The sequence below is a fragment of the Dryobates pubescens genome, chromosome 12, assembly GCF_014839835.1.
Source record: "Dryobates pubescens isolate bDryPub1 chromosome 12, bDryPub1.pri, whole genome shotgun sequence".
NCBI lineage: Eukaryota > Metazoa > Chordata > Aves > Piciformes > Picidae > Dryobates > Dryobates pubescens.
In genome coordinates, this window is record NC_071623.1 from 17,970,786 (window position 1) to 18,114,126 (window position 143,341).

Consider the following 143,341-nt stretch of genomic DNA (forward strand, 5'->3'; position numbering starts at 1 on the left):
GCTGCTCCACGGCGGCCGGAGCGGGGGGCAGAGCCTGCCGTTGGTTTCCTTCACGGCGCATGCGGGGCGGGGTGGGAGCGGCGCGCGTGGAGAGCGGAGCGGCGTGGGGTGTGCGGCGGCGTGGGGTGTGCGCGCGCGTGCGCCCCGCCGGGGCTGGGTGGGGTGGCGGGACGGATCGCTCGGCCGCCCGCCTGTGCCGGCGGCGCGCGGCCTCGGGGTGGGGTCGTGGGGGGCGGCGGTTACGCCTTGCAGCCGTGTCAGCAGCGGCAGGGACGCCCGGGGGCATCTCGGTGGTGCCGGTGCTTCCTCCCCAACGTGCGGGAACTGTGGGTTGCAACTATCCCCGCGCACAAATACTGGCACAGGAGCCGCGAGGGCTGTGCCTCAGTGCCATGGGCCTTCCCCTGTCGGTCTGGCAGGGAGAGCCGCGCCAGCCTGCAAGTTTCGGGGTGGAAAGCAATGCAGCAAGGTTGCTGCGACGTACATGCAGGTATTAAAAGTGTCGCTTTACTAGCCTAAGCGCTCCTTGGCTGTATTATTCATGAGCGGGGAAAAGCACATCTCGGCGCCTGCCAGCATGTGCTACACGTTTGCAGAAAGCTGTCAAAGGTATTTTTACCTCATAACAGCCGTCAGAATTTTCCTGTAATGCTCCTTAAAGTCCAAACTGTTGTCATATGCCTGGATTTGACACAGCTCATGTAAAGTATCAAACGTCAGGAAAACCACCTTAAGGTGTTACTGTGACACAGGAAGCACTGTGGAATTTTGTTGTGCACTGAGTAAGCTCATTTTAGTAATTAAATGGCACTTATTTTAAAACCTGTGGTGGTGGTTGTTTGACTCGGTGGAGGTAGGAAGGCTGCAGGTACAGTAAGAGATTGTGATGAATTGCATCATCACACAGCTTTTGTTGAATAAAGATTATGTAGTTATTTTTATCCTTAAGTGATAGGAAGATTTTTTAAAAATTATTTTTATACAACAAGGTTTTTGATATTAAATCACAAACGGTAAATGTGTATTGCAGGTGAATATAGTACTGCTTCATGTTTGTGCTGACCAAACACTGGCGGTTAATAATGTTCTGTTATGACTGCTCAAACTGACAAATCACTTTGACTAAAATTTTCCACCAGGGTTATGCTAATGTTCTTGAGGGGGAGTTTTGAGCAAACTGTGGCCACCATTTTCACAAACTGCAAAAAAAACCTGAATGATGAAGCCATCTCTTGCATGGAAGGAAATCTGACATCCCTTTTCTCTCAGAAACTTTAGTGCCCACACACTATACAGTTGTAGCCTCATAAGAGCATTTGGTTTATTCTACCTGTAGAAGATGTACCTAACCTGGCTAAAACACTGTCATTTGCATGTTCTTGGTAGGGACTTAATCTGGAATTTCCAGCTACAACAATGTGTTACCAGACTGGGGTTTAGCGCAGGTTTCTTGAGCTGTGGACTTAGGTCTGAGTCTGCTGGAGCCAAGGTAACCCCTGGGGATCAGACTGAGTGACCATGGTGGTTGCTCTCAGAGGTGCTCTTGCTCTTCCACTTATTTCAACATAGCCTTGTGATCCAAAGCAGGATTAAGGTCCTAATGAGTTGGCTGCATTTTTCAAAGCTTAAGGTAACTTGTCCTTGAGTACCTATTAGCATTCTCTAGTAATACAAAAAAACGATAGCTTGTAAGAAGTTCCTGAAGTCATCTTTATGCTGTACTTGTAATAGTGCACAAGTGTGATAAATGTGAACGTTTGTGTTTCGTTTTGCTGATGCCGTAGGTTCCAACATAACAGGGTGATACTATCAGCTGGTTCAAATTCAAGTTCTTAGACTTGGAACCCTCCAGATCATTGGAAGCTTGGTATTACTAGCATAAGGTTTTTGTGTGTGTGATGCTAGAGAACACTGATAGTCCTGTGATCGTAGTAATGGCTGACTGTGCTTTTCTTAATAAGAGACGTGCCAACTTCTGGGTTTAAAAGGACAACTTCACAGAGAGCTTTTTCTGAGCTTCCATACTGTGTTGCAGTTAGTTCTTTTTCAACTGTGGTAGCTGTGAAGCAGTTACTGTAAAAAACATCAAGTAATTTCCCAGTATGGTTTTCAAGGTTCTGAAAGTTGTTTTATCTGCAAAATAGTGTTAAATATGGCCTCTATACAAGTGTAGACTTAGAGGATGGAGGAGCTGGGGAGAGGAAGTCAGGCTGTAACCACCATGTGCTATGGACTGCGCTAGGAGGTATGCTGTGAGTCACACATAGTTGCAGCAATTTGCAGCGCTCATTAAAGGAAATTCTCAACTTTTGAGCAAGTGAGCTATTTCATAATGAACTTGGCTACATTTACTGATCTGAGATCCTGGGAAGGGAAGAAAAAGAAATCTTTAGAGGGAGCAACATCACTTGTTGCAAGTGGAAAGACTGCAGTATGCCCTGCTTGTAAAATAGACTTTCTATGCAGAAAGAATTGCTTTCCCCAAATATTTATGGTTTACATTTAACAGTCTGTGTACTGTAATATTTTTTCCAGTTTGTTACTTAACAATAGTATTTAAAACAGCAGTTTTCCTAGATTTTCTTTCATTCAGAAGTGAAATGGGAAAAAAAAAGTCTGTTGTCTTTGCTTATTGGCTACTTTATGTATTATGTTGTTCTAGAACACTTCAGAGATATTTTAGGCAAAAAAATTAAAAAAAAAGAAAGTGTTGAACAACTTTTACCATAATAAACTCATTCTACCTCCACCACCATAAGTTCATCAGTCTTGCAGTCCGTCAAAAATAAGAACTTTTTAAATCATGTAGTCCTGATTGATGAGGGGATCTTCCCTCTGAGATTAAGTGAAGCACCACATCTTCGCTGTGCAAAATCTTTCCAAAATCTGTATGAAGAGGCTTGAAAAATGCTTTGGCTGAATATTTTATTTTTTTTTTTAAAGGGAAACTTGGTCTTTCATAATAATTTGTATGCAATTAACCTGCATTCCTCAGGAGAGGATGAAATAGTTTTCCCTTTTTTTTCTTAGAGCATTAATCCCCTTATTTGTGATCTATTTTACGCCATCACTTTTAACTGTGAGTAATCTTTAGGTTGCAATTAATTCTCAGTAACCTCTTAGATAAATTGCAGTTAGCGCAGGGACAGTTCTTACACAGGAGACACTGAGTGTCCCTGCCATCCCCCTGCCCCTCGTCCCTGTGGCTCACGGATTTCCCCCCAGCATTTTGTGGCTCATACATAGGCCATCACTACACCTGACATCACAATACAATGGAACTAGGACTGTACCAGTAGGCCTAGTAGGCTGGGTGGCCACCAGCTGAAGAATACTTGAGCTACTTTGGGGTGTTTTGCATTCTGGTCAGACTATATTTGTGAGTAGCTTTGGAACACTTTTGCAAAATGAAAGTGCTTGTTACAGTAAATATGCCTCACAACAGTCTCCTTTTAAAGTAAATTAAGAAACATGGAAGGAAAAGCACCACATTACAGTGATTTCTAAGCACTGTTTGCCACAACTTATTCTACCTGTCATAACCAAAGGAATTAGTTTACTTTGTGCCTGAGTGCAGTCCTTCTGCTACTGAAGTCAGTGGCCAAATTCCCTGGAAGTTCAGTAAGAATAGGACGAGTTCCTTTCTCATAAATACTTTTGAGGAATAAAGAACAAATGCATAGTGGTTTTGGTCATAGAGGAGGATATTTTTAAAATCATACTTCTTTTTAAGTATATGAGATGTCACCTACCTCCAAATGCATGTGGACTTTGAGTAAGCTGAAAATCTACATTCTGCTCATGTCTTTTTAAAACTCATGTAAAAATTGCTGTTGCCTTCCCACTTGTACAGTATCCTGTATCATCTTCCCCCTGTATTGCCTGTATGAAATGGTGGCTGAACAGAGGTGATGGCTGAATGGCATTTTCGTTGGGTCCCTTTGCTTTCCCGAATCAGGGTTCTTTATCTGGTGTACAGAAAACCAATCTACACACAGAGCTGGAATATTTTATTACAGTTTTACATGGAAAAAGGCACTTAGGCAATAACTCACAAAGCCGGTATATCCCAGGCATCACAGGGAGTCCTGCATACATAAAGGTGACTAAGGAAAAATCACGCTGCAACACCTGGTTGGTCACCTACCATTATATGACAAAAGTGCAATTGCCTGTCTTGACTCCTGTCCATCTCATGATGTTAAGGTGGTCCTACATTTACATGTAAAGTCCCCTCCTAGGGATGTGGAGTTTAGTATTATAATGTATTACAATCATCTTACAGTAATTAAAGGTTATATTTCAGTTCTATGATCCATCACTAAGTCTTTGATCAACTTTCCATTCTGTACAGTTTCTGCTCAAATTTCATAAAAGCAATGCTTGACCTTTGCCAACAAAGGTTGACTAGAAACTAATTGGAGTGTTGTGATCTTGAGGACCTTTTGTTCTAGTTGCAATGGACACCAAACACCACCTTCATGGTTGCCTGACTTTGTAATGCTGTGCTTGCCGGATTTTGCTAATTTTTAACTTGACATTACCTTCAGCGGGTAGAAGATCCATTTTCTTCATCATGTTTCTCACTTGGCAATTTTTTAGGCTCGAACTTTTACATCAGTCCTGCATGTTTCAGAATAAGGGCACTACTTTCCCTTCCATCTTGTGTTTTCTTACAGAAACCTTAGTGTAAACACAATTCTGTTGATATAAAGTTCTCTTACATGGTTAAAATTGGCTTTTCTTTCCCATCCAAAATATTCTATGCCTGTAAAAGCACCTTTATTTTAATAGAAATATGTCCACAATTAGGGTTTGTCACCTTCACTATATCAGCAAAATTAAAAGCAAAGAAAGAATGGCTCACCCAGCAGATGATGGAATATGTTAGTATATTTAAGTGTATCTCAGCATTACAATAATGTCAACCTGTAGAAAGAGGACAAGTGTACACCTTTGGTGTGTATCTCCTCCTCTTCAAATTCTTTGTTTCATGCATCTCTTAGTTAAAAATTGTATGAAATATGTATGAGTACAAGGATTTTGTAGGTGTTTACATTGTATGGACCCCAAGCCTTTCAATCTTGTTCCATCAGAGAGTTTAATGGCAATATTAAAGAGCTCTTCAGGTTTTGTTCTCAATGTTTTTTAGGGAAAGGTATTTTTAAACTCTTCAGTCTGTTGATTTTACAGCAGTTTGGCTTTTGAGCTACACACCTTTCAGCTGAGAAATTTAGGCCTGGGCAAGTATTTTATCAAACTGTTTGGTGTGCTTTAATTTGCAACAGCTCTTTAAAGATGCGTCAGAAAAGCTCCCAACCAGTGCTTGTTCATGCCCTCTCCCTTACATCCAGTAGTTGTGCAATCCTATGGTCAGCTGGATTAGTTTACTCATCTGACAGCAAGCTGCTTCTTCCTTAGTGGGGGAGGAGACAGGCACTGCTCTTTGCAGGAGCAATCCCTAGTTAAGACTGGGCTAAGAGTAAAATGAAACTGCACCCTTATCTGTTGCTTGTTTGCAAAGAAGAATGAGAGGGGCAAGTGGAGGTTGTGGAGTTTCTTTGACATTTTGTAGTTTGCTGTAAGTTGGGAGCTGTTTTGAGTGTCGGCTGGCAAAACTGTAGGTGTGATCTGACTGAAAAATAGCCTAAAATATTTCTAAAATAATATCTACAAGAAGTGTGCAAGACTAATTTCTAGTCTTGTATCAAGATAACTGAAAATGATTTATCTCTAGTGGATGTAAAGATAGAGACTGCACAACAGTATAGAATGTATTTTCCTCTCCCTAAATTTCTGCTTCTGTATGTGTAGAGAATAAATAGCTGGAAATTTACATGTCAGTTTCACACACTTAACAATTACATTGTTTATCTGATTTTATGCCTGTCAGCATACCAGTGAGTCTCTTCTTGCTGCTGACTTACCAGAACTGAAAAATATTTATCTTTGTGGAGGCAGTTCACATACATTCTGTGGTGGAAAACAGCTATGGCAAATGAAATCACATATTGTCCAGGAAGACAGAATCCCCAAACTTGCAGTAAGAGATTACTCAAATATTTAGTTAGAAAAACATTATAGAAGTGCAAACAACCTTGCTGGGTAGGTTTGGAGCTTATAGCATTTAGGGGTATGTAGGGGTGTGTATCGGTAAATATATATGGACTGTTGGAGAGTGAATATGTTACAAAAGCTACTGATTGGGTAAGAAGCATTTAAAATGTTGTTTAAATAAATAAACTCAATAAAGTAGTGTTTAAATAAACTCAATAAAATGCAGCATAGGATCCCTGAGTAGACGTTTAAGCAGTGTAGGTTTCTTTTGTATGCGGACTCTTGCTGAGCATTGGGGCTCCCCCCCACATTTCCCTTGTGTCTGAAACAGCACATGATTTATCAAAGCCATCAAATCCTCTGCAGAGCACTCACAAATGAGCACAATGTTTCTGCGTTTACCTGAGGATACCCCAGTAAGTCGCTAATATTTCTTGGCCGAGTCTTACAATCTCTGTTTCCTTGTGTTTTGTTGTTTGTTTTTTTTTACTAGGTTTGTCCCCACTACACTACTCCTGTGTGTTTTCCCTGCTGTTCAGTCTCTGTTGTTGCTTGTCTCCTCTGTGTGTTTCCTCCTCCTTCCTTGTATTCTCTGCTTCTAGCTGCCGTTTCTTACAGCCCGGGCGCCTCCTTGCTGCAACAAATGCATCTCGCTAAGCGTTTCAGAGCATGTCTTTCCCACTGCCATCCCCAACATGCGATTAACAATGCTTTAGCTGGCAGCTGTGTTGTGATAAGAGAAGTGCACAGGCAAGATTGTCTTATCTCGTTGCTTGTGTATTTGCAAGTATAAGCTGTTATGCTGAAGCTGTTCGCCCAAATGTCAGTCTGATTCTATTTGTGAAGTTTCAGCACCAGTGACTAATGTCTGAAGGTGAAGTTTCAGATGGGCAAAGCTGATTGAACAGCTTGTTGATAAAGAATGGGTAGTTTCAGGGCTTCCCTTGCTGCAACACTGATTCTCATCTGACCTCTCAGTGAGCTCATTTAAGCTCCTAACCCATAAAATAGCAAACATATGAAAAGATGGATTGATTTTCTTTTGGTTGTTTCCTGCTTCGTTTTAGGGAACTGAAGCAACTTACTGGGAGGTCAAATGAGCAACAGAGCTGGTGAAAAGAAGAGGATAGTACCACCAGTCCTTGAGCAGGAGATGTAAGACAGAGGAAAGGAAGGGAAACTACCACTTCAAAGGCAGGTATCTGTTGAAAATCAATAAACTGCTGGGCCAAAGATTAAACTTTTTCACCCTTTCTTTATGAAAAGCTTTCCTGAGTAGGGACTTTTCTTTTTTTAAATTTTTTTTTTCTTCTTTTTTTTCTTTTCTTTTTTTTTCCCTTTTTTTTCTTTTTTCTTTTTTTCTTTTTCTTTTCTTTCCTTTTTCTTTTCTTTCCTTTTTCTTTTTCTTTTTTCCTTTTTCTTTTTCTTTTTAGCTTTTTCTTTTTCTTTTTTCTTTTTTTTTCCTTTTCCTTTTTCCTTTTTCCTTTTTCCTTTTTCCTTTTTCCTTTTTCCTTTTTCCTTTTTCCTTTTTCCTGATTCCTTTTTCCTTTTTCCTTATTCCTTTTTCCTTTTTACTTTTTCCTTTTTCCTTTATTCTTTTTACTTTTTCTTTTATACTTTTTCTTTTTTTACTTTTAAATTTATCTTTTTTCCTTATTCTTTTTTTCCTTTTTCTTTTTTCTTTTTTCCTTTTTCTTTTTTCTTTTTTTCCTTTTTCTTTTTTCCTTTTTCTTTTTCTTTCCTTTCTTTTTAGAAAAAAATTTTCAAATAGTGGAGTGTCTTTCTCTATCCTTGTTTAAAAAAAAAAATATCATGTACCATATAATGGTACTTAGGTTTTAAAAATATAGATTGATGAGAACAGTGGAGGGCCCTTGGAAGATTGACACGAAACTCTCTTCTTGGTGGTCTGAAGGAAAGCTTGAGGTGCACCTGGGTCTGGAGTTTTGCTGAGGACCGGACCTGCAAAAAGAGTTTTATTTCCAGTCAGTAGTGAATATGGCTGGAAAAAATGGCTGGAGAGAATAGAAGCAGATTTGCTGGAGGAAAGAGCCTAGGTAGTTAATGGCAAAATAATCTTCAGGTAAGGCAGTATGAGTCCTCAAACACCTGGAATCAAATCTAGTATTAGAAGAGATTGCCATAGTTCTGTTATCTACACAGTATCTAGGCACACCAGGGTTGAGCACAGTCAACCAAGCACTGGCTTTGTTGAAAAGAGGTTCTTGTCTTCCTGTAGCTGCTTCGCTGACACAGTTTGCTGCCTCTTCAGTTATGCCTGTGCAATTCTTCTTGAGCTTGTGTTTTATATAAAAGTTGACCAGCACTTGAAAAGAAATACTATTTGGTTTTTCACATGTTGTCTGATCTGCTATGTAATATAGGCCTGCAAATATTTGTACTGGCACAGCTGAAGGAGTGAACTGCAGTGTGCAGCTATGATGAACAGAAGAGAGCAGGAATGTATTGGATCAATTCTGTTATTGAAAAGTGTTCATATAGTGAAATTTTATTACACTGTACTTTTACTGTAGTAGGTTTTTTTACAAGTAAATATTCCAGGCTTTAAGATGATCTGTGTAAATGTCTTTAAATGGTTCTGCAAACTGGTTCTGGTTTGGTTTCTTAACGTATCATAGCTTGTTTTATTCCTGCCTGTTGTGTTTAAAGGCTATTAGGCTGAAAGTCAACCACTTGAATTGGGAAATACCAGGATTAAAGCTGCCTTTGCAGGATTAATTTGGTCACTTGCCATGTGTGTATGTTGCAGCCTTGGTTACTGTTAAAGTGACAGAGTTAAATTGCAGCAGCTGGCTCTGCACAGAACAGACATGCTCTGAGAATGAAAGGGATGATTATAGTGGGACACTTCTCTCTGTCTTGTTTACTGTGATAAATTGAAGGTGTCCTATGAATAAAAAGGAGACTGTAGAGAGAAGGATGGGTCACTACTGAATTCTGCTTTAGATGTGTAGATAGCATTACTGTGTTACAGTGAACAGTGGTAATGGTAATTACATGGCATTTATTCTGCAAGTGTCTTACACAAAACACAGGATCTGGGTAAAGCAGGTTAAAATGAAAGACTGGAAAATATTTCAAACTGTTTGACTAATGTACTCCTTACCTTGTATTCTTGAAGTATGGGTTCTGCAGCAACTCCAACTGAGTGTCTCTACAGTGCTGCTTAGTTCAAGTTTCTTTCATAAGCATGCTGTTGATCTCTTACCTCCATATACCATGCTGCATCTTGCATCCCAGATGAATCATTTGAGTTTGCAAACTTAGTTTCTTTCAAATGAAGCTAAAGGAAAAGATGCATTCCTGAAACACTTGTTCTAATAACACTTCAAGTGTTAATGAGTGTTCACACCACAAGACTGGACTGGCAGCAGTCAGACTCCACCACTTTACATTGCAGTGGGATCCTCACGGAGAGATCCTCAAAGGGACTGGTAGTGCAGCCCTCCACCCCCTCACTCAGTAATTTTAAGCAAAACATAGAAAGCAAACTAAACCATATTGTTTTCTCATATTCATGGTAGTTTGAATGCTCTGCCTTTTTTTTTTTTCACATGAGGGGAAGAGCATTATGCATCACAACTATCTGAAACACTCAGTAAAGACAGATCTAGTAAGGAGTTCTGCATTTGCTATTGCAGTGACACTTAAGTCATTCAGTAGTTTGAGGCAGAAGTGGTAGCTCAATACTGTGACAGGTAGCACCCTTTAAGTAATTTCTCAATAATACCAATTTAGATTTTGACCACTTACTTGTATCCATTAGTTGTAAGATTTACCACCCTCATTTATTAATAATGGGCTCAGGGTTTCTTTTTATTTTATGAACTTCTCAGGGTTTTTTGTAAGCTTTTTGTAGTAGCAGCATACATTATGTATAAATTATAAACTGTTCTGGGTTCACCTGAGGAAGAGTTAATTTTCACAAGAAGCTGGGAGGTGACATAGTCAGGACAGCTGACCTAGTCTAGCCAAGGGGATATTCCATACCATATGATGTGATGCTCAGTATATTAAACTGTCATCTCAGTCCACGAGTTTTTCTTCCAATTCTCCTCATCCCACTGGGATGTGAGCAAATGACCATGCAGAGCTTAGTTGCTGGCTGGGCCTAAATCACAACATAGACTGAAGAGCAGTTTCTCAAATCATCTGCAAAAAGAAGATAATTGCTTTTAGCAGACATGTCATTGACATGTTTTCCTATTACCATGGAGGAAGGTAGTAAATTCTTACAGATTAACTTGAGCAGAATTGTAGGAATGATGTCCATGAAAAAAAGAAAATTGAATATTGCTGATTTCCAGATATATTAATTTCAATTTGTGCCATAAAAGCTGTTTAAACTAACTTAGAACCTGATTTTCCTCTTGCATTCAGATCTTATCAGGAGCAGTCTATTGAGTTGTTGAGACATTCTGCAGTATGGAGTGGGCTGTGCATACAGACCATGAGAATTTCTCCACTGCAGTTTTATTTGTGCTTGTTGTACTCTTGGACACATCCAAGGGTAACTGTTCCTCAAGTATATGAGTTGTGTGCATTAAAGTGCTCTTATGCTAATGAATAAAATGGGGAGTTCAGTTCTCTGGTTGCTTTTAAACTAGAATGAAGCAATGCAGGGGTGCTTCAGGTATAATTACATTTCCAAGAGACCAGATCTTGTCAGTATAGTTCTAAATGACACATATTGGATAACTAGAATAATGTATTAACAGCACTAAACAGTAAGCAAACATGATGAATTCAGGTAGATTGCAGACAATAATCCTGCTTCCTTCTCCCTTCCCAGTATTAATGCCCCTTCCATCATCCTATTAAAAGCAGAAGAAAACCACATTAATTTGTTTAGTCAGCAGGAGACTGTCAAGATTGCTTAGCCTCAGAAAGGTGGCTTGGCATAATTAAGATTTAGATACCTAGTTGAAGTGTTTTATCAATACAATTGGGAAGAGAGATCTTCGCAAACCTAAACATGATCGAGAGTGAAAGGATTGAACTGTTCCTTCTTGTGCACAGGTATATTAGAGGAAGAGAACACAGCACTCCCCCTCCACCCCCAGTTATTCAGGTATAACGATATTGGTGTAAGAACAATGGTTAACAGCGTATTTGAACAGCACAGGAGATGGTTCTTCTCATGTCCATATGTCTTTTGGAGCCAAAAGGGTTGTTTTCATTCACATACCTTTCTCCAAGCAAGCTGTTTTCTTCATCAGTGTTGATGGTAGTTTAATCAATTTATGAAGTGCAGGGGGATTAGGTGTGTTTGTCTCTAACAACAGTTCACAAAAGGCAACCTACAACTTTCTTTTTGTTGTTGTTGTTCTTTTTCAGAAACATCAGAATCATGGAGGGGCTCTTGCATTACATAAATCCAGCACATGCCATTTCACTTCTAAGCGCACTGAATGAAGAGCGTCTAAAGGGACAGCTGTGTGATGTTGTTCTTATAGTAGGAGATCAGAAATTTCGAGCTCATAAAAATGTTCTGGCTGCCAGCAGTGAATACTTCCAGACTCTGTTCACAAATAAGGAGAATGAGTCTCAGTCAGTGTTTCAACTCGACTTTTGTGAGCCAGATGCTTTTGATAATGTTTTAAACTACATTTATTCTTCATCCTTGTTCATTGAGAAAGGCAGTCTTGCAGCTGTGCAAGAACTGGGCTACAGTCTTGGAATATCCTTCCTTACAAACATTGTTTCAAAGAGTCCTCAAGCTCCTTTTCCAGCTTGCCCTATTAAGAAAATAGTATATCAAGATGAAGATGAAGGTAGTTCTCAGAAGAGAAGTGTCATTGTCTGTCAGAACAGAATTGAAGCACAAGCAAAAAGTACAAATCAAACACAACATGATTTAAGCCATACTTCTAAACCTTCACCCTCCATTGCTATCAAAACTAGCAGTAGACCACAAGTAACAAAACCAGCCGAAACCCTTCACAACTTATCACTGACTGAAAGGAGATGGCTGAAAGAAAGCCCTGTGAGCTACCCTAAGGTTCATGAGAGTTCTGGAACTGTGGACGATCAGAGCAGGGGTTGTTTAGTGAAAAGGAACGCAGTACTGCCTCAGATGCCTTTAGCAGAGAAAGAAATTGCAAACGATGAACCAGGAAGCAGTGGTCAACTTTTAAGAGGAAAGGCTGCAGAGATGTCATTAAAAAGACCACGTCCACCAGTCTTGTCTCTGCGTGGCTCATCAGAATCCACATTTTTGTTGCGAGAGGCAGGAAAAGGAAATGGTCAAGGTGAAGACAGGAATTTGCTATACTATTCAAAGTTAGGGCTAGTAATCCCATCTAGTGGATCTGTTCCAGAAAACCAAAGTATTGACAGAAGTGGGCCGCTAGTAAAAAGTCTTCTTCGAAGGTCGTTGTCCATGGACAGCCAGGTTCCCATTTACTCACCTTCTGTTGACCTAAAGCCTTCACAAGTATCATCATCCTCCTCGCCAGGAACTAATGATTCCCAGAAGACATTTAATGTTGTATCTCAAAAATCATCCTTGAAAGAGTCATCAGAGAAGGTAATCTTAGATGAAAAACCACAGGTAATACACCCACATCGCCTTAGGTCTTTCAGTGCCTCTCAGTCAACTGATAGGGAGGTTGCTTCCCCTCTCACAGAGGTGCGAATAAAAACTGAACCTAGCAGTCCACTTTCAGATCCTGCCGACATAATAAGAGTTACAGTGGGTGATGCTGCAGCATCAACAAATAAAGACTTTCCTTTTAAAACTGAGGATGATCACAAGGAACCAAATAGACTTCCAGCAAAAAGGAGATTTCAAGCTGATAGAAGACTACCATTTAAGAAACTGAAGGCGGTTGAGCACATGGGTGAGCAGGCTTCTCCGGGATCAGAAGAGAACTTTGAGGAAGGCTCAAGCCCTACTCACCTTGATGCTGATTTTCCTGATTCTGATGTCAGTAAAGATGAATACAGCGAGATGGAAGAAGCAAGACCAAATAAAAAGTTTAAATGCAAACACTGCCTTAAAATTTTCAGATCAACAGCAGGTCTTCATCGTCATGTTAACATGTATCATAATCCAGAGAAGCCCTATGCTTGTGACATATGCCACAAGAGATTTCACACAAATTTCAAAGTGTGGACACACTGCCAGACACAGCATGGAATTGTGAAGAATCCCTCTCCAGCTTCCAGTTCTCATGCTGTTTTGGATGAAAAATTCCAAAGAAAACTGATTGATATAGTGAGAGAGAGAGAAATTAAAAAAGCTCTAATCGTTAAACTAAGACGTGGCAAGCAAGGTTTCCAGGGACAGTCTGCTTCTCAAGCACAAGTAGTCATCAAAAGGAATTTAAGGTCGAGAACCAAAGGAGCCTATATTTGTACCTACTGTGGGAAAGCTTATCGTTTCCTCTCGCAGTTTAAGCAGCACATAAAAATGCACCCAGGGGAGAAACCAGTTGGAGGAAGTAAGGCTCCTAAGCAGAAAGATCATGCTCACATTGAAAGTCCAGTAGAAAGCAAAGAGGTTTATCAGTGCCGCCTCTGCAACGCTAAGCTCTCTTCACTTATTGAACAGGGAAATCATGAGCGACTCTGTAGAAATGCTACTGTCTGTCCTTACTGCAGCCTTAGATTTTCCTCTCCAGAGCTGACACATGAGCATGAGAGCAAGTGTGAATACAAGAAGCTTACTTGTCTTGAGTGTATGCGCAGCTTTAAATCATCCTTCAGTATTTGGCGTCATCAAGTCGAAGTCCACAATCAAAACACAATGGCTCCATCAGAGAACTTTTCTTTACCTATCCTGGATCACAATGGAGAAATAACTGGTTCATCAAGACTGGCTTCTCAGTCAGAGTCCAATAAAATGAACAATTTTGTAACTGCAAAGGAAGATGGTGTATTCAGTGATTCGTCAGAACAGATAAATTTTGATTCTGAAGATTCCTCATGCCTACCTGAAGACTTAAGTGTATCCAAGCAATTTAAAATTCAGATCAAAGAAGAGCCTGCGGATGATGTGGAGGATGAGGTGACTGAAACGAGCAGAGAACCTAAGGAAATAGTCTCCAACAAAGATGCTGGTTTGTGGCCCTGTGAAAAGTGTGGGAAGATTTTCACTGTACGCAAACAGCTGGAGCGTCACCAAGAGCTCTTGTGCTCTGTGAAGCCCTTCATTTGCCATGTGTGTAACAAGGCCTTCCGAACCAATTTCCGGCTATGGAGTCACTTCCAGTCTCATATGTCACAGGCTGCAGAGGAGTCCACAAATAAGGAGCCTGATATATGTCCACCAGCTAGTTCCCCATCACCACCACCCCTACCTCCACCACCACCCCTCCCTAAAATACAGCCTTTGGAGCCTGATAGTCCAACAGGCTTGTCTGAAAGCTCCACTACTACTGAAAAATTGTTTGTACCACAGGAGTCAGATACACTCTTTTATCATGCTCCACCACTCTCAGCAATCACATTCAAAAGACAGTACATGTGTAAACTCTGTCATAGGACTTTCAAGACAGCTTTTAGTCTTTGGAGCCATGAACAGACACACAATTAGCTTTAAAAGACACCTTGAAAAGCTGTTTTAGTGGAGGCTGAGTTCAGGACCTCAGATATACACCGTGTAAACCAGAAATCCAAGAGAATCAAGACCACGACGATGAAAAATCTGGAATTTGTGATGCTGCTTGGATTTGAAGATTAAGGTAAACTAACTTGGTTGGTAGGTGGAAGGCAAAGTAAATTAAAATACTGTGGTCTGGGATCTAATAGTAACAGAATCATTTTTATTTCATTTAACACTGAAACGCGTTCACATCTGGGTTGTATGCATGGATCTTCATCCTGTGATGTTGGTGTGTGCGTGTGTATTATATATAAAGTTATATATTAAATGAAACAGCAACAGCAACTTGGATTTGAACTGTGAGTTTATAGTAGTGAAATACTGTAACCAACGTCATTAATTCAACCAACTTCATTAATTTTTTTTTTTTTTTAAAGAAACCAACAGAAAAGCTCTATTATACATAGTTGCCATGCCCTTGCAGTTAGGGAGGAAGTGGTTGGAGTGTCTTGCTGTATCGACTTAGGTCTTAGAAACCTTTAGCAATAACAAACCTCAAGTTTGAATAATCCTGATGTTATTGGATACAAATGTTTGATATTTTAAGGGAACATAGAATTGTTTTGTTGTTATATGGAACTTGTGCAAATCAAAGTAGAGTCTAAAGTCAGCAATATTATTACTAAGATTTTATATAAAAAGTGGCAGCAAGCCTGCTCTCAGCCATTTAATTATAAATTTCTAAGGAAAATTGAGGGAGGGGGTACTTTGCTTTATATAATGTCCCAAAGACTAATTTAGATACTTCGGTAGCTAAAGTCATTGTATTAACAGCCATCATAATGCAAATGGTACTGTTTGTAATATGAACTAAGACTGAGCGGATGTCAGACAAGTTTCATAATTTAGTTTCCACTATTTGTACAACTGTTTGTAATTCTAACTACAAAGGAATGTATAACAAATAAAAGAATAAAAAAAAACACACAAAAAAAAGGGGAGTTAAGGGACAGAAGAAGAGTTGTATTCCTATAGACAGTAATAAGCTTGGCCATGAATACAAAGATATGTTTTAACAAAAACTAGAAATGTAAATATTTATATAGATACCTGTATAAATGAAGAAGTATGTATTTGAAATTTGTATTAAGCCTACATATCCAGCTCAAAGCAGAGGGGAAAAAAACCAAATCACACTACAATCACCGCATTTTATGGATACAGTGCATAGAGTATTTCTTTCTGCCGCTTTCTGTCATACGTGATACTGTGGTGCAATTTTCTGATTTGTTGAAAATCATGGTAATAATGGGCTGCAGGTTTTCTTTGTGGTTCCATTAGTTTACCTCAAATCACAACTGGAGCATTCAGTGTAAGCTGGATCATAGGTATTTTCCAGTACAGTAAAGGGTCCAAAATCATTCTATAAGGAAAGGAAATATTTACTCAGAGGGAGATAGTAAACTAACAGTGAAAGGTTCTTCTGCTAGAATTTAAACTTAATGGAGTGGTGATGGATTACAGTGAAGGTGAATGATGCAAACAGTATTTGTGATGTTGACCAACTTTACTCCGTGTGAGCTGGGAGAGGAGGGCTGCATTTGACACTACGGAGTCAGAGCGCAGTCTGCACTTGCAGAAAGCAACAGGCGTTTGGTCAACCGGTTTCAGGGGAAGCTGGAGCAAGGCTTTAATTCTGTATGTGACCACGAGGTTTTTTTCCAGCATCCCAAACTCCAAAAGAATTACAAGCTGACAGCAGGATTCAGCAGAGTTAAGCACAAGTGTAACTCCTAAGAATCTGAGGACGGGCATCCTTAGTTAGGCACACACAGGAGTAGGTTTTTCTGAGTGAAAAGCCCAAGTGTGCCACCACTTTTTTTCAACAGGTTTATTAAAAATATATTATTATTATTATTCCTGTAAGTTAATTTTAAAAGAATTGGCTCAGGATGGATCCCTAACCATTTTTTTCAGCTAAAAGAAAAGAAAAAGAAGAAAAAAAAAAAAAAAGGAAAAAAAATTGTTTCATTTTTAAATGAAAATCTCAAATTGTTAATAAACATTTATAGTAACTTGCTGTTCTTTTTTTTGTGTCCTCTTTCAGGTAAATTATAGCTTAATATGATTATGCTAATTTGTTAGGATATCAGTTAAACTGATACTGACATTGCAATTTAAACAAGGTACTAGTTTTAACAGTGACATTTCTGGTTACTGACTTTATTATTCTACCTAGTAAGCTTAAATTTGCTTCTTACCAGAAACAGTTTCAAAATGAAATGGTTGTTGCAATTAGTCTTGTTTAACAAAACCAGACAAGCATACAGCTTTGCTCATCATCCTTCAAATGTGTTTAAGAAATCCATGCGTATAAAATACGAACATGTTGTTGTGAAACGGTTCCTAAATTTTCACCAGTGATTCCTCTGTACAACAGTCTGGAAGTTTATGTGTAGCCTTTTAGAAATCAGTGTCCTTTCTACAGGAAGATGGCTTCTAAAGGAAATTCAGCTGCGTTAGTCATATACGTCCCAACTGCAATTCTGCTATGCGATATGAAAACAAATTCCTCACGCTTTAAATCAAAAGCTTGTCCAACATCTTTGAAGAAACCTTGACTGTTTTCCTAGTATTCCATGTATTACACAAAAAGAAAAAAAATCCATAAAATATTTTTGGTCTAAATAGCCTCCTTCTATGTTTTTCTTTAGGGTTTGGTTTTGGTTTGGTTTGGGGGGTTAAGTTTCATTTTTAACTTTGAGTTTGATCTGTGTTTCGGGGTTTTCTTTAACATTTTGGTTCCTGTTGTTTCGTAAAGGAATTCAGGAGCTCTGGAGTTTAGATATGAGATGTTTATATAGCAGTTCTGGTTTTCTATTAGCTTTTATACAGTATCTGAAAAAGCCCTTGATAGAAGTGTTTATTTTGGAGGATACAGAATAAATATGCTTCCACTTATATAACTTTAATATATGATTAAAAAGTTAAATTATGGAAAAGATGTTAGTTGCTTCTTTGTAAATAAAGGTCTTTTGAAAGAGTGTCTAGTTTGGCCACAGCCAAAATAAAAGGCAAATTTATTGCTACAAAAGCCTGTCTTCATTGTATTTTGTTTAACTTTGTACCTGTGTACTGAAGTTGCACAAAGTTAGAGGTCTTGTTTAAAATAAAACGTGTTTTGCCTTCTTTCTTAAACTGGTGACAGGAATGTGCAGATGTTTTAATATATAGATTAGAATCATTAATTCTTTCCTCTTTTTTTGCTATTTTTATAATCTGTCACGTAAAATCTCAGAGAACTATCCCCTGCTTTGGTAGAAGTACAGTGAAAACTTATTGCATGTAAAAGGAGCAGAGTAGAGCCATGAAATGTATTTTGGTTTGGGATTACTTTATTTTTCCCTTTCAGGCACTGTGTTGGCAAAGCATCTAAGCCTGTGATTAAATTCCATTAAGATCAGTCTTACTTTGTTTTAAACATGTGCTTAAGTTCTTTGCTAAATTGGGACCATGATCAACCTTGAAAGTGATCAATGGCAGAAAAATGCATACAGATCTTAAGTCCTAGAACAAAAGTAGTAATGTACTTTCCTTTACATAAAAACTGTATACACAGCTTGGGTATATTTCTGTACTTTTACAAAAACAAAGGATGTGAATCAGTAATATTTTTATTTTTTTGTAAGGGGGAGTGAAACCCCCTATGGCAGTCAGTTGAGCAGATAACCTGCTGGATGGAGCAGGGGCTGACACTAGAATTTTGTCTTGCATGTTTCCGAATGGAGATGCAGCCTTATCTGTGAACCGAAACACAGCTGTCAGAGACTTGGTCCTGCATTTCCAATTTAAGCAGGCCTTCTAGTGACATCCAGTAGATTTTATTCCTGCTCACTGAGGTGGGGGTTGGACTAAGTGACCTTTAAAGGTCCCTTCCAACTCAACCCAACCCAACCCAACCCAACCCATTCTGTGATTCTGAATATTTTTTTTGTTGATGTTGTGTGTTTTCCCCCCAAAGTAGGACATGCGGGTTTGGTCTGAAGCTACACGTACTCTGTTTTTGTTCCAAGCTTCCAGTGGTAAGACTAGAAGTTCCTCACATGGGATAAGGACAGACTATGCCTAACTTCTTGGCACTAACAGTGAGGGTGCAAATATCTGGCATGAGCCTGTAATCTGGCATGTGCCTCTACTGTTCAGTAAAATTGTTTACATTTACCTACCAGAAGATTTAGATAAAAATCAAGGCAAGCTTAGGGGTTTTGGGTTTTTTTTTGTTTGGTTGGTTGGTTTGTTGTGGTTTTTTTTTTATGTTGCTATTAATGAATCAGTGTTAAAATCTTTTTTGTTGTTGTTGAACACAGCCTGATAGTATTTTCTAATGTCATTGATTTTTGTTTATTTAAAATGACTTGTGAAAACCTGTACTATAGCTGTTGTACATAAAGGGACACTATCAAGAGGAAGATTGTATACAGTAAATGTCCTTATCTGTATTAAGAATACTTGATATTAATAAAATCAAAGAATTAAAAAGCATAAATTGAATCATAACACTTGAGCTGCTTGAGCATGAATATGCCTATTAAGGGCATCCTTTTTTGTTGCAAGGATGTCTGAAAACTATCAGAATTCTGTGGGTTGAGCTTACTTTTCATGTTGCTTTTTCTCTCACTATTCCAGAATAAAGGACTCAATCCATTCTTTTCCAGTTTCTCAGTGACAGACACAATCTTCCCACTGCTGCAGCAGCATCTTTAACTAAGATACATACAGAAATCCAGAACAAGCTCTTCTGCAATGTAACATGCAACATTAAAGTACACTTTTTAAGGCTTATTCTTGACAGTGTCCCTTTTTAAAAAGCAGGAAAATGGGATCACTTTCAGTGCTTGGGTACAGGGGAAAAAGAGTTTCCTGCAGTTTCTAGGAAATGGAATCATCCAGTATATTTGCTATAGAATTTTCCAATGAGTTACACAGAATCACTTGTCATTTTAAAAGATTATAGAGAGAAGACAAAAGAAGCTGGTTTCATAATCCTGTATACCTTATAGTCACTCTATATCGGTTCCAGGCGTCAGGATGGGTTTTTACTTTGGTTTTTTTAGGACTGAAACTTAATAGCTTAGGGTAACTTTTTCTTCAATGTAATGTAAATCCATGCTGCTTTGTACAACTTTTTCTACTGTGTGTTTTCTTTACTTAGATCTTGACTAAGAAATGTTGGCGTCTAATAAACTTACACTTTGTTTCTTTTGAGTCATTGTGTCTTATACTGGAATCTCTTGGCAAATGGTCATGTTATTGTACTTCCCTTTGCATCCCTGGGATGGGAATTTTGTTTATACAAGAGCATCTTTTGATGTAGTAGTTGGATGTAAATGGTATTTTTTACATTCCTAAAATGATGGCTTTTTATTTCCTTTAATAAGTGCCACATTGACCTGTTTACTGGAAAATACAAGAACATCAACTCATCTAGACTCTCTCTTAAAAAACTTGAGCGCAGTCCAGATTATGCTTCCTATGCAGTCTGTGCTTAAAATGGGACTTTGTGGAAGCAAGCTTACATCAACTGAGTGTCTCTTTCATCTAAAATTGGATTGAACAAGATGTTTGAAAATAGTCAGGAATATTTGTGGTATTTTGCAGTGTTCTCATCAAAAGCAGTTTTGCTGTGTGCATTTCCCTCTTCAAAAATACCCTGAATGGGAACACAGTTTACTAGGCTCCTTTCTTCAAAGTAGATGAGACCTATCTTTGAAAACTCTTAAGCCATTTTTTTTTTAACTTACTGGGCCCCCATTTACTGTCCTTTGCCATTTTGATTTGCACAGTTTGATTGAACTCACTGACAAATTCCTTTCAAATTTAACAGAGAAGACAAGGTCTCAAGAGTTAATCTCCAACAAGTTTCATAAAAAAATCCTTGACTGGGTAGTGAAAAATGGTCTTAGTGGGAAGGATAAGGCCTGCAGCAAGAGTGTGTGCTGAACAGCTGCCTGTGCTTCTTACCCCCGTGTTTGTCACTGTTTGTATGTGTACTGTCTTGTCAGAGTGGGGCAATGGATCAGGTGAAACACAGGGCAGAGCTGAAGTACAAGGTCTGCCGAATGATCAGAATCGAGGGTTGAAAGGGCACTCCAAGCTGAAGAGGATTTGGGTTTTTGATACTCTTTAAATGTCTTTGAACACAGGGATAAAGGGCTCCTGGCCTGTCTCTCCATGGAGTATCCCTGCACATCAGAAGTTAAGTGAACTGTAGAAAAGGCAAAGAAAGGGTGGGGAGCTGCTCTCTGCCTCATTTACAGAATTGTAAATCACCAAATGTTTGGCTCCCTCTTTCTGCTTTCGGCCTAAAGAACTCCTGCTCTTTCTGCATCCTGATTGTTCATCAGTATTTCCCCTACAATCTTACACTCAGGGAAGTTTGGGTCCTCTGGAAACAGGCTTTGAAAACTGCAGTCCTGAGGGCTTCACCAGGTGTGGCAACTATTGTATCTAGAGATACATTCACAGTTCTCCACCTGCATCTGTGGGTCTTACAAAAGAGATGATCCAAAACCAGAGGAAAACCTTTAGGGAAGCAAATACTGCCTTGTTGACCACCATCCTACATAGTGGTTCCACAGTCATGCACATCTCTTGCTCTGTGGGGCACAGTGCCTAGAGTCCAGTTAATGTCACAGCTGTTCCTGCCCATGGTGGGAAAGGTAAAGGCATAGCAGCCCAGGGCTGTGATTAACAAAGCAGCTGCTACTTGCTGCTGCCTCTTCCTCACTCATCAATCCACTGAGCATCAAAATGCCATGAGAAAGAAACTTAGCTTTATTAGCTTGCATTCAGATTATTTGTTTCATGAGGAACTTGACTTTAAGGCACCCAAAGGCATATAAATGCCCTTTTTTTTTTTTTTTAAGCAGAACAACAACAACAATCCCCCCCCCCCACCTTAGTCTGAATAACTCTGGAGGAGAATCACAGATAGTAAAAATGAGATTTGAAATAGGGTACTTTTTAGCAAGCATTACTACAAGGCTCAAAAGGGTGAAGGCCACATTTGGATGAGGGAAGGGCTGTGGATATTGTCTACCTAGACTTGAAAAACCTCTGACACTGTTTCCCACAGAATTCTTGTGGACAAACTGGCTGCTTGTGGCTTGGATGAGCACACACTGTGCTGGATAAAGCACTGGATGGGTGAACAGGCCCAAAGAGTGGTGGTCAGTGAAGTTAAATCCAGCTGGCAGCCGTTCATAAGTGGTGCTCCTCAGGGCTCTGCGTTGGGACCATTTCTGTTTCACATCTTTAGTGATGACCTTAATTAAGATGTACACTGTGTCAGCAGTAAGTTCACAGATGACACCAGGATAGGTGAGATTGTTGATCTGCTTGAGGGTAGGGAGGCTCTAGAGAGGAACTTGGATAGATTGGATTGATGGACCAATGTCAATGGGATGAGGTTCAACAAGGCCAAATGCCAGGTCCTGCATTTGGACACAATGTTAACTCTGAGCCTAAATTAATTCATAGGCAACAAACTTCATGTGGCTGGAATTACCCATCGCATCCAGAATGCCATCCTTGATGAAGGCAGCTCACGATATTGCTTAAGTACGGCAGAGTACAGAAATGTCTCCATGCCAGCCCCGTCGCCTCTGGTGGTGCTTGCGCCCTCTGGTGGACAAGATGTAACTGGCACCAGCAGGTGAAAACTAAGTTAAAAAAAAACGACAGAAGCTTGTCTGTCATGTTTTCCTTTCTAAAAACCTGCAGTATTTTACAGAAGTCTAGTAAATACATCTTTGAAGAGCCATCATCACAGAAAAAAAAATTGGCAAAATATTTTTCCTTCTTCCATTGCAGTGCCACATAGTAGTAGCAAAAGAACTGATTAGCGATTCAAGGCAAAATGTTCATTATTAGCCTTTGTTCCTTTTGCAAAATCATGACCACTTAGGAATAGATTATTTACTGAAAATTGGAGAGAGAAAAAAGTGTGATCCTACAGAGGAAAGCAAAATAGTTATAATACATCACAGTAAGAGACTTATAAAATTCATGGGTGGAATACTGATGTGCTGTGGTGAATGCAAACACCATGGTGCCATCATTTACCTGCTTTCTCGTGATGATTTTTTTTTTTCCTTGGTAGGATGTATTTCTGGTATGTGAATGGCTCCAAAGGAAAGTGCAAGTATCCAAGGTATACCAGCTTGGGTCCATGGTTACTCTAATAGAACTGAAACATGGCTTTGCAGTTTTGCTTTGTATCGGAAAAGAGTATCATAGTAGTATCATAGTATCAGTCAGGGTTGGAAGGGACCACAAGGATCATCTAGTTCCAACCCCCCTGCCATGGGCAGGGACACCCCACACTAGGTCAGGCTGGCCAGAGCCTCACCCAGCCTGGTCTTAAACACCTCCAGGGACCGTGCCCCAACCACCTCCCTGGACAACCCATTCCAGGGCTTCACCACTCTCACGGTGAAGAACTTCCTCCTCACATCCATCCTGAATCTCCCCACCTCCAGCTTCATTCCATTCCCCCTAGTCCTATTACTACCTGATTTCCTGAGAAGTCCCTCCCCAGCCTTCTTGTAGGCCCCCTTCAGATAATGGAAGGCCACAATTAGGTCACCTCAGAGCCTTCTCTTCTCCAGACTGAACAGCCCCAACTCCTTCAGTCTGTCCTCACAGGGGAGGTGCTCCAGCCCTCTGATCATCCTCGTGGCCCTTCTCTGGACACGTTCCAGCACATCCATATCCCTCTTGTAATAGGGGCTCCAGAACTGGACACAGTACTCCGGGTGGGGTCTCACCAGAGCTGAGTAGAGGGGGAGAATCACCTCCCTTGACCTGCTGGCCACACTTCTCTTGATGCAGCCCAGGATGTGATTGGCTTTCTGGGCTGCAAGTGCACACTGAGAGCTCATGTTGAGCTTCTCATCCACCAGCACCCCCAAGTCTCTCTCCTCATGGCTGCTTTCTAGCCAGTCACTGCCCAGCCTTGATTTGTGCCTGGGATTGCCTCGACCCAGATAATAATTAGAAATTATGATTTGTCACAATAAAACATTTCCACCCATTTGTTTTGAAACTTAGCCAATTTGTCAACAATTATATTTATGATACATATTAATTTTTTCAAGATTTTTTTTTTTTTTTTAGGACTAGGCTTGCATATTCTTATAACAAAGTTATAAGAACTATTTTCTGATCTAATTAAAATACTCAGCTCCTGGCAATATTAATTCTTAAGCACTTAAGAAATGTAGGCATTTGGGCAAAGAATTACCTAAATTACTAAATTGCCTAAATAAATTAAGTTTTTCTACTATTAGGTTGTGGGGAATATACTACTTCTTCAACAGAGATTGGTGCTTGGATAGATCAGATCTCTCCTGATTTTGCAAATGAAGCAAAACCAAAAGCAATTAGTCAATGTGAAGGTCTAATGGTATCATCATCTCAGAGCCTTTTTTGTATGGTACAAAATTCCTTCATTAAGAATAGGGTGTTCTCTGGAAGATAAAAGCTGGGAGGAATTATTCCAGATCAAGTGCCAGCCAAGTGCTAGCCTCCATCCTAACTCCTAGCTATGGAGCTTCCACGGTGTCACCTCCTTGGTGACCATTGTCCAATGAGGTTTCTCTGGGCATCTCTTTTAGCCCTTGTTCCAGCTCTTTGCACACCCATCACCCTCTTTGTGACAGGGGAAAATGTTCCTGGTATGTTAAGTTACATGAGACAAGATAGGGTACACATGCTGATTATCACCTAGAAAGGGGCAACAGAAAACAGTCTGGACAGTGCACATAAGGGCAGAACCAAATGCAGGAGCTTTAGCATTGTGCCTCTCCTTTCCCCACAACTCCTGCCAAACTTGCCATGGTCAGCACATAGAAGGACATGCCTGTTACCTGCCTCTGGCACAGTAGTGTGGAAGAGAGGCCAAAATGCTACATGTGAAAGGGGAAATAGTCTCATCTTGCATGAGGAGTAGCATGCTGAGGGGTCACCTTCATGTGTGAAGATAGACAAGTCTATGTCTGCCAGCAGAGTGGTCAGTGAATACAGTGCGGAGGTATCACCTTAGGCTGTTACACTAGCACAACCTCATCATGGAGACACAGTTATAGCCACCTTACAGTAAAGATAGCATCACACAGAGTCCTGGGACACTGGAAAAAGCTCTGCTGGCTGAAGTGCAGTTTTGCCAAGCCAAGCATTTCTTGCACTGTTACACTGTCCAGGCAAAGCACTTGCTTCAGGTATTGTGTCAGACTGCATGTGTGGCCTCTTATGAACTTTCTTTCACATGTGTAAAAAATAGTCTGGATTGGGTTGATTTCGTCTCTGTGCATTGTAATTGTATCAGTGATCATTTAACTGCAGCGACTGAAGCTATTGCACTTCTTTTTAATCTGCCTTTTTTTTTTTTCCCTTCTTTTTGTTCTGCTCACAGCTTTAAAAATTAAATCAATTAAATGACTATGATCTCATCCTGCTCTCTTTGCTTGTATCTGTAACATGGGACTCTGGGTAGTCTCTGATATAACACTTTATGGGTGGTAGATCTGAGTCCCTATCCTGCTGTGTACCACCCTGGCATACACATTTTCCTGTGCCAAGTCCAAGCCACCATTCCACTCACCTGCAACAAATCTGGAAAGCTCAACAAGTTCAGGGTCCTAACGTTCTGCCCACATTTTCTGAGTGTGAGGTGCAAAAGAGCATCCCTGAATGTATGTATGATGAACCTGACAGCGGTAGTTAAGAGGTGAGATCTTTCTTTGTGGTTCAAATGCCTGGGGTAGCTCTACCAGCAAAGCATTCCAGCATAGACTTAAGTCAAAGTAAGCCACAGGTCTATGGTTTTCTCCTTGCCTTTTCAACACAGAGTGAAATGGTTAACACATTTCTTACTTCAAAGGACCAGAACAGGACGTGTGAGGTAACCATGATGAATGATGCACTTAAAATTCTTTTGTTTCAGAACCCTTGTAAAATCAACTCTGTCAAGCTCATTCATTTTACATTTTTTAAACTTGCTTTGCAGCCATCACTGACAAACAGGCAGTTGCTAGTGAGAAGAAAAGCTGGGATTTGAGAAATACAGAAGTCACTTAATAGAAATACAGCACATAGCAGAGCCTAGGAGCAACTCAGAATCACAGTTCCCAGATTCAAAGTATACAGATTTATGAAGACTAATTGCTTTACTAATCACATCCCCAGAGCTATGCTCTGATGGGTAAGATCCTGAATGTTTAGAGAGGGCTATTACAAGTTCATAGGTATATGAAAAAGGAAAATAATTAAGTAATAGCTGCCACATATTTTAATTTTTTTGCTATACTTCAAAAGCAAAAATATTATTTCTAGTAATAAGATAGTTAATAAAGTTCTGTAAGGGAAAACCCTTCTTAATATCTCAGTGTATTCTTTTTACCACTTCATGTGATTTCATGTTCAACAACTCATAAAATTCCTGTCAGTTAAGGAAAACTGTCTATATGACATATGTGGGGAACTGAAGCATGGGACAAGCTAAGGGCAAATTTGTCTGCCACAGTTGCAGTGCTGTATTAGAAGTCCCTGAGCTACCTGCAATCAAGCTGGTATAGCAAAGATATTGGTCTGGATCTTAAAAACAGCCTGGCTAATCGATCTGGTCTCTCAGAAGAATGAATTAACCTATGTGCAGAGCTGTGCTAACATTGCAGTATGGTTCTGGTTGTGGGTCTTTGGGAATCTCAGCAGCCTGCTCCTTGGTATCATGTCGGTGTACTCTAAATTACAGAATCAACCATGTTGGAAGAGACCTCCAAAGATCATCAAGTCCAACTGATCGCTCAACCCTAACTAATCAACTAGACCATGGCACTAAGTGCCTCATTCAGTCTCTTCTTAAACACCTCCAGGGACACTGACCCCACCACCTCCCTGGGCAGCCCATTCCAATGGGCACTCACTCTTTCTGTGAAGAACTTCTTTCCAAGATCAAGCCTAAACTTACCTGTGCACACCTTGAGACTGTGTCCTCTTGTTCTGTTGCTGGTTGTCTGGAAGAAGAGACTGACCCCCACCTGGCTACAACCACCCTTCAGGTAGTTGTAGACAGCAATAAGGTCTCCCCTGAATGTCCTTGAGATCTATGAAAAATCTTCCAGGCACAGCCTAAAACTACCATAACATGCTTGAAAGTGTGCAGTAAATAAGCACTTGTCTCCTGGTCTGTGAGCTCATGTGGCTTCTGTACCTTGGCACCTGCCATCTGCACAACTCCATTGGGAGGGACACCAGAGCCAGGCACCATGGGACCTCCAGTAATTCCCTCTGGCACTCACTCAAATGGTCTGTAATTATAGTTTTACGCAAGGAAAATATGTTTCTGTCCTTAAGGCTACGGTGGCAATAGCCTAACAGGGAGTGGAGCAAGATCTTGCAATGATGTTTCGCTACCAACCTCAATGACTTAACTGCTGCTTGTTTTAACATCTGGATTGGGTGAAAAATCCAAATCAGGTTTTGTCCAGGAGCTGCCACGGGTACAGAAAGTCACTATGACAGAAACAGAGCCTGCAAAGAAAAGCAGGAGAAAAATGAGGACACAAATAGTGATAAGCTGATAAGGTAGCACTTTGAAAACCAAACAGGAACTTACATAAAATGAATGTGACAGAAATAAACAATTATTAAACTTTTATTTACTATTGAAAGACAACTTCCTCCCCTTTTATTGCAAACCTGCTACTGATAACAACAGTCATTCAGCATGGTTTGCAGCAAAGCGCACAGCTCGGAGTTTATGCTCCAGGCTGCAGATCACAATGACACACAGAACTGGGTTTTTTCCCTCCTTTTGGTGAATTTGACATCCTCAGCAGAAGAGAAGCTGAGACACCAGTAAGAAAAGGGAAGCTTGCGTTTGCCCTTTGATAGAGGAAGCAGAGGGAAAATTAAAACGCTTGTAATCTCCTGGGCTGTTCACGCAGTGCTGTGAAGGAGTGAGCAGGAAGGCCGGTCACAGCCCCGCAGGTGTTACCCTGTTACGGAAAGAGGCGTCCTCATGAAATGCTCACTTGCTGCCGAGGGGCTGCGTGGCGGTGTCATCTGCCGGACTCTGCAGTTCTGACACACGGGCGGTGCGTGTGCCTCAGCCTCTTGCACGCAAAGATTATCTAATCTTTCTGGTTTCGGGGAAAAGTCAGGCGTGTTTTGTAACCCGCTCCCACTGCCCACAAGCAGCGTTAATACATTTACTTATTGTGTGCAAAGAAGGCGACAAGCTGCTCACAGGATTTGTCACTTGAGGTTGTTGGTTCGTGTGCACGCAACATCACTGAACAGCACTGCCGCGAGGAGAAGCCTTTTGTTGTATGAAAACCAACAAAAATTACTAGTTTGACACCAGTGTCTTTCCCGGCCCTCCGAAAGCCTCTGCTGCCCCTTTGTCTCTATCGGAACTCTCGCTTTTCGCCCATTCGTGGCACCTCGCCTGTGGCGTCCCGTTCTGCCTGCAGCACGGCCCGATACGGCAGATGGTTTATCCGAGTAGCGCCGGCGCAGGGCGCGCACGAATCAGCCCGGCCGCAGACTGCGCCTCAGGCACCCGCCCCGAACCTCACACCCTCTCGGGTCAGCAGCAGCCGTCCCGTTCCCGCCGCCGCCTTCCGGGGTACCCGGCGCCCCCATCACCTGCAGCGCTGCGAGACACCGGGGGCGCCGCGGAGCGAGCGCCCCCGGCCGGCAGCGCGCCACCCCCCCGCCGCCGCCCACGCCAGCAGCGCTGGCCAGGGGCCGGGGCTGGGGCGGTGGTTGCGGGCCGGGGCCAGCCTCCCCTCGCCGCCCCGCCGGCAGGGGCGGGCCTGGCAGTGTCTGCGCCGTGGGCGGGTGGTGCGGCGCTTCCCCGGGCAGCCGGCCGGACGCTGTGCTGCTGCTCCCGGCTCGGGCCCTGCGCGGGCTGTGCCTGCGGCTGCCTGGCCCCGGCTACCGCCGCCCTGAGCGTCTTTGGTGGGGGCCGGTAGCGCGGCTCCCATTATGGTCAGCCATGGCGTGGCTAGCGGGCGGGATGGCGGAGTTGCGCTGGTGTGCACTGGTCGCCCTCTTCGTGGCGGCGCTGGCCACCCTGGCCGTCTACCTGGTGCAATATGCGCTGCTGGCCCTGCGGCGGAGCCGGCCGCCGCCTCGGCCACTGCCTCCGCCGCCGCCGCAGCGGGACGAGCTGCTGGAGGAGAGTGATTCGGTGCTGGCGTGGGCGCTGTCGCTGGGCAGCTGGCGGCGACAGTGGCGACGGGCCTGGGTGACGGCGCTCAATGCCGAGGCGGCGGCGCGGGCGGTGAGTGCCGGGGACTCAGGTGAGGGGCGGTGGGCGAGCGGGAGGGGTAAAAGCGGGCGTCCCGCTGCAGGATCCGGCCGGGGAGCTCCCGTCGGGCAGGGCTCGGGGCGTCCCGTTGGGCCATGCTTGAGCAGTCGAGGGCGGCGTGTGCTTCTGTGCCGGCGGGGTCTCTGGCCGCCCAGGGTGAGTTACATCGGTAGGAGACACGGGGACTTGGCTCCGAAGGTGTATCGGAGTGCTGTCAGCAACGTTCTGACTGCGCCTTCAAGTGTGTTACTGCCCCTCCTTGTCCACATCTTGTGTGTGTGTATTATGCATTGTGTGTATGTTTCATATCCATATATAAATGTGTGCGTGTATTGTGTGCATATGTATGTGTGTGTGCATACACGTGTGTGTGTATGTGTGTACGTATGTGTATATTGGCTGCTTTGCAAGAATTTGCAGGAAGGAGCTGGCCGGAGGCACGGAGTGGATGCACGCGTGGGCGGAGGGAAGAATGGGGAGGAAAGTCATGACCCCTGCGGCCCCTGGCAGGGGCTTATGCTGCCGATAACATTGTTCAGTTGCGGGGAGAAGGAAACAATGGAAACTTCCTGGCCTGGGTGCCGGCATAAGGCCTGTGGCTGGTCTTTTGGCAAATAAGCCCCAGAATGGGACTTCCTTAATGGTTTCTAAGTCCATGCTGAACCCATGTGCGTGTCAGTTTAACACAGGGCTGGCATCCTCCAGTCACCTGTGGGATGGTGGGCTACTTTAGTCAGTTAGTTGATAATCTGAGTGAAGTAAGATGCACAAAATGTGGCACCCCTTCCCATTGAATCCCATCTTACCCTTCTTCAAAGGTCTGGTATCCTGCTTGTTGGTTTGTAACGATATGTCCAGATCTAGGAGATGAGGAGGTTAGGTGAAGCTGTGGCAACCTAATTTCCTGTCCTTGCCATGTCAGTGTAAAATGCTAAGGCTAAACTATGCAGGAATTGGCGTGTACCCAGGTCTCCAAATTTGTGCACAGCCTTCTCCCTAGGTCTAGGAAGTTCCTCTCCTGGCAGCCTCAGCATGCTTTCTTCTTACATCAGGGGGGCAGGCTGGGGGAGAAGGAAGAGCATGTATGTGAAAGATAAGGAAAGCAGTTTAACACTTTACAGGCATCACCGTAAGTTAGAGCAGTAGGAAGAAAATACTTTGTCTGCTCTTTTGATTTGCAAAGTGTGGTTAAGAAAAGCATGGGTTGTGCTAAGAAATTAAGGTGCAACTTGTGCTTGTAGAAGAGGAGAGTCCAGACAGCTTGGGCACAGGTGCTAGCAACAGAATGTAACTATAAACAAGCAGCAGCTTCTGGTCTCTGACCAGAGACCAAAGCCACTTTGATGGGCACACGCACTCTCCCTCCCTGGGCAAGTAGCTGGAGCCATCTCTTGCCATGAGTTCAATGCCTGGCACTGCAGCGTGGCGTTGCTCCTGCTGTCAGGCTTCCAAAACAATGTCAGCAGCGCACAGCTAATGAAATTCCAGCATGCAAAACAACCTCAGATGACAAAGGAAGTGGTGCTGATCGCTTAATGTGGGTAGCAGGTGGAGAATGTGAGTGCTGATGCCTCTGAAAGTATGACCTCACTGCCAAAGCAGGTATATGCTGTCTTCTCCTTCCTGTCTGTGTGAATATTGAGTAGCTGTCATCGCTGCCTGCCATCACACATGAGGAGAGATTAGGGAGGAGAAGGCTTTTCCCATGTCTGCAAGTGTTAGCCTGTATTATTAGGATCGACAGAAAATGGCTTTTAAAACTACACTCATTAGCCCTTACTCAAGAAGAACAGTTTGACTGAACTCTCTTTCTGGGTTTTGCTCTGCTCTGTGTTGTGTACCTTGATATTCTGCTACAGAGAACAATGAGTTGTGCCCTAAGAATGGGTTTTCAGGCTATGCCCTGTGTTATGTAGCGAGGTGTCACACAATTAATAAATACAAGTCTTGATGTACATTTGCAGTTCTGTCTCTGGTTCTTCCAGGAACCTCATTGACAGTGCATTTTTATCACTCATTTTCAGACAATGGATTCATTGGCTAATGATGCTTCTTTTTTCCCCGTAGGATTCACAGTTGCTTACGTTTGAGGAAGATGACCCACCAGAATCACTTGAACTAGCAGTGAAGCAAGTTGTTAGTGTTGTAAAGTCAGCTCAAGAGAAGGTAAACTTTGGTTTGGTTTGGTTTTGATGTACTTTGGGGCAGGAGATGTTAACTTTTCTTATTAGTGTTAATGGGAGTTTTACTTGTCAATACTTGACCTTATTTTTTGAGGCTGATAAGAGGCTGGTGTCTCTAATGAACTTGTGTAAACTCTTTACACTGATTCACTTCTTTGGCAAGTCCTGAGCAGAATGTGCTTCAGGGCTTCTACCAAATGAACAATAACCAAGGCTATGCCAGGTTTATAGGTATGCCTTCAATGAACTCATACAGCAGTCCTCTTGTCCTTCCCCTGCAATTGGTATGATGGCTCCCCAACCTATTGCTGAAAGGAGGGCACTTCATGAAAAAGGAGAGGGACACTTCTTCACTGGGACAGAAAGACATCTTTGTCTGCCTCTGGCTGTTTGTGTACCTGTTTACAGGTTTGCTTCATCAGTTGGAGGCACGTATGTGGAGTAAGTGCAAAGTCCTGAGGGTAAAGTCTTGACTACTGAATCCTATATGCAGTGAGCAGTGAATGGTCTCTTTCTTCTCCTCCTACCCTATGTACTGGGAAGAGGTTTAGTGCATGTAAGATTAAAATAAGGCAGAAGGTGGCTCTTAGGGTAAAACAGCATTAAAAGGAAAAAAATGTGTGTATGCTTATCAACTATGATAGCTTCTGGATTTTCATCCTAGTGACTTTAACTACTAGTCATATCTGAACTGGTGCTCAGCTTCAGGCAAATTAGGCTAATGCTTTTCTTCTAGTTTTACTCTGTCATTTTGATTTGCTTGTCTGATTTAGATGTTAAAGAGCTCTGCTATGATTCTCTTTAAAACTATGCATGCTTATTTGCCTGATACACAACTTACAGGCACACCCTGATTGGTGGCAGCTGAGGACTGCCAACATGTAAAGTTGGTTGTGCACTTGTTCTTGCCTTTTCCCCTCCTCCCCCCTTTTTATTCATTCCCCGCCCCACGTGGGTCCCAGCCACAGCAGTGGGGCTAGAGAGTCTGGAGTTGGTAGGGCTTGTAGATTCTGGCTGCCATAGCATCAGGGTAAGTTAGCATCCATGGTGCCTCCTGGGTACCTTAATCCTCCATGGTTAAGCTTGGGCAGCAGAAGGTAGCAAGCACTGGTTCACAGCAGCCTGAGCCCAGGGAACTTCTCACTGCTGTACTCTTGCTTTCCTCTACCTTGTGGCCTTGTATTCTGGCACCCTCACCTGGTCTCTCGGTGTCATCTCAAAGTTCATGGAGGAAGTAGAGGTTATCCCTGAGACAGAATAAGAGGACACAGTCTCAAGCTGTGCCAGGGGAGGTTTAGGCTGGATGTTAGGAAGAAGTTCTTCACAAAAAGAGTGATTAGCCGTTGGAATGGGCTGCCCGGGGAGGTGGTGGAGTCACCATTACTGGAGGTGTTTAGGAAGAGACTGGATAGGGTGCTTGGTGCCATGGTTTAGTTGATTAGATAGTGTTGGATGATAGGTTGGACTTGATGATCTCGAAGGTCTTTTGCAACCTGGTTAACTCTATTGTATTGTACTTGACATGGATTCACCAAGGAGAAGCCATATCCAACTAATCTGATAACTGTCTGCAAGGACATGACTGGATGAATGGATAGATGAGGGGAGGGCAGTGGGTGTTGTCTGCCTTGACTTTAGCAAGGCTTTTGATACCATCTCCTACAGCACCCCTGTAGGCAAGCTTAGGAAGTGTGGGTTAGATGAATGGACAGTGGGGTGCATCAAAATTGGCTGAAATACAGAGCTCAGAGGGTTGTGGTCAGTGGCACAGTCTAGTTAGAGGTCCATAACAAGTAGTGTTCTCAAGGGGTCCGTACTGGGTCCAGTCTTGTTCAATATATTCATCAACAACCTGGACAAAGGGATAGGGTATACCCTTAGCAAGTTTGCTGATGATACAAAACTGGGAGGGGTGGCTGACACACCAGAAGGCTGTGTTGGCATGACCTGGACAGGCTGCAGTGTTGGGCGGAGGTGAACCTTATGAAATTCAACAACAGCAACACCTGGGGAGGAATAACCCCATGCATCTGTATAGGTTAGGGGCTGACCTGCTGGAAAACAGCTGTGTGAAAGAGACCTGGGAGTCTCAAGGGAGCAGGATAGCCATGAGCCAGCAACATGTCTTTGTGTCCAAGAAAGCCAATGGCATCTAGGGGTGCACCAAGAAGAGTGTGGCAAGCAGGTCGAGGGAGGCTCTCCTTCCCCTCTACTCTGCCCTGGTGGTGCTGCACCTGGAGTACTGTGTTCAATTGTGGGCTTCCCAGTTCAAGAAGAACAGGGAGCTACTTGAGATGGTACAGCAAAGGGCTATTAAGATGATTAGAGGACTAGAATATCTCCCTTATGAAGAAAGGCTGAGTGACTTCGAACTTTTTAATCTGGAGAAGAGAAGATCAAGAGGGGATCTTACCAATGCTTATAAATACTTAAAAGGGTGGGTTTCAGAAGGATGGAGACAGTCTTTTTTCAGCGGTGCCCAGTGACAGGACAAGCACTAACAGGTACAAGTCTGAATATAGGAAGTTCCATCAAAGCATGAGGAGGAACTTCTTTACTCTGAGGGTGGTAGAGCACTGGAACAGGCTGCCCAGAGAGGTGCTGGAGTCTTCATCTGTGGAGTCATTCAAAATCCACCTGGACACCATTTTGTGCAATCTACTCTAGGTGAACCTGTTCTGGCAGGGGTGTTGGGCTAGATGATCTCCAGAGGCCCCTTGCAACCCCTGTCATTCTGTGGTCCTTGTCTGACCTTGAGCTGAACCATTTCAGTATGTTGAGCTGTTATGCCACAGCCAGCAACCTAATGTGGTTTCACAGCATCTTAAACCAATATAAGCACATTTTAAAATGTATTGGATTTAAACTGAGTTATTCTGAGCTGTCCTCAAACCCATTTCCATAATCTTGTGCACAGCAGCTAGCAAAAATGTTCTCAATTCTTACTTCAGTTAAGGTCCAACCTGAATACTTACTTGGACTTCATTGTATAATAATTATAGAGTGGCGCTCTGGTAGCTACTTTCCCTCCTTACTTAAATGTATACCTTCCTCTAAAACACATCAGAAGTTCTCTTATGTGGTAGTTGTCGCTCTTAAATATTCCTTAGGTAATACTAAGGGTCCAGAGTTGTGGGGTTTTGTGCCGTTTTCTTTCCCTCCATGCTCTTCAATCTCTTCATCTTTGCATATGAACTGGAAATCTCTCCCTGCAGCTTGTCTAAACTCAAGCTTCTGATTCGTGCTTGTAACTCGCTACCGGTGGGACTGGCTCTGAATGTAGTTGGTGCCCATATGCTGCATGTTTATAACTGTAGCGTCCTATAGAGCTCTGCAATTGCCTGAGGTGGCAGCTGGCACAAGGCTGTTTTCCTGCAACTGGTTCAACATACTGCTTTCCTTGTGATCTCTGTGGTAAGACCATAGGAGGTGCCTTGGTTTTGCAGTCTGGGCTTGATTTACGGCACATTGCTTCAAATAGGTGTTTGCCCTTGCATCAGAGAGGTGATGATCATCAAAAGAGCTGGGCAGATGAGTCCGAGAGATCAGAATAGAAGCAAGCGTGGGATGTGTAATGTTTTAATGCAGCTGCACGCTGATGGAGCCCTGTGCTATGTTTTATGATGGGTGACTGTCTTCTGTCCTGCTCAGTGTTGGGTCATGGAGTGCAGCCAGTTGATGAGCCTGCCTGATGGTGGGAGTGAGCCTCCTGCCTGGAAGTCTTGCTCTGAAAAAATACTGGATTGCCAGCCAAACTACAATTACTATATTACAGCTGGCATCCCTGTTGATGATCAGGACACAGGCTGACACGTACTGTCCTTAGCTGTGTACATACTGTCCTTGCCTTGAAGAAGCTGAAAGTTATAAAACTGGTGTATACTCCACAGTGCAGTGCTGCAGACATGGCTGAGGAAGCTGCTGGCTGTCAGCTTGACCAGAGCTGTTGTGACAGGGACAGAGCTTTTCTGTGGCTAAAGGTTACACCGTGATGCTTCTTGACAAAGCCTCTATTTATATGTAGCCTTTACTCCAATTTTGGGCCAGAGTCTAAATATACAGAATGAAGTGGCCTGATGTCGTTGTCTTATGTTGTTTGTTTTGTTTAAATAAGCACCAGGAATATTGCTACCTAATTCTGCCAGCCTTTCTGTTACTGCAGAGGCTTTGAACTTCACAACAGCAACGAGAAAGGCGACAAAAAGAATGATTCGTTTTTTCTTTTCTTTTTTTTTTTTTGTGAACTTGGCACAGAGGGTTTGGATGGAGCAGGCTACAACAGAAGTCTCTCTTTTCCTGCTTCATGCTCAAACAGAAGTGGGTAGAACGCCTTCAGAGCTCTTTTAATGAGTGATAAGAAGTTGCTATACAAGGAATTACTGTCTTGGATCACAGCAGGCAACAGCAGATACGAAAGTTTCGTGTCCATTTTTGCGTGATGAATCTTGTTCAGGGAAGTGGTGGAGAGAAAGGAGGACTGTTTGGCAGGCTTGTGAGAGGTCCTGTTTTCTGATGAGCTGTGCAGCATGCCTGAAGAGGCCTCATTCACTCAACACAGCTGTCGTAGTTGTGTCTGGGTATCACTTTGTTAGCAGCCAACCCTGCTGCGAGCTTGGCAGCCTGTGTTTGTGCCACACTGGGTCATCAGGGCTTCCAGTTCCACTTGCTCTGAAGCAGGTGGAAATGTTGTGCAGCAGACATTGCATTCTACTCCAGGAAAGACTTACTTCTCATTGTCACCACTGGAGTACTAACTGGGATTGCTCCTAGTTGTGCACGTGTGTTTGTTTCTGATTATTTTTGGTGGAGCGAACCGCCCCGGCTATTGTGCAGTTCCTGTTGTCTTTTAACTCCCTGTTTTGCTTGAAAAGCTGCCCCAGAAGTTTGGGCTTTTTTAAAAAGCCTAGGTGGAATCATGGCCCATGCAGATTTTTTTTTCTCTTTTTCCCCATTTTTTTTCAGTTCTGTGCTGGTGCAGTTGTTTACCCTTCATACATTTACTTTTCTTCCGTGGTGCTTGTTGTCAGTAAGTGTTTTGTGAAGGAATTATATTTCCTTCCAGCCTTTGTTCAGCGTGGCTAAATAAGTTGTTCCATAAACTTCCTTTTATGATGCTGTCCTGCCTCATCAGTTACTCCTGTGCACCTGTTCTCTGCCACAGCTCCAGTTAAATCTATTTTCTCTAACTTGATGGCTGAAGTGACACACAGCCCTACAGGTGAGGTCTCACCATACAAGGAGATTACTGATCTTTTTGTCTCTGGTAATAGTTCCTTGATGCATTTTAGGCTTTGCATCTGCCTCTCCTGAGGCTGCTTGACGCTGTGACTGACTTGATGCATCCAGGTCTCTCTGCCTTTAGTATTCTCCCAGTGATAAGCTGCCCTTTGTAGTAGTATTTCTTAATTTTCATACACACACACTCTGTATTTTGAATTTAATTTGTCTTCTAGTCTTCAACATTTTTACCTTTTCTGTGTGATGTCCTAATCTTCCTTTTCTTTTGCTGCTTCCTAGCTTGCTTTCCTCAGCATTACACTAACTGTGCAATAGGGTCAGTGTCTGACAGTCTCCTTTGTAACATGCTTCCACCGCTCTGCTTACCGTATTGTTCTCTCCCTTTCCAACACATCCTCATTCACCTTAACGTGGGAATGATGGAATACAAGCTTAATTATCTGTGGCTTGACCCTACTAAAACAGACAAGACAACCTAATGGATGTAACCTACTGAAGAACCGAGTGTCTTGTCAAAGGAAGATGAGTGGGGATTTTCTTGCTGCAGTCAAGATAATACTGGTTTTGTCACTCTCAGGTAGCCTGCCTGTCTTCCAGCTGATGCTGCAGATGTGTGTGGGCCTCATTTAGGGTTGTGCCACATCTGCCAGCTTGGTGCAGGGGTCAGGGATGCAACTGAATGTCTTTCCAAGCTGCTTTAGCACAAACTGTCAATCCTCACCTGTGTTTCATCTTGTCTCCTTGTCTTCAGCTATGCTGTCTCTCACATGGTTTATAAAGACTTGCATACTAGTGATGCCAAACTGGCAAGTCTATTTCTGGTATTTATTTATTTCCCTCCTTCTTAAATAAAAGTGCTGCTTCCTGCCCTTGCGCTTAGACAATCACTTGACAGGCAGATTGAAAGGTCTTCCTGTCCTGTCTCCTTGTCCTCCTTGGTTTTATCTCCTCCCTTTTTTCCCCACTCTGTTGAGTTTGTATGTCTATCAGACTCAAAGCAGTGGGTAAATTCACATGTTGTATCAGTTTCTGCTGCTGAGAAGTTTCTTTCTCCTGCACTCATTCCATCACTCACCCTTCCCTTACCCTGGTTTTTGCCATCAGCTTAGAAAACTGGTCCAGGATTGTCTCATTATGTTTGCAGGCAAATTTGCTTTGATACTGGCTTCTAAAAATCTGCCCCTGGCTGTGCCTCAGACATTGCATTTGGCTTCTCTCCTTCAGTTAGCCTATGTCACTTGGTAAGATGTTTGGGTAAAGAGGAAATGGTGCGGAAGCTGGAGAAACCCTCTCAAGAAGTTGAGGTATAGACTCCAGTAATGAAGGAAGATCATGTCATTCTTCTGAACAGCTAAGTGTTGTGACTATCACAAAGCAGAAGTTTCTGACTGGAAAATGTTCTTATGGTGAGGTTTTAAGCTGAGCACACAAGCTGTCTTTGTGGCCATTGACCAGATAAGTCTTCCATGCCAACAAAAACCCTTCTTCTCAGAGTAGTACTCCAAAACACATACAGGAAATCATGGGGGTCCTAAATCTAATAATGTACTGATCCCTATGGTATGTATGGATTTTCTGGTGAAAATGTTACAAATTTCTCTTATTCCTACCACTCAGTAATCTCAAGTAACCTGCTCTTTCTGGACATAAGTACCAGGTGTAGTGAAAATAATTTCCTTCCTGAAAAACCCCACAATGAAGGCCTGTGGTGCTGAGGGTTTTACACACCCAAGGGATGCAGTTGGAACCTGGGGAAGATGAAAACCTTCCCCTGCAGTGATGTAAGAACTTCCCCCGAAGTCACGGCCGCCTTTGGCCACAGGAGAGAACCTGTTGCTATGTGGAGAGGGGAAGGAGGAATACCCTGAGTAATGTATGACTCAGTGTAGTGCCAAAACTGAAGCCTGCAGGTGAGAGGACGTGACATGTGAGGAGCAGGGGCACTGCAGTACTCCTTGAGATGAAGCTGCTTCTGCTGCTACTTGAAGAAGGAAAGACTGAAATTGTGCAGCTCCAGAGGAGCCGCAAAGGGAAAAATTGGAGAGGGAGGGCAAAGAAGGGCAAAACCAGCTTTAGAGCTGTGGGTACACAAGTTTGGACCCTTGAGTTTCCAAAATGTTTGTCTTACTCCAGCTGTAGTGCTTTTTCAGTTTCCTTCATTCCTGCAGTTATTTATCTGAAAGAGTATTTTGTAGCATAATTGTAGTAATAGTTTTGGATACACATAGGCAAGGTGTCTTACAGCTTCTGCAGCTCATTGGAGCTGGCTGGCAGTGTTGGGCTGATGAGAAACAGCACCCAGCCAGGTTGGGTCATCCATGTCATGGGCATAGGCAGTCAGGGATGGAGACAGGTGAGGGGGTGGGGGGAAGCTGGGGAGTGTTGAGGAGACTGGAAGAGTAATTCTGGCATGGTGGTGATCAAGTGCCAGGAATCAGGTGGGTGTAGAGATGGATGGCAGAGGGCTAGGGAGGAGTGGGGTTGAAGCCCTTCCAGCAAAGGCACCTCAGGAAGGACCAGGAACCCCTTCTGTTGGAAGATCCCTAAAGTGCATGGAGAGACCTTGGCAGGTGAGGGGATGTTTGTGCCAGGGGAAGCTAGAGATATGGAGGTGCTGCAGGGAGAAAATAGCTTTGTCCTGCTAGCAGAGAGTCTGAATTTCTTTGTGCTGCTTCTTCACCTCATTCTGTTTCTGCTAATTTAGGAGGTCTTGCATGTCCATATTCAAGATAACAAAGAGGTTGGAGTATGCCCCTTCTAGGAGTCCAGAATTAGCTAGCCATAGCTGCTGTGTAGTGGTGCAAGGGCTTAATATTGAAAGAGCAGCTTGTAGTAAATATAATAGGTTTTCTAGACTCTAAAACACAGAAGTGTTGATGACTGGGGATATCCCTGGTAAGGGGCAGGGGGTAGCACGGAGAGAAAGATGAGGAAGATAACAGAAGTTGAAGAGCAACTCCTTTCTTATGAGTCCAGGTACTACTGTTATCTCATGAATGTCTATCCTTTCTCTTTCCCTTCCCTGTCATCAGGAAGGGGTGCTTTGTTTGACCCTTCCTTCTCCTGCTCTTCATCTCTCAGAGAAAATGAATTTGAGGAAGCAGGTTGGATGAGGGCATGGAGAATAGGAGTGTAGCACAGGAGTTTTTCTTCATGTGATGTTCTGGGTGAAATGGCCTACATATTTCTGCTCAGTCTGTCAAAATCATCTGCTGTGCTTCTAATGGAATGTCACTTGAAAATGAAAGCGGCAGTTGCAATCTCTTTAATCAACTTCTCACCACTTGCAGCAGCATCATATGAAAACAGAATCTTTCACTTCAAATTTAGGATAGAATTCTACTTCTCTTTAGTATTCTGACTGTAATCCATCCTGCTTCCGGAACAAAAAGATTCACCTGATGTAAAGACATGCTATTTTCCATTAACAAACATGGAATCACTCCTTCTTCTGATTGGATTAAAGATTCAGAGGCCTCTGTTTTGGAAGACCACAGCTGCTTTATTAAAAATGAGGGGAGAAGGGGAGCAGGACTTGGTACATTTCTTTGGCAGGAAATAAATTAATAAAGGAGGCTAAGCCCAAACCTTACTGATTGGTGCTCCTAAACTAAATGTACAAGTATATTAAAAAAATAATTTGGCATAGCCAGCAGGTTGAGGGAGGTGATTCTCCCCCTCTACTCTGCTCTGGTGAGACCCCAGCTGGAGTACGGCATCCAGTTCTGGAGCCCCTAGGACAGGAAGGATCTGGAGGTGCTGGAACATGTCCATAGGAGGGCCACAAGGATGATCAGAGGTTTGGAGCACCTCTCCTATGAGGACAGACTGAAGGAGTTGGGGCTGTTCAGTCTGGAGAAGAGAAGGCTCTGAGAAGACCTAATTGTGGCCTTCCAGTATCTGAAGGGGGCCTACAAGAAAGCTGGGGAGGGACTTTTTAGGGTGTCAGGTAATGATAGGACTAGGGGAAATGGAACAAAACTAAAAATGAGCAGATTCAGATTGGATGTTAGGAAGTTCTTCAGCATGAGGGTGGTGAGACGCAGGAACAGGTTGCCCAGGGAGGTGGTAGAAGCCTCATCCCTGGATGTTTTGAAGGCCAGGCTGGATGTGGCTCTGAGCAACCTGATCTGGTGTGAGGGGTTCCTGCCCATGGCAGAGGGGTGGAACTGGATGATCCTTGAGGTCCTTTCCAACCCTAACAATTCTATGATACTATCTCTTGACAAGATGTAGAAAGAAAGGTTCTACCACCTGCAGTGTCTGCTTCCATCCTTTGCTTAAAAGTAAACATGACTAAGAGGAAGGTGGCCCATGAACTCATCTACTGACTCTCCTGCCACACTTTTGAAGCAATAATCAACCACGTAGCTGGCAACCTTGGCTATTAGGCATCCAGAAATTCCAGACAAATGGCTCTGCATCACATTTGCAGCAAGTCCAACTTGTTCTGCATGCACTGAATTTCCTGTGAATGTGTGGATGAGAAGTGCATTTAGGACATGCAAGTGTCAGCTGCTGGTTCATCAGACCTGTCCTCTTCTTTCCTCTGCCCTCAAAAAAGAGGGAAGAACCTAAGAAGTTTTAAAGTCTTTAAAGAGCCACCATACTAATCCATCCTTGTGCATGAAAGGAGTGATTATGTGTTTCTGTGTTTCAACTCAAATGCATGTAAAATAAGCAGTTAGGCTCTTCAGTTTTGTTAGCTGTTAAAAATGCTTTAAAATCCCTAGTGTTATATCATGATAGTGAGTGTTCATGTTGGTTGAATGGGATTAAGGGTCAGAAATTACTTCTGAAGGAATTCACACTTTGGGGAAGGGGGGAGGTGAGGGAAACTGATGTGTCCACTTCTAGAATTTGCAAAAGACAAACCTCAAAAGGCAAATATTTTTGCTTGTGTGTGCAGTTGGGATTTTTATTTCTCAGGTCCACCCCCTCCTGCTGTTCTTTTTTAATTAAGTTTCTACCTTAATGGATGTGCTCTGAATCCCTTGATATTGCTCTGGTCCTGCTTAAAATATATGCTTGTAGAGCCCTGGGAGATGAAATATATTTAAGAGGAGTCTGATAAGGATCTTCCAGAAGGTACATGATTCATTTAAAGCCTTTAGCTTCAATTCCAGGGCCCGTAAGTGAAGCAGTAAGGGAGCAAACATCATTTGGTAGCATATACGCAGAGTTTCTGTCAAACAAATCTTGCAGCAAATCATTTGTCTGCACATTGAATTGGCTTATTTAACTTTGTCCCAGTCAGTCTTAGGAGGGCTTAGCTATCCTTTCCAGTCATAGAACCACGGGGAGAGTGACCACAGAGGGACAGTGATAAGCATTTGTCTTCAACCAGCAGAGCTGTTTGCAAACTGTGCTTCCCTCTCGGGCGTAATGAGCGATTCCTGACTTGTACAGCTGGGTCCTTCCTGTGCTGCTATGCACTTTGTGCACGCTCCGGGGAATTTTGCGTGGCGGCCACAGGATCACAGGATGTTAGGGGTTGGAAGGGACCTCCCGAGATCAAGTCCAACCCCTCTGCCAGAGCATCCAAATGGGTATTGAAAGTCTACAGAGAAGGAGACTCCACGACCCCTCTGGGGAGCCTGTTCTTGTGCTCTGTGATGCTCACAGTGAAAAATTTCCTCCTCATATTGAGGTAGAACCTCCTGTGCTGTAGTTTATATCCATTCCCCCTTGTCTTATCACAGGGTGCAACTGAGAAGAGCCTGTCCCCTCTTTCTTGACACCCAGCCCTCAGATATTTATAAATATTTATTAAATCCCCTCTCAGTCTTCTCCAGACTAAAAAGCCCCAGGGCTCTCAGCCTTTCCTCATATGGCAGTGCTTCTGTCCCTTAATCATCCTTCTAGCCCTTTGTTGGACTCTCTCCAGCAGATCCCTGTCCCTCTTGAACTGGGGAGGCCAAAACTGGATACAATATTCCAGGTGAGGTCTCACTAGGGCAGAGTAGAGGGCAGGGAGAACCTCCCTTGATCTTCTGGACACACTCCTCTTAATGCACCCCAGGATCCCATTGGCCTTCTTGGCCACAAGGGCACATTGCTGACCCATGGATAACTTGTTATCCACCAGGACTCCCAGGTACTTCTCCACAGGGCTGCTCTCTAGCAGATCACCTCCTAACCTGTACTGGTGCAGTCTGTTATTCCTTCCCAGGTGCAGGACTGGACTCAGTGCTGATCCCTGGGGGACTCCACTAGTTACAGCTCTCCAGCTGGACTTGTCACCATTGACCACCACTCTTTGGACTCTATTTTGTAACCAGTTCCTAATCCATCTCACTGTTCTTCTATCCTGGGCACCTCATTTGGTTTGCAGAGGAGAAAGAGGAAAACCCTTTCAGTGTTTGTAAACTCAGTGTGATAACAGGTTAAATTACTACTCTTGAAAGTGAGAGAGTGAAGTCTGTGGCAGTCAAGTGGCATACAAACTACTCCCAGACGTTTGGCTTCATCACCAGATCTTAGGGCCTTTTTTTGCTTTGGGCAAAGATTTGCAGAAGCTTTTAGAGGCTCCTGCACCTCCCCACCCTGGGGGAAACTGTAATTACTCAAACAAAAGCCTCTTCTGCCACAGCAGGGTTATGCCTAAGTTTCACATTTGTAGAATACCACTAAAACAGATCTTGCTTGGTAAAAACAACTCTCCTATGGTAGGCTACTTAGTTCTGAACAGAAGAACAAACTTGATTTTTGTCACTGCAAAGTTGTGATCTTTGAGTGTTTAATGTATAGATATGTGAAACACCAAGGAGTCTGTCAGGTGAGGAGTTACTTCTGTGTTAGATAGCACTGCAAATGGAATTTTGAGAAATACCAGAATTATCAGTTATTAAATTCTGTGTCCAGAACTATGGTTTTTAGTAGTGGATGTACAGAATGAGGTAGGGATGTTAATGAAATTGCTTAGAAATCTCCCACCTGTGGAAGTCAGCATAATTCTGGTAGCCTGAAGTCCTTCCTTTTCTTAGTTCCTTTCTTGCATTCACCAAACCTCCTTTTGAATACTAATTTGTTGTTCCCTTCCTTTGTCTCACACCCACCCCTTTTCATTTCCTTAGGTCGTTTCCTGCAATGTTGTGGGAGATTCTGTTAAATTTGTTGTCACTGTCTCTTCAACCTCAGCTGCAGAAGGTCAGTCGTACAGCGTGAAACTGTCTCCAGTTCATTTGCAGGTAAAGTGTTCAGTGTTGTTTTCTTTTGCCTTTGTTTTGTTTTTCACCCCACAGCTGAGCTGAACCTCCTGTTTGCAGAATGCTTACAAACTCATAACTCCCCTGATGCATTTAATGATATTACAGTTTTCCTCTGGGGCAAGTGATAAGTTAGTAAATTAAGCCACATCTTTAGGAGACTGTGGATAAATAATATGTTGGGTAGACTACTTGAATATATGGAACAACAATACCCTTTTTTGACTGGCATGCATTTTCAAAGCTTAAGTAACTTCTGCCTTCTTAGACTGGCACTTTGAATTTATTTACTCAGAAACTGGTGTCATTCTTCCTTTGGTGAGCCTTAGTGTGAAGCTTGACTTAACAGTTTTCTTTACAGGGTATCAGAACACCCTCCAGTAACTGCTTTTCTATCCACAGCTTCAGCTCTGCGTGAAAGACAAAGGAGAAGATGTCAAAGTTGAGTGGCTCCTCATTAATGCCGATGAAACTAACTTTGAAATCCAGCCAACAGATCAGGAGGTCAGTCAATAAGTCTTATTTATTGTAATGGCAGAGAAGATGGGTCTCCAGCCCTTTGGTGCAAAAGCTTGTGTAATGCTTTCAGTCTGCAGTAGAAGTGTCTAGAGCTAAGGTGTCAAGAGTCTGGAAGAGCTGAAGGAAAAATGCCCATTTCTTTCTTCTGGCTGCCTTCAGTAGAAGCATGGAGCAGTTACCTGTCAGCAGTGCCATCTTGAACTGCTCCACTGAGATCTGCAATGGCTCATCCATCAAAACCCTACACCTCTGAAATCTGGGAGCATTTCTCAAGATTAGTGAAGCATTAAAGATAAATCAAGACTGTATTTGACAGGCAAATGACTTGGCAAATATTCAAAGGTGTCAAAAATGTCTGTTCCTAAATACCTTCTTTCAGAGCACTTCTAAAGTTACCAGAGAAACCCCAATTGTAATGATATTCCCATCATAGTTGCCCTTCCTTTAACTTAAACCAATTTTGAAATCTAGCAGCCATAGTTTGGAAAGAACTCTGAAAAAATACAATTATTTAAGGAAATGGTGGTGATACAAAAATATCTTGATGCGTTTGGAATTGGTTTTTATCTTAGTATATAGACACTGGTTCACTGGAATTTTCTGGGGGGCTATCCCCCAGAAGAGTTTCTTCATGACTAAGACTGTCTTCTGCTTTTAACCTTTCACAGGTTGGGGAGTGGGGCAGGGTGTTGCTGAAAAAAATGGTGACTTAAGCTCTTTTTAGAACAGTGAACACTTGGGGGCATTTTGTGAAGTTGGTTTTGTGACTGAAAGCCTCATTAAAACATGGGTTTATTGTACAGTAGAGCTGCTTTTAAAGACCTGTACAGAGTGACCTAGAATCATCATCATTTATTACCAGAGTTTTTGTACACTAAAATGTGACACTCATAACTAAAGACAGACAAGTCTTTTGAAGTGTGTTTTAATGCAGATGTTACTGTGCATGGGTAACGCTGTAAATGGCCTTCTCACGTGTTAGGGTGCATGCTGATCCTCCCCATATTGAACAGTCATTAAGTACTTATTGGCAAATGCAGGTGACTCTGGTACAGTCACTGGACTTCACAACCTGCTTTTTGAGGGATGACTTTAGGCCAGAGTGGCAAAGGATTTGTAACTTGTTGTACTATGCCCTCATTTTTAATATGAGCCTGTTAAGTTCTTAATAGCTAAGCACTTTATTTTCACTTTGAAGTTTCTGTTAGTACTTAGGGAAGAGAGGAGGCAATAAACAGAGCCAACACCTGTTAGCTACCTATACATTGGATATTGCTTCAGCTCCTAAACTTAAATGTCAGCTTTTGTGTCTTTTTTTCCTGTTTTGGAAGCAATTTTGTTTGTACAAATAAATACCTTTAATTGCTTGTGATTATCTACACAGTGGTTTTATCATTAGTCAGACAAGGTGGATATAATGACCTATTTTTTCATTGGTAATAGATGGGTGAACCTGAGTTATGTTTGGCAGCCTTGCTGGCTGGCAGAGCTTGGCGTTGCCTGCGGTTGTGCTGCTGTGACTTTTTGTGCTGGTGTGCCCCAGGCGGCTGGCCACAGAGCTGGCTGTACACTTCTAGCCCATGTCAAACCCAAAGTAAAACATACTGTCATAAGCCTCTTTAATTGGCAGTGAAGCCATTGTGGCTTGCCTTGTCATGATGAAGCATTACTTTCCAAACAATAATGACTAAAAATGAGACTGGGCTGACAGGAGGCTCTTTAACCAAACTGCTTTCCAAATAACTATGGAAACAGCAGAAAATACCTGTGAGTTGAAGTCCAATGACTTGTTGCTGTTGTTACTGTTGAATAACAAATACCAGGTTAGGTTGATGGCAAAGCGAGAATAGGATGAGAGTTTAGAATTTGACAGCGTTCTTCATCAAACAGTGTTTAGGAAAGGGCAGGAGAGGGCAATTATCTCCAAACCAGTGAAAACCAGAGATGATTTATTATATGATTCTATGGTTTATCTGCTTATTTAAACAGCAGAAGTAATGAAATTACTGAAACTGAGGCTTTAGACATCCTTTTTTGTTTGTTTGGGTTTTGTTTTGGGGTTTTTTTGTTTGTTTGTTTGTTGTTTTTTTTTTTTTTTGTTTGGTTTGGGTTTTTGAGTAAAAGAGTATTCTCTGCAAGTTGAGAAATGTGCTGCTGCCTCTTTCCTTGGCAGTTGTGTCTGGATATGAACAAAGCACAGTTTCTATGGGACTTACTCAGGGCTGTTGTATGTTTTGGACTGCAGACACCTCTCATCAAAGGACGGTTAGGTAAGAAGGCAGTGAAACAGGATTTCTATACACAACATTCCTGGCATTTTTATGAAACACCCTGAGTGCTTCTGGAATGTTTGGGTAATTGGGAAATGGCTGTTACTCCAAATCTGTTCAACATGTTAGGCAAGCTGCAAGCATACCTTCAGGAGTGTAGAAGTCATTGCATGGTCATTCGCCTACACCTAAGGCAGGACCGAGGATTTTGAAACAATAGATTGCCTCTTGTGTTGAGAGCTGGCTGTGAGGGAGGAGTGTGGTGCAGGGTGTCCAGGATGGCAGAGCAACGCCTATACATTTGCAGACATGTGGCTGCTTGAGATTTGAGCTGTTACTGCCTCATGGCTTTATTATGCTGTGATGCTGCAGCAGTGTGGGTCAGGCAGCACTGCAACTTGGTGCTGCACAGCCACCGTATTATCAAGGCAACCTGACAGGGTTAGGCTTTCAGTTCCCTGCTTGATCTCCCTGCTGGTGCAAATCAGATGTCCTTGTTGTCAGAGTGCCTTGTCTTTGCAGCAGGACCATGTTTGTTGGCCACACTCCCAGCAGACAGCTGAATGCAGAAAGGGTACCTTTTACTGCTTTGTGTGATTATTTCATTCTCCATCTATTCTGTATCTGTAAAGCCCTTTCTTTTAAAGCTTGGTTCTGTAATAGTGAAGCCTCTCAGATGAGAAAAGATAGATGAATCCTCTGTTGCTTAGGTCAGATCTTTGTCAGATAGTTCAATCTTGTCTTTAGAAAAGAAACCACTGATAGTTCTCGTATGCCACCTTCAGAGCAGTTGTGTGTGAGACTGTCCTTTCTGTCGACAACTGGGAAGAGACTCTGAGGAGCATGGCACGGGAGGCAGGCTTTGCCGGGAGCGCAGGGAGGGCAGGAGCAGTTCACCATCTTTATACACCTTACAATTTATCACGTGAAACTACACGTGTAAGCAAAATCTGTGGTCTGTTCTGATCCCTCAGAGATAGTGGTGCAGATAGCGGCTTAGATTGCCCTGGGATTTTTGAATGGGCGAATATATGACTCAGTCCCCCGGAGCAGCATGACTGTATGGTGCACTTTTCAGCAAGGCTGAAGACCTTCAAGAGATGCTATCATGTATTTTTCAATGCAGCACAGGATTAACAGCTTCTCAGCTGTGGCAGTCTGGCATAACTCCCATTAAATCAGTGGAACAGTGCTGATGTGCTTATCTGATGACCAGATAGGCTCTCTCAGTAGGGTGTGAAGCAGTACAAAAACTTTAAAGCATTGTTGTAAGATACAAACTGTTAATGAAACTTCTGATTCTGTGGCTGATAGCTGTGCCTTCCTAAGTCTCAGAACAGCATGTGACTTGTTCAGTGTATATTTCCAGTTTTCCTTTAATGTATAACATAGAAATTGGCTTAATTATTTGCATGATCTCTTGTGACATTTTGTTGACAACAGAAACCACGTCTCTATCTGACAAAGTTAATGCTCGATAGCCTTGGTGATTTATATATAGCAAATTACTTTTTGCCTTAACTTCTTTCTTCTTGTTCCTTTGTTTCCTCTTAGGGGCAGACAGCAGGGACATGTGCAATATCTGAAACGCTTAGAGATGTTTTGAAGAACCTCTTTAGCTCAGTTTCTCCATCTGTAGTGTTGAGTACGAGACCTACAGATATAAAGGAAGTTCAGGTAAGCCATACTACTACCTAAGTCCTTTGAGAAGTATCCTTCTTTGTAGTGTTTTTATTAATACTCATGACTCACAAATGAGTAGTTTAACACCCACGATCAGAAACAACTGGAACACATCTTCAAAATAGAATAGCCTTTGGCAGTGAAGATTTTTGATCATCATCACTCCTGTGTGGCTGCCTGTTGATGTTACACCACATCACACATCTGCTTCCCTATGTCAGTGTAACAGAAGTCAAAAGTGATTTCTATTTGCTTGCTTTTCACAGAATGTACAGAACTTAAGCCTTCTTCCTCAGGGCACTAGTCCACCTAAACCTCCAAGGGCTCATGAACTCAAACTGCTGGTGAAGAACATCGCGGTAAACCTAACTGATCACAGTGCTGCAGGTAACGTAGCCCGTGCCCTGCTCCTTGTTTTCAGTAGGATTGGATTTGTGATTTGGGGTTTGTTTTTTTTGTTTGGGGTTGGTTTTGTTTTTTTATCCTTCTGGTTGAAATAATTTGAAATTTCTGTGTTACAATCTTCTCTCAAGAGATTTAAGAATTTGCTTTACTCCAGGAAATAGTCTTAGTCATACTGCACCAAACTTTCTGTGTTGTGGTTTATCCGAGTATTTGAACATCCTCATCTTCATGGAAACAAATGCACCATTGTTGAAAACAAATCAAAAGGGACATGTTTATAAAGCTGGTTGATTATTTTATGGATTTGAGTTTTAATTTTGAAAAGTCACCACTTTGTGTGTACCTCACATTCAACTCTCCAATAACTGTTAGCAATGACATTAGTTTTGTTCTGTTACCTGATTTTACAGCTGCTTTTCTTTAAAGGAATTTGCTAAGTATCTGAAACTCTCCTCCCCTATGTAAGCTCTCCTCAAAGGTAGTGGCTTTTCATCAGGGATTTTTTCCACTTAACGAAGCACCTGTGTGGGTAGGGGAATGAGTACCTCTTGCAAGTGGAGAATAAAGCCAAAAGAAGAGGTCACTGGCTAGCACAGTTGCAGTCTTGGTTTTGGAAAGAAGCACAAAGCCTGTCTCGCAAGTATTCTGATTTCTTCAAGTGCAAGCATGCCTCTATCACTGATAGAGGCATGACCAAGCATATTTCAGATGGTGTCAGCAGAAATACAAATTTGAGGCTCTGTTATTTATGGTCACTAACAATTCTGTAACAGTCTTTTTAATGGAAGCTTGTGCCTGCTAAATTGGATGAGGCACTAGGTTTGGATAAATATATCCTACTTGCTATACTGCTTTTTTTCTGGTTGGTTTTGGGTTTTTGGGTTGTTTTTTTTTAGTTAGATGCAATAGGTTTATGCCCTGGACTCTTGAATAATGCCTCATTGCTCATCCTGGTGGGAAGTGATTCCCCTAAAACTTTCTGCATACTGTTTTTTTAAAAAACATTCTTTTTAGAGCAGTTCTGGAACTCTTTGCAGTGGAATGCCCTGTATAAATAAAACTGTGCTGGAAACTGTAGATTGCAGCAACACTCATTCCGCATTTTTTTATTACTCTACAATTTTGTAGAGCAAGCTAAACTTTTCCAAAGAGCAGATCATTCCAGCTGCCTTTAAAAGACATGAGATAGCTTTAGATGCATATGGTGCATACTGCAGGAGATTCAACTTATGGGAAACCTTTCTGCCTCCTCCCTGAAAATGAGAGGAAGAGAGGACAATTATTGTGCTCTTCTTTGGGAATCCATATATTGAGAAGTAAAATCAACATTTGCTATTCTAAAAGGAGATGAAGGGAATGTTGCTGGTCCCTTAGCAGCACTTTGGAACTGAGTATGAGAAATAAAGCTTCATAGTGAAGTTTAGCTGGTGCTCTTGAGCTGCATTGGAAATACTGTATCACAGTATCACTAAGGTTGGAAGAGACCTCAAAGATCATCGAGTCCAACCTGTCACCACAGACCTCATGACTAGACCATGGCACCAAGTGCCACGTCCAATCCCCTCTTGAACACCTCCAGGGATGGTGACTCCACCACCTCCCTGGGCAGCACATTCCAATGACTCTTGGTGAAGAACTTTCTCCTCACCTTGAGCCTAAACTTCCCCTTGCACAGCTTGAGACTGTGTCCCCTTGTTCTGGTGCTGGTTGCCTGGGAGAAGAGACCAACCCCTTCCTGTCTACAGCCTCCTTTCAGGTAGTCGTAGAGAGCAATGAGGTCGCCCCTGAGCCTCCTCTTCTCCAGGCTAAACAACCCCAGCTCCCTCAGCCTCTCCTCATAGGGCTTGTGCTCAAGGCCTCTCACCAGCCTTGTTGCTCTTCTCTGGACACGTTGAAGTGTCTCAATGTCCTTCCTACGGCACATCTGGGAAGATAGTAGCTTCTGGACATAGCTTACTGACTTTTAATTACTGTTCCCTTTCGTTTTCTTGGCCTTGTCTTGCAGCAATAATTACACTGTTGCAATTCCAAAACTCAGTAAGAGTATATAGTATCCCAGGCTAACCTGCATGCATACAAAGAGGGCTGGGGAAGGGCTGTTTGTCTTGATCATTATCATCCTATAAACCGTGAGTGCTAACATGGTTTATAGGAGCTTGTTGTCTTTCCTATAGATAAGGTTAGCTCAACTGGTGAGCAAATCAGTAGCAGAACTGGTCTCTGCTTATGGGCATTTTTATCTCCTGCATTTGTGTATGTAAATAAAGGTCATCTTAGATTTACTACTGTATGGTCCACAGTGTATCATCCAGGGAAAAAGTGATTTCTGCTGTTAAGAAAAAAAGTGTAAGTTGTGTACAGCAGGGTGTGCAGGGCACAAATGCCGAAATACTCTGTTCAGTATCAGTTGGTTAGCAGCTCCAGTGCAGTTTCTGACAGAGCTATAGAGGCATTTCTGCCCCAGGCTGCTGAGCACTGCTGGCAGCAAGAGCAGGCTGTGAGAGACATATGGCTGGGTTAACAGAAAACCGCCCCAGATTCATTAACGCAGGCTGAGCTTGCTGTGAAAGAAGCTCAACTACTTACTCCAGGGTCAGCTTGGATCCCAAATAAACCATGTGCACAGTGCTTTGTCTCCTCTAATAACCTTGCCAGGTCCAAGCTGCTTCTGTTTCTGAGACAGGGCTCATCCATAGCCCCAATGTACCACCTAGGACAACTGAGAGTCAAAGACAGTAAATAAAACCCTAGATTCTTCTGGAGATCTGGAGGCAGCATATCTTTTGTTTGCTCAGTACACAGTCAATACGGCGCTTTTTTTGCTGCTTTCCTTGATATTTTGGAACACTGGGACTAAAACAATTTCTCATGCTGTGAAAGCCACACAAATGAAATCGTTTCAAGAGGAACATGTTGTGCAAACTGTTTACCCTTGGAGCAGCAATATAACTACTGTAATATGCCAATTTGCCACACTATCAAATTCCAGGATCAAAGTAGAGATAGTTCTGCACCAGTACTCTAAAATGCTGTGAACTTGTTTAAAAACTGCTGTCCACAAGGCCATTGTTAATTAACACTATTGTCATCATTCACTTGCTAGCAGAAAAAGCTTCCTTGGATGTCTAAGGAAACCACTGTGACTGTGGCCAGTAGGAACTTGGAAAACTTGTTTCTTTTCAAACAGCTGAAAGCACTCTACCTTGCACCCACACCACCACCTCCACATTGTGCATTCTGACTCCCCATCCTTTTTGATCTTGTTATGCCTGCAGTGTTTTGCTTCACGCCAGAATTTAAATCAGGTTGTCACGTTTCACACTGTGTATAACAGTGCATAAGACAATGATTATGCAGTCATGACCATTGCCATTAATGTAGCTGGTATACAAACTGTGGTGAGAAATTAATTCTGTGAGAAGGTAAAGAAGTGCTTGCAATAGTCTGTTCAGAAGCACAGTATGTAAGGAAAGGGTTTCTTTGCTTTCCTTTGAGTAACTGTGCCTCGTGATGATGGAATATTAATAACAGGATATTGTTTTTTCTTGCCTTTACAGGCAGCACAAACCTTGTGTGTATAGTTCAGTTGAATGACCCTATGCAGAAGTTTTCCAGCTCTGTAGCCAAAAATGCTGTAAATCCCTTTTGGAAGGAAGAGTTTATCTTGTAAGTAACTTTACTACTGAGTACTTTTAAGTGAAGCATCTTTCTTTACCATATGAAGTTTTTGAGAGAAGAATGGTATTTTGAATTATGTCCAGCTGGGTGGCCTCAGAGAAGTCTGGAGCTAGTAGGGACTTCAGGATACCTAATGGATATGAGATCAAATAAGTCTCTAAAGTTTCCCTGGTAGATATTTGATTCTAGTAGATGGGAGCGTAACAGGCATAATAAATTGCCCTGTGCTTTCATACAGCACCAAAAAGGATTCTGGCAAGGTTTTGAAGTCACTTCAGCTTGAAAACTGCATTTGAGGAAATCTGATGTCTCTCCATTCCCCCAGCTGAGTGGGAAACGCAAATGTGCATGAAATTTGACCATCTAAAAGGATGGTGGCTATGGTTAAAAACGGAGTGTAAAAGCAGATTTCTTTCTGTTGAGCAAAGGTGGGACTTTATGGCAGCCTGCGTAGTATTGTGTGATCCACACAGCTTCTCTAAAGAAGGTCAAAAGTTGAGCTGTTCTAGAACTGTTTTCTTTTCCACTTTCTAGCAGCAGAATAGAAATATCTGATAGCTTCTGAATTGTATGAGTTAAAGAAGAGGGAGTCACTGATGGCAGGGCTGGTCAGAAGGGTATTTCTGTAGTGACTTTAAACACCCCCACAAGTAGGCAGAAGCAGTTTCCCAGAGGAGTGGGATAAAGATGCTGCCACGCAACATACTGCAGATACTGCTTTCTTTTTATGTTTTCCTATCAGAGATAATTAAGGTGAGAGGCACTTCTGTTTCTTTCTGTAGCTCTCCTCTCCCATTTCAGTTCTACTTCTCTCTCACTCTTATCTCTCTCTAAAAGTACGTATTTCAAAGAGTAATGCTGCTTGTTTTTATGGGACCTTTTTTCTGCACTATCTATTCGGAGCCTGGCCTCCACTGTACTTGTTCCTACTTATGTAAAGCAGAGGCTTAGCATACAAGTTGCTGAGTGCTTATTTAGACCTGTGCCTGTCTGTGCTGAGTGCTCTTTTCCTTGAGGAGTGTGTGCACTTCTTTGTGCTCGTCCTCAGCTTGAAGAGTGGGGAGTGTGCAGTGCACAGATCTTTTTCTGCCTCCTCATCACAGCCTGCTGGACAATGCCCCTGTGAATGTTACAGAGTGAGAAGTCATGAAATGGAAGAGCTGAGGGATAAAGCAACAGGGGCTGCTTGATTTGAGGGAAGGTACCAGGATCAATCATCACAAGTTGTACAGGATGTGGAAAACACCAGACCCCTCTGTATGAGTGCAGAGAGTGATTAGAAGTCACTGTAGTTAGCAAAGAAAAATGGATGTCAAACAACACTGAAAGGCCTCACCTTTTTATGTGGTCTGATGAAGGTGTGTGCAACTCTCATCCTGCTGTCAAATGGAAAACCAGATAGAAAGCTCTCTTCCTTCAGGCAGGCACAGTATAATGGTTTTTAAAGTTGATTTTAGTAATGACCTACACTATTTATGGAAAGCCACAGATCAGAAAACATTCTTCTGTGACAGCATGCTGCATTATCATCAAGACTTAAGGATTAACATGATGAGATTTCTCCTCCGCGATGGAAGGAGAAAAATGCACTTCTGTAGCAGTTTTCTGTTACAGAGTTTCAGCCTCTGGGTCTGTGAATCACTTCAGCCATCTGTTGGTAGAACAGCATCCATGCTGTGTGTTGCAGGCCAGACACGTTCCCAGCAGTTTTGGACAGGAAGTTTGTCAGAAGAATACCCTTTACAACTGAAAGTGCACAGAGAGGGCAGGCAGGATGTGATTGTTGAATGCAATTTGACCTTGACACTAGGGATAATGCTGGGTTTTCCATGGTGTTGGCTGCTTCTTGAAAGTGTATGAGGTAAGCTTAGGGACTTTTACAGATGAGTGATCAGGATTTGGCTGCATACCTTTGTTGAAGTTCACATAGTTTTGCCTCTTTTTCTCTCTTCGATATCCACTAGTATCAATACCTACCCACTGAAGGCCAGGATACTGACATGTCAGGCTCTGCTTTACCTTCATGGGAAAAGCAGCAATAATACTATCAAGGCACTTCCTTTAAAGTTTTGGAGGTGGCAGGGAAAAGTTTAAAACCTGCTGCATAGATGATGTCCCACGGCATCTAACGGAAGTAGAGTGCCTGCAACCAAGATCACAGCATCCTGAAATGGCAACCTTAAAATAAAATAAGTGTGTATGTGCCTTGAAGGGTTTTGGCAGAACACCTACTGAGAAAGTTATAAAATCAAGTGTTACTGTAAGGTTCCTCCATTAGTACCCAGTTTGCTTCACTGTCCTAATTAGAAGGGTCTACATCTACTGTCTAGTCCATCTTACCAAGCATTGCACATGCCAATAACTCTGCTAATAGTTCACATCATTTCTGTCACACAGAAACTGGTTCCTGTTGTAACATCCTTGAGTCTGATTTGGAAAAGCAATACTGACTTCTCACATAAGACTATTTCTATTTACCTGCATCTATCTTGCTTTTGCAGGACACTCTCCTCCTTTGACAGAATACCCCACTGGTTTGAATCAATTGTTGATTGGACCCATTCCAGCATCTTGGCTTACAAATTCAATCCTGCCAGGAAAAGATAGCTTCTTATTGCTGTGGTCTAGCAGTCAGACTAAGGACCATCTGGAAGAGTAGTGTTTGTCAGCTACTGGGAGAAGAGCCACTGACATTTTAGGTGCCCAAATTTCTGCAACAGTGCTTGGAGAGAATATTTTTCTGACTATGATCCCTTTAATCAGTCTTACCTGAGGTCAAAAAGACACTATGCATGCAGCGTCCCCAGCAGCCTTGGTTAGCAAGTTGTACTGCCTGGCTCAGTGCAAGCCAAGAAGAGTTAGGGTGTTGGCAGCTGGGATGGGAAAGGGGAAAACCTAAGGGGGAAGGAAAATCTGCTTGCCTGCAAAGACCTAACACAGTTTCATTTACTTCACAGTGAACTAAGTGCCAAATCAAAAGTGTTGCAGCTGCAAATAGTAGAAGATGGAAAGTTGGATAGTAAGTATGAAAAACAAATTGTTTTGCATGACCAGTTTGTGAGCCTTGCTAAATGTTGACAGATGTCCTTTCAGTTCTGCCTGGCTGTATCATCAAACAAGAAACTGTCAGATTTTTGAATGTACGCTAAGGCATAGATGTCTTCTGCTGACTTGTCCAGTAGTGAAATTTGGTTTGCCTCAAGCATGACTCTAGGAAGCCCCATGGGGAAGAACAGCTGTGAAAGGGAGAGCAGATGAAAATTGCCAGCCAACATGGATGGCTTGGAGACAATGTGTAACTTAAGTTTCTGTTTTTAAACTCTGTAAGCTCATCCTCAAATACAGGTCCTAGAATTGAAATCCATGGAAAATTGTGGATTTTTTGGGCAGTGCTGGTTGACCCAAGTTGAGTTCTATGCACACCGTTAATTCCATCAGGAATCATGGACAGAAAGGAGAATACACTGTTAACATGTGTCTGTCCTCCCCTGAGTCAAGGGTAACTTGATTCTGGTTTTACAGCTTGCAATTAGCACTCAGTGGCAGGAAGACCTCTCCACTACACACTTTATTTTAGTGTGTATAGAATTAATAATTGGATTTCACCTCTTGGATCAAGACAAGCAAGAAACAAGCATTACTTTTCGACACTCAGCTGTTGTTCTGTGGCTTAGTACTGTCTGCTGTTAAACTTGGTTTGGAAAAAGAAATTAAAAGTATTGGCCAAAGCTCTTCATAGCAAGTGACTAAAAACTGGAAAAACAGATGTGCTTTTACTCATAGTGTCTTCTGATAATAGACGAAGGCTTGGCCAGTAATTTGTTAGGTAATAATATTTTATCTGAGCCAATGTTAATAATTAATACAGCCAAGTGGACTGTGCTTTTAGTTTTCAGTTACTGTGCCTTTTGGGTGGTTTTTTTTGTGTAATAATCTAGGTGTACAAAGTACATAGAATACATAGAATACATACATAGAATAAACCAGGTTGGAAGAGACCTTCAAGATCATCGCGTCCAACCCATCAACCAATCCAACTCCGCCCAAGCAACTAACCCACAGCACCAAGTACCCCGTCAAGTCTTCTCCTATGATCTGCAATTACTTGAGGGATTGGGAAATCAAATGTTAGACAAATGCCTTACAAAATTTCTCTGGTGTGAATGCTGCTTTGTGATTTTTAACAACAACAACAACAAGAAAATCTGCAAACAGTCAGCAAATGCATATTGTTCCTTGCATGAAGTTTAGTCTTGCTTGTACCTGAGCGTCTTTATTAATGGGTCTTTCAAACTGCATTAGTAATATTCCACATCCTACTGAAAGTGTAACTACCAACCTGATTTCTTGAAGAAAAAGGCCCTAGTTGATTGCACTGAGAATTATCTGACCTTCACCACCATCTCAGCTCTACTCCCAAATACTTGAATAGAAAACTCAAAGTGGAATTGTATTATTGAGGACAAAACTGAGTAATGTGGATATAACATATATCTCTACTTGTTCAATTTCACAGAAAGTTATTTTAATCTCTGAAATCCTGCAGTAATTTTGCTAGTAGTTTGCTTCAGTCTAGTATAGCTGATAAAATAAGGGGAGGAACAAGAGAACTGCTGAACTTGCACTAAAGGTCAAATTAAGAAAGATTTCTTAATGCTGTACCAGTTTACCAGGAATCCAGAGCAGTCTGTGAAATGAAAGATGTAGGTCACTGGTTATAGGGATTGTTCAAGAACCTAATAGAAATATTTCTAGATGCTTTCTTTTCCTTCAAGCATTCTGCATGTATGGGAAAGAAGTGGCCAGAAATCGTGGCAAATAAGTAACATTTCACATCTCCATTCTTTCATATTAGGCCAGGCAGAGGCATAGTCATAAAATGGTCAGAAGGCTGTAGAAACTGCCATGTTTCTGCTCTGTGGTGTAGAGCCAGTTCTTGCAATTAGCTGCCTGTGTTTTTCCTCCTCGTTTCCAGTCTTCTCACCTTTAAACATACAGACAGCTCACCTGTGCACTGATTTTGTCGATTTTATTTTTTCTAGATCCTTTGTCTGCAAAGGTGACCGTACCTCTAGACTTGTTCAGGAAACAACCTTCTGGACAGCAAAGCTTTGCACTGAACAGCTCCAGTGAAAGCAGCCCAGAGCCAGGGCCTGGGCTGGGATCCATTAGTGCAGAGGTACTGCTGTGTTTAGATGGTTTTAGGGTGGATCTTTTACTTCAGGAAGTAGTTGTGAATGCTCATCTTGTACTTTACAGTTTGTGGCTGAGTTAGAGTAGCATATTCGGATTGCATGGTAACGCTTCATACAGTGCCTGTCAAAAAAGAATTAGCTGTCTGCCTCGTGAAAGCTGGTGTAAATTATAGGCAAGTACTAGCTAGAAATGCTAGTGCCCTCCTTGCTTGGCTGTGCTTCTAAGGTGACATTGTTTTGTCCTCCTAGTTCTCTTTTATAGAACCTGGTGAATTGAAAACGTGGCAAGTCTCTTCTTCAGTGCCAGCCACTAAAATAGAAATGGATCGCACTGTGATGCCCTGTGGGACTGTGGTCACTACTGTAACTGCTGTGAAAACCAAACCTCGTCTAGAAGGGAGGTCCTCTCCACTGAGCACTGGTGAGGGACTCCACTACTTTCAGTATTCATTCTTAAGATTTTCTGTGAGGAACAGGAGCTGAGGGCAGAGTAAGGAAAGGTGCTATTGTCCAGACTTCTTTAATGGGTTGATGTGATGGTGGAGAGCATTGTTTATATTCTCAGAATGAAGTTTTTAGTTCTTACAAGAGGAATGGTTAAGGCTCTTCTTATTTTAATACGTACTTTAATACCACGTGGTGGAGTAACAGTGCAGAAGAGCTTGGGTTTGGTTAGTGATTTTTCACATGACAAAAGTATTGGACTCTTAGAGTGTTTACTGATGACGGACCATACCGTGCCTTGCTCTGTATTACAATCTCCAACAAAGGTTGGTGTCATATTGTGACAAAGTTGTGGGTTTTTTGGTGTAGTTCAGAGGAAGTAGAATAAAGGAAGGAGCAGACTTTTACTTGTAAAACATCTGAACAGTCTTTGTGTGAAGCCTCACAATGACCTTCATTCCTTTAGGTTGTTAAACAGATCTTTTATTTAAGTGGGTGTTGTCTAGCATATTACAGTGAAATGTTTAAAAACAATAAATTCATACACTTCGCAGGTCTTTTGGGATTGGGTTACCACAGAGAGTGTGTGTTGAGAATTTGTATTAAACTTTCTCAAGCAAAGACAGACTTTATTATTGTTAAAATAATTTTGTACTGTGTTCATAACAAATGTCTTGAATAGTTCAAATAACAAAAATCCCTTGATCCTCAGATTCTCCTGTGAAAACTCCAGTTAAAGTAAAGGTGATTGAAAAGGATGTCTCTGTTCAACCTATCCACTCTCATGGTGCTCCAGTCAGCAAAACTTTATCATCTTCAGATACAGGTAACAGAAATGTTCAGAGCTGCTAATGAGGATACATCTCTCTCTGCTACACATGGGATTAATGTAATCCTGTTAAAATAACAACAAACCCATCTGGATGCTGCCTTTCAACAGGCACTGATGATGCGTTTATGTTTGCAAGTACTGTGGTTATGGATATAGCAGCCTTGTAATAAGAGGTCTGGTTTTAGTTGGTGATTTAAATTACTGATGTTGAATAAATAACATTGAGCTGTGGGATGGAGGGGGGAGGTGATTGCAGTGAAGCCAGGCTGTCTTTTTTCTTACTTTGAAATAAAAGATTCCTCTTTTATGAAGGTATGGGGGTTCACTGCCCAAAATGAAAACATTGTGACATTTACCTCTATGGCCATTGTGAAGTCTGCCTTGTCTGAACAGCAGGCAGGAGGCTGGACTGATACAAAGAATGAATTCTCTTTCTAGCCCTGCCACTGGGCTTTTCTGTGCTAATGCAAATACACAATCTTGCTATGTCTGTTTTTCCACCTTCCTGAGTCACCTGGCATGCAGCTAAAGTGCCTTCAGAGTGTAGGAGGCATTGATAATAACTTTTAATTACAAATTTACTTTAATTGCATTAAACCTGACTTTTGAGGCATTTTAGCTTTACAAGTTTCAACTCTTCCAGTACCATCCGTAGTCACCATTCAGTGTTTCTGTAGCTCTGCATGTAACACTAATGAAAGATGTGACCTAATCTAGTTGGCAGTAGCACATGATGTGGAGTCCTGTTCTCTTTATACAGATATGAGTGCAGATGGGACAATCTGGAGATGATCTAGGCTGCTCCAGGAAACAGAAGACTTGCTGAGAGAGAAAAAGTGTATTGCCCAAAAGACATAAATGTGTGAAAGACCATGAACCAATAACTATGATTAGCTGTAATAGCACTCAAATCTTTCCCTGCCTCTAGACTGAGAAGTGCTCTGATACCAGGAAGCAGGATGGTATTCCTAAGTCAATTTGGAAAATACTGAGATAGTGCCAGACTTCTGAGTTGAGTCTCATAACTGTTGATGATATTAAAAATACAAAGCACTTACTGGAAAACTCATCTGAAGACAACTTAGAGCACATTAATGAGGACAGTGTTTTTATGGGAGTGCAGGGGAATTTCTGTGAAATGTTTGTCCAATACAGCAGGAAGAATTACTCATTAGAACATGAGTTTAAGCCAAATAAAAGAAATACAAGGGAGCATTTTGTATGGCAGTAACTTCAGTAGCAGTTACCACAAACATCATGCCAAAATAGCAACAAGAACTATGGAAAAAGATGCTGTGGCTGTGATAACAATAATAAGAATTAGCAAGTACTACTCGTCCTGCCCTGGATGCTCTCAGCTGTTCCTGGGGGTTTTGCTGTGGCTACAGAGATGGAAAACTCAGGCTTTATAACAAGTGTGCAGACATGCATGGGCATGCATACACTTTGTGTACACATACTCTTCAAGTTCCAAAAGTATCTGAGATACTCAGTGCAGCATAATTATTCAGACCTTGTCTTTTATTGTGTTAAAGCCACAGTAACAAAGACTCTACCCAGTTTAATTAACTATACTGCTTTTCCTGCCTGTATTCTTCTGTTATTAAAAGTCTTTGCTAATAGAAAAGCCCCCCCTCAGACAATTAAATACGAGGAGGTTTGTTTCATTAACTTTCTTAAGCCTTGGTTATTCTTTGATGAATTTGATTAGTATGTATTAGCTGTTTTCAAAGTACTTGCATACTAAATGCCAGAAATGGCCATGCTTAAAAATAAACCTCTGTTTGTCATTTTATAAATCAGGTGGTTTTTATTCCTGTGCAATATTTGGAGGGCAAAAGGAGGTGCACTTTACAGGCTTTGGACACAGCTAATGGAGAGCAGTGTGACTGCTGCATTGCCTTCCCTATCCTATCATAGTGCCATAGCAAACCTGGAAATGCCAAGCAAGGATGTCTGGAAAAATAACAGAACATCACATCAGCTTTGTACCTTGGAAGAACTATGGCTCTTTATGACTGTGATATCTAATACTCTACCTACTGCTTCTGGAATATAATCTCCACAGTGTAGCAATACACTGAAGTAATTAGATGTTTTGTGTAGGCTTCTAAAGCTCCCTGTGTGCTTGGGGCTAGGGTTTGTAACTGCAGCTTAAATGCTTTTTCACAGAATCACAGAATTGTCAGGGTTGGAAGGGACCTCAACAATCATCTACTTCCAACCCCCCTCCCATGGGAGGGGACACCTTCCACTAGATCAAGTTGCCCAGAGCCACATCCAGTCTGGCTTCCACCACGTCTCTGGGCAACCTGTTCCAGTGCCTCACCACCCTTATGGTGAAGAACTTCTTTCTAACGTCTACCTCTTCTTTTTCACAAAAGAACAGGCAATAGAAGGCAAAGATAAGATCCAGCAGCTGAGTGGTGAATTGGAAAATGTTTTGATATGACTGGTGTTTATACCATTTCTTTTAATTTCTATAAATTTTAAGTTAAGAAGAAACACAGCCTCTCTCTACTCTCTTTCTTCCCCCTGTTTATCTCTCTTCCCTCTGAAATAATGCTTTCTTTTCAGAACTGCTGGTACTGAATGGCACCGATCCTGTTGCAGAAGCAGCCATTCGGCAGCTGAGTGAGTCTGCAAAGCAGAAGCTGAAGTCTCCTAGAAAGAAAAGCACCATTATCATATCAGGGGTGTCCAAGGTAGGGCAGAAAACAACACTTACATTTGATGCTTCGTAGTGTAAATAAAGTACTCCACTGAGTGCAAAGTTAATGCATTTACACTGAGGCAAAAAAAGTTGTGGAGAATCTCAGCCTTCTCCTCATCTGTTGTTACTAGTTCCCCACTGTTGCTCATCAGAAGGGGATGCTTTCTTTAACCCTCCTGTTCTGGTTAATGTACCTGTAGAAGCCTTTCTTATTTTTCTTTACAGCCCTTGCCAAGTACAGTTCCAGGTGTGCCATGGCCTTCCTGACCTTGTCCCTACACAGCCAGGCAATGTCCCTATACTCTTCCCAGGATGCCTGTCCCTTCTTCCATTTCCTGTGTAGAACCAACTTGGCCTTCAGTTTAACCAGCAGGTCATGACCCAGCCATAGTGGTCTCTTGCCTTCCTTGCCCGATTTCTTACACCTGGAGATTGAGATCTCTTGTGCTCTACAGAAAGCATCCTTAAAGATCTGCCAGCTCTGTTCCACTCCCTTCTCTCTGAGGGCCGTTTCCCACAGGGTCCTATTTACTAACTCCTAGAAGAGCTGGAAGTTTGCTTTCCTAAAATTTAGAGTCCTAACTATGCTTCTCAAGGGCTTCCATACCCCTTAGGACAGCAAACTGCACTAGCGCATTATTGCTGTAGTCCAGGCTGCCTTTGACTTTGACATACTTGTCCAACAGATGTTAGGGTGGTTAAAATCCCCTAGAAGGATGAGAGCCTGTGATCATGATGTTTCCTCAAGCTGGAGTAAGAAGGCTTCATCAATAGGCACTGCTTGATGGGGTGGCCTGTAGTATCTACCTCTAGGCTCCCCTTGTTGTCCCGATCCTTAATTCCTACCCATAAGCTTTTGACCTGCTTGTGGCTGTTCTTTAGTGACAACTCTTTGCACTCTGTCCACTTCTTTACATAGAGGGCAACACCTCCATCCTTTCTTCCTCTCCTGCCCATTCTGGACAGCTTGTAGACATCAGTAGCCACACTCCAGTCACACGATTCATCTCACCAAGTCTCCAGAATTACCACTAGGTCGTAGCTTTCCTGCAGCAGACAGCTGCCAACTCCTCCTCTCTGTTGCCCATGCTGCGTGCATTGGTTTAGAGGCACTTCAGCTGGGCTACAGGCCATATCACCTTCTTAGAGGTAGAGGGACTGGATGGATTTGTGTTTAATTGATACAGATGCCAAGAAGTCCTCCAACAAGATGAAACACTTAGGTGTTTGTTTTCTTAAAAAGACCAAAGTCTATGCATGCTTATGCTTCATTACAGGAAAGAGTCCTGTTATTAGCAGTAGAGCCAGAGATAGGTGGGAGGCATGTACTTTATTTCTTTTTTCCAGCCATTTGGTGTTAACAACATTATTAAAACTTGGCTGTGTGCTCCTCTCCTGTAGTGGAGATAAGGAAGCCTCTCAGAGATACAAGTAAAAGTGTAAAAAAGAGAAAAGAACTTTGTGCATGGAAGCTGTTTTTTTGTTCCAGCAGAGCAACTTGTCAATGTTCTCTCTTATTGTCCCTGGGCAGACCTCTTTAACTCAGGACAGCGAAGCTGCACTGATGATGGACTATGCTGCAGCCATGGACAACTCCTGCAAAGTAGATCCACCAACTGTGGAGAAATCTGTTGCAAAAGTAACCTCTGATGAAGAGTTATCATTAGGTACTTCAGAAATTGTACCTGATAGTGACCCACAGCAAAGTGTCCATAAGGCTTGGAATTTGGAGAATGGCAGCCAACAGTGGGATACCAACACATTCTTAGACCAGACTTGTGATGAAATATCTTGCAGCTCATTAAGTGTTTCAGAAACTGGGAGCATGAAAAAGTCTAAAGGTATGTGATGCTTACATCCACTTCGGTGAATGACTGGTTTCTCTACAGAATTGGCACTGTCAGGCAACACTGTAGTAATTCGTCCTTTCTTAACAATTTTTGTCCTTAAACTCCTTATCTGCATGGTGTTGGTTGAAGCTGTCTTACTAGCAGCCATAAAGAGTTCATCCCTCTAGCCCTCTGAGCCAGGCTGGGCTCACTTACACTTCCCTCCATCAGGAAACAGAAGGGGTCGCTCTTATAAGTTGCAGGGCAGCTCACTAAGCCCACCTCTGTTATCTAGCCATATTGTCAGTTTATCAATGGAAACTCTGTTCTTGTAAACAAGGACTGGTGCTGTATTAGCAGCCCCATTACTAACCTGAAAGTGGCAAGTTTCCAGAGGTGCTTTCTGATACATTCTTTCCCATTTCTCAGCACAAGAATCACCTGCCCTCAGTAAGGCCTGTGTTCAAGTGGCACCACAGCTAAACCAGAAGTATACTCCCTTTTAACTGCCTTGTGAAACAGTTTCACTAATACATATTTTGCTAAATAAAATTAAATAAAATAGAATTTAATAAGTAAATCAGAGGTCAGATCATTCTGCTGGTGTAGTTACAGATCTGGATAGCTGCAGTTTGAAAATGTTTTAGGCTTCTTTGTGTTTCTTTTTTAAATCCATTAACCTCTCATGTTGTAGCACTGGCTAAGTGGTAAAGACAGGGGCTGTTAGGATGTATGATGCAAGAGCCAGTGCAGTGAACTGTGCCCTGAACAGGTCTCACAGTCTCAGGGACTGTTAGGAAGTATGATGCAAGAGCCAGTGCAGTGAACTGTGCCCTGAACAGGTCTCACAGTCTCAAGGCACACCAGTCTCAGGGACTGTTAGGAAGTATGATGCAGGAGCCAGTGCAGTGAACTGTGCCCTGAACAGGTCTCACAGTCTCAAGGGCTGCATGTTGAAGTTGAAAAAATTACTGTTTCTCACCTATATCCATCCCTCTTTCACTTTATTTTGTATTCTTTCCTTAGTCAGAGATATTGTCGGCTGCCTTACTACAAAACCTCAGGATATCATTAGGTTGTTGTGTTCCCACCCCCTGCCTAAGGTTTACATGGGACCTCTTTGCCAAGAAACTTCCTTAGAGCATCCTTAGGCCAGAGAAGGTTTTCTGGTCTTCTCACAGCTGTATTGCTCGCCTGATAGATCAGGATGGCACAGCACAATCAATTTGACAAAGATGATCAGGCATTGGAAGGTTCCATGTGTGTTTCAGGTGGGGGTAAGGCGATAGTTTTGCAGAGATTTTTCTCATTTTGAGCCTGCAAAAGTTTAGGAAGCTGAATGAGATTTTGGGAAACCTGTGGACTCTTTAACTAAAACAAGCAAGTGGAAGTTTGTATGTAGGCTGTTGTCTAGTTTTGCTTTTCATTGTGCAGGAGGTTGCAAAGAGTATGTTGCTTCTAAAGATCATGTTACGTGATGCAGTATAGGTCTGCTAAAACCCACAGTGTCCCCAGTCCTTGAGAGAGTTGTCTCATCTTGAAAACAGTGTTTTAAAAACTGTCTCAAATCCCTTTCCTGATGCACAGATCTCTTCATAGAACTCTCGATTTCTCTGCTTTGTCACAGCCAAGTAGCTGTTACAGAACAACACAGGTAAACATTTCAAACCCCACTGCCTTCAGTTAGCTTTGAATAGGTCAAGGTTTCTGTTTTGTAAAATGCTTTCATTTTAAAAACCAAACACAACAACAAAAAACCCAAACAGTGCAAACAAAACTCCTTTGACTTTAAAAAGCTGTGTGTATGTATGACTGTCTTAAAGTTAGCACTGTCTATTTCTTCTTTTTTTGTTTAATTACTCTTGATTATTTTTGTTACGTTTGGTTTGGGTGTTTTTTTTACTTTTCTGACTTCCTTTTTCTTACCTATTCCTTTTTATAAACTTAAGAGGACTACTATGCCAAGCAGAATTAATTACCTACACAGTAAGTTATTTTTGTCTTTTGTTTTTGGGGTTTTTTTTAAGAAAATGTAGCTTTACAATTATATGCTTATTGTAAAAACTGAAGCAAAACATAGTTTGGCACCTGTTTTCTTTTTGCCCCGCATCCATTTCTTTCCTCCCTCCAAAACTATCTTCCCATGCTCAGGTATCTTAGCAGTCTAGTCTGCTGTAAGAAATTCTTTTCCTGGTGGTTGTATTGTCCATGTGGATCATGCAGAATGGACAGCCAGGAAGGCTTTGAAGGGTGTTTTGCATTCCTGGTCTCTCTCTATCATGCCCATTCCTGTAGTATCTGGCTATCAATCAAAATCTGCTCGTGTGAAGCATGTGTGACCCCACAACTCTATAGGCATATGCAGAATGCTTATTTTGAAACCTGCTGCTTACAGTTTTCCAGGTCTCTTTTCTGGCCAGGCTTACAGAGCTACCAGGACCTCAGCAGGTATTTTCAAAACCACCTGGATAAAAAGTGTTTTGGAAGTTGGAAAGGAATGGGAAAAAAGCAATCTCCATAAATATCCCTGTGAATGTGGAAGGAAATCTTCCCTCAGTAACAAAAATGAGATTCAGAAGTGATCCTAGGCCTAAAAGCATTTTCAGAACACCCTTAACTAGTGCAGAGGAGCCTAGGAAGACCAGACAGGCTGTATTTCACTCTTGACATGCTCTCTGTTTATCTCCTGGTGTTAGAGACAGCTGGCATACGGATCTTGTTGAACTCAAGAAATAAGCATGCAAATAGCACGAGCATCATCAAGCTTGTGATTTGCCTTAGCCTGCCTTCTTAGCAGGGCTGCATGCCTCCACAACAGCTGGAGTCACTGTCAGGCAGCAGCACGTACCAAACTGGCCTGTGGCAAGCTTCCAGGTAGCAATGACCTCAGTATCTCTGAAAACACAGGGAGCTTTCATGTCAGGACACTGCTGCTTGTGCTGAATCTGCTGCTCTCGGGCACTGACTACGCCAAGCTGTCCTGGGATACCATAATGCTGCGTGCTTTTTGTAGCATTCTTGGTTTGATTATATCTCTTAATATGAGAAATCAGTCTGAATGGATGGGACTAAATAGCTGCTTATGGGTAGACTCTTCTGTCCTACTCCTGCTGGCACAGCTTCAGCTGCAGCTGCCAAGACTGCTGGACAGAACAGCTGACTGCTAAAACAAAAGCCACACAATGGCAAGGCCTCATCAATCCTCCCCAGCCTTTGCGTATTAACAACTGCAAGTTTCACGGGGTTGAACACTGCTTCTTTTATACTGTTGACAACAGCTCAAAGTGGTACTGCCTTGACAAAAAAGATCAATCAGAGGGTGATGGGAGAGCAGTCAAGGTTCAAATCCATGCGTTCCAATTGCTTTCAGCTGCCTCCTGCTTCCATCCCATCATGCCCTGTGAGAAGGGTTCAACAGCAACAAGAAAAAAACAGCACCTCTCCCAGGTGCTGAGTGCTTAGTCCTTAAAATGAAAATTAATAAACCCAAGCACATGTTTGTAACCACTGTGGTCTGAACAAAAATGCATCTGGCTGGGTGCTGCAGGGCTGTCATGAAATACCTATTCTGCAGCTGTCGCTGTGCAAAATGACACGCAGCCTGCATCAGGTCCTTGAAGGACAAGCTTGTAATTCTAGCTATCACACGGCATTGCATGGAAGAATTGGTTTCTGTGTTGCTTTTTTGTATCCATTTTCAATGGGAGGAAAAGCAGACCCTGTGGTGACAGGAATTAATAGCTTGACAGATAAAGAATCATGAAATCTGATAGAGCGGCAGGAAGGAGGTGTGGAAGCTTTGCCCAGGGAGATGACTGTCCTCGTGTACTAGTCTAACTGCCAGAAGGCTCCCATGTTGGCTTGCTACCTGGGTCCTCCTTCATTCAAATTGGCTCATGTCACTTGGACAATACTACCCAATTTTGCACAAAGCTGTTGCTGTTTTAACATGGGGCTGAGCTACTGACGCCAGGCTGGTAGCTGCTGGTAGCTTGGAGCACGATCCCTGCCACCAGCAGCCAAGCTGCCTTATACATCAAGCACACATGCATATGGAAAGGGAAGGTGGAATTTGGCAGAACAGTGGCTGCAAAAAGCTTACAAACTGGTTACTGATGTTGGCAACTTGAATCTTGAGTCCCTGGTGAAATGACAGCTGCGACTGCCTTGACTGCATAATAGATTTGGTATGGGAACAAGGGAGAGACTACAACAAAGTAAAGCAACTTAATTTAACACAGGGTTTTGAATAAGTTTCTTGAACCTGTTGGAAACAGATGTAACATTCTTTTTGTCTGCTTGAAATGAACTGCTATTCCTAACAGCCTTTTAATACAGCAAATGCTTCATGAATGTTACTCTAGGTGGTGCTACCAAATTCATATAGAATACATGCTGTGCAGCTCGTATGGGCTTACTGCACACAGGTTGACTGCCAGGTGCTGCTCTCTGGCAGCAACAGTGTCCTTCACCTCAAATGAAAATGCCACCTTCATGTTGTGCAGGTTGGGATAATCTCCTCTTAACAGCTCCTTTGGTCTCTGAAACAATGAGGAGTAACATTGCTTCCTCTGTTTCATCCTTTTTATAAAATCCTGTACTTGTCAAGATTGGATATGCCTGTTTGATATGTGAGAACCCAGTGTACAACCCACACCAAACGCTCTGCATGTGTGCGTTTGACCACTATCACAGCTTTCAGAAGAGCATTTGAAACTAATAAATTATAAGGAAGGAGATTTCCACAAGATCTATGGACTGGCTTTAGAAGCTGAAATCAGTGGATTCGTAGTTGATGGCTCATAGGCATATTTCACAGTAGTTTTCCTTCCTTTTCAACAGCATCATTTCTGAAAGAACTGAAGGAAAAATTCCTGTTTTCTTTAGTGCTCCTCTAGCAATAGATGCGAGCTTGTTTCCTGAACATTTCCTCTAACTGTATGAGTGTGTGTGTATGCATATATCTAGAACTGCCACAGCCTGTCGTGATTCAATTTGCATGATAGCTGCATGGAATGAGGAGTAGCAGAGAAATGCGTACTTCTATGGCATCTGAATTTCTCAGTGGTGTGCAGCTGGGGAGAGACAAATGAACAGTTGGGCAAGGGGGATTCAGTAGCACATAGTGTGTGATGTGTGCCTCTGGCTGAAAGCACGACAGCAGCTCCTGTTTGCACTTATTCCAAGGTGGAACTCGTACTGTTATGGCCCCTAGCTTACAAACCATCAACATTCTTGCTTTAGATTCACCACCCTCTTTAGCTTTCTAACATTGTTGGAACAGTTACCAGGAGGGTGATGCTTAAATTGGAAATGATAAGACCAAGGCTTTCTTCAGCAGTGCTGCAGTTACAGTGAAAGCTGATCTCCAGGAGGGAAAGCCACCTGTTCTGCTAAAGTGTCCTGCACCTCTGCTTTTTGCTTCTGCAGGTGGGATTTTGAGAAAGAGTGCAAAGCTGTTTTTCCGCCGGCGGCATCATCAGAAGGATCCAGGCATGAGTCAGTCCCACAATGATCTTGTCTACTTACAGCAGCCACTGTCAGAAGAAACACGCAAGAAAGGAGGCACGCTCTCTCGTATTCTGAGCAGGAAGCTCCTTTCCAAACACAAAAGCAAGAGCAAACTGAATGGTGCTTCAGCAGAACCCTACCTATAGTCCGGAACACTCTCTCATGGGACCCTTGCACATCAGTTGACCATTTGTTTACAGAGCAATAGTAAAGAATGCAAATATGGCTGATGACATGCATAAAATGATGTTCACTTACACAATGGTCTGGGAATAAATACAAAGCTTGGGGTTTCTTGTTTATTTTTCCAGAATGCTTTTTCTCTCCGATTATAAAGTTGCTCCTCCACATACAAACCATGCTACTTGTATCATGACAGCTTTTGGAGGATCATGTGGTGTATTGTAGAAGATGAGAGAGGATGGGGAATGGTGCAGGTGGGAGGACCTGCATATAGGCACGTGGTTTACATTAATGGGGAGCTAAGAGCTGAAAGATCGTATTTGCTATATGGCTGAACCACTATAAGGAGAGAAGATACCACTGTGCTGCCTTGCTGCAGGCTGGAATAGTAGCAACACAACTCTCGACTTGTTTTTCTAAAGAGGCTGAAAGGGAAAAGAGGCCCAGATCCAGTTTGTATTGTAATTTGGAAATGGGTAAGTCTTCAGAAGCAGAACTAAAATGCTGATTAAGATAGCCTAATGTAATAACTGTAGCCTGCTGAAATAACTGCTCAGTCCATGTAGGTGCAGAGATGCCTTTCATATTAGCCATGAATCAATAAATTATGCAAATGTGTATACTAGCATATTGTTTAATGTTTTGTGCATAAGTTATGTTTAAAGAGACATAACTTTTTTTAACGTTCATCTGTGTCTACTTGCAAAGAAAACATTCACAAATTTCTTACATGTGGATTTTCTTCCCTGTGTAAGAAGCTGTGCTGCTAATGCAAAAACCTGTCTTAGGGGCTCTAATTTCTTTTCCCAAGTACTGGTTAGACAAGTATATTGTGCATCACATCAAATGCGAGGCTAGGAGCAATAAGTGATGAATAGATCATATTTAATCCTATAATGCTTTTAATTAGTTTGTTTTACTTGCCAAACACTTACTGAGATCTTAAAAAAGACAATTGTGATTTTTCTTTAAAAATAATAATATTAATAATAATACCAATTTCCTTAGTTGTCTTTCAGTTTCTAGATCTACCAGTGTTGCCATGTGGTGAGTGTTTGGGTGAGCTTTTTAAGCTTTTTTTCCTCGTTAAATAGTGCATCTGGTTCCTTGAAATTAAAAGGAAAAAAATGATGAAAGTAGTAAAGGCATAATTCTTGTTTTGGCTATTAAGAAGGGTAAAATGTCAGTCAGTATTTCACAGTTACCATACTTCGTCCATACTTGTATTTTTCTATCATCTACATTCCTACAGAGGGCAAAGAACCAAGCCTGTTCTCTTTAGCCAAGAAAAACATCCATTCCCTCTAAATTACTGATGTGAATGGGTGATAGATCTGTGCCTGCTTTGCCAACAGTGATTTCCCTCCTCATTCCTCCCCTTAGGACTCCCCACACTTTGGCAGATACGTGGACTTTCAGCTTAAACCATTCTTCAAAAACAAAAAGTCACTGAAGAGCAGAAATAGAAAACTGCTGATGGACTCTAGATTCTCCTTGGTAAATGCTTTTACAAGGAGTATGAACTTAGAAGGGGGTATGGTTTCTGTCAAAATCTTTTAACTGAGCCTACTGTTTGAAAATACTGTTTATGTGTAACCTTCTGAAACCACTGTGGTAGTACAACAGACCAGACTATCAAACAGTTGTATGTTTAAGCATGCTGCTTATTATCAAACCACTTGAAGGCATTTTAATAGTCTGCATTTTGAAAACTGATTACAAATGAGTCTTACAGAGAGCTGTAACATGCTTAGGAATCCCAGTTCAGTAATACAGGTTTGTCCAGCTTGGGGGTACTTGAACACTTTCATTTATTACTTACTTAATACAAAGTTGAAGTGAAGTTTCCTCATTTGTTCTACAGTTGTTTCTGGTGTGAGCATTAAAAAGATTGATGTTATGTTCTCTCAACATAAGTGTTTTTTTCTACTTGGGTCTACTGGATGCTCTTTGTGTGGCAAGGCAAGGTGAGGGGTCAAACCCCTGCCATGCTTTAAATGCTTAGCCTTTTTGCTAAATAATTAAAAAAAAAAAGACAATGGGTCATTAAATTCAAGAAATTTACATGAGACTGAGCTCCCAGGGTAGCACTCCCTTACACTAAAAACTAAGTGCTGTGGGACTAGGATATTTAATAAGGGAGGCATGTAACACTACTGGAAGTTTGCTTAAATTACTGAGATGGGATTTTAATTTATAGCAGCTTTATTGTATACTGTAGAATGGAGTGGAAATAACACTGAATAACTTGCAGAATACAGGAGCAGAGTTTGCTCATAACTCACCCTAAAGAACGGGTACACACTGAAGAAGTGGTTTTTTTGGTTCTTCTTTCTTAAGGTGATTGCCTAAATGTGTGTCTTGGTGGTGGGAACCGAGGACATACTGTACTGCAAACTGTGTGAAGTTTGAGCTGGCACATGTTGAGAGAGAATGAATTCTTAAGATGAGGAAAGCAAGGCATTTGGGGTAAAAAGGGAATCTTGTTTTCTAATTGCCTTCACTCCTCAGGAAAATAACCATTGTTTGATTTTATGTTTGACCTCTACATCAGACTAGTCTGTGGCTCACTGCTTTCTACTCCTCTACAAATATTTTGTGTCCTGTTGTAAAAACAAGCTAAGATACCAAACACAAAGGGCCAGTTGAGTTGCTCAGTCATGACAGCCCCAAAGGCCTGCAGTACTGAATGCAAGTCTCCCCTTCCAAAGTGATTAGGTTGTCATTTAAGATCAGGAGATCTGCGTATGTACATTTTTTGTGTACTGGTATTGGTTGGCATGAGCTGGGTTCTGGCTACTGGTGGGATCTATGCTACAGGTTTGTGTTGGAAGGACTGGATTTGTAAACTGGTGTGGCTAACACTGTGATGTATCTTGTCAGATGCTGGATAATATTTCCTGTGTGGTTGAGTGAAGGATGCCAGAGGGAACCACATTGCTCTTTTATGTTTTGCATATTATAATCACTACACATTTGAACAGTAGAACAAATCTCTGTGTGATATTACAGCAAAAACTTACTGTGTTCTGCCTTCTAATTTAATTTAGAATGATAGCTTGGAAAGAACCTGTGAAAATCTTTCTTCATTTTTGCCCTTTTTCTTACACTTTTATGATTCTGGATGTTCTGTACAGCAGTGAAGGCCTGGTATTTGTTTTATAAGGACTAAGAGATGAAAGCTTACTTTTCCTTTCTAGGAAAATTTTCTGCCTATAGTTGAGCCTTCTCGATCTCTATTTGTGGTTTGTTTTGGTTTATGGCATTTTAGCATTTCATTTGCCTTAACAGATACAACATGCATCCTTATCTAATCAAAATTTGGCTTGGCTGTAGTGTGGATTTTGACCAAGGACATAGTACAAGAACTTTATTTCTCATTGTAGATTGGAGCAATAAAGCTACCTAGTTTCTCAAGTATGAATACAAGCAGGGTAACTTTCTTAAAGTGACAAATCACTTTAAAAGTTACTATAAAGAGGTTTGGGCCCTTTGTCCCTAAATCACTGGCATTTCATATCTGATTAATCCCAGGAAGAAATTACAGTTGTTTCACTTTTAAATGTATCTGAAACTTGTGAATGGCGTGAAAAGAGAAGAAATGTCACTATGGAAAGATGTTCTTATTAATTTAAAAAGCAGAATACTTTTGGCAAACTTCACCTCAATGGACTAGTTATAAACTCTGCAGGTGTGAATACCGGGCTTTATTCTTATGCTTTCTGTTAGATTTTCTTTTTCCCCTGCTTGCTCTTTGTGAGAGAGATTGAGACCTCAGGTCATACAGAACTGTGTTTACTGTCTTGCTCTTGAGAGAGGACTCAGCTTGCAGTGCTGCATTTTCTGAGGTACTCAAAATGTTCCCATTGCCTGGCAATGATGCCAGTTTTGAGGATCAGTGAAATTTTACAGCATTTCCTTCCACTGCATCTTCTCACTGGTTCTAGGTGATTTTCAAGTGAAAGCTCTCTGCTCTAGTGTTTCTTGTAAAGTTTTGGTGTTCTTGATATGCAAATTATCATAGGAAAAAATAAAGTCAACTACATAAATGCTATCAAATGTGTATGGGGAAGCAAAATAAGACTTTTGCTCGTGTTTCAACATCTTTTTTCAGCTCTGCTAGCTCAAGGTGTCACAAGGAACAAGAGCTTTATACAAGGTGGGAGTCTCATGGCTTTTTCAGTTTAGTTTATTGCAGTTTTTGAATTGTAGATCTGAAGTTTGAGGTAAGTGCTTATCCTGGTACAGAATTAAGTATACCATGGCTTCAGGCTAAAACATACCCAGTGTGGGCGGGATCAGCTGACCTCATGCTTTGACCTCCACAGGTCTTAATTGGATTTTTTCATGTATTTAAAGTCAGCATAGGCTTCTGTACATTGCTAAGCTACAGCCTTGGTGACAAACAACTCAAGTCTTAATTATAACAAGGGTGATTAAGTTAAGGGTGAATAATATAATTTCACTCAGGATATCCAAACTGTTACTATGCAAGATGCTGGCATGGTGTGAAAATAGCTGGGAAGGACAATGCTGAGATCTTTCCAGTACTTTAACTATGTATTTCCCAATAATGTATTATGCTCTGATATTCCAGGTGAGGTGAAATATTTTTTCTAGCATTCAACTATGATAGTCACTCCTTCTGTGTGTTTTTTTTGTTTGGTTTTGGGTTTGTTTCTGTGTGTACACTAGATTGAGTTGGTGCAGTTAAGAAATCTATGATGTACAGATTTATTATATCACTAAAATGCCTGAGAAAAGGATTTTTTAAAGAATTAACTACTGCTGTACAAACAATAAAAAGCCAGTTGTCTCTGTGTAGTGTGCTGTCCTATATGCCTAGTCAGCCAAGTGTAACAGGTGGTTTTCGACTCTCCTTCACTAATGTGACCTGTTACTTACACATCCCATTTACCTGTTCATTCAGAAGCAGCCTTATACCTAGGCTGTGCTGACACTGCACACTGCAGGTTGTTTCTGATAACCCCAGCCATATCAGGCAGCCCTTTGTTTCTTGAGAACACCTGAAACATAGACTCAGTGGGAACCCAGTGGAAGAAGGATTCTGGAACTCATTGTGGTTACTCATTATTTTTTTACTCAGTTATGTTATATTATCCTAAACCCATTTGTAATTTGGGGGGCAAGGAGGGAGGAGTGTTAGGGCCTAGATCCTATGTAAATGACACCAGTACTAAAATGAGCACAGTCTGGGTACGAGGTTCTGTTGTGACCATTGAGAAAGTTACATTCTAAAATAGTGTTGCCATCAAGCCCTAACAGATGGAGGGGAGGAAGAGGGCAAACAAAAAAAAAATGGCCCAACATCCACCAAAAAAAAAGGTATTCATATGAAAATAGTCATGATAGGGTTTTTATTTCCCTTCCCAATGTGAGGGCTGTACCTTCTTTGACAAGGAAGTTGTATGTTACTTAACTAGGAGTTACTGTCCACATTTTTATGCGTGTTTTTTTCATATTCTTATAGCTGAAATTTCCCAATTGTTGTCCCAACAAGCCTGCTTACTTGTTTTTTCTGCTCTAATCTTGGATGAGAGTTTATTAACTTGTGTGATGGCATTTGTGTATGCTAACAAAAGTGACAAGACTCATCACAGTGAGAGCAGGAATGGTTGTAGCACAGCATCTGCTGCTGTAATTTTTCATTCAGCTCATTCTTAAACAATGATCCTTAAACAAAGGATCTTGGATTATTACTTTCCCCTATCTCTCTGCCAAAGCAAGCCTGATGTAAGATGCAAGTTCCCAGTCTGATGTGACCAAAAGACCCAAAAAGTCGGAGCTGCATTCTCCAGGCTCACATGCATTGTAAATTCAGACTGTTTCATCTAGGAAACATGCAGATAACTATTCTGAATTAGTTGAAACCTGTTCTGACAGAATGAACTAACTGCAAGTAGGATAACCACATTTGTGCACTGGATGCTAGAGAAACCTAGGAGGAGGCCCAAGCCAGCATTGTGAATCCTGAATATGCACTGGGATGTACAGGGAAAATAAGTAAAAGTAGACTATACAAAACTGAAGGCCAGTTTGCTTTCGTCTTCAGAAAAGCAAGTCACATGCAGCTAGATGCTTGAAGAATTGCCTGTAATACTCCTATGCTCGATAAAAATTTCTGGTGGGTCATTTTAAAAGAATAAATGCTTCCCTCTCCTTCAATTAACTGTGTTTTGCCAAGAAGCAACATTGTCAAAATTCAAATGCTGCATTGTTTCAGTTTGCCGGAGCACTTAGCCAGAAGAGGGTCACAATAGTCTCCACACCATCTTCTTGAAACTGTATACTTGTGCAGGAGGAGATGTGGGATGGGAAAAGTGAAATGTGAGAAAGAACCTGGCCCTAGCCAACTGTTAAAGACACAGCCATGAGAACACACTCCTGGGAGAGGACAGAGCTGGCGCCTGCTTTCCATCATCTTAGAATCTTCAGTAGTGCTCTTACTGTGAAGACTGGCCAGCCACACCGCAGCAGCAGGGTTCCAAAGCCATTGCATAAGGTTTTGGGGAGACTCCATTGTAGGTGACACTTCTTACCAGAGGAAAAAGTTGGGGCATTTCGCCTGAATACAAACAGAATAAGTTCTTTCTGGCCTGGCCTCTGCCTCTGCCGAGGTGTTCTTGGCTGCCCAGTGCACATTTCAGTTGAGAAAGGGGTGAGCATCACAGTAACCTGTACGGGGTGTTTAAAAATCCTTGAGCTGAGGGCAGTGAGTACTTATCAGCACAGCAGGGCTGATAACATACTGGTAATGCAGGGCTGATGAGATTTAGGAGGGCTGGAACTTGTTAGTCTCAATGGGGCTTAAGTACAGAGGAGGCAGACTATCAGGTACTTGTTCAGGGCATAACTGGGGAAAAATTACATGGCCTACAGTCTGCTTTGTGTCTGATGTGGCATTTCTGTGAAACCTTAATGCTTTCTACAGACTGCTTTTAGGATATCAGTACAAGAAAGACATAGATCTGCTGGAGCAAGTCCAGAGGAAGTCCAGAAAGTCCATGGACTGAAACACCCCTCTTGTGAAGGGGGCTGAGAGAGGTTGGGGTTGTTCAGCCTGAGGAAAAAGCTCCAGGAAGATCTTACTGTGGCCTTTTGAGTACTTAGAGGGAGCCTGTAAGAAATGTCAGAACAATCTTTCTAACAGCGCTTGTTATGGCAGAACCAGGGGTATTGGCTTTAAACTAAAAGATGCTAGATTTAGATTAGATGTAAGGAAGGCATTTTTTACAATGAGGGTGGCGAAACACCGTGATGGGTTGGCCAGAGACCTGCTGGATGTCCCATCCCTGGAAACATTCAAATTCGGGTTGGACAGGGCTCTGAGCAATCTGATCTAATAGAAGATGCCCCTGCTGACAGCAGGGGAGATGGACTAGATGACTTTTAAAGGACGCTTACAACACGAAAACCCTATGAGTCTATGACTCCTTCGTCGCGGGTGACACTGCCCAAGAGGTGAAAAAGGAAAACCCAGGCGGTGCAACCTGGGTGCTAAGCTCAGCGGCAGCCACCCTTAGCCCGGCCTAAGGCCGAGAGGGTGTTGAGGAGGGCAGTACGGAGGAGCCGGCCTGGAGGGGCGGCCGCCCCTCATACAGGGGTGTTCTACACTCCCGGGAACGGGTCGGCCGGGAGTGGGGGGTGTCGCCGCGATGCAGAACCAGAGGTCCGTCCGTTTCCCGCCGCGCAGTCCGCTGCCCTGACAGGGGCGAGGCAGGGAGATGAGGGGGCCGGGAGAGGGACGGCGCCGCTGCCACCGCCCCTCCCTCGTCCGCGCCTCACCATCCACCGCTCCCCATTAACGGCGGCGGCCCGCACCCGGACACGAGCCACCCGGCCCTCCCTTCCGCGGACGGACTACACTTCCCGCCGAGCTTTGCGGGCGCCCGCGCCGGCTTCCGGTGGCGCGTGGTTTCCGGAGCGGATCGGAACCCGGAGTCCGGATCCGATCCGGGTCTGGCCATTCCCCAGGCAGGTAACGCCGGTTCCCCGCGCTCCCGCCCGCTGCCCCCTGCCCGTGTCCCACGCGTGGGACCCTCCACGCGGGACCCTTGTCCCGCCGCTTCAAGCCCGTTCCGCACGGCCTGGTGCTCTGCGCCTCATCTCCCCTCCCCACCGCTCCCTAGGGCGCTCGGGGCCGAGGCGGGGGCGGTGGCGAAGGCTCCCGAGGCAGTGGCGGCTGAAGCTGTGCCGCCGCCTCCTCCTCCTCCTCCGCCGCCACCTCCTCTTCCATGCCGCCTGTTCTTTGTTACAGCGGCCGCGCCGCCGCGCGCGGAGGGAGGGCAGTAGGGAGAGGGGCGAGGCGAGTCCGAGGCAAAACCCGGCGGAGCCGCTCCCGGATCCCGGGTTGGTCCTCGCCGCCCGCCGGGCTCCGGGCGGCTGCGGCGCGGTTCCGCCGGTCTGCGCCGACCGTGCCTGCGGCCCTCGCGTGGCCGCGCCGAGGCCTCACGCCCCGCGCTCCGCACGCGCTCACAGACGCACTGTGCGGCGTCGGGAGGCCCTGGCCCGCCGCTGGGCTGTGCCGGGCGCTGGCACCGCCGGGGCCGTGTGCCAAGCGGGCTGGGGCAGGCGGCGGGCGGAGCCCGCGGGGCACGGGCGGCTGGGGGATGAGCCGCTGGGGCATTGAAACTGCGGCGGGGACGGGGGCGTTGTCCCCACAAGCAGGGCTCGGCCGGTAAACCCATTGGTCTGGGGAGGACGCGGCCCTGTGTGGGAAACAGCCCTGTTGGGCTTGGTGCCGCCGTCAGCAGCGTTTCCTTGAAGCTGCGGGGGCAATGGTCGAGCACGGATTCGCCTGGAGGGTGGCGAGCCGCTGTCAGGTGTGAGGGCGTGATCCAAAGAGAAGAGGATGGGAGGAGGAGGCGGGTCTTGTGGCCCCGTAGGGGAATCGGTCATTAAGGCCGACCCGCTGTCTGGCCGCGCTGCCCGTCCCCCGCCCGGGCTTTCTAGGTGGTTGTCTTCTGGAAGAAGGCGCGATGTGTTCGTTAGAAAACAAAAGGAAGAAAATCTCAGTCTATAATGCTTCATACACACGAATCGTCCGCATTGCACTTGTTTTCTGCCCGCGTTCATTAAACTTTGCAAGTACTTTATTGACCCTAGGCAGAATGAAAGTAATTGTGGACAGGCGACATGAACTCCACACCTACTCTGTTATTGCTCTGTGCTCCCTCTAACTGGCATGGAATTTTTCTCCCCTCTGCCTTCTCAAGAAGAACTGATGGAATGGTAGTAATGTTTTAGAAATATAAGGGCCTCGCTGTAGTTTGCCAGGTACTCTGCCAGGTGGTTTCCCATGAATTTGAGCAGCAGTGTGAACAAATGGGGCTGCATCATGAAGAAACCCATGTGTGTTCTATTTGCACACATGTATTTCAATACCTACCTATTTTCCACTTACACTAGTAGAATCCCATTCTAGAACTTTAACAGAAAATTGGAGAAAGAAGAAAGCAATACTTTAGTTTTACTTGATTGGCCATTAAATTCAAGTACAGCTTTTTATGGATTTGGCTTTTTTTTTTTTTTTTTTTTAATTCTTGCCTCTATTTTTTAATCTGTTTGCAAGAACAGAATTGCTCACCACAGGAGCCCGATGCCTTCAGCAGTTTTAAGGGGAAAATACACTTGTACACCAGGTCTTGGGGTTTTTTGGGTAGCTTATGGCTGAAGTGATTCCCTCATGTTAATGCTATACATCATACAACACATGCAGATACCTGTGATGCTGCAGCCCCTCAGTGTCTTCATTTAGGTTCCCTTGAGTTTCAGAATTGAGATTCAGAAGTGTTTGGGGGCCCCTGTTACAGCTTGAGTTAGTAGTGTGCATAGCTGCGTTCTCTGCTGTCAGGCACGAAGTCATTAATTTAATTCTACAAACAGGAATTAGTAATTTTCTGCTCTTTTACCACCATCAGAATTAAGCTTTTTAACTGTAGTCTGATTTCTTTTGTGTAACTTTTAACCTTCATTACTTAATGATTGCTCTCTGGTTTATATAAAATATCCGGAATTCCCAGAGGCTTTGATTATCTCTGCAAGGCAAGAACATAATTACGTGCAATAGGATGAGTGACTTAATGGAATGTTTTTCTGATACAAATGCTTGAAAAGCAAAAAAAATCAGACATGTCCCAGAGCAGCAGCAGATGAGGTTAAAAAGCTCTGAAGGCTGTCTTCAGTGTCATTGTAGGAGGCTTGCATGTCACTTTGTGACTCCATTTACCAGCTGAAGGTGCTGTAGTGTCATTTATTTCAGAAAATCTTGAGAAATAACAATGGGGATTAGTGAGGAATTTTGAAATCTATGGGTAACAACTCATATGTGTCAATAAAGCATCATTGTTAAACTTTTTTGGGGCAGTTCTTCCTTTCTTACCCTTTCTTTGAAGTAGGAAAGGGAGAACAAAAGACCGCACAGGAATTTCTGACAAGGTGCAGAGACTAATGCAAGGTAGCCCTCTTTGTACACCTGCATGTTGAAGTGTAAGTTTAGTTTAGCTGATAAATAATATGTTACCTGGTCTTGTTTATTCCAGAGCAGGTCATTTGCTGAGCATAGCAAAGATGGGTGGTGAATCAGAAATTTTGTGGCGTGGCAAATGAAAGTGCTTGCTTCAGAAATGAAAATTGTGCTAATGCTGATGGTAATTGAGGTGTTGTGTCCTTATCAACTATGTGAGGTCTGTCTGAGGGACCTTTGCCCTTTCTGCCCATCACCTTGAACAATATTTATGCTACTATGATTTCCCCACCCCTTTGTTGCTATTCTCATCTCATGGTCACTAGAAAAAGCCTGACATTGCTGCTTGTATAATGCTGCATGTCATCAGTCTGTGTTTTGTGAAAATCCTGGAAGGTGAATCAAGCAGGTCACACCATCGTATTGCTGGTCTTGCTCTATGCACGGTGTCCCCTGTGTATCTGAATTGTTGACCAAGAGGAATATTAGTTAATTCAGCCATATTTAGGATTGAACTATCTAAAAATAGCACCTCTTGAAATAGTGAAGAGCATCCACAAAACATCTTGATTAAAAACCAAACTATTTCTGACATCAGCCTACAATTTGCTTTCTGTGGCTTTTTTTGTGCTGGGTTTCCCTAAATACCTGGGTTTATGATTAAAATATTCTGTCTTTCCCTAAATACCTATTGCATTGTTTGTAGTGCTTTCAGAAAAGGAGGTTTTGGGAAATTTCATGAATTGCTGCTCCTGCTCATCACTGGGCTTTTGTAGTTTGTGTTTATGAGTTTAGTGCCCAAAAGCCATAGGCAAGACAGGCCTAACTTGTGCCACAGGTGGGCAGTACTCACCCTTTATTAGGGATGTAAGGGGAGTTGGGAAGGGCAGTGCTTGGGATGAGCCATGGGAAAATGCCAAGGTGCCCATCCCTAGTGACCAAAATCCTTAGGGTGTTGCCCAGATAACTGAGCAACAGGATCCCTCCTGCTGTAACCCAAGAGCCACAGTGACCAGGCGTCCCTTTGTATTCCTATCAGTTGATGTGCTGGCTTTCCACGCAGTGCATCGTGTGGTGATGGACTTGTTCATTGCTGACTGAGAGATGAAGGAATCTGTTTGCTGCTTCTGGTGGAGGCTTGAGGTGGAGCAGAGCATGAGTGTGGCTGGCAGCTTCATATCTCCCTGACATGTGCAGGTGCCATTGTGGCATTAGCAGCACACTTGACACAAGTATGGAGTCCTTCCTGAAACTGTGAAAGTGGTTGTGTGTGCCAGGGACTTCACTAGGACGAGAAGTCAGCAGAGCCAGTACATGTGCAGAAGAAGCTGCTGCTCCAGGCTCCAGCTTGGGACACGTCTCCATGACTCAGCCAGGCAGAGCACATGAAGCATCAGTGTTCAAAGTAAACTCATAATTGGTGGTCTGCTCCTGTGCTGATCCTGAGGATCCTGAGTAGTGGTTGTGCTTATGGTTTGGCTTGGCATTTGTTGTAGTAGCAAATGCTTCACTGCTTTGCTTTTGTTTTTTTTGTTGGTGGTTTTTTGTTTGCTTGGAGTTTTTTGTTTGGTGTTGGGGTTTGTGATGGTTCTGTGTGTGTGGTTTTTGTTTGTGGGTTTTGTTTTGGTTTTTTTACAAGGCTATGCTGATTTGGTGTGTCTTTGGTCACATTTCCTCTTCTATCGTTCTCCCTCTCACAAGTTCAGTCTCTTACTCCTTCCTCTTTATAACCTTTCTGCTTGCTGGTTTTTCAGCCTCATTCTCTTTTTAATTTTGTTCATGATCTTCGTGGTGCTTTGCCTCACTCTGGGGCATTGGGAAAAGGGAAAACTGCCTTCTAGATTGTGCTTGTGTTATGATCTTAGCCATACATAATCAGGCTATTTGTCAGCCATAATAAATTATTGTCTAGACACTGCTGAGGAGCAATAGTGTTAATGCCAGTTTCTAATGCATACTGCCAAAACTGATTTATAGAAGCAAATATAGATTGTCCTTTCTTCATGGGTGAAAGAAAATTGGTAAGTTACCATCTCATGGAAGGTCAGTGACAAGGGATGGGATTTGTTTTCCCAGGTTTTCTAACGCTTATTACCACAGTATATCTTTGCTTTTGGTACACGTTTGTGGTCATACTTGCAGGTTTTAGGGTCTTAAGATTATTGTTTTTATTAAATAATAATTTATCAAATGTACCTTTTGTTGATAATTTTTTTAAGCTACTGTTCAGTGTACTGAACCAGATAGGTCTTGTTTCTGCAGCAGTTGTTGCTGGCCTGGATTAGTCCTCTGGCTTTAATTTATTTAACTTTCTATTGACATTGCTGCCCAGGCAGTAATGTGTTTGAGTGTGCTGTGGATCAGTCAGCATCCTTACTCCCTAAAAGGGTGTTTCAATAATAATGGAAAGTAAAAATCATTCAGAACTAACTTTATCATTTGTATTTTGGCAGGTTTAAAAAAATGGCTGAAGATGGCAGTGATGAGCTTATATTTATTTGTAAGTATTAGAAAGGAAAATGATCTAACTGTCATTATGTCACTTGGCTACTCAGAATGTTTGGAATTAAAGAGTAAACCAGTTTTTATTTAGAAAACTATTTCTGTAAATGAAGCTCAAACAGCTTATGGAGGCATAGAGAGAAGGTTGGTTATTTTAAGCATACACATTCTCCTGGTTTACACAAAGAGACCTCTGAATGTGAGTTAGCAGAACAGCTTTTCGTGGTTGAGGTGAGACTGAAGGCCCAACACTAGTCTAAGCCCTTCATTTATACAGCCAGTTTTAGCAACCAGGGGTGTCTGTGGGGAACTCTGACCTCTATCCTGAGTTGAAGACCTACACCACTACAGGAGGAGGATGTGGGCTTCTTGTTCTCTCTGAACAAGCCCAGTTTGAGATGCAGCTTCCCTGACAGGTCTCACTCATGGCATTCACTGGATTTTCTTGTGCCCCTGTGTCAAGGGTTGGGGATGGGCTGGCCACTAATGGCTGGCAGGTGTTATTAAACACCTCTCCATTCCCAAAGGGGAAAATAAAGGGAATAAGGGAGAGAGTCTTATGAATTGAGAAGAAAACTAAAGCTGCTTTAATGAAAATAATAACAGTAAAATTAAAGACACATAAATATACACAAAACCAAAATTGAACCCAACCCTGCTGATGTCAGTTAGTCACCATCACCACTGATGCAGATGGCAGAAGTTCCAGACTGCACTCAGTGGCAGACAGGAGATGGATTCTGGAACATGTGAGTGGGAATTGAAGGCAGAACAGACAGAGTCTGCCTTGGATGTTGACAATTGAAGGAGACATTTTGACCCTTGTGATCCTTCAGCTTTATCTTGAGTATATGGAATGGAATAACTTGTTGCTCAGCTTGGGCCACCTGTACTGTTCACTTCTTTCTGCAGGTGTGGCCTTTTACTCTGCACCCCCAATGTAGTACACAAGATTTAGCAGTGACTTGTAAACCAACCCTTGGTAAAACTAGAAACATCGTGTTACTGCTGCTAGAAGCTAACAGTGTCTGTGAAGTGGTACTGTTAATTAATGACCACTCATATGGAAGGGGATGAAAGAAATGTGTAGCTTACTCCTGCATGTAGTTTTGGACAGTGCTGTCTGCACCTTTTCTACCTGCGCAGTGGCTATCTGCAGAAGTGAGGGGTGCCTAGGTGCACTCAAAAGATAAGGGGAATGACAAAGTGCTTTGTTTCCTTTGGCAGCAAAGCTCATTTAAAGAGCCACCACTCTGGCTATGCCTTCCTGTCCCCAGTGGTTATGATGACTCTTTGTGGATGATAATCCAGTTCTTTTCACCAATCTGGTTTCAGTGTTCCTCTGTGGCTCCTGCACCCTCTCTAGTTTGGAAATCTGTATTTAATGCAGATAATTTCAGAATCACAAACTGATTGAATAGTAGGGGTCAGAAAGGACCTCTGGAGATCATCTAATCCAACCCCCCTACTGAAGCAGGTTCACCTAGGGCAGGATTGCATTCAGGTGGGTTTTGAATATCTCTAGAGTGGGAGACTCCCCAACCGCTCTGGGCAGCCTGGTCAAGCACTCTGTCACTCTTGAAGACCCTTTTCTTCATGCTCACATGGAACTTCCTCTGTTCCAGCTTGTGCCCATTGCCCTGTTATAGGCATCACTGAAAAGAGTCTGGCCCCATCTTCATGACATCTCCCTTTAGATATTTATGAGGGTTGAGAAGATCCACTGTTGGTTTTCTCTTCTTCAGGCAAAGCAGACCCAGGTCTTGGTCTTTCCTCATAAGAGAGAAGAGAGATTCTCCAGTCCCCTAATCATCTTTGTGACACCCTATTGGACTTTTCTGTAGTTTTTTGTCTCACTGGAGCTGTGGAACCCAGAACTGGACACAGTACTCCACATGTGGGCTCACTAGGACAGCACAAACAGCTGTACAGGAAGCAGTGATGGGCTTGGGGGCTGCATGAGCTGGTACTGCCTCTTGTCGAATGGGTGTGGATTTTCACCTCTAAGGTGGTTTTGTTTAGAGAAGGAGAGATAATGTGGAACTGTGCATTTTAGTTTAGGATCCCTTTTCCACATCTTAGAAGGAATTTTATTGTTAGTTCACTGGGACAAATACTGGGAGGTAGAGGTTGCCACTTAAGAGTAGAGAGTAGTTTACCAGAGGGTGCATACCCTGGAACAGCATGACTTCTGTCTTGTTCTCATCCCAAACAGTGTAACCACCCTCTACTTCACATTTTCACTGGGTTTGCGTGACTTGCCCTTGTGAGCGTGGAGCTCAGATGGAATATTACCCTTGTGTGATGATCTCTTAAGCCACTTCAGCAGATGACCAGGCAGGGCAGTTTGACAGATATTTTTCACCATGAAGCAGTGTCTATGCATTTGAAATCCTCTTAAGCTGGTTTATTTTAGAAAGCCTCAAATTATCCAGGTCTGAAAATTGTTTCATAGGAGTCATTCAGTTCTGAGTAATTTACAGCCACTTAAACTGAAAGTTAATTTAGGTAAGCTGATGGTGAATTAAGAAGTGGTTAAAGTATATTGCACAGCCAGATGACTTGTTTGGACTGACACCAGAAGGCACCTCTCTCCACTGTGGGTAAGAAGCATAAGCTGGCCCAGGCATGGCTCTGGGCAGAGCTGGGCTACTACAGCATCTTCATGCCCTGCTAAGGCCCTGTGCCAGTTCTGATACCAGTGGTGGGTTTATGCTTCATATCACTAAAAAAACATAAACCCCCCCACGCTACTTAAGCTGTTTCTAGAAGTCTGGATTCTGGTTGGACTAGATGACCTTTGGAAGTCCCTTCCAACCCAGACCATTCTATGATTCTATGGTGAAGGTATGGATATGGTTTTCTTTAGCTGGTAGATGTTATGGCACTTTGAAGAATCATGGCATCTTTAAGCAGAGTGCTTACTGTTTTTTCTTGGAGAGAGAATTTAGACTATTGTTTTCTGATCATGCTGCCTGCTACGTCACACAGGTGCAGCTATCAACTTAATGTTCAATGTTACATGTTCTTTTAAGCAATATAAATAGACATCTGCCTCTGTATGTATGGATTTTGCCCAGTGTTAGATTTTGTATTTGGCTCTTGAAAGAAGGAGGCAGCTGTCTTACAAAAGTGTTTGCATCTACCTTACTGTATGCTGTCTGCTTCCTTGCAGGGTGCGAGGACTGTGGGCAGTACCATGATTCAGAGTGTCCTGAACTGGGACCAGTGGTGACAGTCAAAGACTCCTTTGTATTGAGCAGGGCAAGGTAAGGAACATTTGTGTTAGTTCTGACTAACCCAACACCCATATTAATTCTTTAAATCATATTTGCTATGGAATGGGTGCCATACTGACAGCTGAAAACTGAAGTCTCAATCTATGGAAGCACATGGCCTTGACTGAATAGAAAAATTGATGCACACACCTAAGTACTCCACTGAATTAAAGCTGAAAAATAACCTGCTGCTCATCAGGACTTGTCTTTGCTGAGGTTTCAGCGGGGGTAATGACTTCTGCCTTGGTAGAATACTTGCATCTTTCTCACCTACTCAGAGGTACCCCTGAGAAGTGTGTGAAGATTTCATATGCATATGAATGCTTGGTTCCTTCACTGAGAAACAAAGCAAGTTACTCTAATTATCGCGAGTCTTTAGGAATGTTTAGGGGTATTGCTTCTGTCAGAAAATGTGACAGCACAGCAAAAACATTCTTGCTTGACAAAAGAAACAAATAGACTAAATCTAGTTGGGAGAAAACAACACTAAGTAGTGATTTTTACAGAGAAAGGCAATCAGGCATTGTCAGCAAAATCCATTTTAAGGTGTAAAACGTAAAGCTAAGGAGAAGAAATAATAAATCCAGTACATATCCATAAAAGGAGGAGGGTTCAGGTGGCTCCGTGTATTACATAGTGTTTAGGACTTCCCTATTTCTTCTTGGAACATCACAGACAGATAATGTAGGTATGTGGGCAGCAAGCCTGACATGTGCTAGCTATGTAGACCACTCTGTGTATTCCCAAGATCGTTTTGTAACAAATACTGAATGTCCTGTGTGTGCTGCATGGGTGCCATGACCCCTCTCTGCCTGGGCAAGGTGCTTTTGGTGTACTACAGTGTACACTGGATGCATGTGTGCAGGGGCTGTGGTTGTTTTTCTGGCCTTTCCCAAAAAGGAAGCTTGCTGCAGCTCCTGCCAGGCACCATCTCCCTGTGCCTGAAAACCTGCATGCATCATGTGGTGGGTTGAAAATTTCCCCCCCAACATTAAATTTGCCAGACCAGCTCAATTGGAAGCAAGTGAAAGCTGTTTTTACAACCAAAACTACAATCTACAATGAAATGCAATGAATATGTACAAAATATACAGGATTTACAATATTTGCAGGTATTTACAATTAATGAACAGCACAAGGACCCCCCTGACCAACGACCAGGGGAAGCTAATAGCTTCACCCTCCCTGCGCCCCCTTAACCCCTGCACATCAAAAGGACAAGAGATAGAGCAGAGAAGTTAATACCAGTCACAACAAAAGTGATGCAGCCAAGGCCAAGCAGAAGCAAGTCACTATCTCCCGGCCTGAAGAAGGGAGAAGAGAGAGATTATTTTGATACAACTAGTTGTAAGTCCCTTATCTCTCCAGTGGGATTGTTTAGAACTATCATTATTTTCCTTTTTACACCCAATAGTGATTTATTTACATTTGGCTACTTTCTGTTCAAGATCTGTGAAAAAAATTTTAAAGGCATAGCCTAAAACTACCACAGATCATCTCCTGCAGCAGGTATTATAAGTGACCACTGTCTTACCAGCCCTGACACTGGAGGTACTTTGTTCTTGATGGTAATTTCAAAATGCCTGTAGGAAAAATAGAAACTGGGGATGAAAGTGTTTTCTTAGATGTGGAAACTGGGCAGGACAGTACATCTCCAAGCTGTACTAAGCACTTTAATAGTTTAATCTGTGGATTTGTTTGGCATTTTTTTTCTTATCTCTTCAATTTTTAGATCATCTCTGCCTTCTAATTTGGAGATAAGACAATTGGAAGATGGGACTGAAGGAGTGTTTGCTCTGACTCAGCTAGTGAAACGTACCCAGTTTGGCCCATTTGAATCCAAGAGAGTTGCCAAACTGGAGAAAGAGTCCGTTTTTCCCCTGAAGGTAAGACAGGGTACATGAAAAGCAAAAGCAAGGAGTTGGTTTTACCTGTGATAGTTTTTTGCTTTCTAACACAATGGAAAACAAAATGTGTGTAGGAGGGTTACTAGGGACATCTTCCAGCCATACCCTGTAACAGTCCAGCTGAAGCATTCTTTGGGCAAGGTACATCAGAATAAAACTAGAGCCTCTTTCTACATGTTTGAAGTGAGCATCCTTCTAGGAGACAGGGCTAGGATACAGTCAGCAAAACTACTTGTCTTTCACTGTCTACATGTGATGATACAAGAGGAACAATGACTCTGGCAGTTCATTTCAATTGTTTCAGTGAGTCCCTCTTCAGTTTGTATTTGCTTAGTGTATTTGACATAAGCATTAGGTTTATGGAACATGCAGAATAAATCCTTTCTTCTGTCTTGCATTTGTTTTATTCTTCTCATGACAAGTTTTGATAGGAAAAATGCTATGGTAAAAATTGAAGTCTGTCTTAATTTTCAACAATAGCTAACTTAGAATTAAAGGTTTAGAAATGTGTCTTGGGCTGATGGCTGTTTCACATTGTGTTGTTTGAATTCTTCTCCATTCTCTGATGATAAGTCATTCAAATTTTAAGAGGAACTGGTGGCTGTGGCAAGAATCCTTAGGATACAAGTTCAGTTTGTTCCCTGGTAGTCTGTCCCAGACAAACTCATCTGAAGATGTGACTGATACATGAAACATGCCTGGTGCAAGTATTAAGGGTTGGTTTATCTCTAACATGCATGAATGGAAGCCGTTGCAAAAGCAGAGAATAAAAATTATTCTTAACTTTGTGTTATTTATTAGGATTTTATTATAAGCATATTTTGCTTGGTAGGTGTTCCAGAAGGATGGGCCCCTGGTGTATTTTGATACCTCAAATGAAGATGATTGTAACTGGATGATGATGGTGAGACCAGCCACCAAATATGAGCATCAAAACTTAACTGCCTTCCAGCATGACAATGATATTTACTTCACCACCTCCCGGGACATCCCACCAGGAACTGAGCTGCGAGTGTGGTATGCAGCTTTTTACGCCAAAAAAATGGAAAAGCCAGTGCTGAAGCAGGTCACTAGTATTGCCAATGGTATGTGTGGGGGCATTTTTTCCTTCCTAAGGGCCCAGTCCTGCTAAGGACTGATAGTACCCTACTCTTGTAGTTAGCAGTGCTGTTTATAAAGCAGGTTCTGACCCTGAGTTTGTTAGACTTTAGAATTAAGCTAGCCTGCACACGTGGTTACCCTGCAAAAAGAAAGGATGAGATCCTTCACCTTGATGTAGCTGAGATTTTGCAGACAGATGGCCTCTTCAGAGTGAACAAACTGGATAAATAGTTCTTAGATAAGGAACTGGTGGTTGCAGGACAAACATTTCTGGGTGGAAGAGCAGAGGAACCCAAGTGTTAGTGTAGGTCTGAACATATGTGTGGATTTGCTAAAGAGGCCTTCCATTTTCAGTTGTAGTGAAAATGTTATAGGTTTGTTCAGAAGTCTTACATAGTTCTGCAAAACTACTTTCATCTCATACAGCCTTACATGGGACCCACTAGAGTAAGATAAGCTCAAGAGCAAACTGCTATTCCAGATGATTTCTTAGAATCCAAACTAGAATTTTCTGAAGGCTTTTGTTCCTCCACCCCTTTCCTTTCTTCTGCTTTTCCATTTCTGCTACTAAAAGGCACGATCCTTTAGCATTGCAAGGGCATTTTCTTTCTGCTCTGGAGTTAGAAATACTCCCTGAATGGTTATTACTGATGGGTATAATTTGGGGTGACAAATGGCTTGAAGAGGAGCTGTTGCCATCATCTTGCTTTATGGCTGATCTTAACAGTAAGCAGAGCCTTAAGTGCTGCAGCTCAATCAATGCAATTGACAGATTTCTAAATTCTGAGATGTTTGCTTTTGGTATTAATTGAGAGTTTTCATCTTTTTTCCTCTTAAGTTTATCCTGTTCCTGTATTCTTGTGGTCAGATGAGTATTTATTGTTTAGGTACATCCTGCTTTCTCTCTTAAGTACTATACACTTTGGACTATGAAAGGCACATTGAGTGAGATTCAGGCACAACAATGTTCTGGTTAGGATTTGATGTGACAATGTTTTTTGCAGGCTTGCTATAGGACAGAACTTTACAACTGTGGTTACTGGCTCCAGCACAGAGCAAGAGAATCAAAGGGTCTGCAAAGTAAAGGAACTGTTTTTCCTCTTCACAGATATATGCTTGGTAGTTTTGGAATCTGATAAAGAGGGGGACAAAATCTCTTCAAAATCTTCATCTGCTGTCTTGCCCCATAAAAAACCAAAGAAATCCAGCTTGCCAACAGCTGATCCAGCAGGTATGCAAAATTATGATTTTAAGGGAGACAGAGGGCAGATTCAGATTTAGAGAGATGTTAGATGTATCACTTATATGCAGATATGGTTATTTAACTTCTGGCAGTTAATTTAGAGAGAATCTGAAAGTCTGGATTTTTCTTTTTATTTTCATGAGCATAGTGTTTAAAATACTTACACAGGTTAGAAAGTGACGGGGGGGGTTGCTAAACCTTTAGGCAGGTGATTTTCAGGGGAACCACAACGGCTTCTGATTTTCTAGCTGGTTAATGTTGGGGTGGGGGCAATCCCAAAGAAAATATTCAGTCTCTCTGTGCAAAGTGAAATAGTTCAAATGATGAGGTTCTAAAAGAAAACATGAGACTGAGTGTGAACATAAGAACAGTTGTGTTTGGAAATTAAAGAACACTGGCCATCCCCAAATTACCAGAAGCCTGTTACAGTTCAGACTGTTCTAGATTACAGGAACTCCAAATAAACGTATAAGCAATACTGATACTTGTGGCAATGAACATCTGTCTCAGGAAATAACTATGGTCTCAAAGGAACTTGGTCCCCACAGTCAAATATAACACAGTGCCCCCCTAGCCTGTAATCTCTGGTTAGTGCAACAATGAAATTAAGAGCCCATTTAACACAAATTGCCACATCTACAAGTAAACTCAGAGTATGTAGTATGGGGATCAGGACTGAAATAAAACTATTCTAGGTCTGTTCTTTGTAAAGGTTACTTTGCTAAATTTTGCTTAGTAATACTAAAAGCAGCCAGGAGAAGAGGAGCGGAGTTGTTGCAGATGAGTGCAGAGCAATTCTTCAGAAAATCCATTCATTTAACTTGGATGCTGCTACAGCTAAAATGTGAAGTCATTCAGGCAGTTGTCTTTCAGTTTGGCATCACTGATTTTTTTTTTTTCCCCCCCAAGATGGGGAGAAACTAGGAAGAATTTGAACAGCCCCTCCTGTGTCCTTCATCCTAGTTTCCAAAAGTGGAACTTCAATAGGAACAAAATGTTGCCTGTTGTATTTTGGGAATCCTAAAGTATTTCCAAAACAAAACATGCCTCTCTTGCTTCTGACTCTATGATCCAAGCCCTACAAAGCAGCTGCCAACTGATGGATAATGTGCTTTCATGTAAACTGGGCTGCCCTGCAGCTGCCATGGAAGTCTAAAGAAGTGGAAACCTAAACAGGACCTAATGCTTCTGGGCAAACCAGTGCACAGCTAGGTTTACTGCTTGAGGCAGCTAAAGAGCAAGAGTCAGTAAGTGCAGAGTTGGAGACCATTTTCTGAGACAGAGTTAGGTTTTCAGGAGTTGAGACTGGGCTGGCCACTAAACGACTGACAGATGTTCTCTGTTAACCCCTCACCCTTCACAGAGGAGAAAAGAAAGGGAATAAGGAAGAGATTTTTATGAGCTGAAAAACAGCTTTAATTAAAATAATAATAATGAAAGAAGATACATACAAATATATCCAAACCCAATATTGAATCCAGCCCCCCTGATGGCAATTAGTCACATCATCATTGATGCTGCAGCAGGCACTGGGCAGGTCACCGACTGGATTTGACAGGAGACAGGAACCAGGTGCAGAAGCTGGATTCTGGAACTGGATTCAGGAACTTGTGTATTGGGATCAAAGGCAGAACGGACCGAGATGCTTGACCCTTGTAATTCCTCAGCTTTATACTGAATGCAATGTATACAGAATAGAATACCTTGTTGGTCAATTCAGGGTCCTTCCTGAAAGTTCAGCCTTTTACTCTGTCCCCAGCATAGCACGCAGGATTTAGCAATGACCTTGGCCTGCATACCAATTCTTGCTACTAGCTACTAGAAACATTGTGTGTTATCACTACTAGAAGCTGACACTTCAAAGCGTGCTGTTAACTTCAGAAAGTGCAGTCTCTTGGAAGAGGTGTGGCCGAAAAGTAGAATCACCCAACGCAGCTAGTGCTGTTCTAATTCAAAACAAGGACAGTTTTGCAGATAGCACTTTTTCAGTTTGGCTGGCCTGCAGCTTCATGAGACAGATACAGTTACTCCATGTTGCTTACCAATATGACTTTATTTTTAAGTAGAATTGTGGGGGTTAGGTTTGCTGATTTTTGGCCTTCTGGACAGAGCTCTCAGGTAGGTTCTTTATGTAGCCTATGAAGGAGGAATTTCTGTTGCTGAATTGTTATTCTTTGTTACAGCACAGATGAGATCACACCTCTGTAGTGCAGAATGCTGAATGTAACTTCTAGCAGGGAATGACCTCTTCCTCAGAGTATCTTTTTTTGGAGGGATTAAAAACCAACTTTAAAAAGGATGAGGTCCTCAGGCAGAGAGAGATGAACTGATTTGCTGTTCATACAAAAAACATCATGGCAGAAACTGAGGCAAAGTTTGAACCTCCTGTGCTGCCATTCACTTAATCATTATTTCAGTGTCATCTTCTTCCTTGGAGGGAGTTTTGTGGACTGGAACATTCAGCTTTGTCTGTACAAAAAATTCCCTGAACCAGTCTGGATTTATCAGTTCCTGTTGACAAATTCAGGCACATCATCCAAGGATTTAAAGACAATGGACTGTGAACAGAGTTAATTGTTCTCCCTTTTTTTTTTCTCTTTCTCATTCCAATTCCATTTTCCCTTAATTTCTTCTTTATTTATTTGACATGAGCTGTTAATTAAAACATTCATATGGTGGCTCCTAGAACATCTCATTAATAAAACTGCTTAAAACCTAATTTTCATTGTCCTCGCTCTTCCATCCTTTAGTCCAAATGTTATTACTCTGCAGTGCTCTTCACAGAGAGCAGAGAGGCTTCTGCTTCTGTCTTCAACTGACCCAAAAAAAGGACTGGTAACCCTGGGTTTAAAGGTGCTAAAAATTACTTCATGTTGTGGCTTTGATAATCCCAGTTCTTTGGACCCTCAGGACTTTACAGGAATACAGACACTCTCTTCTGACATCATTTAATTTATGTTCTGACTTCTTACCTTCACAGATGGAAAATCCTGAAGCGGTCCCAGCTGCCCCTGTGGGCCTCTTACTACTTAAATTGCAACTTCTGATACTCAGGGAGTTCTCACAGGATAGACAAAGCTATGGGGATTTACCACCTTCCCATTTTCCAAGCTTTTCAGCATCTTTTCTTGTTGTGGTTTAGTGAATGCACCAGAAGGCAGTGGAGCTGCAGAAGCAGAGTCCAGCCAGTGGACGTGTAAAGTGTGTTCATCTGCTTTCCAGGAGCCCCAGCTGCTGACAGGTAAAAAGTGCTGGAAATCAGTGAGAGTGTACTGAAAAGTATCTGGAGAATTCTGCTCCTCTGGAGCAGGACACTAAAGCCATGTCCCATCCACAATGCAGCGAGATAAAGATTTTAATTTCTGTGTTCCTTTAAGAAAGGATGGCAGGGAAGGTAAAACAGTGATATTTTGGATATGGCTGTGGTCAGTCTCTGGATAAAAACCTGTGATGTTGAAGAAACAAAACTCTTGTGTAGAAGATGCAGCAAGATGCCAGTGTGGCAGGGTGAGACATGCTGGAGTATGCCCAGAGAGGGGCAATGGAGCTGGTGGTGGGTCTGGAGGGCAGGTCTGGTTGGGGGTGACTGGGGGAGTTGGGGTTGTTTGGTCTGGAGAGGAGGAGGTTGAGGGGAGACCTCATTGTCCTCTGCAACATCCTCAGGGGAGGTTGGAGTGAGGTGGGGGTTGATCTCTTCTCCCTAGTATCAGGTGATAGAATGAAAAGAAAGGGCCTAAAATTGTGCCAGGGGAATTTTAGGTTGGATATTGGGAAAAGTTTCCTGAAGGAGTGATTAGGCATTTGGAACAGGCTGCCCAAGGAGGTGGACCCTAGAGGTGCCCAGGAGTCAACCCTCCTTGGAGGTGTTCAAGAAACCTGTGGACATGGCACTTTGGGACATGGTTTGATGGTGGTGTTAGGTTGATGGTTGAACTTGATGATCTTAGAGGTCTTTTCCAACAAAAAGAATTCTGTGATTCTAAGATAATGTGAATGTTAGGAATGTCAAGGATAAGGAACCACCTGAGCAGTGTATAAGGTCAATGATAAGGTCAGTTGTTAGTTGTTAGACGTTGGAATGTGCTGCCCAGGAAGGTGGTGGAGTCACTGTTCCTGGAGGTGTTTAAGAGAGGATTGAATGTGGCACTTGGTGCCATGGTTTAGTAGTCATGAGGGCTTGGGTGACAGGTTGGACTTGATGATCTTTCAGGTCTTTTCCAACCTGATTGATTCTGTGATTCTGTAATACCTGTTTATGCTTAGTGAATCTGCCTGATATTTATGGCACAGATTTAGTCAAGGTAATGAAATATGGTTTTTCTTTCTTCTCCCCCCCCCCCCATTTCATTTGCAGCTATTTTATGCAGTTTTCAAAAGAATTTAAAATAAGACTTCTGACTATTTGATGATTTTTTTTTTTGAGGGAGCACAACCTTTTTAACAGTGATATCTAACACATCTCTTTAAAATTCAGTCCCTATGAATAATCACTGTCGTGTTTGATAGGTGCTGTGCTTTTATTAAGGAAGGTATTGTGACTGCTTTTGAAACAATTTGATGTTGAGTCTCTGCTAAATGAGATTGACCTGATGGATAGGCTTCAACTGAATCAATCCCTTTGAGTATTCCATGACAGTTTCTTTTAATCTTCTCTTGTTCTTTCCCATCCACCCAGAGCACCTGCTGAGTCACCTGGAACAAGCTAAAGGTGCCCCCCAAACTGGCCAAAACGAGGCTGTTGTGGAGAAAGCATCAGAGGCTTCCCCTGAGGACCAGCCAGTGGTCTGTAATGCAGCCAGTGGCAGTACAGATTCAAGGAGGAAGGCCAGGCGGGGAAGAAAGCCCAAAACAGCAAAAGCAGAAACACCTATTGTCATTGTTGAAGATGAAGATTCTCCAGGTAAAACAAAACTCCTCATTCACACATCCCTTCCTGCATCTGTATTGGTGCCTTCTCAGAAAAGTTTAAAAAGTAGCAGGGAGACAAGATGGAGGTTTTTAGTTAGATCACTGAACCAGATGATTTATGAATTTTGTTAGCAGTCTCTGAGGGCCTTGTCTACGCTAACTGTTGCAGCATCTACGCTTACATCACCTGCATTCTCCTGTGATGGTTTTAGCAATGGAGAGGCTCAGAGAATCCCAGGGTAGTGGGTAGGAGAGACCTGCCTAGCTTTATGGAAGGCAGAACAGCAGAGAAAGCATCCTCCCTCTCAAGAGATGCCTTCCTCTCTCTACCTTAAGGTTTGTTCTTCAAAGTGGCCTTTTTCAGGGCCTCACCTCCCATCAAGGGATGTTCTAGTAGGAAAAGTCATGATGCAGACCCCTTAGTTATAGGCTGAAAAGGTAAAAAATTATCTCTCCTTAAGAGGTGTTGGTTACATCTTACTTGTCACTCAGTAGCCATGTTCTGTCTTGCAAATGTTATCTGCTCATTAGCAATCCATTATTTGTGATTGACAGCTAATGTGCTTGTGGACAAATAATGTGTTCAGTGCCACATCTCATTACAAATTCTGCATTTGAGATTTTATTTCTAGGATATCCACATTAACACTGTATTTTTATGATGTTTGCAGCGGAGCATGGAGCTGAGGTTGTAACTGAGGTCCCCCCAGAAGAGGTAGCCCTGCCTTCAGCTACAGAAGAGAGGATTATGGAATTGGTTTTAGGAAAAGTGCCTAACACCACAAATACCATCAGTCCAGTGACAAAGTAAGTGTTCTGGGATGCAGAATTTTCTTGTAGATTAATTAAGATTATGTAGCATGTAACTACTGTGCTCAGCTTCTGGGCCTACAGACACTGGGTTTTATTAGCAAGAAATGGTGTGGTCCTGCTGCTGCTACAAGAGCTGACTTTGAGTGCCATAAAGATGGCTTGTGCACTTGGAAGAGTGCATAGATGGTAAGCTGTTTGTGGTACAATTTTAGAGTATAAACCGTAAGATTTTCATTTTCCATCATGTTACATTTTGTTCAGTGTGATTCCAAAAGCCTCCTGCAGCTGTAGGTTGAAATATCAACTGCTGTTGAACGTTGGTGGTAAATCAGGAAAAAAGAGAGTTCTGTTCAAAAAATTACTCCAATTATTATTATGCAGTCTCTCCTGTCACTGTAAGTCATGAATGACTTCATGTTGATTTGTGCATGTGATACTTCAGATTTACAGCAGTGGGAGGGGAAAACTTCAGTATAATAGAACCTCGGGGAGACTCTTAAACATTATTTGATTAATTTAGATTCCTTTGTTTTTTTGTCTTGGTAAAATCAGCTTTTTGAATAATTTTTTTTTGTGCAATAAAATAATTTTAAAAAAACAGCTAGTTGCTATATGTTGAAGTCCTTAGCAGAGCCAGAGCCACCAAAAATGCATTGCAGTGGGTGGCTGTGTTGGGAAATAGAGCAGTCCTGCTTCTTGGTGCCCTGCTGTCCTCTTACATATGCCTTTTGCGTGTGTACTGCCAAGCTTTCTAAACTGAGGTAGTGCTAATTGTCAGAGCATAAGCAGAACAGATCCTTTATGTTCCTCTGAGGGGCCTGCTAAGAGAGTTTCTGAGGCTGGTGAATGCTGCTATTTTCCTCTTTTGTGCTGGGTGAAGATAATTTAGAGCAAGTTGCACTCTGACATCTGCTACTTTCAGGGGGTGGCCAGGAGGGTACCTTGGCAATGAGGAAGCTCCAGGCACCCCTCCCTGCCACCAGAGGCTTAGCATTACACTCCTCTAGCTTTTGCCAGCTGGTGGAACTTTTTTGCAACCTGTGGGATACCTTTCAGTCCCTGCCTTTCTTTCTCTAATCCAGTAGGTTTGCTCATCACCAAAACACCATGTCCCTCAAAAGAAGTTTAATTCTCTCCAGTAGACATGGTATACGGCGGAAGCTGATAAAACAGCTTGGGGAGCACAAGCGAGTCTATCAGTGCAGTATTTGCAGTAAGATCTTCCAGAACAGCAGCAACCTCAGCAGGCATATCCGTTCCCATGGTGAGTTTGGCTTTGCCTTGCTTGCATATTGATTTTTGTCTCTTGTTGGTTCCACCTTTGATTAAAAGAGCTAGGCTGTTTTTAGGTCATAGAATCATAAAATTGTCAGGGTTGGAAGGGACCTCAAGGATCATCTAGTTCCAAACCCCTTGCCATGAGCAGGAACACCTCACACTAGGTCAGGTTGCTCAGAGTCACATCCAGCCTGGCCTTAAAAACTTCCAAGGATGGGGCTTCCACCACCTCCCTGGGCAACCTGTTGCAATGTCTCATCGTCCTCATGGTAAAGAACTTCTTCCTAACATCCAATCTGAATCTACCCACAGATACTGGGATACATAATTTTAAGGCAGCTTTTTTTTTATTAATTTTTTTTCTTTTTTTTTTTTAAATTTTGACTGTCTCCAGGAAACAGCCTCTAGTTATGCAGCCCAAAGCATGTGAAGGTATTTTACTCAATGGCTTGATGACAAGTGAAATCAGAGTATTTGAAATTTGAATTTCGATAAATATTTTGAACGAGAGCGAGGGTGTGATGTTTTTTTCCACATCTATTCTTGCCTTTCAGTGTGTACATATGTATTGACCCCAGCTTCACAGGCACATGAGTAACATTGCTGTGTGTTAGCTGAGTGCTTTCACAGAATCACAGAATATATCTGGTTGGAAGAGATCTCAAAGATCATTCAGTCTAAATTTTGGCCCAGCACTGAAGGGTCAACACTAAAGCATTTCCCTAAGCTGCAGGCCCAAAGGGCACTTGAACACTCCCAGGGATGGTGACTCCGCCACTGCCCTGGGCAGACCATTCCAATGTTTAATAACCCTTTCAGTGAAGAAGTGTTTCCTAATATCCAGCCTAAACCTCCCCTGGTGTAGCTTGTAACCATTTTCTCTGGTCCTGTCGCTTGTCATCAAGGGAAAGAGGCTGCCCCCTCCTTGCTCCAACCTCCCTTCAGGTAGTTGTAGAGAGTGATAAGGTCTCCTCTCAGCCTTCTTTTCTCTAGACTCAACAACATCAGCTCCCTCAGATGCTTCTCATAGGCCATGTGCTCCAGGCCCCTCACCAACCTCATTGCCCTTGTCTGGACATGCTCCAGTACCTCAATATCCTTCCTATAGTGAGGGGCCCAGAACTGAACACAATACTTGAGGTGTGGCCTCACCAGTGCTGAGTACAGGGGGATGATCACTTTCCTGTTCCTGCTGGGCACATTTTCTAATGCAAGCCAGGATGCCTTTCTAGCTTGTGATCTGCAGTTGTGGGGGTCCATAACCTATTTCTAAGGATTCCGTGAAAAATGATTGCTGAGAAAGGATGGAGAGACCCAACCAAATTATTGGAAAAGGTGAAAATCCACTGTTGGGATCTCCTGAATTGCTGAATTTTCTCATCACTAGCCTGTTTGATTGTAGTTGTTTGTGCTTTGGTTCCCCCTGTCTTGCCTGGAGTTGATTATTACCAGTCACTGACTGCTTGCTTTGTTTTGTTTTATCTTGATTGATCCCCTCAGGTGACAAACTGTTTAAATGTGAGGAATGCGCCAAGCTGTTCAGCCGTAAAGAGAGCTTGAAGCAGCACGTTTCATACAAGCACAGCAGGAATGAAGTGAGTGGCAATAACGAGTAGGCTATTTCTGAGGTTAGATGAAAACATACAATGAGCTTGTAGGTGCTAGCTGGGGAGTTTGGGTCAATTATGGTTGAGCAGATACCCATGTGAGTAAAATGAGACTGACAGGGAGAGGTAACATCTCCTGTTGCAACAGCTGAAGAATTTTGTAAAGCGTGGACGAGCTCTTGAGCATTCAAGCCCTTTTTCATGTATGAATTTCCTGTATAAAGCTTTTTCAGGCATAAGTTACAGCAAGACAAGCTGGAGTTAGCGGGACCTAGAGTTAGGGAAGACCTGACTTCAGTTTGTGCTTCTAAATAGAACTGTTCCAGTTTTGCTTGCTTGTCCTATTTCATTTATCCCCACCTGCAGCATCACTTCATGCGTGAATTCTGTGAGTACAGGCTGTGTCATAAAGGCTGTACAGTGTTTGCAGGAGCAGCACCATGCCTGTTGGTGAGGGCCAATCTGTGCTGCTGCCATATAAATATCAAACATGCCTGTAGTGGGGCCTTAGCAGTGAATATTTCTGTTGCTGCTTGGCATCAAGGTGCTAGGATCTCAGATTGCTGGCATGTGTTTTAGAGCAGGAGGATGAGTCACATTGCATCTTCTCAGAAATTCTGGCTCTGTGGTGGACTGGGGGTTATCAGGAAGGCTGTTACATGCACACAGGTGCATGAGAGGGAGAGCTCATATGTAGGAACATGGCAGGATGATACAGCATCAGAGTTGTGCATCAGTGGTATGTAAACATCCTGTTGAAGGAAGAAGAATTGAAAAAGAGAGAAATAGAAAAAATAATTGAGATTGAGACTTTTCTCTGTCAGACATGACTTTGCTTTTTTCTCCTCTTACTGCTTTCAATCCTCAGGTTGACAGTGAGTACAGATACAAGTGCACCACATGTGAAAAGGCCTTCCGGATAGAGAGTGCATTGGAATTCCATAACTGCAGGACAGGTGAGAATGGCTGACTGTTCTGCTTCCTGGTGTCTCTGCTCCTGTGTTGTGGGGATGTCCACAAATCCTCCTCAGCACAGTAACTACAAAGGGGGAGTAAGCATTTAGATTTATTTAATAATCATAAGAAGCAGCCTGCCTCTCTCCTTCCCTACATTGCTGGGATAAGAGAAGTATAGGCAGTAATCTACAGAGCAACAAATCTGCTTCTGTGTTGCTTCTTTTAGTGTCTGATGTCCTTACTGGTATTTCATTTGCATGTTCACAGATGCCCTGTTAACCATCTCTCTTTAACTTTCTTTCCTGAAACTAAGTTTCACCTAATTTTTTGTGATCTAGAGGAACTGGAAAGGGGGCCAGGTTTCTGGGTGTAGTTTTCTTCTGCTTTGTCATGCTTGCTTTCTTTAGAGTTGCAGTAGTCTCACTAGGTGTTCTTTCTTGATGTCACCAAAACCTGTCCTTTTGTCCCATAGCCATCCCTTGTGGTTATTCATATTATAGATGTTGAGTGATCTTATGCTTAGAAAGTGACATCATGACTACTTTTATGGACCCATGATAACTGCTAGTCCAGAATCGTCTGAGTAATTGCCCTTTACAGCATCATTCAAAGCAGGTTTTCTCACTTCCTTTTAGAGGTTACAGCTTGTGCAAAAACACAGCCTTATGAAGAATGGGAAGTAATGCCAAGTGACCCCAGTATTGTATTTATTCAAAGGCAGTAACTCACTTTTTTCGCCGAGGTGACTGTCACCAAAGTGAGCAGTAGTTTTTGCTGTACTCTTTGGCACATCAACCTGTTGCTTCTTTTAGAATTGCTGTAGCGTTCCACGTGAAGGTTCCTTCTACAGGACTGTGCTTTCATGTTCCAGCTGAAGTCTCAACTACTGAATACAAAACAAATTCCTCATAGGTCCATGGCAACCTAGTGGTCTGGAGATTTTATACTTCTGGAATATTCGGTATTGGCTGATATTAGGAACCAGTACTGGCAGCTGTTCATGTAATGTTGTGTTTCTGTATGTGCAGTGATTTGAACAGCATTAAAAACTTGAATCAGCTGTAACAATCTATTCCAAACATAGTTGTATTATATGCTAGACTGCAATGGAAATAGTCTGTATGAAGAATCACAGAATTGTCAGGGTTGGAAGCGACCTCAAGGATCAACCCCCCCTAGCTGGAGCTAAATGATCCTTGAGGTCCCTTCCAACCTCCCTGCCATGGGCAGGGATGCTTTCCACTAGATCAGGCTGCCCAGAACCACATCCATCCTGGCCTTAAAAACCTCCAGGGATGGGGTTTCCACTGCCTCCCTGGGTAACCTGTTGCATTACCCTCATTATCCTCATGATGAAGAACTTCTTCCTAATGTCTAATCTAAATCTCCCCTCCTATAGCTTGGATCCATTCCACCCAGTCCTATCACTACCTCACACCCTAAAAGTCCCTCACCAGCTTTTTTGTAGGCCCCCTTCAGATATTGGAAGGCCACAATAAGGTCTCTTCAGAGCCATCTCCTCTCCAAACTGAGCAACCCCAGCTCTCTCAGTCTGTGCTCATAGGAGAGGTGCTCAAGCCCTCTGATGCATGATTCAGTGTTCAAGTTAGCATCATATATATTTATTGCCTTTAAAAAGTATTCTCCAGTTCATTCCAGTAATAAACTCATAGATAGCCAAAATTAATTCAGTAGGTTGATGTTTATTTTTAAAGTAAAAGAAAAAAAAACACATGTTTTTACATGACGTATTGTATGTTAAAACTCAGGTCTAGCAAAAGAACATCTCACAAAGTATAGTATCTGTTTTCATCTGTGAAGAGCCATGTGGTTTCTCTTGGTTACAGATGACAAGACATTCCAGTGTGAGATGTGTTTCAGATTCTTCTCTACAAACAGTAATCTTTCAAAACACAAGAAAAAGCACGGGGATAAGAAGTTTGCGTGTGAAATCTGCAATAAGATGTTCTACCGGAAGGATGTCATGCTTGACCATCAAAGGCGACACTTGGAAGGTAAGTATATTGCAGATCAACCTAATTATTACTCTTGAAACAGCAGCAGAAGTGAGAAGGTTAAGAAAATGATTGCATATTAAGAGTCTTCTGGATGGTAGCTGTCTTTTTTTAATTCTTCTTCTCTTTTGCTGTCAGTTACCTGATCTGGAGTAGCAGCTTTCAGCAAAATGTGACATTTATTGAAATTCATAGTAACAGATCCTCGAGGGGAATTGTCTAATTCTATGAAAAAACTTCCTAAGAGATGATCCTACTTGTTGTATTTTAAGCCTCATGTGACTGTATCCAGTGCTACTGCTTAACCATGCAAAGGTTTAGCTAATGTTAGAATCATAGGATGTCTTAGGTTGGAAGGGACCTTATAGAGATCATCCACTCCAACCTCCCTGCCATGGACAGGGACACCTCTCAACTAGACTCAGCTGTTCAAGGCCTTATTCAACCTGGTCTTGAACATCCCCAGGGAGGAGGCATCTACAACCTCCCTGGGCAGCCTGTTCCAGAGTCCCACTACCCTCATACTGAAGAACTTCTTCCTAAGATCCAGTCTAAACCTACTCTCCCTTGACTTTAAATCACTCTTTGAATTCTATTATTTTTTTATAAAGAAATGCATGGTAACTAGAAAATGTGAAGATGGACAAGTAGCTTGCAATGCACATTTGGAAGTGACTACTGTATAAATGTAGTACAAATGGAATGCTCTGTGGTGTTGGCCATCAAGACCCTGAGAATGTAAGAAAATGAGATTCTAAGGGTTTGCTGTTCCAATCTCAAACATCTAAGGATGCTATAGATACTGAAAGGCTCTGTAAAAACTTGGGTGGTGGTAGATTGCCAAAACATGGATTAAAATGCCTCTAGCAATCGTGATGATAAAACCACAAGTGATTTGGATGGGGATGACTGGAACTGGCTTGCTCTTGATTTTTCAGACCTTTCTGTTGTGAACTAAAGGACAGCTAGAGGACAAGGGGATAAATGGCAATGACAAGCTGTCTCATGTTTAGGTGTCACAACAGCAGCAGCTCTCTTCCCTCCTGAAAGCAGCTGAGAAAAAGGTCTGAAATCCTCACTGAGCATTAAAGATGATGCTGGATGGTTGCCTCTCTCTCCATAAGAGACTGTGAGGGGGAATTTCTGGGCCAGGTAGCTGATCAAAGTGCCAAGGCCCACTAGATCTGCCTATTTCTAGGTGTTGACAATAAATGTCTGGTTTCAGACCCTTTACAATTGCAGTGTAGCCATATTAAATCACTTCAGCAGGCTGCTTTTGCATTCTTAAGACACCATTTTAATTTAGAAATGATCCTTTTGTTAGCAATTAAATTCTGCATTGAGGCTTTTCCCGGTGTTTCACTCTTCTTTACAGTATTCACCTGAAAAGGGGATGCAGATTGGAGTGGAAAACCATGGTTTTATTTTTTTTTGCTTTGTTTTTTTGATGGGGACTGTTCTGTTAAGGGGTGAGGCGTGTGAAAAGAGAAGACTTTGAGCACAGCACAGAAAACATGGTTCGCTACAAGAAGGAGCCTTCAGGATGCCCTGTGTGTGGGAAGGTAGGCATCTTTCCTCATGTGTGCCATACAAAGCTGTTCACTGTAGCTCCAAGAATACTCCAGGGATACGGTGTGCCTCAACCCAGTGCCTCCAAATGAGTTATTGTGGTGTAACAACTTACAGCCTGTGTTTTAAACCACAATAGCAGCCTACCTGGCACAGCCTGCCAGATGGTAGAGGTAAATGATGTACACTTAGGTATGTGCCAAGTCAAATTACCTTGCAACCCAAACAGGCATGTGGTCAGTTACTAGTGAGCTCTGCAGCCCAGTCCAGATGTTAGGCTTTAAACTGCCTTAGCTTCCTTATATATCCAAGCACACTGTGGCCAGTGGGTGGTGGGATAAAGGTGAGAACAAAACTGAAGTTCAGACTAGACAATTTTTCAGGATGTGTAGCACAGTGTAGAGTGTAATGTGTCCACTGTGTCCATCAGCAAAATCTACTGGTGTACGTTATTTAGAGTGAAGTTTTTCAGCTGGAATGTAAACAGCCAAAGTTGAATGTGTGCATCAGGAATAATTTTCTGTTAGGATTAATTTTCTATTAGAAACCAAAGTGAATTCAAGTGAAATCAAAGTGAAGTAATGACACCGCTGCATTTGGGTGTTTAACGCTCATGATCTAAGTTGCTGTTAGCACAAGTTCCAAGACTCTGGGTTTAACTAGTGATTGTATTAATGATTCATAGTGCAAGATATGCTCAAGCAAGTGAAGTTGGTGTGTAGATGCTGGCATGAATGAAGGTAGATTTTATGGATGTTTCTTTTTATACATAGGTTCATGATTCCAAAGACACTATCAGAATATTTCTTCATCTACCCTATGTAATTTTGATGCAGCTTTTTTGGGAGCCCACCTCTGATGAACAGCCGATTGCAGTCCTTGGAACTGCACACCTGTATTTTGCTGTACCAGTAGCTTCTGAGATAGCCTGCTGACTAGATAACAAGAACTCCTACATGTTTCAGGCCCAGATGAACAAAACAGGACAGTAACTATGTTCTGTGCTATCCACTGGTTAACTTGCAAAGAACTATAGCCCTCCTGGACCTGATACAAAATCACTTTCTTCCTTCTTTTCTTTTAGGTATTTTCATGTAGGAGCAATATGAACAAACACCTTTTAACACATGGAGACAAGAAGTACACTTGTGAAATCTGTGGACGTAAATTTTTCAGGGTGGATGTGTTAAGAGATCATATTCATGTCCATTTTAAGGTATTGTGTTAATAAGTTATTCCAAAAGGCATGTTACTTAGCAGGCACATAAGCATATCAATAAATACATTGAGGCTGTTATGGCCACATGTTCATACTGGCAACACAACAATGATTATGCACCCTATGCAGGGATGTTTCTACAGCATCCTAGCAAGAGTTGTTCTCTGATTACCTCTGGCTCTGTTTCTATCTCTGGATTGCTGCAGAGTATGTGGACTATCGTGTCTGAAGTATTTTAGCTATGGCTACAGAGCACTGATCCTGAACACTATGGAAAAAACTAGCCCCGTGGCCTTGGGTGAATTACAGAGGTTGCTCAATTTAAAGCAGGAAGAGTAATTTATTATGAAGGCTGCAGACAGATGTACTGTTCTAGCTGTAGTTTGGCTGGGCTGAGGGGTTACTGTCATCCTCTCTGTGGGGAAAAAAAAAAACAACAAAACAGAGCTTATTGTTCCTGCTTTTTTGACATAGGTGATTGTGATTCTCTTGTATATGCCAACATAACTGCCTGTTTATTGAGTTCTTACCTGGTGTAATCAAAAAGTTCCAAATCACAAAAATACCACCCACCCTTACTGGTCAATCAAATCCAGCTTATCTTGACATAACTAGGTTAATGCTGAATTGTGAGGAATTGGTTTGGAAGAGAATCATACCCTCAGTGGTGCTCATAAAGAAGCTTTTATGGATGTAACACTGTACAAGTTGAGTCTCTGTTCACAGTAAAGTTCCTTTCATACACAAAAAAATGGAGTATTATTTGCTTGGATAAACAGTTGTTCCTTGTTTAGTCATGGACAGAGGAACTTTGTTTACCTGCAATGAATGAAGCAGGAGGATGCTTTAAATAAGTAATGCTACAGCAGTTGTTAATGTAAAGCAGTCAGGATGGCAGAAAAAGTTGACTAGGTGTTAACCTTTTGAAACAGAAGTTAAACCTATTAAAACAGAGTATTCTTTCCTACCCACAGGACATAGCTCTTATGGATGATCACCAGAGGGAAGAGTTCATTGGTAAAATTGGAATCTCATCAGAGGAAAATGATGACAACTCTGACGAAAGTGCAGATTCTGAGCCTCACAAGTATAGCTGCAAAAGGTGCCAGGTAGCTTTAAATACTTTCAAATTAATTTGTTTTGGGATGGGGGGAAGGAATGGAGATGTCTGTAAATCATTCAGAATTTTAAGCAGCATTAATGTTGCACAAAGAGAAGGCCAGTCCACAGGGCTGCTTTTTCTGCAGTGCTTGTTACCTCTAGTCTATGAAGTGATGCTGTTCCCTGGAGACCGTAGATGGTGTTCTGTGAGCCAAGTGCTCAATGCTTGGAAAGAGAATATGCATATGTATGCTTACCTGTGTGTAAGGAAGCAAGGAAGCAAGACTGGAAGAAGAAACAATAAAGGAACATTCAAGTCTTATGCTACCTTTTAATTGCATGCAAATTAAAATCATTATTGCATTTCTGAATTATACAGTCCACAGACTGCTTAATTTTTATGAGCTCAGATGGTCCTCAAGTGGATATCCAGTTTGGAGGATTAAGACTGTTGCTTATTTTCAGGGTGACTGCTTATTCTTGGCCTACTCTCTGACTAACAGAATAGCATTAGAACATGCAGGAACATAGTTTACTCAGTTGTCAGCAGAGAGAAGACTTTTTAAACCTCTTACTACATGTTTTTTGCCATTGATTAAATAAATTATGGGGAAGAATGGGGTCCATAAGACTCATCTGGATTCAATGTCCTTACTGGGCAAGGATGCTGTGCTAGGGTGAGTGGGATGCAAGAGCAATCAGTGGGAACAGGAAAAAGCTAAACTGACACATGAACAAGGGAGTTCTGGAAGTAAAGCCACTGCCTTGGCCCCTGGAAACCAGAGTTTATTTCACAGTTTACCCTTAATGTGGTTGAAGTGCTTAGTTTATCTTCATTTTAAAAGATATGGAGATAATAATACTTCAATTTTCTGTTCCTGCCTGCAAACTGTTTTTATGTCAGTAAGCATAAGAAGATACGCTTTCAGAGCAGTTAATCACAGGCTTGCTTTCAACATGGTCATTTTAACACCTAACACTTAATGTGTGCAACTATAAACAGTATATAAGCTATATAATATTGTATACTTCCAAATGAGGGTAATTGTGTCATTCACATTAGAAAGCTCTTTTTGGAAGATGGGGCTTTTAGCACTTTTGCAGGTGTTTTTGAACAGATGTGTAGGCAACAGCTGTGGAAAAGAAGTTGTTGTCTAAGATGAAAAGGGAAAGCTCTTTTTTGGATTAAATGTATCTCTTCTCCTAAGGGAGAACAAGAGATGAATGAATCTTAGTGAAATAGCTCTTCTGATCTCTTAAGACTTGTTTTTCCTTCATCAAGCTGTGCAGTGCTGTGAGAAATGCCCAACTAGTTCCAAAATCGGAGCAAAAGATCATGTCATTGTGGCACTTTACCCTGATGTGTTGGAACATATAATGCATGTGCAGGGTTGCTTATCCCAGGGAGCTAAGTAGTGGAGCAGCTGTCTGTTGTAGCACTTCCAAGAGCTGAGCTGGAATCACTGCCTTGCAATGCCTAGAATTACCATCTGCTCTAGAGTAAGTGCCCAAGTGTGCTATGCAGAGTAGAGTTTGCCGTACTCCAAAGATGCTTTCTCAATCTGTGGTGTCATTGCTTTGGCAGCTCGTGGAGGTTAAATGTGTTTCTCTACAAGGCTTTTCCTCAGTGCATAAATAACTGAAGATCCTCCTCTTGTGCAGTGTAAGAAGCAGAGATGCTAACTCAAGATGGTTTTCCAAATGAGTTAACTAATGTCCTGCAGCAATGCGCTTGTAGTGGCCGAAGAGGTTCAGACCTAAATCCAACTTTCACAGTTTTTCCCTAGTGATGCACAGGATATTTATGTCTGCTACCTCTGACTCCTATCAATAGTGGGAACAGCAACCATCTAGTGACACAAGAACTTGATTTTCCCTTGCATTCACTATTGGTTCATTCCACAGCTGACTTTCGGCCGAGGGAAGGAGTACCTGAAGCACATCATGGAGGTTCACAAGGAGAAAGGCTATGGCTGTAGCATTTGTAACCGACGTTTTGCCTTGAAGGCAACTTACCATGCACACATGGTCATTCATCGGGAGAACCTGCCTGATCCTAATGTGCAGAAGTAAGATGACGCATGTTGGACTGATATGAGGAGCTGGGTTTTTTAAGTTGAAGTGATGCTTTTGGAGAGTTGAGCTATACTGAAATAACTGAAACTTCATAATGAGTGTTAAAATGTTTATTAAAAGGTTGAAATACAAAACCCCAAATATACATACATATATATGTGTCACTAATGAATCACTTCACAATTACTAGTTGACACCCTCCTAGTTTGAGTTTTGTGAAGTATCAATCCATGATTTTGGTAAATAGTTTCTGAAACTATGATTCAAGCAATGCCAGACAGCTCCAAGCTTGCAGAACATAGTGGGTCTTTTGAGGCTCATTTAAAACCTGCATTCATGTTTCAAGGAATGTTTTTTAGTAATTACTATTACCAAATGAAATACAGCTAGTGACAGAGATGCCTCAATACCAACTCTGTCTCAAGAAAAGAATGACAGGTTTTGATCTCTTTGGTTTCAGATACATCCATCCATGTGAGATCTGTGGAAGGATTTTTAACAGTATAGGAAATCTGGAAAGACATAAGCTTATACATACAGGTAAAAATATTCCATTTCTTTATTATTATCAGTATTAAAAAGAAGTTTCTCTTGCCAGTGCCTGCCTTATTTTTTTTCAGGAAATAAGTTATGCATTGTAACTGTTGCAATGTTATCCTTCTAGAGTAGACCAGTTTTCCAAAGGAGTTAGTACTAGTGAAGGTGTTTACTCTAAACACACAATCCAGATTCCTGGTTCATATGATGTGGGATTCACCTGCTTAAAAATTCGAATTCTGTATTCTTTTCTTCCTCAAATTCTTCATGCCACCTTCTCACCATTACACAGGCTGAAAACTGCTATTGCAAAATCATTTTTAACAGCTCATTACTATTTCATGCTATTTGGTGTTTTCCTACTTCAGGGTTTGTATTTATTTCATTTTTTTCCCCCAGATCTCACCCCAAACCCCCAGCTTTTCTCTGTCTCTCTCCAAAGTCTTCTAAGTTAGTTTGGGCCACAATATGCATGAAAGATGTGGTTGACAGCACAGGTGGACTGTTGCCCTTCTAATTCACCAGTTTAGTCAGTTTTTTTAGGAGGTGCACATTTTTCATTAACATTTTTTTGTTTGTTTATGTTGTCTTTTACATTTATTTTTAAGGTGTAAAAAGTCATGCTTGTGAGCAATGTGGCAAATCATTTGCTAGAAAAGACATGTTAAAAGAACATATGCGAGTCCATGATAATATCCGAGAATACTTGTGTGCAGAGTGTGGCAAAGGTATGTCTGATGCCTTGTTTTCCATTAATTGTGATACTGAATAGCAGGTGAATATCTGAATTAAAACCACTCCCGTTCTGAGGATAAGGGGAAGGTACCCAGAGTGCTGTAAAGCCTGCGTTTTTGAGAGGTAGAAACATATTAGTCAGGAGCCTTATGGATACATAAACTGCTCCTCATTTTATTTGATCTAGTTTCATGGCCTGTAAGACAAAACAATCATTTACAATCATAAGAGTGGTGAAACCCTGGAATGGGTTGTCCAGGGAGGTAGTTGAGGTCCTATCCCTGGAGGTGGTTTAAGATCAGGCTGGATGAGGCTCTGGCCAGCCTGATCTAGTGTGAGGTGTCCCTGCCCATGGCTGGGGAGTTGGAACTAGGTGATCCTTGTGGTCCCTTCCAATCCTGACTGATTCTATGATTCTATTATAACAAAGTGATTAAAATCATAACAAAATTTGCTTTTGCCAGACTGAGGAGTGCTTGCCCAAGTTCCAATGAATTTGCAGCACAAAACTGAATAGAGGCTAACCTTTTCAGTATTAACAAATGAGTCATTTCTCTCTCTGAGAGTTGTTTTTACTTCATTAATTGTTTGTGTTTTAACCTGGAACAAATCTGAACTGGTATTTTAGTGAAAGGCAGTAAGTCTGACATCTCTAATGATGTTCTGTCTTTGCTTATCCCTGATTTTTTTTGACCCTTCCTGATGGGTTACTGAGATGTTTTCCTTTTGCCTGGAATTTAATAATGGTAATGTGCAGTGCTGTCTGAACAATTAAAAATACTCAATGGTGGACATGCAGCAGGTATAGTCTTGTAACAACATGATCATCCCAGGTCATCCCTGGAAGGTGGGAGCAATGGACTAATGGTCATACTGTACTTTTTGTCTCACAGGGATGAAAACAAAGCACGCACTTCGTCACCACATGAAACTTCACAAAGGGATTAAGGAGTACGAATGCAAGGAATGTCACCGGAAATTTGCTCAGAAAGTTAACATGCTGAAGCATTACAAAAGACACACAGGTGAGGTCTCTGGAGATGTTCAAAAGGGGCACTGAATCGATTAAGTGCTTCCCAAGAGAGCTCTTGCCCAGAACAGTCAGAGTAGAAGAAACACTAGTTTTAAAATATACATGTTCTGCTTCTTGAAAAGTGAGGTTTTGTCCTTTTGTCAGCTGAGGCCACCTGCTATACAGTTAAGAAGCATAGCTTGGTTGGTTTAATGTTTTACTTTTTGAAGAGAGCTGGTTTTGGTTTTGGGTAGGTCTAGAGTTAGTTCAGAGTTAGTCTTCAGGTTCTCATTTCCCAAATGAACATTTTGTCTCCCACATCAATTTCTCTTGGATTAATTTTCTGCAAGATATAATGGTGTGGCTTGGATAAAAATGAAGCTGTGCTGCTTCTACTTGTTTGGATGTTGTCTTTGTTAGTAATATGAGACTTGGTATTGTCCCAGATACCGTAGACAATTTTGACTCTGGTGTCAAATATGCTCTTCATGCAGGAATCAAAGATTTCATGTGTGAGCTCTGCGGCAAGACATTTAGCGAGAGAAATACAATGGAGACTCATAAGTTGATTCATACAGGTAAAGCCTCTAAAAAGCAGTACCCAAAGACAATAGCTTGATTTTGTTTCTAGGCTTGCTTTAGATTTGCTAATCTTGGAACTAATCAAGTTACCAACATGACATTGTTCCTCTTGCTGAGATGTTAACAATGCAGTACTCATCTTTGGGGCCTGTTGCTAACAGCATTTCCTTCCGTATGTCACCAGTAGGAAAACAGTGGACATGTTCAGTCTGTGATAAGAAATATGTCACTGATTACATGCTGCAGAAGCACATCCAGCTCACTCATGATAAGGTAGAAGCCCAAAGCTGCCAGCTATGTGGGACAAAGGTTTCTACCAGAGCATCCATGAGCCGACATATGAGACGTAAACATCCAGAGGTGAGTTCGTTTGGCAGGTAGACTGTGGAGTGGTTAGCTGTGATTTTAGTTTATTTCAGAGATAGCTTATGGCCTTCAGTGACCTGAAAGGAATTTATTCTGTTTATTTTTATTTTGTTTTTCTATTCTTTTGGGGCCAGTTTTGCATATTGTCTGTTAAGCGTGCACTTAACTGAATCAGCCTTTTCGTTATGTTTCAGTAGTAAACCTATCTGACTGTCAGTCCCTGAAAATGAAATTCTGGTTATTTTAAATCCCTTTTCTTTTCTCTGCCTCAGCTTAAATGTATGTTTTTTCATCTTTTGTCTTCGTCCATTAGGGAGTATAATTGATTCTTTTTTCTCCATTGTGTTCTCTGTATTCAGAAGTGATCTGAAAGAAGTGGTTGAACAGAGAGGTGATGGCAGCATCTGCTGATGATACAAAATTATTCTTAGTATTAAAAATGAATGCTGACTGCAGAGGAGCTGGATTAGAGGGATGTTTTGTCTGACCCCAGTGGAGCTTTTTTTCTCTGTTCTACATTTCTGAATAGCTATTGTGTTTCTCTTCAGCATTTCTTGTTTAGGTTGACTAAGGCTTGTCCATTCCCTTTGAGTTGTTTTGGATTTTTGTACAGACCATTTTGTCGTTAGTATTGCTTTACCTTGAACTACTCCTGTGTTGGTTTTTTAATCATCATGACTGGGAAGGAAATCAACAAAAAGCTTTGTTGATTGACTTTTGCATTAAAAGTGCAGCTACATATCTTCAATCCAGAAGGCAGTTTTTCTCTGTTCTTTGATAAGCTGAGATGTATAGATTTGGCTGATGATAATGGAGCAGGACACGGTTGATAGGCTTATAAATAGAAATCATCCTAAAATAATTTCTTTTTTTCCAGATGCATTGTTTCCATAGAATTGATCACTTCCTAGTGGGTTGTGTTCTGTCTGGAATATGAAAGTAAACATATTCTTCTATTGTTATCTTTAAACTTTGCTGGGTTTCAGCGAGAAAGACAATATGATGTGCCATGAAGTTACATTAAAAAAACCCCATGGTTGCATCCCTTGTATTCAGTGATACTTGTGAAATGTTAGCTTACATAATTTTTGCTTTGTGACAGGATTCATTAGGGCAATGCTCCATTGTTTGCCTGTGATGTGCACTGTTGCAATTCACTGACTAATCCCTCTGCCCACAGATTATTTCGGTGAGGATCGATGATTTAGAGCAGCTGCCAGAGACAACTACCATTGATGCCTCCTCAATTGGGATTGTTCAGGTAAATTCGCCGTTGCAGAATTCTGGTGGCAGCTAGGTTCCAGGCCTACTGAAGGGTGAGGTGAGGATGTAACTTTTTTGGTACATATCATAGCTGGGCATAGGCTGACGGACAAGGAATGTGCTTTTTAAGAGAGTTGGCCCCGGTTTAACGTGTATAAGCAGATGCAAGCCGTGTTGTTACGTAACGTGGGTGCTGTTGAAGGGGAGGTCGTTAGAAGGAGGAGTTGTCATCCCCTCAAATCAGTTTTTTTCCTAAAATTTCTTCACTCGAGAATTGACAGTGAACCAGCTTCAGGTGATAGTCTCTTACTTGGAACTTCACTAAGCAAAGTGACTTTGTGTTTTGTTTTTAAATGTATTGCTCCAGCCGGAATTAGCCTTGGAACAGGGAGACTTACCAGAAGGGAAGCGGCATATGAAAACTCTTAAACGTGGCCAGAAACGAAAACAAAAGTCAGGTGAGGAGGAGGAAGCTCAAGTGCCTGATGAACCTGCCTTCAGTGAATACACAGAGAAGGAAGGTGAATTCACAGGGAATGTTGGAGATGAGACTAATTCTGCTGTACAGAGCATTCAGCAGGTGAGCTCCAGTAGCAGGATGATGGGTAGCAGGCATTACTTAGAGGGGTAACAATTCTTCTTTTTTTCCTAATAGCAAACACTAAACAATGATTGGACCATTTAGGGCTTATTTTATTAATTGTGGTTACGCAAAGTTTAATAGAGACTTAAAAAAACCAAGGAGCTGGACTTGTAAGCTTTTCAAGTTTTTTCATTTCCTTTGGTCTTACCATCTCCTTGTTTGCCAGATAGCACTAGCAGGATGAAGGGGTGACTAAAAAGTATGCAAGCTAATTTGGCTGCTTGTTTTGAATGTTGCATCTGCCTCCCTCCCATTGCCTTTGTATTGCTGTACATGGAAGTTGTTACATTCCAAGCTTTCTCTGTTGCCTTCTGTGTGCGTTACTTCTCTTGCTGGCTGTATCAACATGTCAGCCCATCATCGCTCAGCTCATCTTTCTTTGTGCTTGGTATTTTGTTTGTCAGCTGCAAGATAGAAGGTTGAGGTTCCTTTTCTGTTTCTCTTCAGGTGGTGGTGACCCTTAGTGACCCAAATGTCACAGCCCCTTCCAGTTCTGTTGGGCTGACAAATATCACTGTTACTCCTATCACGACGGCAGCTGGAACCCAGTTCACAAACCTGCAGCCGGTGGCTGTGGGCCATCTGACCGCACCTGAGCGCCAGTTGCAGCTGGACAACTCAATTCTCACCGTGACGTTTGACACTGTCAGCGGTTCCGCCATGCTGCACAACCGCCAGAATGACATTCAGATACAGCCACAGCCAGAGGCGGCCAATCCTCAGTCTGTGGCTCATTTTATAAACCTGACCACCTTGGTGAACTCCATTGCTCCTCTAGGGAACCAGGTAACGGAACAGCATCCTCTCTCGTGGAGGTCAGTGCCTCAGACTGACGTCTTGCAGCCCCAGGCACAGCCAACGCAACAGCAGTCTGGACAGCAGCAGGTTCAAACAGAGCAACAACAACAGATGTATAGCTACTAATTTATATTTTGAAAAGGTTTGAAATGGACGGTAGTGAGAGACAAAACCACACAGACATTCAGAAAATTTCTAATAGGACTGTTTGCTGGATACCAAACAGAGATGGCAAAATGTTCATACAGTGAAATGTAAGTAAAATTGGCAGAGCGCCCTGCAGCACCCTAATCTTGAGATTCTCATGCTATCTCTACATCTTGCACTGTTTAAAAAAAAAAAAAGGAAGGAAGGAATCTGACCATAAATTTAGCAACCCCTTGCAGAGTATATTTCGTGCAGTAAGATTGAGATTTGACAGGAGCGTCATACTACATCTTAACCAAAGCAGGGAAAACCTAAATACTATGGCACTAGTGATCCAAAACCCTCTGAGCCATACCATGTCAATTCTTTCCAGTCTGAAAATTACATATGAAGACCTTGCTCAGAGTGATGTGGAATGCACTTGTGGTCAGCTGGTAAAGACTGAAATGTGAAGATACAAATGAGCGAAACAAAAATTGTCTTGGGTTTTATCTTCTTTAGGTCTTGTTTGTAACAACACTGATAAAGTAGGCAGAGGTTGGGGCTTTGGGGTGGGGATGAGTGTGGTGTGGAAGAAAATATACCAATTTCACAAAGTATTGCCATTTTAGTCATGGGGAAAATCCTCTACCCATAACACAGTGTTAGTGCTACTTGATAGCTGGTTTCATGCTAAATCCACTGCTATGGTCTTCTAGTCAAGGTTGAATCAAAGCAGTTATGAACTGAAACAAGAAAGAATGGGGTAACGGGTTTATGGAACTTTTAAAACTGCTCTTAGAGTCTTACTTTTAGGTAATAGGTCTGAAGAGCAATCTGTCCTCCTTGATCAAGTTCAGGATGTGAATTTTTTTTAATTAGTCTTCTTTCATTGTGTAATAAACATTTGAGAAAACATTCTTTTTATATATCTATAAATATATAAACACACACATACACACACACACACACATATATATATATATATATGGCCTTTATACTTCACTGTGTGTTCCTGCTGAGTATTTGTGTGAAAAACAGCCCTTAATATGATTCATTATGTTTTTCATCCCCGTGTTGCCCTTTCTCACAGAAATAATGTATGGATTCCAAAATTTCTTTCCAGAATTCATGGCATTTTCTTGCATGGTGAAATGCAAGGGGGAAGAAAAAAGAATGTCTGAAGCATATTCTGCCACACGGAGGCAGCATGCCCCAGTGTATAACGGGAAGGTTTGCATGACTGTTAAGGGTGTAAGTAGTGGGTTAGGTCAAATACCTTGTTGCTGATACTACACTTTCATCCATTCTCCATACATTGATGTGCAGTCTGGACTTCAGTCTGTCAAGAAGATAGCATCTTTCCCACAGAGGAAAATCAGGTGATATAAAAAAGGAATGAACTATTAAAAAACAGTTGCTGCCTGGAATCCTGAAAGACAAATCTTTCCTTCCAGCTGTGGCTGAAGTACAAGGGCCTTTGGGGCAGCAGGCTGAGCCACAGGGCTGTGCTAAAGGGTTTTGCTAAGGGTAAAGCAGCTGCTGTGTTGGACAGGAGAAGATAGATTAATGGTTGTAAAAATTCTGTCTGTGCCTATCGTATTTATGGAAATGTTTTATGTATTAGCAAAAATGACTTCAGCTTTGAAAGCCTGTATTAACGTGGACTACTTGACCCCTGAAAGATGCCTTATAATCTCTACAACAAATTCTTCCAAAGCATTTATGTCTGGATATTAAAGGTAACCTCCAGTAGTTTTCTTGGTGCCGCAGCAGTGTCCAGAGGCTCACTGTGCTAGGCCCTGCTGAAAGCTTGGTTGCAACAAGGCAGGTATAGGAAAGGGGTTTCTGGTGACAGATGTAATGTGTCAGAAGAGCAGAACTATTTTGTTGTGAATGCCAAGAAGCCTGTAAAATGTTTGCATGGGGGGACTTACACCTGATGGGACAAAAATACATATCAGAAAGATAAATTTGCTTTTACTGGAGTGGCAAAGAAATTTTGTTTCATTCTCTAGCTCCTTCTATAGTCCTCAGATCCTGTTAACACATTACCGTGAGATCCTGTCATTTTATCAGCCTCCCAATATCCTGAGAAGTGCAGTTTTATGCCCTTCTTATCACCTGGATTATTTCACCACTGGCTTGAGAGAGTTAAGTTTCTCCTCAGATAGCCTGCCCACATATGCTTCGCCTCCACACCAAACCCACTGGTCAAGAGGAAGCTAGGTTTTGTTTATAAAGTATGTTGTTTATGTACTTGAAACGTTTTTTTCCCCTGTGTTTGGTGCCTAATTAGTAAAGGCATGTTATCTTTTGGCAGAGTAATTTTAAAGAGGGGGGGGAAAAAAGGGTGGGGGTAGGAGGAAAGCAAATGGAGAGGTCCTAGGTCACATTGTTGTGGTAAATAAAAGATGGCTAACATCTAAAATATATATATGTGTGTGTGTGTGTGTATATGTGTGTGCACACACACTCAGAGGGTTACGGTGCTGCATGTAGGGCTTCTGCAAAATGAGAGGTTTGTTTAGACATATGTAAATGGTGATTGAGCTTTTAAGTGGGGAAGAAGAGGGGTTTTTTTCCTTAGCTGCAGAGTGGGTACATCTGTACTATGTTAATACTACTGATAGTAGTGTTCATGATGCATTGAATCAGCTCGAGTTCGTTTAGCATGTCGTTGCCTGTTTGATAAGAATTGCATATGGAGGTAATCGACTAGTAGAGAGACCTCCCTGACTTCACACAAACTATTTATCCTAATGTGATCATTTGGTATTCTCTACTCTTACACTGCCTAGCATCCTTCCCACATCTTTCCCACTCACTGGAGTGAGTGCAGAGGAGGGCACCAAAGCTGGTGAAGGGCCTGGAGAATAAATCTTGTGAAGAGCAACTGAAGGTGCTGGGGTTGTTTAGTTTGAAGAAGAGGAGGCTGAGGGGAGATCTCATTGCTCTCTACAACTACCTGAAAGGATGTTGTGGAGAGGCTGGTGCTGGTCTCTTCTCCCAGGTAATTAGGGACAGAACAAGAGGGAATGCCCTCAAGCTATGACTGGGCAGGTGTAGACTGGACACTGTGAAAAAATGTTTCACAGAAAGAGTGGTCAGGCATTGGAATGGGCTGCCCAGGGAGGTGGTTGAGTCACCAGCCCTGGCTGTGTGTAAAGGTCATTTGGATGTGGTGCTTGGGGATATGGTTTAGGAGTGAGCCTTGTAGAGTAGGGTTAATGGTTGGACTTGGTGATCCTGAGGGTCTTTTCCAACCTGAATGTTTCTGTGATCTTTAGTGATTAACTGATCTATATAATCCCATCTGGGCAAATTAACAACTTACCTTTCTGGTAAAGGCTGATTTTTTAAAAGGGATGATCACACAAGAAATGTTTGCATGTTGGTGGTCACATAGAAAAGAAATATGTCTCTTCAGTCCCTTAGTTTTCCCAAAATCATAGAATCTTCGAACAGCCCAGGTTGAACAGGACCCTGAAAGAAAGCTTGGAAAGACAGCCTAGATGTGATTATCTAGCACCCTGTCCATCTGCATCTTTACAACCCCCAGTGACAGGGTCTCTACCATGTTTCTGGGGATGTTGTTCCAGGGGATGATTGTTCTCACTGTAAAACTTTATCCTAAATAATACTCTGCCTCAGGAGGGAAAAACACTGGAAGGGTTTTGACTAGGCCAGGCAACTGAAAGTTCTCTACAAGCTTATCTTCCCTCCTTTTAATCACTCTGTGATCTTCACTTTGCCTGCAACTGTACCTGTGGTACCTCATCATCTCTGTGTGATTCTGTTATTGCTACTAACATTCCTATGACATCACAGCTGTATCTTGGGTTTTGCTGCAACAGGAAACATTTCAAAACAAATTACTTTGGTTTGCTTAAAACACAACGATTTTGTTTGGAGAAGTTGTAAATGAATGCCTTTTCAGACAGAGCTTCCTTTGGAGAGCCCTTGACTGCCAGCTGCCCTCCCAACTAAGCCTTTTTCAAGTGAATGCCAAAGTTACAGCGATGCTATTTCAAACTGCGCAAGAAATATAACTGTGTAAGGGATGTGCAATCTGAATGTCCTTTGCCAATTTGTTGCTAGCCTTGTTGGCTATAGGATGTGAAGGTTACTGTGTTCAGCCATGCGTTGGAGATTTTGCATACCCACTGTCGAGTAACAAACTGGAATTACTTTGAGCCAAAGGAGCGATGTTCTGTATATTGTCATTGTTTGTTACTAAGACTGTTGTTTAATTTAATGCTGTCTGTGGCACATAGGCTCTGAAGTAAAGGAGCATCAAGGTACAGAATCCTTTCTCTAGCAGTGTTACTCTTTTCTGGTCCTCAGTTGATGCATCAAACTTATTCTTTTTTTCTTCAGATGACACAGATTTGCTTCAGAAGCAAGAAGCTTCTTTATCTCATAGAACTTTGCACATCCCAAAATACATAGGAACACTAAAATATTTGTTCTATAGCCTGTTACCGAGTGATAACAGAAGGCAGCGGAGATGAAATCTTTCTTGGGTACAGTCTGTGGTGAGTTCTCTCAGGAAAAGCTGCTGTATCAAGTGCTACTACACTCTCTAAAATTAAAATGTTCTTTTTAGAAATGTCAGTATGAAAAGTGAGTGTTTTTGCAGAAACCTACCTGTCAGTCTCCTATCAGTCTAACCAGTCCTGTTCCTGTGCCTTTGTATTGTTCCAGAAATTGTCTGAAGTTAACAGCCTGGTAACAGCTGAATTTATTTCTAGAACTGCATTTTTGGTGATGTAGTCATAGTGATTGACTAATGTTCTGCACACCTAGAGGTGCCTCCATTTCTCATCTTGAAAGCTGGGAATGGAAAAACACACCATACATCCAATGATAATCACATAAAAACTATAGGTATGTGAAAATGGATAAATAGCTTTGCTAGTATTGCTTTGTGAATCATTCTTCAGTAGAGTGATTTCCTTGGTGCTATTTAAAGTAACAATAATGCCACTCTTGATTAACTTTTGGCCTGACATTTATTACTGATACAAGCATACCTCTTGCAAAATAATTTGTGGGTTTGGCATGCCTCCTTTTCCCCATGGTTGTGCGTTGGCCTCATGTGGTGTAGAAAGGGAAGGATCCGTACCAGTGGAGGATACTGCTGATCCCCACCCTGATGCACAGCAAAGCTCTGCTTGAAGTAGATTTGGAGACAGACTGTGCAGCCAAGTGACTTGCATCTGCAAGATTTGTTACCAAGGTTTGTTTTCACATAAGAGCTTTTTCCCTGTAGCAAATCCAAAGTGATGTGATGCCAACAGAAGAAAGCAAGGGTGTTTCCATCGTGCTTGTCATCAGCTCAGAGTCATTTTCTTCTGTATTGAGATGCTGCTAGGATATTTGCACTGCACATGGCAAAAAGCCATTAAATTTTCTTGATTAAAAATGTAACACTGCGAAAAGCCACAGGCACTTCACCATGCAGTGTAGCCATGGTTGGGAAAGATGTTTCTTGCCCTAAAACACTTGGAGAAAGCTGTTCTGGATTTACTTTCTCTCCTGGAGTACCGTTGCCATTTCAGCTCAGACCCTGATTCAGCATACTGAGCCCCTGCAGTACAGCCAGCCATGGCTGATGTGTCTGACTGCTTTTCCAGAGTCCAGCCTCGCTGTTGCTAAACTTGGATTGCCAGCAGCTGAGCTGAAAGGGGCAGAAGGGGCATGCTTTGAGTGTGGCAGGGAAAGAGGGATTTGTCCTGGAGTCTTCAGCGTCACCTTCAGAGTTAGGATTTTGTCAACATTTGCAGTGTAATGCTGTTGTCTTTCTGCCTTATCTGTGGACTGGTTTTGACCAGTTACCATGCCTGGGCAGTTCCTAACACTTTGGAAAAGATGGTTATTAGGTGCAATGGCTGTTGAGCAGCTGATGTTAAAAGCAGTATTTAAGGTATGTGTGGGTTTATTTCAGCTAAAACAAAAGTTCTGGTGTCTTTTTACTGTCAGTTGAGTGCTTTCCTGTATTTTTCTGTTTACTTCCAGATTTTCATTCAAAAGAAGTTCTAAAGGGCTTCCTGTAAGTGTAGCAAAATTTTAAAAGGCTACAAAGAAAGAAGTGTAGTAATGGCAGCACAAGGAGTTAAAAGTTGGAGAAACTAATGATACCAGTTTTCTACAGATTTACGCCCTTCTGCTGCCCACGTGAGCCTGAGGTTCTTGCCGTGCCGCTGGCTCAGGGAGGGAGACGTGTTCGCGTAGGGATTGAGGCGTTGGGTGTCGTTAGTGAGCGCAGACACCAGCTGAGCGCTGTCAGCCTTGCCTTCAAGCCACGTGCTCGTGTCAGCCTCTCTTCACACGGCAGCTGGCTGTCTTCACAGGGCTGACAGGAACGTGAGTGTCTCTGAGCTTCTACTTCTCACGTGTAGTGGTTGTCAAGTAACAGATTCAAACCTGGAAAGAGGATGCCAAGAGCTGAGAGGCAATAAAAATAGAGTAGAAGTGTAGCTAAAAACTATGTGGGAGAACACACACTTCGCCTGCTGTACCGAACAGTATGGTAAGTTGTGGTGACTGCAGTGCTGTTACCTAAATATTACTGATGAGTGTGTTGAGGTGCCTTTGGTTTTTTTCCTGGCCATGCCAATATTCTGTTGCTTGTACAGGAGAAAGTGTCAGCGTGTGTTCAGTTTACCATGAATTAAACTCAAAGGTGAAACACACTCAGGGTGTTATGTGCAGCAACATGCAAAGTCCAAAGGGTAAGATACACAGTGATTAGAGAATGAAGCAGGTTCATGTTTCATCACTTCTGGGAAGAGGGAAAGCAACATTGTGGGCAGCATTTTCTCGAGGGCAAATGTCCTTTCTCGTACACAGAACAGACCTGCTGTTGGGTACGTGATACCTGCGTGCAAGTGGGGGACAGGAGTGTCGTAGAAGGGATGACACTGGTGGAGAGAGGAGTGGTTTACAATTAAAATGAAAAAAAAAAAAGATAACCAGCTCATTAGAGGGAAGGGTGGGGAATCTCTAACACTAGTTCCTTGCTGTGCCAAGGAGAGGGAGATAAAAAAGAATGTCGCTCAGTCTTCAACAAGGCCAAGTGCCAGGTGCTGCACTTGGGTCACAACAACCCATGGTAATTTACAAACCTGGGGATGTGTGGTTGGAAAGCTACAACCTGGAAAAAGACCTCGGGGTATTTGTTGACAGCTGAACATGATTCAGCAGTGTGCCCTGGTGGCCAAGAAAGCCAATGGCATCCTGGCTTGGATTAGAAACACTGTGGCTGGCAGGAACAGGGAAGTGATCATCCCCCTGTACTCAGCACTGGTGAGGCCACACCAAGTATTGTATTCAGTTCTGGGCCCCTCACTATAAGCAGCACATTGAGGTACTGGAGCATGTCCAGACAAGGGCAGTGAGGTTGGTGAAGGGCCTGGAGCACATGGCCTATGAGTAGCATCTAGGGGAGCTGGGGTTGTTCAGTCTAGAGAAGAGGAGGCTGAGAGGAGACCTCATCACTCTCTACCTGAAGGGAGGATGGAACAAGGTGGGAGCAGCCTCTTTCCCTTGATGACAAGTGACAGGACTAGAGGAAATGGTTACAAGCTACACCAGGGGAGGTTTAGGCTGGATATTAGGAAACACTTCTTCACTGAAAGGGTTATTAAACATTGGAATGGTCTGCCCAGGGCAGTGGTGGAGTCACCATCCCTGGGAGTGTTCAAGTGGCCTGCAGGCCTGGGGCTTAGGGACATGTTTTAGTGCTGACCCTTCAATGCTGGGCCAAAGTTTGGACTGAATGATCTTCGAGATCTCTTCCAACCAGACATATTCTGTGATTCTGTGATCACACTGGCCGTGTTGTGGGCAGGTGAATCATAAATCAACTGCATGTGTGAGCTCCTCTTCCCTTCTCTGGAGACCAGGTTAAGACTGGTTTGAGCTTTCAAAGGAGTAACTACCTTTGACTGGTGTACAAATGGCACTTGTGCCCAAAGGCCCTAGTTACCATCTAGAATTCATGACTGGTTTACAGAAGTAAATATGGGTATGTAGGTTGGGAGTATTTGGGCAGGAGAGGGTTTGGGGGATGGGAGCTGTGTGTGTCTTAAAAAGTAAAGAATGGGTGCTTTATTGCACACCTGCAGTGTCCATGCTGACGCAAATGGGAGATTTTTGCTGAAGAGGCAATGGAATCGGTGACAATGCACCATTTTTAACGACGCAAAAGAGAAGAGCTTAGATTGCATAATCAAAGAGAAAAATGAGAAACTTTGTCCTGAAGGCAAATGCAACTACTTCTCATTCACTTACCTCCCTTTTCCACTACTTTTTTTTTTTTCCCATGAAATACATGCAAATCCCAACATGCTCTTAGTTTTCCTCCAGGCATGATATACTGGTGTGGTTGTTTGAGTAAGAAGTAGGTTGAATAGAGATAGGAGGTGTTCCCGGCAGAAAGGTCTTGAAAAGAGTGCTCTATTTAATGCTGTTGTTTTAAAGTAATCCACTCACCCCTGAGAGCATTTCTAGTTAGTAAAGGGATAGCTGTCATTCTGAGTATACAGCATACACATTGCCTTCTTAATTTACTTTGTCTTCTCACGGTATAACCAGTGTTTCCCAGTCTACCTACTTTAAAAATAAGATGTCTAGAACTTGAGTGTAAGCATTTTATCAAAATGAAGAGTGGGTTAAGAAGTAATTGAAGTCAAAGCAAGAACTTGATGTAATCAATTAATGCTTGCAAGAAATAACAAATTTTTGCTGCATGAGACAGTATCATAATCTGGAAGCAGTAACTAAATGTGTGTGCTTTCCTACCCCTGGCTACAAAGACCTCCAGCTCTCAATGCCATGCACTGCCAACTAATCCCTTCTTATCTTTAATGGTGCCTGTGTTTGGGTGTGAAGGATATTACAAAAAAAAATAAAGTGGGGTTTAGTCTAAAATAACAGCACTATAAACAGAAAAATTAGAAGACAGTTGGTGGAGAGTGGGATTGTTTGCTGGTAGCTACAACAGTAGTTGTATGAAGAGGTGTTTTAACCCACCCTAAATGCCTTTTCAGCCCATTGTCTGCTTCCTTTCTCATCCAGACACTTGCCTCCCACCAGCAGCTCCCCCACTTCTGCTTGAGAGCTGGCCCTTCAGCCTTGGATCTAGCACCAGAAATCGGGTTCTGTTAGATGTGCAACTTTCTACTGCCAAGGCCCTCTCACCCTGGGGACTCCATGAGCTGCACGCCCTCAGCAGCTTGCACCACAAAGGAAGCAAAATAGATTAAGTCCAGTGAAGGTGCATCCCCATCACTGTTCACCACAAGTCCAGGGTTCTTCTCCATGAAGCTGCTTTCCAGCAGGTCAAACCTTAACCTGTACTGGTGCTTGGTGTGGTTCCTCCCTAGGTGCAGGCCTCTCCACTTATCTTTGTTGAACTACATTAGGTTCCCCTTTGCACAGCCCTCCAGTCTGCCTTGATGGATGGAGCCGGCCTATGTGCTCCTGTTCCCTCCTCACAGTGAGGGGAGAAGCCAGCCCACTCCCCATGTTGGGCACAGCAGGTCATGTTTGTACCTGTCTTGCCCCTGGTGTTGGTTAATCCTGTTGGTCAGGCATACTCTGCTTGTCAGGTGGGGCTTGCCCTGCCCCTGTCCCTGCCCTGTAAGCAGCTATGGATGCCTGAGATGAAGTGTAGAAGCAGTGGGAGGAGGTTGTGGTTAGCTGTGGTGGGGTGCAGAGGCAGCAGTGAGAAAAGGAAGGCACTGAGGGTCCGTGTCGCTAAGGACAGGGGGATTTTCATGCTGCTTCCAGAGTTTTCTCTCCAGTCACTTTTGGGTCTTGTCTAGTCTGCTTATTAGGATATCCTCATTGGTCAATTAGAATAATTATAACTTCTAGTATTTTGTCCCAGTACTATTACACTGTGCCTGGAATAACTTTAATAAAACACTTGACAGTGGACTATTTGATGTGTAGCTTAAGTGGTAGGCTTCTTACCTTTCAGTCTGTCTTGAGGGATGCCAGCATTTCCTGCTTCAGGTCAGTAAGACAGGGCATTGGTGAAATAAAAGGGTTGGTCGTAATACTTTAGATCAAACTGTTACAATGTCAGAAGAGTCCTACTTGCAATCTAAGATGATAAGTTTTCTTAGAAGCTCTCATGTAAATTAACTTGCTGGTGGGGGAATGGGTACTTTTAGTAGCCAGAAGTACAAAGATCCAAAGATCCTGCCAGTTACATTGGCAGTGCCTACTTAACACCATGGAGTCAGCACACTCATTCCTGCACGGTTTTCCCATTGCACATTTTTTTTTTTTAACCCAGTATTATGTCAGACTTCTTTTAATCAATAGAATCATTAAGAGCGTCAGAGAAGACACAGTCAGGCTGTTACAAAGAAGCTTTAGGCTATTGGAGAGAGTTTGTCTTCCAGATCCATACATGTTGATGAGACAATGAGGAACCTCCTCCCAGCTGCTTGTTGCCATCCTCCTTCCAAAGTCTGCCGCTGACTGAGATCCTTCAGCTGATCTGCTTGGAGGCTTTTTAAACTCTTACAACTAATCCAGATTGCTGGGAATAATGCAAATTAGGGAGTGGTCCTCTGAGCAGCTGAACTGGCAGGTCTCTGAGGGCAGTAACACATGGAAGAATATAGGAGTGGAAAACCACTGAGAATGGGCCAATGGTATTTAATAATGTTTGCTATTGTTATATCTGTTCCGACTCATGAAAAAGAAGTAGTGCAAATATTTCTCCTTGGTTTATGTTTCTTTTACCTCCTTTATACTGATAAACATGCATTCAGTTGAGCAGAAAACTGATTCAGCTTTCTCTTTTCTTCTTCTCCTTTCTCTCTTCTCCTTTCTCTCTTCTCCTTTCTCTCTTCTCCTTTCTCTCTTCTCCTTTCTCTCTTCTCCTTTCTCTCTTCTCCTTTCTCTCTTCTCCTTTCTCTCTTCTCCTTTCTCTCTTCTCCTTTCTCTCTTCTCCTTTCTCTCTTCTCCTTTCTCTCTTCTCCTTTCTCTCTTCTCCTTTCTCTCTTCTCCTTTCTCTCTTCTCCTTTCTCTCTTCTCCTTTCTCTCTTCTCCTTTCTCTCTTCTCCTTTCTCTCTTCTCCTTTCTCTCTTCTCCTTTCTCTCTTCTCCTTTCTCTCTTCTCCTTTCTCTCTTCTCCTTTCTCTCTTCTCCTTTCTCTCTTCTCCTTTCTCTCTTCTCCTTTCTCTCTTCTCCTTTCTCTCTTCTCGCTTCTCTCTTCTCGCTTCTCTCTTCTCCTTTCTCTCTTCTCGCTTCTCTCTTCTCCTTTCTCTCTTCTCGCTTCTCTCTTCTCCTTTCTCTCTTCTCGCTTCTCTTCTCTCTTCTCGCTTCTCTTCTCTCTTCTCGCTTCTCTTCTCTCTTCTCGCTTCTCTTCTCTCTTCTCGCTTCTCTTCTCTCTTCTCGCTTCTCTTCTCGCTTCTCTTCTCTCTCCTCTCTTCTCGCTTCTCTTCTCGCTTCTCTTCTCGCTTCTCTTCTCTCTCCTCTCTTCTCTCTCCTCTCTTCTCTCTCCTCTCTTCTCTCTCCTCTCTTCTCTCTCCTCTCTTCTCTCTCCTCTCTTCTCTCTCCTCTCTTCTCTCTCCTCTCTTCTCTCCTCTCTTCTCTTTCATCTATCTATCTATCTATCTATCTATCTATCTATCATTCTCTCCAAGAATCAGATTTCAGTTGGGTCTGTTTTCAGTTTAGTGCCTGGTTGTGCAAAATCCAGAGCTGGATCTTGAGAAGAACAAGAAGGGGCAGATGGAACCAGCCCTGTTCAGTGGGATCCCAAACTGATGTCAGGCTAAGGTGCCTGTAGAATTGCACTCTTGGTAATGGCTACTTTGGTTTCTGTTTGGAAAGAGGGTTTACAGTATGGTCATTGAGTTCAATTACAATAAAGGCATCCTCAGCAGATGTTTGGGATGTGATCATAGGACTCTTACTGCAGGGTTGTAATGAAAATGTTACAACTTGTGGCTTCTGGCAAGGTGTAAATGTTTGCAAAATATGGCCTTAGATTCCTAAAATAACATGTCCAGTAATTAAAAAGAAAAAGTAAAAAACAACAACAACAACAAAACACAAAACACCCAAACAAAAAAAACCAACCAACCAATAAAAAAAAAAAACAAACCCCAAACCCTGTGTGATCTAGGATCCTGTAATATTAACTGCTATTTTCATAAGAGAGATTTACAGAAATGTAATGATGATAACTAACACAAATACAATATGATAACTAACCCTCCCCTGCACTTCTAACAATTTTAGGCAGTGGCTCCTGGAAGCAAGTTTAAGAACACTGAATGGATATTACTGTGTGGATGGAAAGAATGCTGCTTTGCAGGGAAATGGCAGGGAGGAATTTTGTAATCATCTTGTGGAACACTTGGGAGAGTACCTGCAGCACCCCCTGGAAGCAGCGAGTCATTCATGTGTCATCTGTCACACAGATTGCATTGCGGTTTTGAAAGAGTGCTCCTAGCCTAGAATGCTGACTTCAATTGACCTGCACTTTAGCTTTTCTAAGGCCCAGCTGCATCAAGTCCTTATAAAAGGGCTTATACTTGCTTTTGGCTTCATATCTGATTGTTCTGGATTTTTGTTCTTATTGATAGCTATTATTAGTATGGAAAGAGACTGGAAAGGTGATGTCATGAGAACTTCTGCTGAGGATTTCTTTCCTCAGACTAGGGCCTCAGCAGGTGCTATTGTCTAAACCCTACTTTAGCAATTCACTTTTGAATGGTCCTGGGCAATCTGGTCTAGTTGAGGATGTCCCTGCTGGACTATAGGGAGGTCAGACTAGATGACCTTTGGAGGTCCCTTCCAGCCCAGACTATTCTATGACTCTCTTTCAGGGACCTGGCCTGCTGCTGAAGAATTCTAAGTTTAAAGTTGCACTTGTATGAATCTTTAGAGGAAAAAACACGTAAAGTTTAATTGTTTGTATGGCATTTACCTTATTTGGATACATACACTGATGGTGGTTTTATGACAGCTATTGCATTTTACAGCTTTTTAGTAGTTAAATGTACTTAAAAGGAAAACCAAGGAAAATAAAATCCAGTTTTGCAGAAAATTATAGGCAGTCTCTGTGGATGTAATAGGAATAATATACTAGACTTTTTAATATAGCTATTTTGGCTCTTGTGTATCCTGCTCTTTATTCTTAACACTGTAATCAAGTGTAATTATAGGTGTAGACATTTTAATTAAAGGTGAATGAGCTTTAATTAAAGGTGAAAAAAGTAGAATTGGACCAACATTAACAATGTCTTTGTGACCTAAGCTGAAGAGTGTCGTAGTATATACCTAAAAAAACATTCACTTTTACCAAATTTTCCTATTGACTCTCTGAAATACATATCTGCAGAAAGTTGTGGTTTAAGGTACAAAAAGCACACTGGTATTGCTGCAGTTGTGAGACAGCGGAAAATCTGCTTGCCACTGAGATTTGCAAGTTTTATCTAGTCCATTATCAGCAGATAGCAGCTGCCAGCTTCCCTGCTAAGGTTAGTTGCAGATTGTGAAGTTACTGCAAATGTAAGTGCTGTTGGCATTCTCACTGATGTGGCACACAGCTGCAGATTCCATGCAGTGTTCTGTAAAATGTTACTTCTTGCTCATGTTTAGAGCAGTGCTGGTGGAGGAGCTGTGAATTTGGGGTGACAGATCCCGGAGAGCTGATAACAACACATGTCAATTTTCACAGCTACCACACCAAACTCAAATTCATAAGCTCTCAGTTATGGGCTTTGCACCATGATTTGCCAGTGTCTTAGCAGAGCAGCTGTAGCTTGCATCAATTAGCAAAGACTTCAGAGGAGTTTGTTTGCCATTGGGAGAATTGTGATGTAAGTGATGTACCTTGAGATACTGCCATTGCTTCTTCCTTTCCTAACTTCACCTTAGCATTCTTGGGATTTGACTCACTACTGGGAATTTTTGCTCACTCTTTGAACAATGTTTTGCAGTATCTTTGTAAGTAATGCATTGTAATGATTATGGTAACATTCACAAAAATGAAAAGCAGCATATTTGCAAAACAGCTGTGACCTCAAATTCACAGTTTCTTTCTCTTTCTGATGGCTAAAACCATCTTTTTGACAAAGGATCATAGGATGTTAGAGGTTGGAAGGGACCTCTGAAGATCATCAAGTCCAACCCTCCTATCAGAGCAGAACCATAGAAACTAGCGCAGGTTGCACAGGAACATGTCCATATCAGTCTTGAAAGTCTCCAGAGAAGGAGACTCCACAACTCCTCTGGGCAGCTTGTTCCAGTGCTCTGTGACCCTCGCAGTGAACAAGTTCCTTTGCGTGTTGAGGTGGAACCTCCTGTGCTATAGTTTATATCCATTATCCCTTGTCCTACCACAGGGTGCAATGAGAAGATCCTGTCCCCTCCTTCTTGACACCCAGCCCTCAGATATTTATAAACATTTATGAAATCCCCTTTCAGGCTTCTCTTCTCCAGACTAAAAAGCCCCAGGTCTCTCAGCCTCTCCTCATAGGGCAAGTGCTCCAGTCCCCTAATCATCCTGATAGCTCTCCATCAGACTCTCAAATAGATCTCTTATCTTGTGTTTTATGAGTATACATATGCAAAACTTTAACATACCTTGCTCAATGGTAATTTAGTGGAGTTGGTAGCTGATAGACAGGTCCACAGTGCTTGTTGGTTTTATTGTTTGTCTGGAGAAAAGCAACAGAGTATCTGATGTTTCCTTGGTCAGTTGGAAACCTTTTGGGTTTGGTTTTGTGTTGATTTTTTGTTTGATTTGTTGTTGGGTTTGTTTGTTTTAACTGGGACAGAAATTAGGCTGTTTGTATCAGTCTGATGTTCAATAGTGGCCAAGATAAGTTTCAGCTAAAAATGGTTTATATCTTAACCACTACTTATTGCCTTGTATTAAATAAAATCATTAGCCATTCCATTTTAGCTGTGCTACTTCTGTATCAAGAATATTAGCAGCTGCTATCGTTTTTGACATTGTTAACATAAATAGGGCTGCCTAGAGAGATTTTTTTCTGCTTCTTGGAAGTCTTCATTCCTGATCAAAAGTGGCTTCATATTGATAGGACATTACAGGGAAGCACTTTCTCTGTCACTGTTGGCCTCAGAATCTCAGGTTATTTATGGCTAGTGAGCACTATCTTTGCATCTGCAACTGTAATGCCTTGCAGGTGACCTTTTCTACAATCTCCTTTCAGCTCACTGTTGAGCAACATAGGTGGGTTGGATAATAGGTTGGATGTGATGATCTTGAAGGTCTCTTCCAACCTGGTCTGGTCTATTCTATTTTATTCTATTCTATTCCTTCCAGTTTCCTGTTAACATTTCAGCATATGAGAAGCGAGTGCCTCCTCACTTCTATTAGCACTGGACAGAATGTCTAGAAATACCCATTTGGCTCTTCTGGATCAGAAGTTAGAATATCTGTACTTACATGAAGCTGTGATACCTCTCTTTTCATTATATTTTCTTACATAAATCTGAGAGTGAAATTACACAGAGAGGTAATTCTGTGAAGTCAACCTGTGAGAAAGTCTATCTCTGCAAATAAAAGCTTTTATTTAATTTTTTTAATTATTATTTTCAGAAAAGCTTTTATTTACTGGTGAATTACACCTGGAAATAGCCCATTCTCTTCTTTTAAAGCTGTAAGCCTAAACATGTAATACAGAAAATTACTTATAAATTTAGGATTTTTTTGCATAGTGTGAGTAAAACCTGTTTAGGAAGGATGTTGACTTGCTGGAGCGTGTCCAGAGAAGGGCAACAAGGTTGGTGAGGGGCTTGGAGCACAAGCCCTATGAGGAGAGACTGAGGGAGCTGGGGTTGCTTAGCCTGGGGAGGAGGGGACTCAGGGGTGACCTTATTACTCTCTACAACTACCTGAAGGGGGGTTGTAATGAGGCAGAGGTTGGTCTCTTCTCCCAGGCAACCAGTACCAGAACAAGAGGACACAGTCTCAGGCTGCGTTAGGGGAGGTTTAGGCTGGAGGTTAGGAGGAAGTTTTACACAGAGAGAGTGATTGCCCACTGGAATGGGCTGCCTGAGGAGGTGGTGGGGTCGCTGTCGCTGGGGGTGTTCAGGGCGAGGCTTGACAGGATGCTTGGTTGTATGGTTTAGTTGATTAGGTGGTGTTAGATGATAGGTTGGACACGATGATCTTGAAGGTCTCTTCCAACCTGGTCTGGTCTGGTCTGGTTTGGTCTATTCTATTCTATTCTATTCTATTCTATTCTATTCTATTCTATTCTATTGTTACTAACAAATCTGATCACCATTATGTCTCCTAGCTTATAGGAACCATATTTCATGCAATAGATATTTTTATTAATGCTTTTTAACACACACCAACCACTCTTTCCTTACATGCTGCCAAGAGTGGTCTATTTTCTTTTAAAACTTAAGAGGTTCAGACAAAGTTCCAAGCCCTCAGAGTTCGATTTCGCTGCCTCTGTTAGTGAGCACAGTAATTGTAAAACATGCTTAAAAAAATAACTCCAACCCCAAAAACCCCAAAACAAAACCAGAAGAAAAATCTTCCCATTCATTGATTTCATGTTGCATTATTAATTTCTGTAAGTGGGCAGTTTGGGCTGATGGAATCCTTTAGTCCCCAGCATTTGGCTAAATCTTTTTATGCATGTTTCTTCAAGTTCAAACTATGTTGCGAATTTTATTAATTAAAAGAATGTTTCTCAACTTAGTAGGCAGGCTAGACTAGACCCAGGAGGTGGGGTAGGGCACCCTGCAAAAAAAAAGGAGAACTTTGAGGGCAGGGAAAACTGCTTACCTTTCTCACCCTCCTGCAAATATGTTCCCACAGTTATGACTATAATCCTCTTTGAAAATCATCCATACTGCTTCCCCCAACACTTGTGGTGGCTCCTACTGTGTCAGATGCAGTTTCCCCAAAGGTAAAGCTTCTTGACTCAGGCCAACAGTCCCAAAAACTTCTCTCCTCTCCCACTTACTACAGAAATATTCAGGCAAGTTTGGCTGAAACATTCGAAGGGATGCTGCCAACAAATTAAAATGGGTTATTCCCCCCCATATGGTTACTCTGATTATGAAGAGGTTTTCAATCACTGTCTAGCTCAATACTTTCAATCAATTCACCTTAATATGACTATATGTTTTCATATATACAAGACCTGGGATCTCTCAGATCATGTTTCAAGCCCTTCAGAGGAAATAAAGGCTTGTCTCCCCAAGGGAGTTATTGTGAAATACATTGGAGCATGAATTTAACATGCAGCAATTTGCTTGTATTAACTCCTTGTGTGAATGTTGTGTTCTGTGCACAGAATGCCTAGCAGCTTAGTTTATACACTCTGCTAAGATTAGAATGATTAACAATGGATAATAAATTTTTTTTTTCAATTTATATTTTTTCTTTTAACTTCCCCATGATGTTTAAATTTGAATCAACTGCACATTATTCAGCAGTGGCAGTATCCACCTAAGGAGCTGTACATGTTTTCCATTTCCTGTCCTCAGTGTTTTCATTTGGTTGAAAGCCAGGCCAGTTCCTTGTCCCAATTCAATATGTAACCTTACAAAATTTTATGACTACAGCAAAGAGGGTAAAGGGTTAAATCATTTGGAACCGAGAGGAACAGTTTGAATTGTGACTGATGACTGAATGGCACTCTGTGTTACCTGAAGAAAATACAACATGCAGTCTGCCTTCACTCTGCAGGTGTGGATTTTTGCGGAGTGAGGCAGAGGCTAATTAAGGTTTAGTCCCCCTTGTCACATAAGTACTGACTCATGGAATGTTGTGTCCATAGAACATAATTCAGTTTAATCATTGTGCAGCCTTTCCACTTCTGTTGGAATTATCTGCACTGCTCTCATAGCCTTCTCCTGAGTAGGAGCAGGTGGATGTAAAAGGAGGGGAGAAGGTAAAAATATACCAAAGAAATAAATCAATACAAATACATTAAGAGACACATCCTTGCCCCAAAGAATGGGTAACATTCACTCTATCAGTTTAGATAGAATTTTCAGCTACTAGATGCTAAGTGAAAATTCAGGACCTGGTTTGTGTGGTGCATACTGTAGAATGTTCTATGTTTTTGTAGGTGATGTAATTGTCTCTGTGTTGGGGTGAGTTAATTAAATGTTATTGCAATATTTACTGGTGTCTGGTTACTAAAAGCACTTAATTCTATGTTCCTGAGAGTTGATTTCCTGCCAAAACTATCTTGTCTTCTCCATGCTTCTTTTTTGGTTTTAGGTTACCTTCCATAACCCAGTATGGTTTTATCAACATGTGTCATAGGCTGTGCCTATGCTGCTGCAGAAGAAACTCTTGCAAATGGAAGAAAGCTGTTTGTTCTCATGATAAAGGTAGTTTATATTTTAAAAATACATTTCAAAAAGTATTTAACTGTGAAGCATTTCTTATCAAATTCACTTAGTGTTACAAATTGCATAGGCACTTGTGTGAGATCTTCAGGTGTTTTTTCATCTACCTTAAACAGTTGCAGAAACGTTTCTATTTTACATGATTTAAGGTACCATGATTTAAGTACAATAGTTCCTATTGTCCATGGTGTTGAATCACAGAATGTTAGGGGTTGGAAAAGACCTCTAGAGATTACCTAGTCCAAACCCCCTGCCAAAGAAGGATCACCTAGGGCAAGCCACAGAGGAATGCATCCAAGTGGGTTTTGAAAGTCTCTAGAGAACTCTCTGCACCCTCTCTGGGTAGCCTGTTCCAGCGCTCTGTCACTCTCACTGTAAAGAGGTGTCTCATCAGGTTGAGATGGAACCTCCTCTGTTCCAGCTTGTACCCATTGTTCCTTGTCCTATCACTGGGCAAGAGACTGGCACCTTTGTCTTGACACCTTCTCAGATATTATTAGACATTAATAAGATCTCCTTAACTCCCCACTAGTCTAAATTGAGAACTGCCAGTACAGGGCTGGGTTTCCTCATAATCCTCTCTGTGGTTGATAGTTCATATAGCATTCTAACAGACTTTTCAGTTCTACCACTGAGGATCAGGGTTGTCACCCTTGCAATAATATTCTATAGTAAGCTCACTCTTTGCTTTCCCTCATCTGTTCCCTTCAAATCAAGGGAAGTGAGCACACCTATTGCCATCCTGGTATTTTTCATGCACTCTCTATATTGCTAGCTACCTCCAGTGTTAAAATTAAAAGCTGATGTTATGCCCTTGGCTCTACCATAGAAGCCACATTCCATTGACAGTCTTTCATAGCAGATGCCTGTATTGTTTGAGTAAGGACTAAACTATTTGGACTGCTATTTGATGTGCATGCCATACAGCTTCAGACCTACAAAGTGTATGAGCAGAGCCTCTGCAGAAGAAAGGATTTTCTGATGAAGAATAATTGAGGCAATTTGTGGGACTCTGTTCTTGGAACAGATTGTTCCATGCTTGCTTTAAAATAATCAGTTTGGCTGTGTCTTTTACAATGTGTCAGCAAAGTCTGAGTTCGACTGGAATCCTCACGGGGAACTCCCCAGATATGTGTGTCCTCAATTTATGGGTTCAACTTAGTTTTAGGGTTAGCTTTTCACTGCAATAATGCAAAATCACATCAGCAGATGCAAGGTGACATAATTTTGTTCCTTTTCCCTCTTGTGATTAGCTGACAGATACACGGGGGGTTTTATGGATGGGTAACTCACTCCTGTGACCTGATAGAGTAGAATCTGTCATCCTCACATCAGTGTGAGTATAGCTTCAGAAAATATAGCTTATTAGCACATGTGAAGGGGCTTCCCTGACTGTGTAGCCTGAATAACAGAATGGGGAAAAGGGAAATGGGGAAGAAAAGGAACACGATCACCTTGCTGTTAGGAACATCTGTTCTCCATATCTGTGCCAGAAAGGATGAGGTGTAATGAGCTTCAGTTCTAACAAGAGAGGTGCAAGATGTAAGTTAGGAAAGCCATTTTACCAGGGTATTGTATAATTCTGTAGTTGTTGCCAGTTGGCCATTTGGAGGTTGTCTATCACTAGATAGTTGTCACTTCTTTTGAGACCAAGGTGAGGTGATCCCATCTCAGAATAAAAGAGTAAGTTCTGGATTTTACAGGGTCTGTTGTAGTCTGTGATCTTGACATTCAGGGTGGGGATATTTGAAAGTGACATACAGAATCATAATGCCCAGGCAGTGGAAGACAACTTCTCATTCACACCTCCAAACTTAACAAGCAAGGACAGGCAAATATAGTCTCATCTCTGCAAGGAAGTAGTTGTCTTGAAACTGGGATAACAGCTAGAAAGTGATCAGTCTTTTCCAGGGACCCTTAGTGTGCTAGCTGGCGATCTGAGTTGGTTTAAATTGGTGAAGGTACATCAAGAATGGGCTGCTCAGCAAGGGAATTTAGCTAAGGAGCTACAGGTGACAATTTATCGGGCAGGAACCTCACTGACAGGGTGCAGTCTCACAGAACCTGAACAAGAAGGTGCTAGCCAAGGTCAGCCACAGCCCAGTGATCAACAGCCAAGTCCACTGTGATAAGAAAGATCTGATAAGATACTTCTGGCCAGGAAGTCCAGACAGCAAGTCAGAGGTAGGGCCAGTGAGGTGCAGCTTCCATGCCAGAGAGTACAGGGTGTGTGAGTGGAGGCCCTAGATGAGGCTTCTTACTGCTCTTTTTCACAACTCAGTTGTTTTTGCAGAAGTATGTTACAGCAGACCTCAAACACAGGTGACTAAACTCTTAGATGTGTGGAGTGGAACTCTCTGCAGAGGACTACAGAAAAAGACGGCTGCATCTTCGTCTGGTCAGGGCAACCAGAGGCTGTTGGTATACTCAGGGCCCTGGCAGAGTTCACAAAGGAAGCATGTAAGAGAGAGATTCCATCTGATGTATTGCATATTACATTTTGAATCTGAGGTTAAACAGAGAGAAGCTCTTTGTGATGCACTAGCAGAATAACCAGACCTCAGGCTTCAGATTTATTCATGGGAGCTTGTACTTTTTTCTATAGCTGATTGGAAGCATTCTGTTCACAGTAAAGAGACACTGATGATCCTCTTTCTTCAGTGTTTGGCAAGGTGAGGTTTTAGGATTTCTTTTTTTCTTCTAATAAGGAGTCTAGAATTCTGTCCCTTCACTAAGAATGGTAATCTGGAGCTCAGAATTCCTTTCTGAGAAACTGCTTTTATTCTGCCTAGTGCAGTGGATGTAGGTTGCCATCAAGGCTATTACATTCTTGTTCTACCTGAGAGAGAGATCTGGTGAATAGAAGAAATGGAACCCATAACAGGCATACTTGTTAAATGAACTAGGCAAATTCTTTATGTTAAATGAACTTGATGTATTCATTTCTGAGACCTAAAAGTATCCTGTCCCTAAATTTGATTCACTTAGTTACTCTTATCATGTGTCATCCACACAGCATTGGGTTGAAAGGGACTCTCAAAGGTCATCTTGTCCAATGCCTCTGCAGTGAGCAGGGACACCTCCAACTAGATCAGGCTACCCAGGGCCACAAAAGAGTATTTTATCTTTCCCTACCTCTTGGTCTTGAATTTGAATTTAGTCCTTGATTCTTGAGAGTCTTTGATTGGGTCTATACTATCATTTCACCTTTCTAAAATAGTAGCTTTCTGCATAGCTTGTTAGGTAGGTGTGAGAGATTTGTGGCGGCTGCTTCTTATGTGAGGAGGGTAGGCTATTCTTTCACATCTGTCTGGCGTTTTCTCCTGGAAGTACTTCATTAGCTCCATTTACACCAATACATTAACCTACTCAGGATTTTTCCCTTATTTGTCACATGTCACATTGTCAATACCCAGAACTTTCTACTTGTGCTATTAAAACTTGCACTATATCCACAGTACCAGACTGTTCCTGAGATCCTCAAGAGATCACAGAATCACAGTACATTAGAGGTTGGAATGGACCTCCAGAGATCATCAGGTCCAACTCGCCTGCCAAAGCAGGATCACTTAGGGTAGTCTGCACAGGAATGCATCCAGGTGGGTTTTGAAAGCCTCCAGAGAAGGAGACTCCACAACCTCTCTGGGAAGCCTGTTCCACTGCTCTGTCACCCTCACTGTAAAGAAGTTTCTCCTCATGTTGAAGTGAAATCTTCTATGTTCAAGCTTGTACCCATTGTTTCTTGTCTTATTATTGTGCACCACTGAAAAGAGCTTGGACCCCTCCACTTGACACCCACCTCTCAGAAATTTACAGACATTGATGAGATCCCCTCTCAGTCTTCTCAAGACTAAACAGCGCCAGAGATCTCAGTCTCTCTTCACAGAGGAGATGCTCAAGTTTCCTAATCATCTTCATGGCTCTCCATCGGATTGTCTCCAGCAAGTCCCTGTCTATCTTGAACTGGGGAGCCCCAAACTGGACACATTATTCCAGGTGAGTATTTCAGATCTGAGGACATAGCTATTTGCATGCAAAGATTGTTTGGTGGATAGCTGATTGCTTGTGGTTAACCACTATGTGCATGTCTGTGTAAATATAGAAAATGTGAAGATGATAAAAAAGCCAGTAAGCAGAGCTCTTGAAGATGTACAGTTGACATGTGTGCAAGACCTCATCTTGTTCTCCTGGTTCTCCAGAGACCATGGCAATTATTGCAGTTCTGAGATGGGGGGGGAGGGGCAACAGAAATAGTAATGAATGCTATCTCTGAATGTTATCTCTATTGTACTGTATAAACATCCACATGGATTCAAAACTGCTGACACACGAGGGTGGAAAGCAGAGCAGCATGCTCTCTAGTGATTGAAAGCTAAAATCTTTGTAAGACAGACATGGCCAGCATCTTGAAGAATTCTAATTACTGACAAATAATCAAGCTTTGGAAAGGTATTACAGGTTTAGGACTAATACTATTGGAAACAAAAGTTTTCTAGAGTATTCCAGAATCCAAGGGGGCTGGACATCCCCAGGGGGTTGAACAGGACATTGTGAGATATTTTTATCCCATCCCATTGGTCTGCAAACTTCTATATAATCTGAAGTACACCCTGTTCTCACTCATTCTTCTTTTCTCACTTTTCTCCTTCTGTGCTTTGCTTGCTTTCTCCTCACTTTGTTTGGGTTATTGGTAAACTTGGCAGGGACTGGGAGAGATGATATTTGTTAGCTACATAACAGCTTTTGAGTTTTGTCCAGGGGTATCTGAGCTATTGCTGGGTTATATGTATGTATATGTTTATTTCCCTTTATACTTAGTTTACTTTTGTATTTAGTCTACTTTTGTAAATATTGTTTTCATTTAACCTCCAAATTCTAAGCAAGTGTCTTTATTTACTCTTTTTGGAGTAAATTCTACATTGTGTCTGGTGCAAAACCAGCACACATGGATATTTGCAGAGTTAACCAGCACCTGATGGTTAATAATACCACTCTGTTGTTTGGTTGGTTGTTTTTTTCTCTGAGAAGCAGCTTTTTTATGTGTTCCTAAAAATATAACAGTAAGAGTGTGTAACAGCCTCTTCTGTTTCTACCTAAGAAAGAGTACAGCACTCATGTGCAGCCTTGTTGTTGTTGTTGTTGTTTGTTTGTCTGCTTTAGATCTCTTAGGTGTATTTAAAGGAAAGCACAGTGATAAATTATCTTAGTCAATAGGATCATTTAAGAACCCACACACAAGAAACAAATGTAGAATATCCTGCTGGTGGAGGAATATTCTCCAGTCACACTAAGGGGTTTTATCATGCAGAAAAAAACAAGTTTCAGAAAATAGGAAGTGGCTGTGTTCTTATTTCTGATTGTTTCAAAGAGATTATCATTTGAGGTGCTTTGAAATAATATGCTCATGTGATTTCATTAATGTATCTATTTTTTATGCAAGTCAATTGCATGAAAGCAGAGTTTACTCCAGGAAGGCAGCTGCATTCATAAAGCATAGATGTTCTCTTGGCCTTGCATGTCTGATGAATTAGGGTAATGAGCCTGAGCAACAGAACACCCTCAGAGCCACGTTTCAGCAGAAAAGCTGTCCACTTGGCAGCTGCCTCTCTTTCCTTGGTGCCCATCATGCTATACCAAGCATGATCTTCCACTGACACTGAGAAACTGCCTGTGAATGGGAACGGCTTTTGATTATTAAAGAGAGGAACTCCTCAAGAGGCAGGCTTGGATTACAAAATCTCTGCAAGTAATCACAATATACATTTAACTACTTTCAGGTCAAAAGTCAATTTCTTTTTTTCCTCTTCAGCTTTGCTTTTCCAGTAAGTATTTGCTTCACCAGAACACTCCCAACATCAGCCAACTGTGTATCTGGTGGCATGCTTTCCTGCATGCTAAAGAGGGAGGGAGAGGTGTTTTTTCTGGTTTTAAGTACTTGGAATATATTTAGGAATTCTGGATGTTTTGGTGAGGGAAAGTAGTTGCATTGTAGGTAAGTGTAGAGAGCTCAAATTTCAAACTGTTGGTGTGTTGAACAGACTATTATTAGTATGTTTAGGATAAAATTAACTTACTAATAAACAATTCTTTTTCCTTAAGCCTAAACTACATTTTATTCTGAACAGTGCTGGTAATTAAAAAGACTATTGAAACTGTCTCACTGCTGTGTTTATTCATGAAACTGGCAGCTGTGGGTTCCTAATTAATAAATCTTTCATAAGTTATTTGTATTGCCACTAAATGGTTTCTATTTAAATTCAGAACAAATATTTGTTTGCCAGAACTGTCAGAAGCATTTTGCCAATGAAAAGCTGCTATGAGATCACATGAGGGGACATGGCATGTCAGAGCTTTTTTAAATGTAATGTACTTTTCTAAAGGTCACCTTGCACACACCAGGCTTGGTTAAACTACAGAGTTATAAGTACCATTATATCAGCTAACAAAATTACTACACAAAAACCAGAGCAACTGGGTGCTGGAGTGTGTCCAGAGAAGGGCCACAAGGATGATAAGAGGACTGGAGCACCTCCCCTATGAAGACAAATTGAGAGAGTTGGGGCTGTTCAGTCTGGAGAAGAGAAGGCTCCAAGGAGACCTTATTGTGGCCTTCCAGTATCTTAAGGGGGCCTACAAGAAAGCTGGTGAGGGACTATCTAGGGTGTCAGGCAGTAATAGGACTAGGGGGAAAGGAGCAAAAGTAGAAATGAGTAGATTCAGGTTGGATGTTAGGAAGAAGTTCTTTACTATGAGGGTGGTGAGACGCTGGAACAGGTTGCCCAGGGAGGTAGTAGAAGCCTCATCCCTGGAGGTTTTTATGGCCAGGCTGGATGGGACTCTGAGCAACCTGATCTAGTGTGAGGGGTTGGATCTAGATGATCCTTGAGGTCCCTTCCAACCCTAACAATTCTACAGTTCTATGATTCTAACCGTGTTACTAATTCTGGAAGGCAAGAATTTCATTGCTGGTCCCTCTGAAGCATGGAAATGCCTTCTGATCAAAAAGTCTGAAGGCCTCTTCTGTTTTGCAGTAGCTTCCATGCAGATGCTTATTCTTCACTCGCATCTCTATTTACCTGCTTGTGTGTCTAGGGGCATGGTTAAAGCCAAGCAATGTTGTAGCTTGGGCTGCAGCTCTGCTCACCTTGCAGTGCATAATCAGCCTCACTCAAATTCGTTGACCTAGCCACAATATCCCTGAGGTCTCCAGATTATTCCCACGAGTTATAGTACAACAGCTATGACTTGCTGGGAAAGAATCCTTCAGCATCTAAGCACAAGGAAATGGTTGAAGCTGCTGTTGGACGCACAGGAAATGCAGAAGCTGAGAGGTGGGTGGGAATGTTTCAACCATCTAGCCAGACTTGGGTGCCACTCATTTAGGTTGTATAAACATATAAGTTGCTTTGTGCAGACTTGCTCAGTCAGGGCAGATTCTGCTTTCTAGTTGCATTTTTACAGCAATGTGATCTTTCATTGTCTGCAAGTCAACACACTGATGCTTAGACCAGGACTGACCCTGTTTGTATCTCAATATTTTTATAGCTGACATGCATTTGACTAAAATGTCTTAACTTTATATTTTGTATTAGAAACTAGAGGGTTTTTTTTGTTTACTAGATCAGTTGTATTCCTTTGTCTCAAAGTGATTTTGAATAGAAAATGGAAATAACTACAAATTCATATTTGTTTTGTTTTTATTAACTGATGAAACAGTTTAACTATGCTGGTTTGGTTTCATCAAAGCACAACACACATTAAGGTAGATTTGCTATATTAAATAAAGCACATGGCTAACTGAGCTATTTGCTTCTGGTCACTCTGGTTGTGCTTGTGAATTGTACTGGCTGTTCTTGTCCACTGATCATTCAGACCATGTTCTGCTTACACAGTCAGGGAAAATCACCAGGTGGCTGAACCTAGGAACAAGGATGTTGTGAACCTGTGTCATGTTCCAGGAAGCCACAGAGAACCAGCTGCAATGTGAACTTGGCTGAGGGAGCTGGGAGGCATTCCTGGATCCAATTGTTGAGGCACAGGCTAAATCCCAGCAGATAGTGGAGCCAGTTACTTCTATGGTTCATGATTCAGCTTTCTTTAGAAGTCCTGGCAGCGTATTTGTCTGCATGTCAGCACAGACTGCTAGTGCAGACATGGCATTTGCAGATTCTTGCCCCAGTACATTTCATAATCTCTTGCTGGTATAGATAAATATTGACAATTCTTTTAAAGAGCTTGCCTACCTAGAAGAAAATATTCTGAAATAAGCTGTGATGTGAATGCAAATGTTATAAGTATTCTGAAATCACTTCTTATGTAGACATAGCTACATGCCAGACAACCAAGTAAGCTGCTGGGTACTCCTCTTTCAAAAGACTGGTGAATTTCACTGATGTAGTTTTCTAGTTCTAAGTTTTTCCAGACTTGGTTTCCCCATGTAATTATTGATTTTAAGGAAGGAAAAAGAAAGAAAGAAAGAAAGAGAGAGAGAGAGAAGGAAAAGCAGAACAGCAGAAAGAAAGGCAGGAAGAAAGCAAGAAAGAAAGGAAGAAAGAAAGGCAGAAAGAAAAGTCCTTTTTTCCTGGTTTAAGAAAAACTATGAGGAAAAGTGCTTATGCAGGGAATGACTCCAGAATAGTTACAGTACATTACATTTGCTTCCTTTTTTGAGAAAACGTGAGCACTTCAACTGCAAGATTTTCTTTGGCCACCTATAAAGCCCTGGGCTGATGATAAGACTGATATGCTGTTTCAAAATCTGAAATAGAACAGGTTATCTAAATCCAAAGCTCTTTATTGAGACTCTTCCTACTGCATCCATCAGGTTGCTGATTCATATGCAGCAAAGCAAGGGTTTGTTCATTTAAGATGTTAAAGCCTGCCTGCCAGTCTGCCAGAGGTTCTCTCCGATTGCATAGTCAACCTGTGCCTCAGTCACTGCAGTTTACAGCCTGGCAGCTTAAGTGAGCGTATCTGAATGTGAAAGGGGGAGGCGGAGGACAGACACAGATTCTTTCTGCAAACTTTTTTATGAGTGGTAATACTTTAAACACTACAAGTAGATTTGCCAGTGCTTGCCTGTCAGAAGGCCTCCAGACAAAATCCACCATTTACAAATCCTCCCAAAGTGCCAAGGGCAAGACGATAATCAATGTTTTTGTTAGAGCTTAGAGAGTGAAATGCGATCCTCGGCATCTTTTTCCCTTACCACCTATTGTTTTTTCAAAGTAACTTAAAACATTATAAATTTGACTACTATTTTACCACTCTCTTTATGTTATCTACAGTCTATTTTTATATATTTTTTCTGTGTATTTTATTCCCAAACATATTGTAATCTGTTCATTTTAACATTATGTTTTCATACATCTATTCTATTCTATTCTATTCTATTTTTCATCTTGCATCATAGACAATATCTTGGTGAAGCTGTGACACAGAACTAAAAGTATCTTACTTACTACTATTTTTTAACTAATCATTACTTGTGCCCTTTGTGATATGGTATGCACAAGTGTCACCTTGCTGAAAGCACACATCAAATTCCCACACTGTGATGAACATCCTTTGCATGTTCAACCAGTGACAGAACAAGAGGACACAGTTTCAAGCCGCACCAGGGGAAGTTTAGGCCAGTGGCATGGGCTGCCCAGGGAGGTGGTGGAGTCACCGTCCCTGGAGGTGTTCAAAATAAGATTGGATGTGGCGCTTGGAGCCATGGTTTAGTTGTCAGGTGGTGTTAGGTATTAGGTAATAGGCTGGACTTGATGATCTCTGAGGTCTTTTCCAACTTGGTTGATTCTGTGATCACCTCTATGACAGCAGCACAGAAAATTTGAGGTTCATAGCTATATGAACAGAACTGTAGAACCAAATTAGTGTTTTACATGAGTTAGTAAGGAAAGAAAAGTTCTCAACCACAAAATCAACTGTTCAATGAAAAAATCTAATAAAGATTCATCTACTGGTCATCTGCCTTCAGCTGCTGAGACACCAACGTTTACGATCTGATGGTGCATGGAGGACTGATGGCATTAAAAGGCAAATTTTCTCGGTACTGAATTTTTCTGCCAAGGATGTGGTTTTGCTTCACGGGCTTTACTAACTTTTAGACGGCATTACAAGAGAGAACATGTGGTGAGTATATTACATAGCAGAATAAAATATGAGACTAAAGTTTCAAATTTAAGACTGTATATTACAAAATGGTCATCATGACAAGATAAGAACTGTAGCCATTGTGCTGGCTGTTTGCTTAAGAGAGTCTGAGAGATTTTTCTGCCACGGGCTTAATATACCTTCTGTTGTCTTGCATTGTCATTTTTCTATGGGAGTTTCTTTACTGCTTTTAACTTATGATGCCACACACCAGTGAAATAAAACAAAATTTTAAAGTAATACTAAAAGGGATATTGTGATGTGACAGACCAGTTTGCATATGTAAGCACTGGCAAATTATGTTTAACTTTGCCAGAGGAGATGAGAGGTCTAGCCTTTGCGCACTGGAAGTGGGATAAAGAGTCTGGGTAGACTCTTTATCTCAGAGGAAACAATCTGAATTTCCAGACCAGAGACGAGGAAGTGACTGATCAATAACGAACAAGAACTTTCTCTTGTGTTAACAGAAAGAGAGGCTGAAGCCTTGCAACATGGCTGTGGAAAAATTACTTAGATTTGGGCATGGTGTGGATGTGTGGGAAGAAAAAGGGAATAGAAAATGAAATCCAGAGCACATCAAAGAGATGTCTGTACTATCCCCTTCTCACAGGTGGAAAAAATGAGGTGGAGAAGCGATTTACACGTATTCCGCTTTCACTTGTCATTGTCAGAGCCAAAAATTGCTACCTCCCAGTCCTAAACATTAACCACAAGACTACTTCTCTGTACTATTATATCTGTTATTTGTTGTACCTTGTTTCCAGTTTTAAGAACACGTAGGATCTGCATAAACATGTTGAAACACACAATGATTCAGATGCCTACAGCTGTGATGTTGAAGGATGTGGTTTTACTTCATGGACTTTACTAAGTTTGAGACAGCATTACAAGAGTGAACATGTGGTGAGTATATTAAGCAGCAGAATAAAATATTTTGCTCTAAATGAGAATGAAGTTTCATATTTGCTAGTTTCTTGTGAATTAATGGAATGTTTCATTTTTGCATCAGATCAAGTCTTTATTTGCACACATTTCTGGGACTCTTGCAAATATTATGCAACCATCTGACTCACACTTACCTACAGATTTTATGTGCTTTCCTTACATGCTCTCAGTTGCATACTGACAGTCTTGAACTCTGGCCAATGCCCCTTTCCCTTTCTCCCCACCCCACCCTTCCACCCCCCTTTATTTAAAAATAAAATAAAAATAAAAAAGACCATGCCAATCCTAATCTCAACAGCAAAATAATTCAGAGATTAAAATCCAACATCATCTTTCTCCTCATGTTGGAACTCCATCTTTAGAGCTAATATGCTATCTGAAAATAGATAAAGTGTGTAAAGCTTTAATCTGTCTTAATTGGGTTGAGCCTGGCTACATTAAAATACAGTTTGGCTCCTAGAGTTGATGCACACTTGTGGCCTGTTTCTTCAACTTCCTGATTTAGGATCACTGCTGTGTTGTAAAATAAATGTATTTTAGTGTAGTAGAAGCTGCATGTCATACTGCTGCTGGAGGCATCTGCCATACTGATGGCCAATGCAGAGAATTTGAGTGTTCGCTGGGGCTCCTTAATGAGACAAGTCCTAAACTCCACAAACTGTAAATGTTTCAGGGAGTTAACTTGAAAAAGGTTTTCAGCTGGTTAGTGTGAATTAATTTTTGTCATTCATATGTTCAAACCTTCAATGACTCTAACAGCCCTTCTTCCTGAGAGCAATGACATTCTGAAACAGAAATTCCACATCTGTTCAAAATCTTTCTTTTGGAGTTGT

General features: G+C 42.2%; 3 protein-coding genes across 9 annotated transcripts in view; all 3 read left to right on the forward strand.

Moving 5' to 3' along the window:
* Positions 1 to 15,601, forward strand: part of ZBTB21 (zinc finger and BTB domain containing 21) — a 16,213-nt gene extending 612 nt beyond the window's left edge. The window contains exon 2 of the mRNA XM_054165933.1: positions 11,416 to 15,601. Coding sequence (XP_054021908.1) covers positions 11,429 to 14,617 — 3,189 coding nt within the window. The 5' untranslated portion in view covers positions 11,416 to 11,428 and the 3' untranslated portion in view covers positions 14,618 to 15,601. The remainder of the gene's footprint in view (positions 1 to 11,415) is intronic.
* A 12,919-nt stretch (positions 15,602 to 28,520) lies between these two features.
* On the forward strand, positions 28,521 to 69,885 carry C2CD2 (C2 calcium dependent domain containing 2). 2 transcript variants are annotated; one of them, XM_054165861.1, is made up of 15 exons: positions 28,521 to 28,976; positions 31,071 to 31,169; positions 43,501 to 43,614; positions 44,035 to 44,136; positions 47,976 to 48,098; positions 48,371 to 48,491; positions 52,067 to 52,175; positions 55,145 to 55,206; positions 57,230 to 57,366; positions 57,632 to 57,803; positions 58,539 to 58,652; positions 61,236 to 61,363; positions 62,903 to 63,212; positions 65,150 to 65,186; positions 68,631 to 68,744. In XM_054165861.1, exons 1-14 carry the CDS (start codon positions 28,689 to 28,691, stop codon positions 65,173 to 65,175), a joined length of 1,905 nt encoding a protein of 634 aa, XP_054021836.1. In that variant the 5' UTR covers positions 28,521 to 28,688; the 3' UTR covers positions 65,176 to 65,186; positions 68,631 to 68,744. The 2 variants fall into 2 exon arrangements, with proteins under 2 accessions (XP_054021836.1, XP_054021835.1); XM_054165860.1 differs by lacking the exon at positions 65,150 to 65,186 and having other exon boundaries at positions 68,631 to 69,885.
* Positions 69,886 to 76,837: 6,952 nt separating this feature from the next.
* On the forward strand, positions 76,838 to 113,969 carry PRDM15 (PR/SET domain 15). 6 transcript variants are annotated; one of them, XM_054165898.1, is made up of 25 exons: positions 76,838 to 76,893; positions 81,834 to 81,880; positions 85,058 to 85,151; positions 86,893 to 87,046; positions 87,900 to 88,152; positions 89,277 to 89,399; positions 92,554 to 92,652; positions 94,087 to 94,311; positions 94,991 to 95,126; positions 96,215 to 96,396; positions 97,911 to 98,005; positions 98,886 to 98,973; positions 100,822 to 100,989; positions 102,457 to 102,551; positions 103,643 to 103,774; positions 104,752 to 104,886; positions 106,784 to 106,947; positions 107,415 to 107,494; positions 108,100 to 108,219; positions 109,120 to 109,251; positions 109,733 to 109,816; positions 110,005 to 110,180; positions 111,367 to 111,447; positions 111,817 to 112,029; positions 112,540 to 113,969. In XM_054165898.1, the coding sequence occupies exons 2-25, from the start codon at positions 81,844 to 81,846 to the stop codon at positions 113,014 to 113,016; spliced, it is 3,543 nt and encodes a 1,180-aa protein (XP_054021873.1). In that variant the 5' UTR covers positions 76,838 to 76,893; positions 81,834 to 81,843; the 3' UTR covers positions 113,017 to 113,969. The 6 variants fall into 6 exon arrangements, with proteins under 6 accessions (XP_054021873.1, XP_054021872.1, XP_054021874.1 ...); XM_054165897.1 differs by having other exon boundaries at positions 76,838 to 76,889; XM_054165899.1 differs by having other exon boundaries at positions 76,838 to 76,889; positions 110,008 to 110,180.
* Positions 113,970 to 143,341: the final 29,372 nt, after the last annotated feature.

What these genes read in the sequence shown, in the direction of transcription:
- C2CD2 (XM_054165860.1), top strand. Translation starts at nt 28,689, where the DNA reads ATGGCGTGGCTAGCGGGCGGGATGGCGGAGTTGCGCTGGTGTGCACTG. An exon ending in CCGAGGCGGCGGCGCGGGCG is followed by an intron (nt 28,977 to 31,070) that starts GTGAGTGCCGGG and finishes TTTTCCCCGTAG; the next exon opens with GATTCACAGTTGCTTACGTT. An exon ending in GTCCTCTCCACTGAGCACTG is followed by an intron (nt 57,804 to 58,538) that starts GTGAGGGACTCC and finishes CTTGATCCTCAG; the next exon opens with ATTCTCCTGTGAAAACTCCA.
- PRDM15 (XM_054165898.1), top strand. Translation starts at nt 81,844, where the DNA reads ATGGCTGAAGATGGCAGTGATGAGCTTATATTTATTT. An exon ending in TTTGTATTGAGCAGGGCAAG is followed by an intron (nt 85,152 to 86,892) that starts GTAAGGAACATT and finishes TTCAATTTTTAG; the next exon opens with ATCATCTCTGCCTTCTAATT. An exon ending in TGAAGATGAAGATTCTCCAG is followed by an intron (nt 94,312 to 94,990) that starts GTAAAACAAAAC and finishes TGATGTTTGCAG; the next exon opens with CGGAGCATGGAGCTGAGGTT.